The sequence below is a fragment of the Musa acuminata genome, chromosome BXJ2-6 (genome assembly GCF_036884655.1).
Source record: "Musa acuminata AAA Group cultivar baxijiao chromosome BXJ2-6, Cavendish_Baxijiao_AAA, whole genome shotgun sequence".
NCBI lineage: Eukaryota > Viridiplantae > Streptophyta > Magnoliopsida > Zingiberales > Musaceae > Musa > Musa acuminata.
In genome coordinates, this window is record NC_088343.1 from 9580562 (window position 1) to 9703743 (window position 123182).

A 123182-nucleotide genomic window follows, 5' to 3' on the forward strand; every position below is an offset into this window, starting at 1 on the left:
CGATATCTTAAAGGGATCCTCGTGGTCTCTTTCTTCGTAAACACTCTTCAATTCATCTCCGTGTCTTTGTCGATGTTGATTGGACAGAAAACTTTGATGATAGAATATTTATATCATGATATATTATTTTTCTTGAAGCTAATCCAATCAGTTGGAGTTCTAAGAAGCAAAAGACAATTATACGGTCTACAACTTTGAATACAGTGTCATCGCTAACCATTGCTGTAGAACTCAATTGAGTCACGAATTTGCTCAAGAAACTCAACATCAATTTTACTCTTATTTTTATAATATATTGTGATAATGTTGGAGTTACCTATCTATAGTCAATTCGGTGTTTCGCTCCCGCATGAAACATATTACTATCGACTTCCACTTCATGCGAGATCAAGGTATCCGTCATCAACTATACGTTTCTCGTATACATATAATTGATCATAGAAAGATCGAACATAACTTTTATCATCTTTTTATCTCCAACCTTCTATAATCGACAAATAGTTGCGAGTCCACATTTCTTCCCAACTCACCGAGTCCAACCGAAACTCGGTTTACAACTGACCTGTCCACATCTGGTTCACGATCACCATCACGACCTGCTCCACTTCCCACGCGGTAATCCCAGCCGTCGATTGGAAAGTCAAACGGGTCCCCGTAACGCACGCGCCGCCCTGGCATTCTCGTAATTAGCGTGCCAGACCGACCAACGCGTCTTCCGCTACGCGGACACCATCTCCATGTCTGCGCCGGTTGAGGAGACCCTCTTTGCCACCTATCACAGCGAAGCGGCCCCCACATTGACCAATAACCACTGACGTCACGCCATTGCAGATTTCGAGGGAAATGGTGTTCCTTGTCTTGGGCAAGACAGATAGGACGGGGCTGCAGGCCGAGTGCGGTGTGTTACCCCTCTGGCTACATGATAATAGCCCATTGCTCGGTCCCGGTCGACGGTCCCGAGTCGCACGCGACCTCCATCGAACGCATAACTAAACTTATCTTGCGGATCACTTGACACGAATAATTAACAGGATAAAACAAAAGGGCAAGGAAACCGGTCCGCGTTGCAGTCCAAGACCGGAGTTGGCGACGTTGGCCACACCGAGGGAGAAGAAGGGCGGGCGAGCGAGCGAGCGAGAGCGAGAGCGAGAGAGCTCGTAGGCGGCCGCGGTGAAGGTGATCGCGAAACCCTCAAAACCCTATCTATTACGGTACTCCTTTCCGTAACCCTCGCCATTTCGCCTCCTCCGATCTTTCCTTCTTCGCCATGTTCGCCGAATCCGATCCCCTCAAGGACTCCACTCCGAATCCCCAGCCCACCCTTCCCAGCCGTAACCCTCTCGATCTTGAGGCCTCGCCGGCGAAGCCCCACCTTTTCCGGGACGCCGCCGCCGAGTCGCCACCCACGAAGCCCGGCGCATCCTCCGCCCCCCAGGAGCTCACCCTCAGCTACCTTTGCGACAACAATAAGCTCGGAGCCTCCGCCGCCCAGGAAAAGGAGGGCCGTAGCGCCGATCTTTTTGTTTCCCTTGAGAAATCCCGGTTGAAGGGCAAGGAGATCGCGCCGGATCCCTCGGAAGATGAAGATCGTCGGTGCGTCGAGCGGGACTTCCTCCAATTGACCGGTGGCAAGCTGTCCGCGAAGAGGGAGGCGCCCGAGGGGTTCGGCGAGGGCGATGGCCGCGAGAAGAAGGTCAAGATCGAGACTCTGAACCTCTCCCTTGCCCCGCCCAACCTTTCCTTGTCGCTCAACTCTGCTATCCCGGCAACGAATGGGGCCGCCGCGGCTGCCACACCAGGAGTTCCTGTTTCGGTGGTTCCTCCGAAGACGACTTACAGTAACAGCATGCGACCTGCAAATTCGGAGGATTATGCCCCCTCGCTCTCGTACTCGTGCTCCGTCCCATTCTCGCACAACCCCAGCTGCTCCCTGACGCGAAACTCCACCGAGAATTACGAGTTCTCAAGGGGGGAAAACGATAAGATTTGGTACGCTGGAGAGGGGACAAATGGGTCAGTTCATAGTAAGTTTAAGCCTGTGGGTGATGGCAATACCATCGCTTTTGTGAATCACAACAAAGAAGTCAACAACAGTCTGTACAGGGCCAATAGCTCTGACAATGTCTCGTTCTTCCCATCTGAATTGCCTGCAAGGCCTGTGAAAGGTAATGGTGTTGCGAGTTCAGATAGCGGGAGAAATGGCATGCTTACCAGGCCAGATAGGGTTTTGAGAGAAATAGTCTCCGAGTCGGTGCCTGTTATGGCACAATTGCTCCATGACTTTCCTAATGAATCGTTGGAAGCACTGAGAGAGTGTCTTAGGAATCTTATGGAAGTACCAGAGATGACGGATGAGTTTGCTAGCCTGCAGAGGAAACTAGAGAGGAGATCGGATCTTACGTTAGAGATCCTCTCGAAAGCACACAGGACACAGCTTGAAATTTTGGTTGCTATCAAAACTGGTATTGTATCCTATGTCTCAGGAAAGAGCCGGATCCCTACTAACGAGTTGGCTGAGATTTTCTTGCTCATGCGGTGCAGGAACGTGAATTGCAAGAGCGTCCTGCCTGTTGATGACTGTGAATGTAAGATATGTTCCAACAATAAGGGGTTCTGTAACAGCTGCACGTGTCCTGTGTGTTTGAAGTTTGATTGTGCTTTGAATACGTGCAGTTGGGTTGGTTGTGATGTTTGTTCTCATTGGTGCCATGCTGTTTGTGGCATTGAGAAGAATCTAATTAGACCTGGCCCAAGCTCGAAAGGACCTATAGGCATGACCGAGATGCAATTCCAGTGCCTGGGCTGTGGGCATGCTTCTGAGATGTTTGGATTTGTTAAAGAAGTATTTAATGAGTGTGCCAAGAATTGGGGTCCTGAGACATTGATGAAAGAGCTGGACTGTGTTACGAAAATCTTCCGTGCCAGTGAAGATTTTGAAGGAAAGGGGCTTCATGCAAAAGCTGAGGAGGTCCTCAACATGCTCATTAAAAAAGTAGTCGCCCCCAAGGACGCATGTGCTAGCATGCTGCAGTTCTTCAAATGTGAGTTTCTTGACAATCTTTGCTTTACTTTTAATGTTAGTGCTTTTCTTGTCTTGTGGTTTCTTCAGTTTACTGTCTTATCTTGCTGCTGCTGTTGAATACCATCTATTATACTTGATTGTGAAGTTTGTGGCTTTCATGATGTTTGAAGTTAGTCCATAATCACATAACCTTCTTTTTAGAACTTTTTAGTTCATGGGTTCTCCAAGAAGGGTTCTCATTCCAAAAGTAAATTTGGCTTAAAATTAGTTGTTTGTCTCTGTAATTTGATTTCTTTGTAACTTATTTATAGGCAATCACTGCTTGTATGTGCTTTGAACCATGCTTCCACTCCCTCGATGAGTGGGCCTTACCCAATTTATATGTTGGGTGTACCGGTACTATGTGCAATAGGGGTTCTCTTTGTGAGTGATCCAGAGTGCTTGTGGTGGGTTCTACATGTATGTGCTAGTATGTGTTGCATTTCTCTTTTCATATTTGGGTATTACCAAATCTTGCAAATAGTTCTTATGTGTGATGCGATAGATCGCTTTGTTGAGGTAGAAAAATAACTAAAATATGTTAGACATTTTTCTACCAATGTGTTGCTTAAAGATGAGCTTCTGGATATCAGTATTTTCAAGCTGCTTGTTGCTTTAAGGTATATTTTACCATTTAGTTGTTATCATCTTATTATTTCAAGCTTGCATCTATTCTTTCCTCTTTATCCTCAGTTCCTATGGTCTAACTTTTTGGATGACTGAAACTGCCGACTTGTATCTTGATCCTCCATAAGCTTTTCATTTTCTCTGTCATCTTTCACTCTTGTTCCTGTTCATGAGACACTCTCTCCTAAAGGCAGTAGTGGCTTGTTTGCTTTGATGATTTTATTTGCTGGGGACATCTAACTAAATGCACAAGTACTTATAGCCCATACTTCTGTGCCCAGGTTGCTTGTAGAAGTTCAAAATCCTTCTTCACCCATTTGTGGATGGGCTTTATTATCAGTAATTAATTTTCATTTCATCATGATTTAAATGCTTGATGAAGACTTTTTTTTATCTCGGAGTAAAATTGTGTTCTCAGCATATAGCTGGTTCTCAGAGTTCTCTCAAAGTTTTAGTATGTTTCAACAGAGATTGGACTAGTGCAAGAATCGAAATATGGTTATGGTGCTCAATTTAGTAATATGCATTTGCATTTTTAATCCAGTACAACATCAGGGAATTTCTGTTTTCTCTGTAGCTATACTACCATAAGTGGGATATTGATTTGGATGCTGATGGCGATGTGTATGTTAAGATAAAACAGCAGAGATCAAGTGCTGAAATGGACATAAGTAAAAGGTCAAGTAGACCAGTTTATACGCGAATACTAACCCTAGTTCACTTATGTTGTCCTGATCGTTTTTATATATCATGGACACTTATCAGAAGAGTACACAGTGTATCACTTTCTATTTTGACCAGTAGCTATATTACAAGAGATGCTTTGGTCATGTTTCATTGCTGTTGGAGTTTTTTCATTTATCACCTTGGCAACTTGTCACAGAGGTCAGAAAATTTGATCACTAAGGTAGCTGTAGTTATCCTTTTATGTGGTTAAAATAGTACATAATTGTTGGATCTTATAATTATAAGAACAGACCTCAATATTCTTGAAAGAGTGATGCACGGGCAATGAGAAAAGTGATGGTGGATATTCCTTCTTGTGAAATATGAGAATCATAATATAAGTATTGCATAGAAAGCAGGAATGATCCACAAGTTCAGCAATGCAGGTTTATCATGAGATGTCCAATTTGAGGCTGATTGCTGATACATGAAAGTTCTTCATATATGTTTGTTTTGCAAAGAGAAGGTGTAGATGTCCAGACTGATTCCTAATTGGTCAACAAAGTCCAATATATGTTATTCGTTGTATCTTTCGACCGCAAGCATGATGTGAAAAAAAAAAGTAATATAGTCTAGAAGAATGCTTATGAGATATTCATTGAAGGTGAGCGATGGACAGATCATAATCTCAAGAATCAGACAGTAATAGGCATATAGTTTCTAAATAATATGTTGGACATGAATCTTCTGGTGGAAGAGCCTTTATGGAATTAGTTATAATACATGAATCTTCTGTCGCCCGGTTGAGTCAGACTCTGCATTAGAAGTTCTTATTTTGTGGCAGATAGCAAGTCTTACTTTGTAAAATGTAAAAGACAAGGTCAGAACATAATAGTATTTTGTCTCTTCTATGACTAAATTTTTGCATTGCCAATTGCAACCATGAAGCAATTGTTGAAACGAATAAGACCATCATTTTTGGTCACCCTATAGATTCAGAAAGTCCCTGAACTTTCTGATCTGGCATAGCAAAAGAATAACCTGCTTTATGATCATTGGATTTGTTGCCGTTCAAAACATGTCCAATCTTTTTTTTCTGGTCAGCGCATTTCATCTGTTCTCCCATCACCAACAAGCTCAGAACTGATCTATGAGGTAGCCGTAGTTATGGTTTTTTTTATCGTGGTTACTGTAGCAATCATTATAACTCCCTTGAATATTTTTCTTGTCTGACCGTGCAATATTATTCTCTGTACTTTTGTATACTTCATCAGATGATTTAACTACAGTTCTCAGTTCCTAACTAGGACTAGTGGTATAAGGAAATATAGAGGGAGACCTGAGTTCCTTTAATAAGACTGCTCTTAGATTGACTAGGGCTGGAAAATTGCATGTGACTACCCAAATAGCTGGGAAAATAAGGCATGTTGTTGTTGTTTTTGATGATTTAAAAGTACTTTCTAGTATTGATTTTAGTGAGAATTTAGATGCTGTTACAAGCTTTTAACTGTAGACCATCCAGATACGCGGATGGATCCATGAGTGACCTGCATGCTATACCCCTCTTTTTATAACCCTCCTGAGGGATCCCATGAAAGTTGGGAATGAAGCATTTAACATGCACGGTTCAAGTCTTCAAATGGTCCTCCTTTCCTAGAAGACAAATCCTAATGTTACTCCAAACATCTGTGAAGTGATTGATCATAGTAAATGGGAGAACTTCATCCTGGCATTGGTTATTCAGCTGCAAGTTCAACTCAACTAGTCAACCTCAATATCACTGCAAGGGTTGCGACTGCATACATATTCATGTGGACTATGTCTGATTTATTTGCTGAGAAGGTACGTTTTAGGTGGCCTTTTTTGCATTTTGCATTTTGAATGCAAAATTTTGGAGTCTGGACAAAAGATCAATGTCGATAGACACGACTAAAATGATCTCTTGAATAGAACTAACTTCTCTACATGAAATTTATATTCGATGGGCCAGCAAGTTGACCATCTGGATGTTGATATTCTCGTCTGTTTAACTTGGTAACTTTTAATTAAATATTCATTGCTTTCTTATGGTCATTAAATCTTTTATATAAAATATAGTTAGTTATTGCTCGACTTTGTTGGTAATATCTTTTTGAGCACTTATCAGAGCATGACTCTATCAATGCCATTTAACTTGTCCAAATAGAAATCTGTGTTGTTGTCTAATATACACGAAGTGGTCATACTTTCTAGGATATTATCATTTATTGACCATTTCTTGTACTACTACTTGTATAATTCTGTCTCATCTTTGGTTACTGTTGAAGCCAATGTCGCCCTGTTGCTGAGGAGTCTGTTTTGTAATAACATTATTAAATCTATGCTGTATAGTCTAATGGCAGGGATTCTCTTTTCGTGAACATCATTACCAATTTTGTGTTAATTTTAGCAAAAGCTGCCATACCAACATAAGAATTATACATGCACTGATGCACATGGGAAAATCTGCATGGCATAGAGAGAAACATATCCACTACTTTTGCAACTAATTAAAACAATATTATGTGTCTTCCTTGGTGTTTATGTAGTCTGAAATACATTGTTGTGCTACATGTAAAAATGATCTGTGCCTCCTGGAATTGTCTGAGTGTTTGCGTTCAAGTATCTAGTGCTAGCTGTTGACTATGTTCAATTTTTCAGACGGAGTCACAGAGTTCTCCGTTACTGGAAGCTCCTCCAAAAACATACTTGCTCTAGCAACCCAGCATGTAGATACACCTCTTCCATCCGCGGCAGCCATCAATGTGGCAAAATCTACCATCAACTTCAGCCCTGCCACTGCCATGCTAGACAAACAGATGGATGCACTAAAAGCAGATGCCAAACCTTTTGCATTCGAACCCCATTTCAGTTCGTCAAAGGATGACGGATATAAAAGTTTGGAGACCATTGTGAAATGCAAAGAGGCAGAGGCGAAGCTCTTCCAGAAACTGGCAGATGATGCCAGGAGAGAAGTCGAGGGTTACCGCCAGATAGTCCGTGCCAAGTCTGAGAAGTTGGAGGAAGAGTACGCCACCAAGATTGCAAAACTGTGCCTGCAGGAGACCGAAGAGAGGCGTAGGAAGAAGCTGGAGGAACTGAAGTTTCTAGAGAACTCTCATTGTGATTATCAAAACATGAAGATGAGGATGCAAGCTGAGATTGCAAGTTTGCTGGAACGGATGGAAGCAACAAAGAAGATGTGGGTGTAGCTTGTGCTCTTGTCATCTGACGGAGATGCCTAGTTTGTATATTTTGATCTTGGATGCTTTAAGCTTACAAAACAAGATCTCATCTGCAACAAATATACGGTATATTAAGTTCTTACTTGTTTTGGTGTATGCTTAAGTAGGCTTTGGAGATCGTGGTTCAACTGCTTGATGTTTGCTCCCAGAACTTGTTTCATTGTTTGAATCTGTAATTTATGTACTTGTTCATTGTGCACTTTCATTGTGGTCATTCTGTGTTCAATTGTTCTGACAGTGAACTGAATCCAATGAACAGCTAAAACCAAATGTAACTTTTTTGAAGAAAGAAGTCCTCAATTTGAAAACCATGTATATACATATTGTGAGAGATGATGAAAACTAATGCTTAAAATAATGATCCAGAATAAAACACAGACCTAACAAGATTGACGTGATTGCGACACCTTTGTATGAGGTCCACAGGAACCAAAAGAAAAAAAAAATCAAAATTTCACTAAGTGAGAACAATAAAATAAAAAGAACAGAATTGTCTATTGAATTAGTGAAGACTCAACTTCAGAGTTCATTGTGCATTCTCTTTCTCTAGTCGGTACGTACCCATTCGAACACATTTAAGAATTAAATATTATTAATTTTAGGGGATATTTTGGAACCACAGGCAGCACTGTTTCTCTTGCTATGTACCAAGTAATAAAAGAAATGAAGAAGTGTCATTTTCCTTTTAACCTTTTCCAGTGACTTACCTCCAACCATGTGGAATGGAAGGATGAGCTTGCTTACCAATAGCACAGCTGGTGCAGGAGCCAGGCACGAAGGTTGTCCTCTCACAAGGTGGCTCGGTGACCGTGGATGCTCCTGCCTGCCGATCAAAATTGCAAGATGTGAGAGAGAGAGAGAGAGTGCACGTGAATCAACAGTGTCTCCACTGATGCTTAGCGAAGGTACAATGCACAGCGCAGACGGGGGGGGCTGAGGATCGAGCGTTACCGCTTTGACAGTACTGTATGCTGACAACGAGTACACATCACAGTATAACTTGTGTCTACTGCAGAGGACAAGGTGGTCTCAGAAAAACAAGTCTTGGCTTCCCCACGTCACTGTCATTAATCAAAGAAGGGAAAGCATCATTTCTAAATATACTATTTTGTGCTCCACGTCTTGTATGCACGCTTGAACTCATATCTGTTTCATGATTCATAAGAAGCATCGGATCTTTTTCTCATACATATATATAGCACGTCCTCGACTGATATTGTTCTCTTGTTCTTTTCAAATTGACATCGATCCATGCACGGATATGCGAGCAAATATTACTATCTAGTAAAAATAACTTGGAATTTACTATCTCCGAGTCATTCATTTTTCTCCTTCTATTCTATCATTTCCAATCTGACATTATAAATATTATCCTTCTTCTATCATCACTGAAGTGAGTTAGGCCTTTGTCCAATGCGCGGTTGACAAGGCATGTGCTCTGAGTCCCACATTCTACCTTGGTGGTGTTCCCCTTCACTTTCCTATTTGTACACATCTCCATGGCCCAGTAGCCCCTGTTGAACCCAAACCACAGCACCCCCCATGGTTCCCTGATCCCCATGGATAACAACTCCACCATTCAAGGCTCTGCTCTCTTTTCCTCATCCTCTCAGTCTCCATCCCATTGCAGGCACGTCTTTATGGCAGCTGTCTCAAAAGCAGCCAACCTTTTGCGTGCAGGCCAACAATGCTTCTCTCTCTCTCTCTCTCTCTCTCTCATGGAGCGCACAGAGCCGTAGATAAGCACAGAGAATGACCTCCAATCCTCGTGCCTTTGCTACCTCTTTATTAAACCCGCCATGCCCGCAGCATCAGGACAAAGACATCAATGGAGAGGCTTTGGAGGTTGGTGTCACAGGTCGGGCTGGGAGTTGGAAACCATGGTGGCCACCACGAAGGTCTTGATGGTCCCTAGGAATGGTAGACTAAGAACAGGTTCTCATTGAAGTGTGTTTATATCCTAAGCTTAAATTTTTATCATAAAAAAAGATCAGCCCAATGCAACACAAGCATGCGAAGCAAGTCCGAAATCAATGGGAGAGTCAAACTTACACGGAAGTGCATGCAATGTTCATCTGAGCCATTACTTCTTCTTCCTTGTGTCCATCACTTTCTCTTTGCCAGATATCTCTCGTTGTTTGTTGAAGTCCACATGAGATCAGATCAAGATGAGGCTGTGCATCATCTACAAGCACAAGAGCAAGCAGTCAGACGCAGAGTGGAGCAGCTAAGAGTAGGCTTACGCCAGGAGTTTCGAGTGTCTATATGACTTCTTGGAGAACCGATGTATATATATGTTCTCAGTGAAAAACGTTTTATGCTGAGAAGCTAATTATAATGGTTCATGGAACAAAATATACATCTGAATTGAGAAATGTGATTTGAAGCCAAGGGTGAGAACAGAAAACTAATTAAGCATCTGATGGGATAATTAGAGCATTGGACTGTAAAGAAAATGGTTGGACATAAACACTTGACAAAGTATTCATGGGTAGAGAATACTCACAGTGGGAGAGCAAATTAGTCTGATCCTTTGTAGGAAATTCTATAATTCTTTCCCCTGCATATTTTGGCGAAAAATACATGATCAAATCCACCTTGGTATCCAGTAGGTAATTCACAATGTCATATTGTACAAAAAACTGCATGTTGACCATTTGTAACTCCAACTCATACATGTATTTGATCGGAAGCTTCACATTGATCAATTAATCAAACACAACAAACTGAAATATTACCCACTTGATAAATCAATTAGTTCATTACAGAAATCCATCGAATCTAATAAAAAGTAGATTAAACCGATCACTTGTCACCCAATATGTTTTGGGTTTCAGTTTACAAAATAGATAGTCATGCTCTAAGACAAAGCAAATCATCGTTGGTACATCATAATGGATTTCCATATGATACAGAAGAAACTATCGGGCGGCCACCTTAAGTATCTTGCAACACATCCCTCGTCAAATTTGGTACTTCTTTTAACTACAATTTCTTAGCTAACAGAGACTCCATTGTATGCTTCAATAGTGATGTGAAACACACATGGAAGTGCCAACGAGAGCAAGACTTTTGATCATCCAAGTCTTCAATGAAATAACCCTATCTCTCTCTCTCTCTGCTCCCAATATACTGGCAGCATCGGTCCTCAGCTCGCTCCAACTCCTACACCTTAACCTTCCTCCTGTCCCAAGGTACATGAGAGAGGGGGAGATAGAGATAGAAAGAGAGTTATTGCCTCTATAATAAGATAAACCACTGAGACAGAGAGACAGCCAGAGAAAGAGAGCAAAGCCAGCTTAAGGTGAAAAGGAGAAGAGCAGAGCAGAGACAACAATCTTACAGAAGAGATGGCTTCTTCTTCTTCTCCTTTATTCTTCTACTACCTCCTCCTGTTGGGTTCAGCACTGTTCCTCACCAATGAGGCTACTGCTCTCCCAGAAGTGCCCAACCTCACCACCCTCTCTTTTGAGGAAGGCTACACACAGCTATTTGGAGACTCCAACCTCATTCTTCATCAAGATGGCCAGACCGTCCACCTCTCCCTCGACCAGCGGACTGGTGTTTGCTGCTTGCTTTCCCTTTCTCTCACTGTCTCTGTTCCTGCTTCATTGGCTCCATTTTCATCTACTCTACAAAGATATGCATGGATGTCCTTGTTAAACTGCCCATGGTTGTTTCCTTAGGTGCTGGATTTGCGTCACAAGGTCTTTATCTCCATGGATTCTTCAGTGCCTCCATCAAACTGCCTGCAGACTACGCTGCTGGAGTCGTTGTTGCCTTCTATGTATGCTGCTCTTTCCATAATAAGCTCATAATTCTTCCACTGTTTAGTGGTATTATTTCTCTTAACAGCACTTCCGGTTAAGCAAGCTTCTCTCAAGTTTGCATTTTCAGCAAGTTTATCTAAAAAGATCTGTTCTTGCAATTGCAGAACATCACAAGATTTTTTTGATGTCAATGTAGATGTCTAATGGAGATGTATTCGAGAAGACACATGATGAATTGGACTTCGAGTTCCTGGGGAACATAAGAGGCAGGGAATGGAGGGTTCAGACCAACGTTTATGGGAATGGGAGCACAGCAGTTGGTAGGGAAGAGAGATATGGGCTCTGGTTCGATCCTACAGAGAACTATCACCAATACTCCATCCTGTGGAGCAATGAGAGGATCATGTAAGGTTAAATGTGTATATATAACTCTACATATAGATAACTATTAGCTTCTCAGGATTTCTCTCTTAAATTTAATGTTAATGGCAATCTACGTTCCTCATTATAACTTGTTATTGGAGTTATCTTCTTTTCTATTCTTTTTTTTTCCATTATGATTCGTCTTTCCAACTTTAAGCTATGTGCAGAGAAATTTACAAAACAATTCAGGCTGCAATTTACTTTTTTCTCTCTCACTAAATTTAAGTGCTTTTCTTCTTTGTTTTTTTCTTTGTCTTGTTTAGGATATTTTGTCTAACAATTTTTAGTACTTGAACAGTTTATTAGTTAGCTTTACATGGTACAAGCAATATTATGGATGCTACTTGCTAAAAACTGCTTTACCTTTACTTTCTTATGCACAGAAGATAAATTACTAGAGAACAGAAATGACATCAATACCTAATTCATGACTGTGAAATGGAAATCACATGCATTCCATACTTTTATTTATTTTGATGCATGCTCCTACTGTCCATATAATAATAACTGGATACATATTTAATTAACTACATATGTTTCCAGACTGTAACACGACATTATCAAATATTCATTTTCTACAACAAATTTTACATTGAAAACATCCTCATAGCATTTGGTATGATGAAGGAAATTTACAGAGCTATGTATAAGTAGATGTATGTTGAATCATTTGGTGCTGTCCTCAACACATTTCAGTGCAGAGAAAACAAACACCAAAGGAAAAAGAGGACGCATAAATCCATTCTAATACATTTGAATGAAACCTACATGGAATCTATTGTTAGTAGACTTGCAGACGCATTGCCTACAAAAACTTCAAAATTATAAGTCCATAATTTTATCAAGTTCTTTCTGTTCCTTGGGCAGATTTTATATTGACAACACCCCCATCAGGGAGGTGGTGAGGACCCAAACCATGGGTGGTGACTTCCCTTCAAAGCCCATGTCACTCTATGCCACAATATGGGATGGCTCCACCTGGGCCACTTCGGGCGGCCGCTACAAGGTCAACTACAAATTCGCCCCTTATGTCGTTGAGTTCACTGACCTTGTCCTCCATGGCTGCGTCGTTGATCCCAGTAACCATAACAGAGCCTGCCTGGAATCTAATGCTGGAGTTTACAATGCTATGATGATATCAACGGATCAACGGGCAGCGATGGAGAGGTTCCGAAAGAAACACATGACCTACTCTTACTGTCATGATCGCATCCGATACCCGACACCTTCTCCGGAGTGTACTCTTGGTCCCGAGACCGAGAGTTTCCTCATAATAGGCGAAGCAAGGTCCAGTTACCACCACCACCACCACCATGGTAAGCGCAATGGCCGCAGCACAGTAGATGTAGCCCTTTGAGTCTAAGTGGTTATTTTTTTTGTGTCCCATGTATTCCAAGTATTCATAGTGATATAGCAAATTTATTTCAGGTAGAGAGTCACATCGTCTAGAATGACATATGTATAACCTAGTCTGTCCAAGCTTGTTTTGGAGTCTGTCTAGCTCATCAGTGTTTTCCATATTATTTCCTTCCCTCTAATGTTTCTTGTTCTCTGTAGTGGTGCTAATGTACTACACCATGGGTTTGTTATCATAGAAGACTTGAGTTCGTTTTGATCATCTATAAATGGCACTATAACTATCGAGAAAATGGAATGGCAATATTAGCATACCTTTAAGCGAATAAGATGTCTGTCCTCCATGTCATGTTTCCATCTGGAAACTGTGGAGATCTTGAATGTCTTCGGGTGCAGGCATATAAGACCTATGATTGGTTGGAACTTGGACCAGCACGAGAGGACAAAGATGATGAGTGTGAATCTATATTGCTGTCTCCCGCGTCATTGAGTAAGAAAACAACTGTAGGCTGGGACGGGGAATACAGACAGCTCTGCTGGATTCAAAGTGGGATGACCTCAAAGAAACGCGTGCTGCCGCTGGAAGAGCATAGAGTAGGCAGCAACACAAACAACGGATCCTGACAACATTTTTAGGAATTTATGGAGCTTGAAATGCTTGAAATAAAAGTGCTAGTGAAATGATCTACTAAGGACAGAGAACTAATATTCTTTCGGCATCTTCCCCGACAACAATAATTTTGATGAGAAAAGAATACCACATATCATCCAGTAAGCTGTGATGGTGATCTTCTGAAACCATGTAGCAGCTAATGATCTGAGGCTATCAGGATTCATCATAACAAGGCATAAATAAACTATCAATCTTATGCTCACATGCAGGGGCCATACAGAAAGGAAGACATTCTAGTAACTCCATCTCAACCTTCTGCATCATTAATCTGGTAGTTATTTAGGGAAATTACAAAAGCAAAATTTCAGTACCAAATCAAGAAATTGAAATTAAATCCACTAAATTACAGAGGCTTCTGCATGTTTTACTCAGGAATATTAAGAAAGTAGAAAACACTAAAGAATATTAACAAACATACTAAGATATTTAGGTTGCATGTGCCCTCCAATAATAAGCAAATTATTCTTGAAAGTACATCTTGTTAAAAAAGGTATGTTTGGAAAGTACAACACTGCAATAGCATGCACATTTGAGGTTTCACTATGTGTTGGAACAGACAAGTGTGATATTGTGAGAAGAAAGGGACACCATATTTGAGTTCCACATAATAAATCCTCCAAAATAGTGCAAGCAGTCAGTGTCAAAGATGCAAATGAATTAAAGTGGCATGAACTCAAAGCAAGCATCTCTCAAGAGAACTTAATTCGGACTCACATTTTAGCCCTTAGGCTAGACCGAGATCAGTAAATTTGAACTCCAGGATTGAGCCAAGTGTTACATATATTAAAACACAGTGATATTTTAAAAGGGTATTAAGGTGATCCAGTGAGTTGACACACACAACCAATAGTTCTCTATTTTAAACTTTATTTTCTTCTCCGTTACTGAGAATCTGAGTTTTTCATGCATATGTGAATGAGGGAATCTTGAGTAGATGACTCAATGAGTTTTTCATGCAATCCTTTCTAATCTACAACTTATATTACTGGCACAACATGTACCTAGAAAATGAAAGATAAAAAAAAAGGAAAAATAAAGGTGCTAATTAAATGCATCTCATGGTAATGAAAATTGTTAGATGATCTTGTTGTGCTGATTTTTATATGCATCACAGGTAGATATAAATTCTTTGTTTCTACAATAGGATCACTTACTCAAGATTTGGCATGATACCATGTGATTAAAAAGTCATACTTGTTCCATTGGGCACCCTGACCCTATTACAGAAGAACCAAATTTGAACTTAAGAACTTTAAGACAATACACAAATCAATTTGACCAGAAGGCAACCCAGCTAGACCCAACACACACAAACTGTTACAGACTTGAATTTGGACAAAACCACTTACATGTTATAACATAGATAGGCAGGATAACCTGAGTACAGGGCAAGATTCAGTAAAATGATAATTTTGCTCTTTTCTAACATGGGTATGTTGATGAACTAATGCGCCATGGCTGATGAGTCAGCACGGCCCGGTCCACGGGGCGATATCGGGAGTCTTCGATCGACTGAGCTGGATGCCAGAGTCGGTCGAGCCCTCCAATCGATGTGTTGGTGCCACAATATTGATTGACGTCTCTTTGTCGGGATGCTGATTGGTGCGTCGGGAGGAAGGACGCCTCTATCGATCGGGATGGCATCGCCTCGGACGTTGTCGCTTTCCTACATAGAACGCCCGGTCAGGTCGTTACCAACTGTGGCCCCTCGACAAGTAAGTCGGTGTGGGGTTCCGCTTTCTGCCTCCTTTTTTTCTTCTTCCTCAGTCGGATGCCGGTCAGAACTTTTATACTACTGTACAAGGGTCGGTCGTACACGGGTTTGGTATGGCGACCGATCCTCGAGGGATGAGATGGTACCTTTGTGCGGCCGTCGTCCTGGGACATTCCGAACTGTAACGGACAAACTTCTAAACAAGATGTTGGATGTAATGCTTATGTCTGTCCGTTGTCTTTTGGCATGTTCATACCTTGTATAGCAGGTAGAGGGGCGGCCGAAGGCTTATAAGTCCCATTTTAGTTGGGTTGGTGGCCTCTTTAGGCTTGTAAATAAAGGTTGTGTCATGTGGACACGTGCGAGAGCTTCTCGGTCTGTAATGGACCATTTTACCCTTTGTTGTGCAACTATTCAGAGCTTGTAAAGTCTGTTTGTAATTTGCATTGTCTATGAAGTGTTTTTCGGACATGTTTGCTTGTGGATCCCGATTGAGGCGTTCTCTTTAACCCGTTCTCTCTTTTGTTGGTCCTAAGGGACAATGGGAGGCTTCGGGGAGGCTGACCTTTGCGGACGGACGCGCGAGGGTGCCGCACGCCTTAGGCAAAACCAGCTAAGGTCGTGACATTATGGTATCAGAGCGGGACAAGCACTCATAGAAACACTTGACATGCAAACGTGGGGGACCTAGCGGGGCTGCGTCGAGGGCAGTCAGCACACGCGCGACCGTTTGAGGGAAAACGGGCATGGAGATGTAGGGAAAAGAGTCGCTCAGAGGAGCGGGCATCTAACATTGGCATTCAGTGGAATGGCCAACCCTTCGCGCAAGAGGCACCACGAGAACAGACAAGCTTGGAAGAATTTGGAGCGCACAAAGGTTGGGATGGCTGAGTTTGAGCTACGGCTCAACGTTGACAACCATACTTGATGGTGCTCTAGGCAGGCGAGGCGCTTGGCAAGAATGAGACCATCCAAGGTGGAATGAGTTGCCCAACGACCAAAAGAGTTATGCAAAGCTCACAGAGGTGAGGGGAATTGCTAACTCGAAGAATTTGGTACTCATGCATGGGCTTGTATGCGGACGATGGAATGTTCGTGGCCATCCCAAGGCGGCCGAGACTCGGCGCCAATGGAGCATTAAAACTTTCTCTTCGGCATGCAAAGGATACGTCCGTAGAAGGCTGAAGTGTGCAACGAGTTCAGCATGTTGCTAGGCCTTGAGGGGTGCAGTGGTGGCTGTATTGACGTGGAGGCGCAATCTAGCAAGTGCGTTTGCAAGAGGCAGAACAATGCACAGTTTGTTCAGCAGATCGGAGTAGTCCAAGGGGATGGTGGTCTCCGAAACGAAGAGAGATGTTGCTCCAACGGGACAGTTATCTAGGAGGGATAAGTCTCGGCACTCCAGAGGGAGAATCATGTGAGACAGACTTCACATGTTGAGGAGATGGAACTCACAAACAACAACTTCACGAAGCTCGATGGACCGAGCAAGCGGCGAGGAGTTGTCGCTTGATCTCGCTCGAGAGAATGCATTGGTGGATGCATTGCGAGATCAAGTGGGGGAGCGACCTGAAGCAACTTAAATGAAGGCACACTTAGAGTCGATATGGAGATCGGACTCAAAACAGGGCTGACCTGTGAAATGGTGGGCGCGAGGGCCACCATCGACTCAATGCAAAAACGAGGAGCGGAGCAACTTGGGTGTAACTTGGCGAAGTACCCAAGTCGCCCGAAGGGAGCCAGCAGAGAAGTTGGAACATGGAGCAGAAGCACAGTGCTTTCCTTAGACAGAGGTCAAAGACATGAACTCTTACAGAGGCAAGGGTAGGATCATGTTGTTCCATGGGTCCTTCATCCTGACGGAGCAGACTCATCTTGCATGGTGCCAAAGACGAAGGGAGCTTCGCGGCACATGCACCTTAACTCGGAAGAGCATTTGATGGAGGAACTAAGGCGACTCAACTTGCGGAGGCGAAGTTGGGTTCAGAAGGCCTTAGCACGGGGCAAGAGGACGCAGAGGCGGGTACTCTTGAAGAATATGCCACAGTGTTGCCATTTGAGTTGCTATGAAGGAAGCAGTGCGCAGCGGAGATTGTGCTGGTAGGGGCAGAGGCTCAGGATCCAGACAATGGTGCACAGATTATAGTGAAGTCGGTGGACTTCGAGAGCTATTAGGCGACGGACTGTCCTAGAGCGGTGCTTCATCTAGGTGTGACCCAGGAGTGGGTGGATGAAGGTCGATTGCCAGAGGAGCGAACAAAATCGAAGGTGGAAGGGACCCTGCGATGTATTGGCAGAGGCCACACATGAAGGGTTCACAATTCGAGTTTATTCCACAAGGATCAGAATGCAATGGAGATGTCACCAGGAGGCGACATGGTGCAGCGGATCGTGGTGGAACAGTTCGTGGCAATGCGATACACACAATCCGTCTCGTGAGGGATGAGATCATATGGAGGTATGATCGGGAGCTACTGGAAGCTCCACTTCGGTGAACAACACGACGACAAGAAGGGCTATGGATTCAAGGAGTGAAGGCCATGGTACCGCAGAGGCGGGTCTTCCGGGCGTGCATCGAATTTTGCATCGGATGAAAGCCTTGGTCATCAGCATATGGGGGCTGTGTTCCACCAAGGGAAAAGTTCGAATGCAAGTACCAGTGAGTTCCATGGGAGGGACTTGATCATATAGAGGTATGATCGAAGAAGCTGGAGAGTTGGACTGCTCCAGAGCTCATATTCGCTTAAGGGAGCCCGACAAGTCAGAGGACAAGGTCGAGTAAGCGAACGTTGCTACCAAGGAAGCTAAGGAGAACAGAATCGGTGCAAACTCTACAACGTGATGGCAGAAGCCATGCATGGGAGTTGCAGTCTGTCTTTCCATCGACCAAACAGACTGCTTGGAGAACACAGAGGTGTTGAGGCAGGGGGTCGAAAGGGGCGAGGAAGCGACGACGAGTCCAGAGGGACTTAGCTACCCAAAATCAAGCATCAGTCAGAATGGAGGTGGACTCAGAGGAGTGCCACAGAGACATTTCTACTGATCATGTAGAAAAGGGATACAGAGGCGAGGCGACGGATAGTAGGGCCATGGGCATGGCAGCGCCATGGTACCGCAGAGGCGGGACTTCCGTGCAAGTCATTGATCCCTTGCTCTCATGGAGGGAGAGCGCTTGGTCGTGAAAGGGGCCGAGGAGGTGGAGCATGCAGAGGCAATCTCTAAGTACCGAGACAAGGCTGAAGGGCAGAGGCCAAGAAACTTCGTAAGACCGGTGTCAACAAGTTTCTCATCAAGATAGCCGTAAGTGAAGGACTTCAGGTCATGCAAGGGTGCACGACCAAGGAACGAAGCAAGCAGTACACGGTGCTGTACCTTTACTACTCAGTGGAGTAGGCGGCAGGGTTGATGGAGAAGACGGTACAATCCCAGAGGCGACCTCATCTATCAGAGAATTACTCCAAGTTGGGGTGAAAACTTCTTGCATTCCAGAAGTTCAATGGCATTGAGAAGGTGAATCACAGTAGCTAACTCAATGCAAGGAGTGCAAACACTTCAAGTGCTTCAGAAGTGTGAGCAAAGAGCAGGCGAAGACTAATAACCAGCTCGATGCATGAAGTACAACCTCGAGGAGGCGGGCGAAGTCAAAGTAACCTTTGCCTTCTCAACTCTTAAGAGAATGGGCGAAACCGAGTACCCCAGTTCTCTTATCTATCCAGCAGAGGAGCTCTGCACAAGTTCAAAGACCCTTCGAAGATAATGGAAGACAATAGTTGTCAAATCCTCACCAACGGTGATCAGTGCTACTGAGAGTAGATCGTCCGCTTCATTTCCCAACGAAATGCCAATCGAAAGCGGAAGTGATGCTAACCTACTTGGATGTGACAACTAACTGAAAGAAGAGTCAATGAGCAAATTTTGTGGAGGAAGGACCCAAAACTTCAGAAGTTTGCGAGGCGATGCTCGTTAAAGCTCCAACAAGCATCCACCCAGTTCAAGCAGCATGTGGAAATTTTGAGAGACTGGCGCAGAAAAGATGATCTTTTCCTTCATTTGGTGGATCCGCAAGAATCGACAAGGATCAACACAACTCAGCCAACCCCCCCAACAGAGTCAGAGTCATTGGTGAGTTGTAGCAGCATGGCGGATTAAAGGGTCGACTACTCAAAAACAGCAGCGTAGAGCAGCTGGGAGCCAGGAGGCGCATTGCAGCTGGAGCGGAAGATTGAAGACTCAGCAAAGGCGAAGAGTTGCAGTGTTCACAAAGGCTTCGACGAGGACGTCGAAGGGATAAGTGGGGGAGAATGTAACGGACAAACTTCTAAACAAGATGTTGGATGTAATGCTTATGTCTGTCCGTTGTCTTTTGGCATGTTCATGCCTTGTATAGCAGGTAGAGGGGCGGCCGAAGGCTTATAAGTCCCATTTTAGTTGGGTTGGTGGCCTCTTTAGGCTTGTAAATAAAGGTTGTGTCATGTGGACACGTGCGAGAGCTTCTCGGTCTGTAATGGACCATTTTACCCTTTGTTGTGCAACTATTCAGAGCTTGTAAAGTCTGTTTGTAATTTGCATTGTCTATGAAGTGTTTTTCGGACATGTTTGCTTGTGGATCCCGATTGAGGCGTTCTCTTTAACCCGTTCTCTCTTTTGTTGGTCCTAAGGGACAATGGGAGGCTTCGGGGAGGCTGACCTTTGCGGACGGACGCGCGAGGGTGCCGCACGCCTTAGGCAAAACCAGCTAAGGTCGTGACAGAACGGTGTCATGCAACGTCGTCCCGGGACATGCGGAACGGTGCCATGCAACGCCGTCCCGAGCTTACCGAGATGGGACATACCGAGTGGCGTCTTGGTACGATTGCTGGCTCGGCACGTGGGGGTGCTTCTCTTGCCGACTTGGCTGTGGTGTAGCATGACATCGATTGTGACATGGCTTGGGCCCGAAGTATACCTTATCAGGTAGCTAGAGCAAAAGCCACCTCTCTAACAACGTTATCGTCTTAATACAACGATAACATTACTCATTATTGCTATTTGTAGGCGTTCATCAAATTCTCAAATCCTATAACCATGTTATAAAGTAGAATCCAAAGCAATTTTTGCATTTCTTCGATACACTGAACCTAAGAAGAATCCTACAGACAGTATACAAGCATATCGGCTTAACATACAGAAACAGGAACACTATAAGCAGAAAGCAAGAAATAAGATCACAAGCTAACTAATCTGTAGTTGCAACACCGAGTCTTACTTGGCGTGAATTGCACGCGGAGCCATCATAATCGTCTACAAGAACGTCCGGCTTGTCTTTGTGGCCTGCAGAAGACCCAACCTCTCAAAAGCAATCAGCCTCCCGTACTAAACTCCGGAACCCCATCTCCCTCGCCCGAGAACAGAAATACAAAAGAAGTAGCTAGGCGAGGATTTCAAATCGACGCAGGGAGAAGGCAACGTAGACCGAACTCCGATCGCTGCCGTCGGGAGCGAGGGTGAAGGGCTCCGCCGAGGTGGATCCTCGGGGGTTTGGGAAAGTGAGGGTGACCGATAGGCCGTTGAGAAGGGGACAGGGCAGGCGGTTTCGGTTTTAATAGCTACCCCGCACGTGTCTTACACGTGTATCAAACACACAACAGGTCATCAGTTTTATTATTGTTTTTCTTATTTTAAAATAACAAATAATCATTTATTATTTTTCGAAAACGATACTTCTAGAACCATCTGCCGCAGGCACCAACGATAAAATAGTAAATAGAAAAATCGTTTTAATTATTTTTTATCATCAAATCAGCACGTCCACCAAATCAGATGGAGGGTTCAGATGAAGCCTTCCATTTGTGAGGTGCGTGGACCGACACCAAACGAGTCTTCCCTCCAGGATCCGAAGTCCTCTCTCCCCTTCCGTCATAAGAGGGGGCACAGTGAGAGAAGGAAACCAGGAAGACAAAGCAGAGCTCTAGGCACGGAGGAAACAAGTTAGCGTACGTCACAAGCCACCTCTACTCCTCCCCGCCCCCGTCCTGATTTCCTCCTCCCTCTTCCCCCACCCAATCCCATCCAGATCTCATCGCCGGAACGTAAATCATCCTCCGAAGACTTTGTATCTTTCGATCGGATTCCTAACCCGTTTCTTATTCCCTCTCTCTCCAATCTCCTTCAATCTCTTCTTCTCTTGTTTGCTGGGTGGACGGAAAGATCTGGTTTCTTGAAGCGCAATATTCTGGTCTCCGATCTCGTTGATCCGAGGATCGGAGATTGTGTTTGATTTTTTCGTGGTTTTGGTGCTTCTTTGACCCTTTTTTTGAAGGATCTTGAGGCGGAAATGGTTGGATCTGGGGTTAGGGGGCTGAATTAGAAACCCTGGTGATGGCAGCGGCGTCGGGTAACGCAGTGGCAGACCCAATGCAGTTGCCGGTGGGCAGGGTTGCGAGCGAGGTGCCACAGCAGTGGTTTGTGGATGAGAGGGACGGATTTATTTCGTGGCTGAGGGGGGAATTTGCTGCGGCCAATGCTATCATCGACCTTTTGATGCATCACCTCAGGATCACCGGCGAGCCCGGGCAGTACGACCACCTTGCGGGATGCATCCACCAGCGGCGATTCCACTGGGCGCCCATACTCCACCTGCAGCAGTACTTTCCCGTCGCCAATGTTATGTACGCGCTGCAGCGGGTGGAGGGGAAACAGCGTCCGCAGATCCCACAGAGGCGCTCCTACGGTCCGAAAGAAAATGGAAGAAAGAACGGATTTGGGCATGGGTACGGACATCGATCCGATGGAGTTCTAGATACCCATGGATCGCTTGCATCTGGTATGGCTATGTCTGACGATGTAAATACAGAGAAGAGGGATGATAAGCTGGAAACATACACTGACACCAGCCAGAAGACTGACGCACCACCTCATGCTGAGAAGGATGGTGAGCGTGCTATAAGCTATCCTACTAATCTTATTGTATAATTTGTAGCAGTATCACATATTATTGGAAAAGCAAGAAATTATCATAAACAAGATCAAAACAGAAATTGGAGACTTTACGATGCACACCCAAATTATCACAATAGCTTACATACCAAGGTAAGACATTTTACCCGTTCTGATCTTCTTTAATGCATGATTTTCATATCCCAATATTGATCATATCTTAACATGGTTTTATCTTTGTAAAAATAGGTTTGCTCATCACAACTTTTTCCCCCTTTAGTATCTGTCCTTGGCATTCATTACATGCTTGAGAATATTTAATTTCCATGGTTAAATGGAGTTAGGTACAACTGCCATTACAATTGTAGTAATTCCACATTATGATCTGATACTCAGTTTATGCAATTAAATACATTCAGGAGTATGCAATGTACCTAGCTCCAAAGCATATAGCAGCCTTAAGGACAGAGCAAACGTAGTTGAGCCCAACTGCTATGAGTCGGAACCCGCAGGTGATAGTCGAGCCTTGGACTGCAAAGGTATGGTTTTGCTATTTGGTAATAACTGTCTTTTGTTTATTTATAGATAGGACTTTATTAGAAGGATGGGTATGCAAGCCTGGATCTGGAATTTCAAATTTTGTTTCAGTGCATTGTTAGTATTATATATCTCATGCATTTTGATAAGAAAAGAAGGTATCAAATCTGCACTGGTTGGATGAGTTTGGTTACTTTGAAGATGTTGTGGGAACTATTTTATTGGATCATTGGATGACAATGCAGGCCAGTCTGGTTTGTTTTACTTTGATTTTATGTAGTGTCTTGATCCATTTGGATGTTATTCCTGTGTTCTTGAAGGCAATTTTCAGAGTTTTATATCAATATTTCATTCTGAATCTTATTCTTAAAGAACATTGGTCAACAATAATTTGAGCTTCCGGATAGCCTTTGTTGAATCATATTTTAGATATTAAAAAAATTAAATAATTATGGTTGAACTAAATTTAACCTTATCTTCATACACAGAAAGGTGATTAATCAGAACAATTCTACTGTAGATGATTGTTGATCAATGAAAAGATATTTACCTTGTTGCAAGAACACTATTATCTTTTCCTCTCCAGTTGTCTTCTAAATCTTATCATTTTCCCTTCCTTTTGCCATAGTAGCAAGTACGCTAAACCATCTGTTGGTAACTATTTTTTTTAATCCTTCCTGTTAAACTTCTGTTATTTTTACCATAAAATACTTTTCTAAGTCTCTTTTGTTTTTCTTCTATGCAATGTTTGTCACTACAATCAGAAATAGAGCCCATTGGTTTATGGAAAATGGAGAAAACAATAACATCTTTGACAAGGGATACAGAAATAAACATATTGATGAAATCAAGTTGACTTGTGGATTACATGAACAGGACAATTCCAAATCCTGAAGAACATTTAAACAGCGAAGGATCCAGAAGAGGCACAGGAACAATTGCTATGTCATAAATATTGTAGATTGCTCATCCATGTGAGGAATCAATCAAATGGGAAACTAGATATTGTGTGAACGATAAAACCCTATCAGAATTGTATATACTTAGAATATGTTTTATAAGAAGTTGAAGTTTGATTTTCAGGTTTCTTATCTTTCTACAAATTTCAAGGTCCCACCGGGGTTGCTTTGAATGGCATAGAAGGCTAATGCTATCATTTCATGTACCAGTCAAGAGGAAGCTTCATGTTGGTCATGTTGGTTTTTCATCAAGCCCTGGCTCTTGAAGCCTTATGCATTAACAGACAGTCATGGGAATATGATGGCAGATAGTGAAGATGATTTGGTGCAAGCTGCACTCAGTTAGGTTTACCTTTGATCTGGAAGGAGTTTTAGTTAAGTTTGTCTTGTGAGTGTATGAAGGTTTCAATTTAGTGAAGGTTTATGTAGTGTACAAAAATTTCCATATTCACCCTGCTGATTAGTTAGATAATTGTCCAATCAGAAATTGGATTATTGGATAAAAGTATGTTGATCCATATCTGGCTCATCTTGGATCAGATATGGCTCTATCCAATCCATTTGTAATTGTAGGCTTCTTCAGAACTGCTGTTGCTTTTGATATTGCTGCTCAAAAGAAGTCAACTGGATATTGTTGGTCTATCATTGTAGCTACAGGTGGTAATGATTGTTTTAAATATTTGAAAGATCACAAGCACAAATCTAACTGATGTGGTCAAGAAGCTTAGATAAGCCAAAAGTATCGGACAAAATATCACTTCTCACTCGGGAAAAAGACCACCAATCAATGTAACAGGTCATTGAGGAATCTAGACATGGACCCATATTCTAGTTATTATATTTATGAATTATGTGATTCAAGTATGTTGGTCAATTAATTTTTTGGGTACTTCTAGGGATGCCTTTCTTGTTTACGTATTCTTCCTTTAGATGCCTTGCAGCCTCTTTCTCTAGTAGCCACTTCTTTTTCCACTTTTGCCCCTTTCTGTTGCTCCTACATGCCGGTTCATATCAGCTATTACATGAAGCTGCATTCTATATTTTCTTCGTACCATAACTAACCAAAATCAGCAACACAAGTTTAGACAAGTGTCTAAGAACCTAAAACTTCAGTATTTTACATTTTGCTTTGCAAACTCCTTGTGAGCCAAAAAGAGTATCTATACTTTGTCACGTACAAATGGTTGCCTTTTAGTTACATAAAATTTGGAAACTAATTGATAGTATATCAATGTCTTTACTGTTGCTGAAGTAGATGAGCAAACGATGCCTTGTGACTGGGACACCCCCTCAACTGGTTGAATGGCCATCCCCTGAAATGTAACTCTTCAAGAAGGTCTTAATCTCCTTGAAGGAAAGTATTTCTCAATTGTTTGGAGGAAAACAACACAGAAACTTCACTGTTGTATTGTGCATATGAAAAAAAAAGGGAAAATAGTCAATGAATGCACAACATAATTCATCCATAGAGAAATTAAGCAAAGTGTTGGTCAGTAAGCCTGATAGATGGTTCCCCTGCCCTGTCAATGTCCATTAATGCTCTATGAAACAAGTGAAAATTTGGATGATTTTAAACAAAATGTAAACAAGATAATTTCATACTTGCAATCATGACAAATCAGACTATCATAACCCTCAAGAAAATTCACTTGTAAGAAACAGTGAGAATTCTTTATCTCTCTTAATTTTAATTTGATGTCATTTCACTGATTCCTCCTGAAGTTTTTATTTCGATTGAGATTTGGTTATTCACCATGCTATGCATCTCTGCCCGAAAGGTTAAAGAATGTTTCTGTACTTGACAATTTCATTTGTTCAGTTCTGCTGGGATGCACCAGTTTGAAATGTTAATAAATTTGTTGAAATTGACTCTTTATGAGGGCTATCTCATTTTCCATACATAATGAGTTTGTATTGTACTTTCATGCCATCACATATGAATGCCAAGAGCTAGAATTTCTAAGATTGCTCTTTAAGGTGGATTTTCTTAGATTCATTACTCTTCACCTGATTTTTATTGAGGATTTAATGTGATTTAGTGCATTTTTTTCTTTAACGCAAATATGTGTATCGTTATTGTCATCAATGTACTTGTTATTATTTTTATTGTTCACCCATGCAGAATTTAAAATATATATATTATTTTGTATCAATTCAATTTTTTAGGGACTTGCAATGATTCTGCTAAAGGTGATGTAGATATAACTTCAAATCCAGGTGAAAATCAGAAAGGCTACTTAATGCCAAAAGAATTTTTGGCCAAAGAAATAAGTGATGGCACAATGGTATGCTTCTTGTACATGAAGGAACAAAATATCATTTTATCTAGTCTTATAGCTCAAACCAGCAACTAAACCACAAAACAAAACTTTGTAGGTTAATGTTGTTGAAGGACTGAAACTGTATGAGGATTTTCTGAATAGCTCAGAGATTATAAGACTTGTTTCATTAGCCTATGAAACGAGAGCTGCTGGTCATAGAAAAGAACTCCCAGGCAAGCTTCGCTATTACCCGTTTCCTTCCATCTTTCAGGATAAGACAATAATCATCTTTTTGGATGATTTTTTTGCTATTAATTTAAATATTTTCATCTGGGACTTGTTTATGAATATATTATTCATATGATAAACAATATATGATTATGAATATATGTTCATATGATAAATAATAGCATAAAACTAATCAGATAGTTTCTCCCCCAGATGATAATCATATAATGTTTTCACTAAGGGATTGGTTTAGCTATGATGTGGTGCAGTTGCTCTGAATTAATCCCATGGAACTAAGCATATAATATGCTTCAATGACATAAACCGACATCATTATTCTCGATTCAGCATATTAAATCCTGAATGATGGATTTGATTGGTTCCTACTTTATTTGTTGTTGCAATGCTGTGTCATTTAACTCATTGAAAATTCTTTAGCATAATTTCAATCAAAATTTTTGGATCAACAGCCATTAGTCAGAAAAGCTTAATGATTAATGCAAAGGGGCTTGCTCCTGACATCTTTATGTTCATGATAGATTTGCAGATCTATTGTTTTGACTGTAATAGATATTTTGCAACATAATTGGAAAATTGCCTAGTGAATATTTTGTGGAATTTAATATTGTTAAGATGGGGGCAAATTGCAATATAATGCTCTATAAGTAATATTTTTATAATGATAAATCCTTCTCATCATGGAAGGTTTCTCATGGTATATGGAACATGCCTTTTGGTTTTTCATGGATTAGCCAGCTAGCACAAGATGGCTGCAATCGGTAATATCTTAAAGTAAAAGATTCGACTTTTTTTCCTCTCACCATAGACAATTGAATTGTCATCTGAACTGTATTTCTAGTTTTAGATTATTATCCTTGTTACTCCTAATGCAATAAAGTATTTAGATAGTTGTCCATTGTAGTGACTAATGGGACGATCTTTCTTTGGATAAGCATGATACACATGCATATTCCTTGTTATAGAAATCTTTGTTTTTACTTTTCTAATGCACCTGGAAATTCTTTTATGTTTTGAGTGGTTTTTATCGAAACAAAAACAGTGTTTATTGGCTGCTGTATTTTACATGCTTGGAATGATGAAAAAGCAGGTCAAACACTTGTAACATTGAAAAGACCTATGAAGGGACATGGACGAGAAATGATTCAGTTTGGCATTCCCATTAATGAGGGACCTCAAGAAGATGAAAATACCACTGTGAGCTCTGGTGGTAAGTTACCGGCTTCATGACTGAAGAGTTTCAGTATTCTTTTCTTTTAATGTCTACAAAATCCACTTTACACGGAATACAAAAATTTCAGAGAAAAAGGTAGCGGCCATTCCTAGTGTACTGCTGGTTATGCTTCATAGCTTGGTTCAGCTGCAAGTTTTGCCAGTTAAACCTGATTTTTGCATTATTGACTTATTTAATGAGGTAAGAAACTTTTACCATTTTTTTGTGGTACTCTAGGAACTTGTTTTAGCAGGAACTGACATGGATGCTTATGTGAAGGGGGATCACTCACAACCTCACACATGGCCACCTTGGTACGGTAGGCCTGTTTGTAACTTATTATTGACTGACTGTGATATTGTATATGGCCGGGCAGTAGGATCAGATCACAGGGGAAACTACAATGGCTCTTTGAAGCTCTCTCTCACTGCAGGGTATGCATTTTGTACACCAGAATTCTTATTTTACATGTTTACTCAAGTTTTCTTTGTTATCTAAGAAACTATTTATAGGTGATCTAATTTGCTTTTCCCTTTGCTTTAAGTTAACCAACTAGTGGATATTTTCCTCCATTTAGGTATACAAAGTCTTGTTGAGTATGCAACAAAAAATTTATTGAATCTGTGAATTTATAAAATAGGAAGAAAGAAGAGCTCAAAATCCTTAGTGTCTTGCTAGTCATCGTTTCAAATACTGGTCCAACAAAGAACCAGTATCGGACCATATGGTTTGGTAGCATTTGGTAATTATGTTTTTATTGTTTTTTGGGATTATACTAAGCGGTATGAGTCAGTATACAATCTTGTACACTGATATTGTATCGGTCCAAGATGTAAAACCTTGTTTCTATCAATAAGTTCAGTGGGATCATGCCTAGAAACAATTTGAACACTTCACTATTAATAGGATCTTTTTGCCCATTGTGTCACTTAAAATACTTGCAAAGGCTACTATTTTCACTAATCATGTGGAATCTATTGTAAGTGAGTTGACAACTCAATTTGCTTGACTATGGACACCCATCAAGTTCAAATTGGACTCATAGCAATGAGCATGCAGTAGAATCAGAAATGTATTTGAATTTCTTTTAAGGCAAGTTGCTTTCTGATAAGTGAAGCATTCAATTTTTGTTTCTTCATTAAGTGGATTTTTTTTTCTTAAAGATTTTATGTTCCTGTTATTTTTGCCACAAACATAAGCAAGCAAAGCAACTTTTCTCTAAGTCTGACAAATGATTTGTGTAATGGGGGGTTTGTCGGACGTGGTAGACAGCAAATGAGTAAGAATTTTCTTTTCTGTTAGCAGATTTTATTCCATTACCAAAAAGTCTGTACAGATGAGCCAATTTGAAAATACAAGTATGTCTCCATGCAAGATACATGTGATTTGAATTTTTTTAATTTTTTGGTATTATCTAACAAGCAAAGAATGGTGTAAAAAGCATGTATGCATAAAACTAAATTTTAGATTACTTTAGTAAATAATACAAAACACCTGATCTTCATCTGTCATATAGTTAGATGAATACTTGCAAAAACTCAACTTGTTTTGATCAGATCAACATCCATTCTATACCTGTGAGAACACCACCATTTTTTTCCTCTGCTTGATGCTTGTGTTAGAATGCTTCATCATAAAAATGAATTCTAGATCAAATTTCCCAAGAAGCTAGAAACAGGTCATCCTTTTTATTAGCCTCGTTATAGTTGAACTGTGAGCAATCAAATGCTTCTTTAAGCAGTCATTATTGCTTTTTTCACTGTGTTCTTCCCTATTCCAGGGCTCTTCTTGTAATGGAAGGAAAAAGTGCAGATCTAGCAAAACGTGCCATCCCTTCCCTTCGCAAGCAGCGCATCCTTTTGACATTTGGAAAATCCCAACCAAAGAACTTCTCCCGTCATCTGCCAGGCCGTAAGCAACAAGTGCCACCAATGCATCCTCAGAGTATGTCTCTTCCAAATGGCGTCCAGCCGCTGTTTATGGCACCTCCTGTGGTGCCTCCTACAACTGTTGGGTGGACAGTGGCAGCCCCTCCTATGCACCCTAATCCTCCATTTCCAGTTCCTGGCACTGGAGTCTTTCTTCCCCCTGGTTCTGTCCATTCGCCTCCATCTCAACAGCTACCAGTGGCTCCAATTTCATCTGGGGCTTTCTATGCTCCACATACATTTGCATCATCTGAGAGCAACGGGGAGCAGAAACCAAATTGTAATAATGATGCTTCTCCGAAGAATACACAGGATCTGACTGAGCCTAAGCTGGAATACGATGGGTGCTTGAGCATCGACAATGCTGCCCCTGATGAACAAAAAAATGTGGCTGCTAAGAAGCTGGTGAAAAAGCTGACAGAAAATTCTGCCAAGTAGAGGAAGGTATAGTGGAGACTGAAGGAGAAAAGGAGTCGCATTCTTTTCGAGCAATAGCAGGACGGTCAGGAAACTGGAAAAGAATTTTGGAGCAAATGTAAAGATCAGCAGAGGAATCACTAAACCACCTCTTGTCCTTTTCGCATGTCAAGAATCACGAGTAAACCTTTCCATTTTATTTTTTGTAGGGTCTTCATACTTTTTTATTTCATCTTCAGCTCCTGTTCAATTACACCAACGACTTACAGCTACATTTCTCAAGAGAACCTGAATACACTTGTCGAGGTAATGATGGCATATCTTTCGCACTGGGACGGTAGCAGGTTTCTCTTCAGCTCTAGCTTGATATGAATGCTGATCGGCTGCCTGCTTCTTCCCTATCATCGAACGAGCCCCCAGATAACTCATTTGACTCTTCTCCTGGCCTGATTCTGGTAGACTGTCAAATCTCTTACATATATTTCCTGTACATTATTGCATCAAAGTGAATAATCCCCAAAACATGGCACCGGAGGACTACAACAGGTGTTCCCTGAAGGCTAATAAATATGATTTCATGTTTAAAAGGTTGCAGACTTTGGTTTCATAAATGCTATTCGTGTGCATCAGCAGGCAGAGCATTGTTGTGCCGCATTACTCTTCAGTTCTTAATCCTAACATTTCGCAGATGGCTCCTCTTCATTTCAGCTCATCATTACCTGTGTCATTTGGTTCGTGAAGAGGAAACTAAATCCTACAATCAATAGGATAATACTTGTATAGAATATTTCTTCCAGTTTTATTACATATCGGCAATTGTTACCTTCAATTTTTTTTTTTTTTTTTCCGAGAGTCATGCTTGGAGATTCCGTTTTGATATATGTAAAATCTTAATTTGTTGTTTGTAATATCTCTTAAAGAATCATTTTCCTTCGTCTAATACTACATATATTAAAAACGGCCTTTTATTCTTAAAAAAAAATTACTGATACATGAGACATACTTTTATCATTTACAATCTAATGAAGCTTTCACTGGTATTCGAACGACTCAATTCGAACAAAAGGAATACCGTTATCTGTATTAAATCGTTGCCTGTAGGCACCGTCATATTAGCCTCTCACAGGATAACGGCAATCAACATTTATAACAGCCGTTATTTCAACAGAGTCAAACTTTCTCAAGATAGCCGACCAATCGACGGACAAGCAATCCCGGCGCCCTGGCGCCGCGCCATGCCACGTGTCCGACCAGGCTGAACTCCACCGGACGCGTGGATCCCCCAGTGTCACCGGATATCACAGTCGAAATATTTGACGGCACCCACCGACTTCATCCCTAAGGCTCAACTTCCTTGGGGCCCATGCTTCGCATCTCTCCCTCTCGCCTACTTACTATTCATGGGTGAGTTAGGTTGTCATCAGAAACGGCATGCACGCGTCGAAGGGGTTCCGTCCTTCCATTGTGTTCTATTCCCTTCGACGCCAGCGATAAAAGAACGAGCCGACGGGCATTCTTGGGATGCGTAGAGATTAGCAACGGGAGGGCCCTCGGATTCGTGGAACTCACGACGTCTCGCCAATCCAGAACGCTAAAAGATCGGATCTAAAGATTCGATTTCTCCCTCTCTTTTGTGATCTCATCGCCTCACTTTTGTTGATCTTTGGAGCCGTGTGAAGACCAGTTCCGATCGAGATGGAGGCGGTGATGAGGGCGGAGCAGCCGATGCTGACGTCGGGGGCGAGCGGCCGCGTCGCCGCCCTCCTGTCCGTACGCGTCCTCCGGGGGCTGCTCCTCCTCCTCCAGGCCGCTGCCCTCCTCCTCCTGCTCCCCTTCCGGTGGCGGCCGCTGCTCGTGTCCACGGCGGAGCGGTCGGCCCCCGCCCCGGCTGATGGGCGTCCAGAGGCCAGCAGGAAGGGCGGGCACGGCGGGGTGGTGGTGAGGGTGCCGGCCGCGATGGTGCCGCGGAGGCAGCGGGAGCATGATGCGTCGTGGAGGCGGGCCCTGGCGGTGCGGCGGGTGGTGGAGGCGATGAAGGAGGGGCAACTTGGAAGGGACTTCTCGTTGTTTACCACGGCCAGAGGCGACACTCTTTTCACTCAATCTTGGACTCCTGTAAATTTGAAGACCAGGTAGGGCTTTGATCCTCCAAGTTCTCATGTTCTTGGGTTGAAATAACACGTTGTTCTCTTTTATATTTCATTTGTTTCTTTGTTGTCTTTTCGTCAGACCCTACTTTGTGCAATCTTGTACCTGACACGTGTAGATTATTCATCGTATCTCTAAATTTTTAGGTAATCTTGGACGTCATGATTGTTTCTTGGGTATCCATGCTTCAAGACGAAATTGGTTTTCCACCTCTTGCTCATTCTTGATCGTGTCTGGATTAGTCTTGGAGGGTTGCTTCTTGGAATGAGCGTCATTTGCTTTTTGTGTAGAGTCTCGTGTCGTTGGGTTTGTTAGGAATGGTCACAATCCCTCGTCTGTATGTTTGGGACTGTGCTAATCTGTTTCTGCATAAATATCTGACTTCTAAGAAAGTAACAAGTTCTTCCATGTCGCCTCCTATTGAATTTCTACAAATGGATTACTTCGGTGTCTTTTAGCTGCAATGTATCAAGAACACTTGGGTTAATCAACCTAGCTTGTCTAGAGTTGCCCTTGACATAAAGGCACTATACTCATGTGCCCGAGATTTTAATGTGAATGCATGATGGATCAATTACCATAGCTAGATAGAAGATAGATAATCATTTTTTTGTATCCAAATATTGACTGGATTGCTGTGCAGGGGTTTGGTTGTTCTGTTGCATGGATTGAATGAGCACAGGTATGCGATGTAAAATCTTCATGTTATTTTAAAGACTACATGTCTTGTTATTTATAAAACTCACGTATATGTCCATGCTTGTCTGTCAATGGTGATAGAGATGATCATTTAATAATGTTGTTGTTATTTTTGTCCCAGTGGTAGATACAATGACTTTGCTGAGAAACTCAATGAAAATGGTTTTAAAGTATATGCAATGGATTGGATGGGTAAGTTCTTTCTCCATTAACATTTTCACTTTTAAGGTCAGTCATTCCATTATCGTAGGTTGATCAGTGTTATGCATATACTACGTTCTTGCCACAAGTTTGTTTCTGTTGTGAACTTTGATGTTATGCATACAAATGGATCATCGATGTCATCCAATGACATGGACAGTACCATAAGCAACACTAAGGAGCCATTAATTCTTTATTCAACATATGGCATGCATCCACTGTATCTGTATCATGAGATCCAACAACAATTATAACATACATAATACAAATAAATGATTAGTATCATGTTTATGCATTAATCATGTATGGCTGCCTGCTGTCTGGTCAGCTTCGAGAACAGAGTTCAATGATGATAGAATAATCATAATTGGACATCAATAGATATTTAATAATATTTTAATAACGGATCATGACAGTCTGGTCCTTGCAATCAATTATCCTAGACCAACTGATCAGACAGGGTTCAAGGAACCAATGCACCTCTGCTCATATTAAGATAGCTTAAAATCAAACTGGGTTCAACTAGGTTAAGTTTACTCTGGTAAAGGTCAGAACTAGCGTAGGGAATAGATAATACTGCACACAAATTGTGCTAAGCTTTTACTTGGCGTTGGTGGAAATAAAGCAAACTTTATGCAGGTTGAACTTCTACTAAGCACTCCTTCCTGCAAAATTTCGCACAAGCTTATTAATACAACTCGGAACTCTACATTGTGCAATATATTATCTTTATGTTTGGTAAGATTACATGATCTGCACAATATATTTGATATTCCCTACATATGCAAGTCAAAAGTCTAATGTTGTCAATAGCTTTCTAGCGGCCTATGTCAAATATGCAGGTTGATATTGTTGATTTTGTTCTTAAACATCGCTTGTTAATTAATGACTTCAATTCTTCCCACATTTATATGATCAAAGAAGAAACTCGACTTTGATCTGACCTATTCCAGTGTCTTGGGTGAGACTAGGTTCTTGTTTAAAATACTATGCCAATTAAATTTTCAGGAGTACTTAATTTGGTTTTTCAGGTTCCAAATGTAATGTAGCACCCTATGACTTGGCTCAAATTGGCTTTATTCTTCGTTGAGACAAGTCAGGTTAGCTAGTCTTTAGTTCTTGGTTAAATACATAAATTTGAAGTGTGAATATAAAATATATACATTTTAATTGAACATATGTTTTGATTAAATGAAAATAGAATGTGTGGTCATGTACTGCACTGTTTCTATAGATATATGTTTTGCTTCAACATGTGTTTTAACTAAATGAAAACAGAATGGTTTTATCGTGAATTTCATAATGTTCATTTCCTTCTTCATAGGCCATTTAAATTCCTTATTAACTTGTATTGACTGTAACTGCATGAGGCAAAGATGCTACAACTTTTCTGTTGATTGGATTTTTCAATTTTTGTCAAGATTAGGATAATCATTGTATTTAATGTGTTAAACTATCACCGGCCAGTCTATCAGATGAGAGAATTTAGTTAATTGTTGAGTGGAAAATTAGTTCAATTTTGATTAATATAAGTTAAAGCTGATTTTGCTTGAAGAATTACTTCTTCTCAATCTAACTTTTGAGAAGAAGTACATAATGGATAGACTATTAAAATATGCAGTGGCTTGAAATAGCAGTTCAACCATATATGTTTTGGCTTGTCGAACAGTTCTGGCTTGAACCTTTTTTTTTTTTTTAATCTATGTCCTCAGGACATGGTGGAAGTGATGGGTTGCATGGATATGTTCATTCTCTTGATTATGCAGTTAGTGACTTGGTATGATCTCTTAACCACAGTGCCATGCATTATATTGCCTTAGGCTAAGTTTTCCTAACTATTGTTTTATTGCAAAAAAGGAAGCATTTCTGGAGAAGGTCTTGGCAGAGAATCCTGGGACACCTTGCTTTTGCTTTGGACACTCAACTGGTGCAGCTATAATTCTTAAGGTAGTATGCGTTCATATGTCAGACATATGAGCATTACAGTACCTGCATTTTGTTGTTAACAATGTGGAATATCTATTTTGTGGACTTCAAATTTATTATGAATTATTCTTCGATCATGAATATTTATAGGCAGCCTGTGATCCAAAAGTAGAAGGATGGATTAAAGGTCTCGTTTTAACGTCGCCTGCTGTGCTTGTTCAACCTTCTCATCCAATTGTAATGGTTAGTTTTCTGCTCTGTCCTGTTTGCACATCATTACAAGCGATATTGTCGACTTGAGCGAGTATTCACTAACATGGATGCATCATACTATATGTGATTGCATAACTGCAGTTAATACACAAGTGTTCCAACTGTTTATAGACTCTTTGGTTTCTTGAAAGCCATTGTCACAGAATCTTTTACTTAGGGCTTAATTGGTGATTATGTTTAATAATGATCAACTGTTCAGTGTCCTAGGAAGTATCATTTCCATCCACTTGATACCAGTATCATTTGGGTTTCATGGGTTCCTACCAATCAAATCATTGAGGCTGGAACCAGTGTTCACTCTGATTTTTCTGAAACGGCTTAGCGTTCTTTAAAGTTGACATTCTCGTTAAACTAGTGCAATGAGACTCCTATGGAGCATATGTAATTAGTTAGGATTATTTGATACTATACTTGTAATTGGTTAGTTGCTTGATTATACATTTTATGAAGAAAAAAAAAAACACTAGTTGGTTGTGTAGCAAGTATTGAGATATGCTACTTTCTCAAGTTATGTTGGGAGTTGGAGAAAGAAATGAGTACTGGTCTGCAGCCAAAGGATTGAGTATTTTGCATCCTTACTTTAACTAAAATATGACAAGATGATAAAAGGAACTGACTAGAGTTTGTCAAATATTCCCAGTAAATCTTTACTGAGTGCATTCTTCTTTCCTCCCTTTCGATTGTGATCATTTATCTTAGTTTCCTGGTGTAGAAATTATTGAAGCCACTGTACCATATGACTGTTAGATCTTATAAAGAATTTTAGTCCACTGTATATGTTGTGTACTTTGTTTAAGAATATCTCAAGAGATTCAATAATAGAGCAGCATGCACCATATGCCATTGCCAGTAGAAGAAAAGGATTGAAAAACAGTGTTCTTGACAGATCTAGGCTAACATAACGAAAGTATGACCTATAGTGCTTGATACAGTAGATGCATGTCTGCATGCACTGGGTCATTGGATGATGTTTTTTTCTATCAATATGCTTTCGTAAAAGGTCAATGTTTCATTTGCAGAAGATGATAATATTACCTGGGAATTTCTGAATCTTGTATTTCATTGAAATTGGGGGGTAATATAGTCCAATTGTTTTTGTTTCAATAATTTCTGTTACTATATTTATTCAAGGAAGAGAGTTGGTGTATCATGTGTATCTAACATTGTGCATCAAGGACGAGAATTTACCACAATGTTGTCTATGTGGTAACGAGTGAGAGTTTCAAGATGATGATAAATTGGAATTGGTAAGATATGTTATTTCAATTGATATAGATAGCATATATTCTGTGGTGAAAATGATATGGTAACAGATTGTGTTAGTACTACTAAATGCATATGTTGTATAAAATAATTGGTCAATGTATGAGGCTAATCTATTTAAATCTTTTGTTGGTCTTAACAATTTGAGATGTGGCAAAGGTCTTTGATCACTGCACCTGTGGCAGGTTCTCGCCCCAATGTTCTGTCTTCTAGCCCCAAAATATCAATTTAGTGCTGCAAATAATAGTGGATCAGTTGTTTCTCGTGACCCTGAGGCCCTTCAATCCAAGTACTCCGACCCATTGGTTTTCACTGGTTCTATCAGAGTCAGGACTGGTTGCGAGATCCTACGCATGTCAACATACCTGCTACAGAACCTCAACAAGATCAAAATTCCTTTTCTAGTTCTCCATGGTGCTTCTGATACTGTAACTGATCCTGAAGGCTCTCAAAGGTTATTTGATGAAGCTTCCTCAACCGATAAGTCAATCAAACTGTACCACAATCTCCTACATGACCTTTTAATCGAGCCTGAGAGGGAAAAGATCATGCAGGACATAATCGATTGGTTGAGCTTCAGAGTTTGATAGTTCAATCATGCTCAGAGAAGCCGACTCAGATTAGGCTTGCTAAAATGACATTGTGGTATTAATTTTTTTGTTGGTTAGCCACTCACCGTTGAGAAAATATTTTGATGCAGCCACTTGATGGCTCACTGAAGCATGTCATATTGTACTAATTATCAGTGATTTGAATCATTTGATTCCCCTTTGTGGTGTTGGTGCATAAGATAGGACACTACTTTTCTGGACCACTGAGGGATGCCTTGTTATTGTAACTTCTTCCTTGTAAACTTTTCAAGTACTCATTGTGTTTGATCGGGTACATGTGCCACTCATATTTAATGATATTGGTGTTTTTTATTATATCCTTTTTAATATAATGGGGCTCCATTATAAATTGTGCTTTGTTATGCGCCTTATGCCATTGAGTTGATGAAGGGATCTGAGCCTGCTGAGGTAAATTTTTTAGTCATTGACAATTTGAGCACACATTATGCTAATTGGCTTATTAGACATTCTGCTGATCTCTTGTTCGTTCTGCTGCAGCCTAAAACATTCAGCACAAGTAATTCTTTGCATTGTCCTGATCCTGTCTTCTAATAAGCAATTATTGGTGGACAGCAAATTGTTTTCCAAATGACTGCTACTTGAGACCAATACCAACAGGATGGGATCTGGTTACGAGATGGGTAAGACAAGGAGTTTGGCTTCAAAATCTAAAATAGATAATTTGAACAGCTCTTTATTGTAGAATGCTAAATTAGAATGACCATCCTAGGGTTTAAAATTTGATGTTATCTTACACTATTTTGATGTTAGTACTCTTCCATTTGTTGGTTATATAATTTCGACCATCCGACCAATGATCCCATGGACAGCTTTCTAAAGAACTGGTAAATGTCAATGGCTAAATGTTTCAAACAATTGTGGTCTTCTGCTGACACCTTAATGTCTTGCTCATTTTTCTGTCTGTACTGTGACTTGCTAGTCAGGTTTTTATTGATGACTACTTTTGCTCCCCCCTTTTGACAACAAGAGTGATATTATTATGGTGCAGTTACTTGGGTTGCTTTGATGATTGTAGTATATTACATCACAAGTGTAACCTTTTCACGTTAGGGTTCTGTAGAGTTGGTAAGCTGCAAAGTATAGGAAGTTTGATGAGTTCTTCCTTGTAGAACATCAAATTGCTGCCTGTCTCCTTCTTAGTGTTTGTCGTTGAATAGGGAGATGAAGCAGTCAAGTTTCTCAGCTGTGACGTTCTTGCCTGCTAAGAATAGAGACAAGTCAAAGCTAAGTTAGCATCATTAGTTCCTGTTGATGAAAATTATATTACTATGTGAAGTGCATGGACACATTTTCTAGTGCTTTCATATCAGATATCGAAACCTCACTTGCTTGTCTTCTTCTTTGCAGCTCATCATCACAACAACAAGGACGCTGTCTTAAAAAGTTCCAACTTGTCTCATGGATGAACCCACACAAGTGCTGTAAACTAATCTTCTCAACAAGGTGGCATCCTCAACTAGTTTACAGTGATTACTTTGTTACACATCTTGGTGAATTCCTACATGTTGCATGAGCTGTGATTTCAATTATGCAGGGTAACTTGATCACAAGTAGATGCCTAGATAATGATGACACACCCATCAATCAATATAACACACATGCGAAAGGTTAAAGCTGCATTTAAGCATGCCTGATATCGTCAAGTGCTGGATTAGTGACTGATGTTTATTTTAGGAGCCAAGTTGATTTAGATCAAAAGCATCCTTCTAATTCCATTTGGCTAATAACAATAAGAGGATAACTTTGGATGGACTTAGTTAAGGATAAAAGATCTTTCTCCTGCATCAGTATATGCAATTGGACACTAGATTAAAACTAGTCCATCTCTGTTTCTTGCACACAATTTGGATCATCTCAGTTACAGAAGTAGGAAAGAATTTGAAGAAAAGATTTTACTATCACTAGTTGCATGAGAGAAACTCCTAAAGAATAGCAACTTGTGACATACAAAACACAGAAGAAAGATTATTTATTGACTATATTATGATCTATGCAATGCCTACTGTGATAAGACTATTTATGTAATGGATGGTTTGAGCAACTCCAAGGGTCATTGTCACCAAAATCTGGCTCCTGTCCACCTGCAGATCCTATCGAATCACTATTGAGATTAATAAAGTCGCAAAATGTTATCCATATCAATGTAATGCAACCCACTTGGGTCCTTGTATATGAGGATATATGGTTGATTGGTTAGCTTGCAGGTTGTATCTGGGGGTTGTGTCTTGGTTTGGCCCACAACTGTTCGTTGTGATTATGTTGAAGTCCAAATTTAAAACTGCTACTGGTTTATTTCATCATCTAATGTTTTACTTTAAAATGTATTACATGGAAATAGATAAGGGTTAGAGAGAAGTATAGAGAAGAAGACAAAATGTAGAGGAAAGCAGAGAAGAAGAAAACAAGTTGGTGGTTGGTCCTCGAAAAAGAAAACACCATTAGAACAACTGTAGATATCAACAACTACAAAAGGAGAATGATGGAACAGTAAGCTTATCTTATGAAGAGGGCCAACTTCTTATTTGTTGACTAATCCAATGCTTGATTCTGAGGTCCATTAGAACTCCCAAATCATTGGTTCTCTACTAGCATTTTTTTTTTTATATAAGGGGAATTGATGGGATCATTCATCTGTCTGATTAGTCCTTTCTCTTTTCCACAACAAGACTTCCTGTTAATATACTGGTAGCTAATTAACTGAGCATTTCAAGACACAACTATTCAAATTGACAAGTTAATTAGAAGCTAAGAGACTGTATGATACAATTTGATAGTGCTTATGAGTTTAATTCTGGTTCCTTGATGAGGTTCTCGATAGGTTGGATTGGAGATGGCCAGGAGGGACCATAATGCTCCCTACAGTTGAGAAAAGAACCTGAAAACAAAATGTAGGAAGAGGGAGATGAGACTCGGGGTCGCAATTGCAAGAAGTCAGATGGAGAAGTGGGCAGTACTTGATCATAGAAGACAAAGACAAGGACTGGGAACTAACTTGGTTTGTGTCTGTTCATGTTAGTCTTCTAGTGATTAGTTTACTGACTTAAATTATAACTGCATACAAGTTGTTACTAATGAAAGCTTATTTCTTGAGCTAGTAAGAAAGTGACTACCGACAACATGGGTTTGTTAAGAACTTAGATGGGCAACTTAGATCAAACTCACGATCACATGTTTCAGACAGACAAGTTGGCTTTGTACAAGTAGGAGAGTTTTTTTTGTAAGGGCAAGTTGGACTGGACTCTGTTGGCCTCCTAACCCTATGTTACACTCCTATTTCAGCTTAAAGAACAGCCTCCACACCAATACACCATACCATCCACATGAGTGGAAGAAAGATCCAAGAAGGAACATATGCTACAGTGTGTCCATGGTCCCTAGTTTTCCCCTTGTCCCTTCCCAGTGGGTTTGTTTGTGTGGCATATTATTCTCACCAATTACAGTCATTGACATGCAACATCCTGCAAGTCAGAGGAGATCCTCCTCCAACTTGCCACAAGTCTTTTGTATCTTTAGCTCTCAGCAGGACTTTCTTGCGGTCCCCTGTATCCTCCCTCCATCACTCTTCTTATCTATATACCTCCTTTCGATGCTTTGAAGCAAATCCTCCCTTCCCTTCCTCGCTCTTCCACTGCCATCATGCCAGAGAAAGAGCAGCAAGTAGAGGTTAGCACGTGCTTTCTTCTCCTCTGTGAATGTTTCCTGCAAGAACTAACCAAAATACTAATCTTTGTGCAGGTCTTGTGGCCAAGACTGGTGGCGAACAAGCTGCTGAGGCGGCCGGTGGGTAACAATTCCTTCGTTGCAGATCTCCCTTGTTCAGACGTGTTGCTCGAACTCGCAAATTTGGATGAGTTCGACCCAAAGAGACCCTGGAAATATCTCAAAGATACTCGCAAATACAAGTGTGTTTCAAGTTCTTTTCGACCATTTTTAGACTTCGATGTAGGCAATGACCGTAAAGATTTCTAACATTAAGTATCTGCTTTTTGCTCCTTTTTCTTTTTTCTTGCAGACTATACGTTGGTACTTGGAATGTTGGTGGCATCCTTCCATCGGATGATGTAAACCTGGAGGACTGGTTAGACATTAACAACGATTACTATGACATTTATGTTCTTGGGTAAATCCATCTTTTTCCTGAGATCACAAAGAACAGATGAACTTGTCCTCTTTTCATGAGATAACAATTGCTGTTGCTTCCCTCAGATTCCAAGAGATCGTTCCGCTCAGTGCCAAAAACGTGCTAGGCGCAGAGAAGAGAAGAATCCTTGCACGGTGGAACTCCCTCGTCAGGACAACACTGAACAAGTCTTCATCCAACTTGGAAGGTCGAAAAGAACCAAAGGTGGGGGAGAGGCACAAGGCGTGTCCAGCGAAGGAAGGCTTTGCTCAAGATTTCCGGTGCATTATAAGCAAGCAGATGGTCGGAGTTCTGGTGTCAGTGTGGGCGAGACATGAGCTCCAGTACTACATCCGCCACCCGAGCGTCTCCTGCGTCGGCTGCGGCGTCATGGGCTGCCTGGGAAACAAGGTCTGTCATGTTACTCTGGATTCTGCTTGCTTATAATGGTTCGGTTTCGGTTTCGGTTCGTCATTGAGCTAGTTCGCGCGCGCAGGGTTCGGTTTCGGTTCGATTCTGCTTGCACGAGACCAGCTTCTGCTTCGTGTGCTGTCATCTGGCTTCGGGAGGAAGAAAAGGGGACGAGATGAACAGAAACTCGGACGCCGTGGATGTTCTCTCAAGAACCAGCTTCCCTCGAGGTCCTTCTCTCGATCTGCCACACAAGATCTTAGATCATGAGTAAGTTGAATACGGCTGCTACTATCATGATGAATGGATCATGGTTCACCGTAAGCTCTGATACACATCAATGTTGTGGATTCCATGCAGTCGAGTAATCTTGCTGGGTGATCTGAACTATAGAATCTCCTTGCCTGAGGCCATAACAAGATCTTTGGTAGAGCAAAAGCAATGGGACATCTTGTTGGAGAGAGATCAGGTACTCTAGACACCACCTTGTCGTAGAACTCATTCACCTCAATTGCCATTCAAGTCTCATCTCTTTCTTTTCTCTCTCTCCACGCGCAGCTCAGAACAGAGGTTTCCAAGGGCAGGGTGTTCGAAGACTGGCAGGAGGGGGCCATAACATTCTCCCCCACCTACAAATACTACCCCAACTCCGACAAGTACTACGGGTGCATTCAAGGCCAGAAAGGCGAGAAAAGGCGAGCTCCGGCATGGTGAGTCACAGTGCATTCTCCTCCGCGTCTCCTCTCAGAGCTGAAACGAAGCCTGCGATGGTACACAGGTGCGACAGAATCCTGTGGCACGGCGACGGCCTGAAGCAGAAGTGCTACGACCGGTGCGAGTCGTGGCTGTCCGACCACCGGCCGGTCCGAGCCGTCTTCACCGCGAGCGTGGACGTGCGGCGGAGCTTCAACTCGCTCGGGAGCTTCTTCCTGTCGGAGAGATTTGATCGGCCGGACGACGAGCACGCAAACGGTGGAGGTGGAAGAAGAAGAAGCATTAACGTCGATGCATTGTGATCGAGTCCTCGCTATGACGTATTACGAGGGACACAACGAGATTTGGCTACGTAGATAGATAGATAGATAGATAATACAGAGTCTAATTTGCTCCAATTTTTAAGGTTGCTCCTCTTGTTTACATATTGCTCCATGCAAGCGAGGGATGGGATTTGCATCCATGACATGAGATTGGATGTGACACCAACTTGGCTGCCGGCTTCCATGATATCAGAAGGGTGGTTTCTAATTCTATTCCACTGTGCGTTGATTGGTGGGGACGTGAGGTGGGGTTGACCTCACACCACGGCAGATTGGGAGACCAAATGTGGGAGAAGGGTTGCAGTGAGGTGGGATTTGACATCGGACGATGGCGACTCGGCAATGGCTCGAGTCTCTTTTCAATGCGGGGGACGCTTGTCCTCCTCGCCTGAGGAATTTTGTTGGGGTCATTGTGAGAATCTCCCGATGGATGGATGGATGGATGGGTCTCTGAAATTGACTGGCTGTCTGAAGCAAGCCCAAAAAACATTGATGGACAACACAAAGTGGGGGATCGATTTCAAACATCGTTTAGTACTGTGTTAGCAAGCATGACAAGAAGATACAATTAATGGAAATCAAACATATTACACCCCTTCGATCCAACCTTATCTACAGGGCATACTTTGTTCCTCGGACCGCATATCTACAGACTAAAGCTAAATGCATTGGCACGCACAGAACACGAACACAGGTCATGCAACAGATATGCTGAAACAGTATCGATTATGGGAAGGTGGAGTCGAGCATGCTTCTGCTCCTCCTCTGCGGAGCCATCCGCAGTGTTGACGTGACGTCATTTCACTCCGATCTCCCTGCAGAACCTCGTTAACGAGGGTAATAACGATGATAAGACTTTGACGTCTCGCGCCTCTGTTAACCTGACAACACCTGGTCAACACGAATCGAAACGTCGATCGAGACACATTAACATCCTGCTCAAGCTCGATCATTCACGCCATGCTAACGTTGATGTTGGACGTTACCAGGAGTATAATCCTGCTCCCTGCGAGCGGGCACATCAGACAACGATAAACTTCACTATAAAAACCCTCGCACCCCGAAGAAGTGAAAAAGAAAAAAAAGACAACAAAAAAACCTCATGCGACTATTCACTAACTTGATCGTCAGATGGGTCGGGCCGAGCTCTCCCGACCCAATCTGTGTGCAGATGCGAAGACGAAAGCCTCCCACTAAACGCCCAGGCGAGGAGCCCCCTCCCGGAGGAAACGGTAATCCCATCCCGATCGGACCACCGCAATCGACCACCTCAGCAGTTTCAAGGGTTGTCCCAAGAAGATCCCCCATCATTCAAACCCGAACCAAATCGCGTCGATCCCGAGGCTACGACTTCAAATTGTTTACGCTACCACTCGTCGTAGCCGGTTCGATCGCAATTTCACATGATTCCTAATATAGATTCAACATATATGATACGTTCGCATCAATGGCATGCATTACACCTTCGATAAGACTTCAAACACGTCTCGGCAATTAATGACTGCTTTCATTGAACTCTCGGAGACGGAAGATATGGAGGCTGCACGCATTGCCAGGGATGGATCGAGAGTGCGATGAGGTCCAGTTGCATTGATGGGAAGATGCGTCGTCTCCCGTGACCATTGTTTTCTCTCTCTTGATCACCCGCTGCCGAGCAAGCTTTCGTTTGTGTTGTTGGTGGGTGTGCTTCCCGACGTGTACCGACATGGGTTGATCCAGCCAGAGTTTGGAAGCGGGGAGATGGGGACGCAGCACCACACGACGACATCGTAAGTCAAAATCATTGAATTATAGATCAAATCCAATTTCACATCTTAGAATTATGAGTTTATACTGTGAACATTGATGGATGATAACACATTTTCTTTATTGAGTGATAGCTAATTTTCGATTTAAATTTTTAAAAAAATAATAAAAGATTTTATCAAAATATATATATATATATATATATATAATTATTTATTTGTATTTAAAGAGATTATTTTCTTATCATAAAATAGCTTCAATCAATGTATTATTTATCTTCTGAGAAGGGATATAGATAGATACAGATATAGATATGGATATGGATGTTACATTTATGGGTAAACATGTGCGTATGCTGCGGCATATTAGTATAAGCAGAGAAGGATGGATCGTTAAGGCTCCAACTTCATTAGTAAACCTTCTGCTCTCAGCAAAAATCCATCTTTGCCCCCCTTTTGTGTTCCCCCTATTTCTCACGCGCCAAGGAACCCTAGACTCTCGCTCTCTCTCTCTCCTCTCTCTCATACACAGCGAGAGAGAAAGAGGGAGTGGATCTTCTCTCTCCCCGGCCGAGGTAACTTTCTGTGTCTTCTTGGCCTCTTTGCTTTGCAAGTGAAAAGGAGTGTTTTTGGAGAACCCTAAGGTCCAAATCTTTCTGTGTTTTCATTGCATTTCCGAAGAGATTTCACCTCGACTTGAAACCCTACAAGTTCAACCTTTGCTAGGTTTTGGTGTTCGCTTTTGTATGGGTTTCGATCCTAGTTTTGGATGTTCTTCATGGTTATGTGATGGGATTTCTTCAAGATGCCGCCTTTTTTTATGTTCTTTTGTTGGTTTTTCTGGCAATGTGGTTTCCTTGCTTCATGTGCTTGATTTTTTTTTTTTGGAAGGGGGTTGATGGCGTTGGTGAGATGAAGACGGTGTGTCGGATGGTTGATCGTAGTCGGTGAAAAGAACCGTTTTTTCTCTCGCATTTGGCCAAATCGTCGAACCTCCCTTCTCCTCGAATCTTCTGTCGTCGGCTTATATGGATGACGACGGCGGATTAGGCATCCGGAATTGGGGCTTCTATGAGCCGCCAATGAAGGGAAACCTTGGGCTGCGGCTCATGCCTTCTGTGATGGAGCGTGATGCCAAGCCTCTTTTGTCGAGTGGTGGGTTCATGCGTCGGCAATGTGGCATTCCGGAGCCATCGGTCCCTCCAAACTTTGTTAGGGACGGATGGCGCCACCATGGCAACGACAGTAGCAAGAATGACCTTCTGAGAGACGGGTGGATTCACCATAACAGCGACAATGACAAGAACTTCCACATTTTTCCTGTGAACCACCAGCACCACCCTGGTTATGGTGTCATTCCCGATCCTCCCACCGGCCACAACCTCCAGATGCTGCAACATCCAGAGCCACAACCCAAGCATGATAAGGTTTTGACGATGGAGGCCAATGGTGCTAAAGATGAATCCCCTTTAAAGAAGAGGTCCAGGGGTCGGCCACAGAAATCACCAAAGCCGAAGAAGCCTAAGAAAGCCGTAGCACCAAGCGATGATGTTCTCAATGGCTCGCTTTCGCACGAGAAGGGTGGAAGGAAGAGCACAGGCATGGTCATTAATGGGATTGACTTTGATATCTCGAGGATCCCAACTCCGGTATGCTCTTGTACAGGAAAGCCACAACAGTGCTACCGTTGGGGCATTGGAGGGTGGCAATCAGCATGCTGCACCACCAGCATTTCGATGCACCCCCTTCCGATGAGCACCAAGAGGCGCGGGGCACGCATTGCTGGTCGAAAGATGAGTCAGGGTGCATTTAAGAAGGTTCTGGAGAAGCTTGCTGGAGAAGGGTATAATCTCAGTAATCCAATTGACTTGAGGACATTTTGGGCCAAGCATGGCACCAACAAATATGTGACTATCAGGTGATGACACATTATGTTGGATGGCTATCAATCTTTACCTCAGCATTGGATCTTTGCTTCCCTTTGTGTACATTAATCTGTACCTGCAAAGGTCCTCCGGAGCAGTCTGAGTGCAATTTTCTGTATCAGCAACCTTGACATGGTGTTTGAGGTTCCGACACTCGGGCTCTGTGGGTATCTTGGCTTCTTCCATTCTCACCAAAACTTGTACGTTTAATGGAAACAATGCTGCCTAGGTCAAATGACTTTCTCTTCAAATGCATAGAACTTTTCCTCACTTTTTATTACTTCTTATCTAGATCCTTGCACAATTTTTTTGGTGTGATGTTTGATGGTTGTCTTATGTCCATGAACTTTAATTTTTCTTTTGTAATGTTTAGATATTTTATACTTCTGATCTTGGTGCTAGCAGCATCTAGTTTTAAGAGCCAAAATGGTTATGCTGACTAAGTCATCATTTAGAAATTACTTGCTTTGAAGTAATCGAGGATATCTTCTGCCATCATCCTATAGATCATTTGTGTTCCAGAAAACACTCATATAGATTAGTAAAATAGTACTGAAGCTTTCTACATGCTCTTACACTTCCTTCAATTCAGTCACAATAGAAGCTGTAATTTTTCTGATCATGAACAATTTAGCTTCTATGTTTTGGTGTTCCTCTGTTATGTGGATAACCTTGACCTCCTTTGCTTCTAAAATTGATTATAAAATGACTTCCATGTGCCAAAAAAAAGGGCCAAATTATACATGACTGGTCTCTGTTTCTAATTTCAACAGTGGTTTTAATGCTTTTGGCCGTTTTAGAAATGATGTCCCAACTGGACAAAGTTCTAGTAGTTTAAGTCATTACAGATTGGGATTGGCAAATTTTCAGCATAAATTTACATTAAGAAGGTACTTTAAATAAATGATATGATCAACATATTGTTTTGGTTGATACATTTAAGTGGTCTTGGCTTTTACGACAAATCCCGACTGAAACTGGAACCAAAACTGGATTATTCTGTCCCATCAAAACACAACCTTCAAATATTTCTCTTGCCTATTTGGACCAACACTCTCTGCTTATGTTTCTGAAGCTGAGATTTTATGACTTCCTTTGAGAAATACTAGTTGTATCGAAACAGAATGATTATTAACTGAGGTCTCCTTTAATAGCTAACATATTCCTCACCATCCAAGTTAAAAGGACTCAATAATTTTTAGAAATAGAACATGGGATGGGGCAGAAGGGCCATCTGTGTCACACTTGTGTTGCTTGGGTTGATTAATTTATTAAGGTGTAAAATAACCACTTATGTTAACTTGGAAAGTTTGGTGCTATAGTGTTTCAATGAATCTTTTTAGAGATGCATGGTCGTGTATAATAATTTCATTGGCAAAGAACTTAGAGAGGAAACATTTAGGGTCATCTTTCAAATGCATTAACTTTTGCAATATGTCAGTCTCGTCCAGCTTCTTGTATGATGGTTAAATAGCTTGCAAAGGGGGGTTCCAATGTTTGATTCTATCCTGTTAACTAGGAGTGTTGTGCTGGAAAATTTTTCTATGTTAAGTGAAAAAGTTACATGATTTGATATTGTATGTATGTTAGGCTTCTCCTTGGTTGGGAGTTTGCATGCCAGAGTTACCGGAGTTGGTGAGAATACTTCTTTTCCCTATTCTATCTTAAAGTTGTGGTTGGTTCATCTTATTGTGAAAGATGCTAGCTTTTCTGCACGGTAAAACTGATAGCAAGAATTCTTTGCATGTTATCTTATCTTCTTGGAATTACTAAACCCTTTCCTCCTCATTTGTTTACCCTTGTGATCCACATTTACTGTCATACTAATATTCATGTCCTTTAGGATCCACAATTACTAAACCCTTTCCTCATTTGTTTACCCTTAGCAAGAATTCTTTGCATGTTATCTTTTAGATGGTTTAGAGCATCTTGTAATCCTTTCAGTCATATGAATTTTAGGATATAAAGATACAATATAGCCTGGATAAGTTTTGCCATATGAATTTTAGGTGTCAACAAGGAAATGGGAGTAGCATCATGAGCTATTAGGTCTAAGCATTTCCAAAGAAAGTGGTTTGATGTTGTTCCCATATGACTTGAAAATTATTGTTGTTGAAGATATTTTTATGGTTTACGAAGCTACAAAGATTGGCAATTAGATTCATATATAGATTTGTGATAGAACTGCTGAGATGACAGAAGGAGCATATGAATCATTCCTCTTCATAGAAATATTTATGGTGGTGGGAAGAAAAAGTGAGAGATGTCACTATTTCATCACAGATAGTTACACAATACATTATCCATCACAAATATATATTGACTTTGGTGACCAAAACAGCTGAAGTTCATTTTTGTGACTTTAGCAAGTCCTTTTTTTCCTCATTTTAAGAGCTTATGTATATTTGAAAGTACTTGAAGACCTTAACTTTTGAAATGAAGCTTCTTATATAAAAGAAAAAAGAAATCACAAAAAAGAAAAAAAAAACAATAAAGAGAAAGAAAGAACATGAATAGATATGGATGTAAAAAAAATTTACCTGCTAGAAGGAGCTCCTGTAGTGGCTATTATTATCCAAATCAAAACCTGGATGGAATAGTGGCTAACAAATTTCTGACAATGCTTTGATCCCATCTTGTCCACCAGAACAATGAAATTAGTGGTATGTGGCATGAAGAAGGAATACTACATTAGAATTCAGAGAAAGGATGAAAAGATAAGAATGATTTCTCATTGAGGAGAAGGGATGAGATTTGCTCCTATAGATTTGCCAAGAGATTTATAGCCAACTGAATTCACCTTTCTTCCATCACTCTCGAGTGATTCATTTGCTCTCATCCATGTCAAATACTTCTCTTCTGCAATCTAAGGCAGGAAAGGAAATGAAGATATAGAAATATAAACGGCAGCTCATTCTTGCGTATCTTTCCACACCTTTCCAAAACAGTTCATGCATGCATGCTAAGATGGGACTCGATACATGTAAGCTAGTCGACGATGTGAACAATAACTTCAGTGGCTTCCTGTTTTCACCAACGTGTATTTAGATCAGGTCAGCTTGAAATCATGTGTCAAGAGGGATGTGATTGATTACCTTCTCTTCCAATCTAATTCTGGTGGCCACAAACCTTAATGAAACGATACGGAAGACATACAGCATAAGAAAAAGATCACGTCGTGAACATTACTTTCCAGAATTCATCCATGGAGGAGGAGGAGGTCACCTACAGGCCATTACATCTTTGAAGTTTGATATCGAGTCTCTTAACTCATTAGTGTGAGAGGAAGGAGAACACCTGCAGCCTCAGTATCAGAACAGTGGTCGTGTGTGAGAACACAATATATATATATATATATATATATATATATATATATATATGAAATTAACCTAATTACATTAGATTAAGAGATAGATTGCTAGAGAGTCTGAAAGATCAAGCGCATGAAAAATACACGTTATCATGTTGAACAAAAGTGTATATTTTCCTTTTCTATCATTCTCTAGTGATTTGTTGTTAATGCCAATCGTCTTTCCGAGAAAATTTTTTGGACCATGTAATCTTCTCGGCTTGAAAATTCTGATTCAACAGTTGAATTGAAACACCAAGAGTTCCGGTTTTGATTTTTCCTATTAAAACGAGAGATACAATCCATTTCCAACAAATATAGTTTTACCTTAGAGATGACCTAATCCAGTAATCATCAAGCACAGAAATAAATGATGTTCCCTTCAAACAAATCTTTACTGATGGAAACAAATCTATCTCTCAAGGATGGTAGGTACTCGAGGATAGCTTCTGCAAGGAAATTGATTCTTGGTTCTCCCACCACTATGATGACTTCTTAGTCCTTTTCCTTCCTCCTTATAACAGCTTAGCTTCTCTCTCTCAATGTGTACTCAAGGATAACTTCTGAAAGGAAATTGGTTCTAGCTTCTCCCACTATGGCCTCTTGTTCGTTACTTCTCTTTAATGATCGTTTCTGCTGCAGTCATATTGAGAATAAATCCTTAAAAAACAGGAAAATAAGATCTTGAATATGAAACAGATTTATCTATCAATGAAAAAAACAATGATACCTGCCACAAGGAGCTCCCGTAATGACTTGACTATATCATTGAGATCTAAATCCCAGTTCTATTATGGTCATCGCCAAGTGTAGAATAGTTAGCAAATATGCAATAATCTTTTGATCCCATCTGGCACATCAGAATAGTGAAACGAGTGATTAGTGGCATCCAGAGAATGAAAAAGGGCCGATCTCATATCAAGAATGAAAAAGGGCCGATCTCATAGTCAGCCGAGAAAGCTTCCATCCAAAATGTGTCGGGTAATTCATCTGCTCTCTTCCATGTCTCCTGACTACTTCCTGCATGGAAGGACTATACATGAATCTTCTGCAAACAAAGGCAAGAAATGGAGATGCAAATATGAATGGCAGCTCTCACCCTTATCTTTTCGTACCTATCCAGAAAAAAGAGGGTTCCTGCATCTTCTTTTAACTCTCTATTTCGATGCATGCATGCATGCATGCATGAGATTCCACTTGATCCTGTACCTAAAATTAAATTGCATGGCACAAAAGTTTGGACTCACTATTGCACGACATCAATCACATTTACCCAAGAACTAATTTCATCAGACACAGTGAGCCATATAAAAGATCCAAATGTGAATAAAGCTGCAAGTTGTATCTTTTTAATACATCTTTTTAACAAAATAGGAAAAATGAGCATTTGAATGTTGAAAAGAAAACCTAACAAGGACTTTGAGACCAAACATATAAAACTTATTAGAGAGTGACCTTTTCTCATAACAATATCCCTAATCTTAGACTTACTGCTGCTCCTTCCCTATTGCACATGAGTGTTGCATGGTATTTTCTTTCTGGGCCTATCTCAAACTGATCTGGTGCCAATAAGCTACTCACACTTTATTGATCGATATATGTGGCGCGCAAAAAACAAAGCAGCACGGAAACCAACCGTCCCAAGCATTAGGAAGAAGCCATAACAGATGCAAGCCATGTACCCGAAGAAAAAAGATGTCTGCATAAACCCTGACATATCTGAGCAGGCGAAGTAGTAGTACAAACAATACCCATACACAAATAGACCAGTTGATCCTCCACATAGGAAAGACCTGCATCAGGATAAGAGATGCTAAATTAGGTCACTTAACAGAAAGCACGGAGTCAGATGGGATTTTGGAGATCATGCTTTAATGATTTTGTTTCATTTCACATGCACTGATATGTATGCAAAATCTGCAAAAAGAAAATATATTGTAGGAGATATAAATCAAAGGACCAGAATGGGAAACTGCAACAATATGGATAAACTCAAATAATTTGCACGATGAATGAGTAAATATACACCAGGTAGAAGACTTTGTTTGGACCAAGAGAAAACATCATGATTAGAGGATAGATTACAGAACAGATAATGCCTATCAGAATTATTATGTTAAAAGTTTCATTTTTTGTGATCCAGGTGAACCAGGTCTGCTGAAACCTAATACACTAATGTGTTTTTCTACAAAGATTCACAATAGAAATCTTCCAGATTATAACCAAAGGCAACGTAAGAACCTTTGTGAACCTTTTCACAGTTGCAAGAAGATTGCACTACACTAGAGGAAAAAAAAACTACTTTAATTGAATTGTCCATGAAAAATAACTAAGTAGAAATTTGGAGGCAAAGAAAAACAAAGACAGGTGGAAATATGAGTACTTTAAGGAGCAAGCAAATGGCTCCATAAAAGAAAGATGACTAATAAAGATAGAAGTTGCGAGTGATAAGTCTGCTACTAAAACAATATATCATTAACAAATGAGTCAGAGGAAGAAAAAAATGCATGTGGAGATATTTCAGGTCATCAAAATGTGAAGTTGACACCATCAGAGAAACAAGAATGATGAGGACTCAATGAAGCAACTCTGCATAACAAATATGATAAATAAAAACAAGATGAGAATGAAAAGATTGATGCTAAAACGCATTATACTTCTAACATATCATACTTCTAACGGAACAGAGGCCAATAGAAGCATATATTTCTATAGTTACCAAGCTTTCAGCACATGACAATGACACATTTTCAAAACTTTCTAATAAACTTATGTGAAACATCATGATACCAAGAAAGAAGCTCTCATAGAAAAGAACCTTGCAACAAATTACTGCTGACAAATATGGATAAGAGCAGAACATATGAAGCACAGATTACTTCTTGAAAAGTAAATGTGAACATGTGCATGCTTTTACGAATACCTCCACCTATTTTCAGGGGTAAAAAAAGGTATCTGGTTTACCTCCACCACCATTCATGATCTTCAGCCACAAGCTGAAAATAGGTCAGTGCCACAGTGACAAAAGCAGCGACAATGAGGAGAATGATGAAAACTACGAAGAGAATGCCATAGATGATGTATATCCTGTGGCCCCAGACACTGGCAAATATGTAGTAAAGCTCAATGTAGATCGCACTGAATGGCAAGAAACCAGCCATTGCCATCTGTGGAATAGTTCTTCGAAACCAGGGCAGTGGTGGAATTTCTCTAGGAAACTTTGTTGTTCGACAAGGGGCCTGGAATTCTGTTTTGTTATTCTTCCCAGCAATTCCACCCAAAACAAGCAAGGGGGAAGTGACTAGTGTCCAAATAAGAACAATAACAACAATGGTTCCAAATGGTAGTGCTGCAGTAGCACTATACACAACTGCGACCGTATTAAGAAAGCAGAATGTGAGGAACAGAGGCCCGCAAAAAAGGCATCCCGTCAAGAGCAAATTCCTTACCTGCACATACAACAAATATGAAAAAAAATTAAAAGTGATTTATAACCCAGATTACTTTATTAATGCATTAATATGTGGATTATGTTTATTTTGAGGATAGATGTAAGCCACTTCATAACCATAGATGAAATCACATGGCATCATTTGCTACATGCAAAAGTGGAAGTATCGAAAAGAGAAGAACAGAGGAAACAATGCCAACGATAAAAGTACCCAATTTGTTCCTTCGAGTTGAAAATAGAAGAATGTAGCAGTAAATCCAGCAATGCCGGAGGTGAGTGCATATATGACCACCAGAGCGGTAAAAAGCGCCCCTCGATTGTATGGGTAAAAGACTCCAACAAGTGCAAGAACAAAAATGAAAACCGTGCTGCATAGGTCAAAATAGGTGCAATATGTCACTTTCAGGCACAGAATCAACTTAATCTTGGTGGAAGTTTCAATATCCTAAATATGCAGGTTAATCTACCAGTACAACCTAAATTCAGATAGAAAGTTCAAAGCAGATTCAATTCTTCCTCAATATAAGAAAAATAAGATTTACCAGCAATACTCACAGGGCAAATAACTGTGTTCCAGAACCAAGAGAAGCAGCCAACAGTGATTTGTTCTTTGGAAATCTGAAGACATCACCATGGATATACTTCCACCTTCTCTTCTTGGTCCTCGGCAGACTCCTCATCATCAGCATACCTTCGACAGGAGCACGAATAAGAAAGCATTTATGGTTAAAGAATACTAGTCAGAATGCAAGAAAGGAAACAAAGCACAAGCCATTACACTTTAAACGAATGATCTATTATCTACGTAACTACTCTAGAGTATCTGTCAAGAAATCCTTAAAACATCAGATATTGTTACAGTACCTATCAAGCAAAACTGTCCGCAGCTAAGACAAAAAATTTACCAATCATACAATTCTTAGCTGATTGTTGCGATCTATTAACTACACATGTTGTGCACAAAACTTATGAAGCAAGCTCCATTGCAGTCAAAAATCTGAAGAAACCATTCTATAGTAAGAATCTGAATGCGCAAACATCAAACATGGAAATGTAAAACTACAGGAGAATTCGAACAGGAAACTTACTTGACAAAATCATTCTTTAGCACCCGCATGAGAATTGTGGCAAGAAATCCAGTCAAGAGAAGAACTGTGACACATGAATTTATTATTGAGAACCAATGAATCTCCAAGTTATGGGGCAATGAAGAGGACTGTGAGCATTTCTCCATCCTCTTTTCAAATGGCATGGTTGTCTCCTTCCACTTGACCGAATACAAGAACTCCGCTTCAATATCCTTGTCCTCAGTGAGGTCAGCCACAGAATTGGGATCCGTGTGCACGGTAATCTCAATCAAACGGTCATTGTTGTAGAGGATATCAAAGTGGATATGCCTGTAAAGATAGTACTTGTCGTTGCTCAGATCCTTCCCTTCTTTGTCAACCTTCCCTATGAATCCCCATATGGGGAGGTCGTCATAATACATCTGGAAGTAGTAGTCCTTCGTGACTGCATCCCTGAACTTGGCAACGTCTCCTTTAGTAATCTTCTTCTTGCAAAGCAGTTCAGAGTCATAATCAACTCGGAAGTCAAGCTTGTATGGGGCCCCAACCAGACGGTCCCCATTCAGAACTTCGCCAAGCGCTTCCTTTTTCTCGGTTACATGGTCTGGCACCAACATCAGCTAATGAATCAAGACAAAATATAGAAGAGCATGCATGAGATAGTTGGATAAATTCTGTGAACTGGATACCAACCTGGAATGCAGAAGGGAAGATCAAAGAACCGATACGTCTCGCTACAAAGAAATACAAACAATATAAGCATACTGATACAAGAAAACAGTATGTTAAAAGAATCGAATTTATTAACTCAAACATCCAGAAATGTCTTTAGGTCCAATAAATAAAGCATCCTTAATTCTTTAAATGGTATCCTCCTTCAACTTTTAATATGTTCAGCAATTCTTTCATATTTTGCTTCCGTGTGCAGCAATAAATGGTTCATCCATCTTGAATTCCAGATACGTGGTCATCACATACAGGGAATAAGAAAGCGACATGTCAGATGGTGATCGTGTGGCCGGAAGAATGATACGGGTGAAGAATCATGAACTTTCCGACTTGAAATCAAGAATCAAAATCTCACGAGAGAGCAATCTTTCAGAGACCTGACACGAGTAACTTCTAATTCGACACACCGCGAGTCTCATTTTTTAAGGGGTCGAAGAACTAGCGAATCTTGGACGACATCGGGGACAGAGGAGGAGGAGGAGATCTCACCTAGGGTTGTGGAAGGGGCCGACCTTGTTGGCGTACAGGGGGACGGGGTCCCCCTGCTTGTATCGGTGGTCGGAGGCTTCTGATACGACGCCGGCGACCCCGAAGCACAGCAGCAGCGCCGCCACCCGGACCAGATCCATCGCCCCACCGCGCGCGATCGGAGCGAGAAGATTCGCGGAAAGGAAGGCCGTAGCAGTGACGAATGATATATATACGGAACGGTATACTCTTTTACATATATACCACTGTTAATATATGGAATGATATATTCACACACACGTGTAATTTATGTGCTTAACATTTTCCAATTACACCCTTCTACAAACTAACTATATGAAAATGTGACTCGATTAATCCTTTCTTGAGACAATCTTGGTTAAAGTAGAGAACAGATTTCCACGTGGAATTATGCAGTCCTTTGGATCATTTAGCCAGATTTCCACAAGAACAGATGGCAGCATAGACTACCATTTTATTGATCTCTATACAGATTTGGTGCCATCTCGATTAGTTCACCACCCTGCAGTTCTTACGTATCTCTCCAACTGAGCCAGTGAGGGGGCTTATGTTGCCCATCTTGATCATGGAGTTGGCGAAGTCTTTGAAGAAGAGACCTGCATCTTTGCTGTACGCCTCGACCAAATCCTTGGTGGTCGCCACCCCCTCGTCGCTGGAGAACAGGCCTTGGTCGGACGGCAGCAGCCCCCTCTGGTTCAGCAGATTACTGAAGTAATGGTTGTCGAACGCATTGACCGAGCTGCGGTCGAGCGCCGCGGCCGTGCTGCCGTCGTCGTCCTGCGGGCAGAGGCTCTGCAGCTCCGAAGCCATGGTCGAGTCCAGCGACGGGTCCGCCGAACTGGTCGGGGAGAAGCTGAGGAGACGGCTGCGGAATGCCAAGCACCGTGCCCGGCCGATGGTGTGCCCACCTGTACAGTCAGCGACAAGCTCGTCGGGTAAACAGATGCAATCCTCGTGCTGTACAGATGGAGATGGAGTTGACGGTGAACCTGACAAGGCGACGACGTCGGTGATGTCAAGACCAACAGCAGCAAACTTGTTTTTGATGGTGTTGATGGAGTGGAATGGAGCAGGAAGGTTAGTGTTAGCTCCTGTTTGGTTGGCCACCAAGCCATCTCTTCTTCCCAGGGGGACTTTCCACGAAGGGCCACCGCTCTGCAGTCACAGAGAAGGTAGCATTCGTTTGAGTTCCTCATAGCACCGATGATGATGTTCGTGGTACAGTATTTACCAAGACAACTGCGTCTCTTGCTGCGATGGCGAGTATGTCTGCGCATGACACAGTTTCACTGCATTCGTTCTCCACGGCAGTCTTGATGGAGTCGACGACGTCGAATCCCCTCACCGAGTTTCGGTTGGGGAAAGCAAACTTCTCACCATCACTCCCATCAAGAAGAACCGAGCCGTCACAGCCCTGCATCAATACATCTGTTAGCTATCAGGAATAAAGATCAGTAAAAGCTGCCATTAATTAGCAATGAAACCCACGTTCACGAAACAATCATGGAAGTGAAGCCTAAGCAGCGAAGCCGCCATCCTCGCCTCCTTCTTAAGGGCATCAGCAACCTCACCTCGCACCACCTTAAACACATTAGGGCAGCTCTCTGCGTAGAAATTAGTGCTTAGTTGTGATCTCACGCCCATGCAGAGACACAGCACTGTCAGAGCTGCAAGCAAGGAAAGGCTGCTAGAAAATCTGCGAGACTCCATCTTCTGTATCTGTGGGCAGGCACAGTGGCGATCTAAGATCTTGTATGTGTGGTTGCAGTCTTAAGGGTGGAGATGGATTTATAGAGGTTGGCAAAGCTAAGGTGGCACGTAAGCTCGCATTAACCTTGCAGTCAATGCGGTCCTCTTAATGACTCCCCGCAGCTTAGAATACAGATTTGCGAAGGCACTTTATATAAAGAAAGGAAAAGTAATAGAAGTTTAGTGGAAGAGGTAAAAGTAATATTTGCTTATTCATCCAGTATTTTAGGGTTTTTGGACAATTTCGAATCAAATATATTTAATTTATCGATGTAATTATCCAGATAATCTAACATATTTCACTAAATAATGGATGATCAATGATCAATGCTGTTCAAGGATCAATGCTTGGCTACGTTGGTGGAAGTTTGGTGCAAGGATGTTGCAGCAGCATGTTGCAAACGTTGATGATGCACATTAAACTACAACACGTTCTTCTCTGTGCAGGTAGAAATGGCTTTCATGGTTACTTGAGCACTCACTTTCCATGCCTTAATTATATTACATTGTTTCTTCAACAATGAAGCTCCCATCACTCGATGTATCATATAAAACTCCTTCGAGTGTTGGGAATCATCATACCATTTGCCACATAATAAATATTAATGAAACGTAGAGCTATATATTCTTGGATATTAAACCCAAGCGAGCGCGAGCATCCCGGTCGCTATTTGTTGACTGCGTGCACGTCATGTGATTAGGCTTCATTTCTGGAGCACAAAGCTAATGTTAAGCAGAGAAATCGACTCCCAATCTGGCTTAAGGTCACAGATCAATTCTACAGAACACACAGAAAAATATAAGCGTTGGGGACGTGACAACAAGTCATTCTTCTCATCCTTCACCTTCCAAGAAGTCAATCCATACGAATTGGAAGCATATATTCCCTCCTCAGTGTATAAATATGTCTGTGTTACGAGTCTCATACATCGCATAAGGCAAACCATACGATAGGAAGCATTGTACTGCACCATGTCGTCGTGTTATGTTTCGGGTGTGTTGGCTGTGGCCACCCTCATGGCCTTCCTTCTCCATGGATCCCAAGCTCAGCTAAGCCCCGCATTCTACGACAGCACCTGCCCTAATGTATCCGACATAGTGCAGACCATCGTTCAACTAGTCCAGAGCTCCGACCCCCGGATGCCGGCCAGCCTCCTCCGGCTCCATTTCCACGACTGCTTCGTCGATGTAGATTTACATTCTTTTAGTACTGTTTCTTTGGTTCGGGGCTTCCCTCAAAGTTAGGCTTTGATGAAGCTACATACGCATGTGTTTAGGGTTGCGATGGGTCGGTTTTGCTCGACAACAGCACTGCGATTGTCAGCGAGAAGGACGCGCCCCCGAACAGCAACTCTCTTCGGGGTTTTGATGTGATCGATGCGATCAAGATGACGGTCGAGTATGTTTGCCCAGGAGTTATCTCCTGCGCTGATATCCTCGCCCTTGCAGCTGAAGCTTCTGTCAGCTTAGTAAGTCCATCCTCTCTCTCTCTCTCTCTCTCTCTCTCTCTTCTTTCCTTCTTTGATGGAAACCAAAGCAGAGGAGCCCAACCATGCATTCGCTTAGCAGGTATGTGCCGTGATTCTGCTACTGATGCTAGAGACATCAGTAGCTCCATGAATGGTCATCGATGTTTGATGTGGATGCACTTGGGATTATTCTGTCTTCTCATGCGGGGCATATAATTCATGCCAACTCACTGATTACGAGATTGTTTGATGCATGAGATTAGATGCATGCAAAGCTGTCTGAATAGATTTCAGAGCTTTTAAGCTACAGAGAGAAGTCTCTCATATCGCCTTCTGTCGCAGTCTGGAGGTCCATCATGGACGGTGCAACTTGGAAGAAGAGACGGCACCACAGCAAACCTGACCGGCGCCAACACCAACCTTCCAAGCCCCTTCGAACCCCTAGACATCCTCAAGTCCAAGTTCGCCGCCGTCGGCCTCAACGACACCGACCTCGTCACCCTCTCAGGTTCGCATGCACACCACATTAATCTCCGAAGCAATGCCATGCATGAAAGAATCCTCCTCTGAGTACTCCACCTGTTTTCCTTGCCATCAAACCTGCAACAGGAGCTCACACCTTCGGCCGCGCACGCTGTGGCGCCTTCAGCGATCGCCTCTACAACTTCAACGGCACAGGGATCGCAGACCCGACCCTGAACACCTCCTACCTGACGACCTTGCAAGCGAATTGCCCGGACGGAGGGAACGAGACAACCCTCAACAATCTCGACCTGAGCACCCCCGACGCCTTCGACAACTCCTACTACCTCAACCTTCAGAGCAACGAGGGCCTCCTCGCATCAGACCAACAGCTCTACTCGACCAGCAACGATCCCATCGCCTCGATCGTGGGCATCTACGCCGGCAACCAGACCGCCTTCTTCGAAAGCTTTGCTTTGTCGATGATCAACATGGGGAATATTAGCCCGCTGACGGGGAGCGACGGAGAGATCAGAAGCAACTGCAGGCTGGTCAACGCGAGCTGATCAGAGGTCGAATTGTTAGTGTGGTGAAGGCGTCAATAAGTCCTCCATAAACTGCGTATTGAGGATTAATATTGGAATTTTGGGAATGATATATATGTTAATGGGGATTATTGTTATTGTATGGGGAATGGACCATTTAATGGTATACATACATGCATTGATATTTCCATCAATTGTTGGTCATTTTTTCTTATTTCTTGCAATTTGAGAAGATATAATAATTATTATAAATATTAATAAATAAGCATTGCAAATGTTTAATTTGTGAGTGATAATGCACCTAATAACCTGTCTAATTAATATTTGTTGGGATGAATCCGTATGATGTAGGGTTGAATCTTAATGGATAGTGATCGTAAGACTATTCTACTACTTCTACTCCACTAATTAATTGATATAAATTGGACCTAAATTCTTAGTTATATATATATATATATATATTCGACATTTATTGGTAAGAAAAAGTCGATTATCCAATACATCTTAATCATATTGGCCTTTAAAATATTTATAAGAATAATTTGGTAAGCTTTCTCATATGCTTAATTTATTATTGAAAATTAATTGAAATTTCGTGAATGGATCATATCAAAGGAAATTGATTCTGCAACCACTTCGTCAAGAACTTGGTGGAGCACCCACATCGAATATATTGAGTGACCAATGTATTAGACAAATTAGACATGCGAAGCACTTAAACGCATGCATTTAATGACAATTATAACATACAATAATACCGTAATGTCCCAATTAATATTTCTGTCGCAATTAAGAATAAGGTGGTTGAATTGAACTATATTCTCTCTTTTGAGAACGCATAGTATTCGTCTTCCATCGTGAATCGACCATACTTCAATCAAGATGTGCAATGGTCACCTTTTGTTCTCTTCTTTAGTCAACGTCTGAAAAGTTGTGCTTCGCATGACATCCTTGAATTCAACGTCGGAGCAATTGCCTGCATGTCATTAGCCCGAGGAGAAGTTTGCCTGTGTTGTGTTGCCCACTACCCTGAGGGTTGACCTGCACGAAACAAGGAAAAGGTCAACCATGACCTCCTGCTGTCTTTGTCCTTCTTGTCCTCAAACCACCCCAGCATTGTTCCTCGATCTCTGCTGCTTCGATGTCGATCCTCGATGAGTTATCCTGTCTTTACGTAGCTGACAATTGAGTTCGTTCCGTTTTCTTCTCCCGTCATCGGCCCTTCTGCTAGTGGCGTATGGAATCCGATTGAGGAGCTGGTCGGAGATTGTCCGTTCCAGCTCAGAAGCACATCTCTCGCGAGCGTCGAGGAACGACGTACGTCCTCCACAGAATGAGAGGTACCAAAGCAGAACCACGGAAACGCGCCGTCAAGAAGTGGTTCTCGAAGGTGGTTCCGGCGATGGAAGTTTGCGCCAGAACCTCCGACAGCTCGAAAGATGCCGCCGGCGTCTTCGAGGGCCAGAGTAGCAAGCAGAAGAAGAAGAAGAAGTGCCTCGCCGGTTGTTGCTCCAAGAGCTGCTGGTGCACATGCAAGAGCAGCAAGAGATCGGCCTATAAGCATCATCAGAGCAGAAAAGATGACGACGATGTGACTGTAAGATTGCCTCCTGTCTCTCCCAGAAGCACAGGTACCGACAACGTGGATGCGGCGGAGATGCCGACTCTAAGAACAGCAAGAGACGTCTTCATTGTCACTGAGAGGTTGCCCCCTGGTCCTGCCAGGGAGTTGCCCGTGCCGAATCCCATTGTTGGACAGGAGGCGTACCTGAAGACGGCCCTCGGTTACCTTGCAGATGATGCAGTAGGCGTGGTGGGGATACATGGCACAGGGGGCGTCGGTAAGACCACCCTCTTGAGGAGCATCAACAACCAGTTCTGCGGCAGCGCTGCAAGAACCGAGTTTGATCATGTGATGCTTGCTGTGGTCGGTAAAGATCCCGATATCAAGAAGCTCCAGGGAGCCATAGCATACGAGGTCGGATTGCTCCTCAACGACGACGATAGCGAGGTCGTCCGAGCTGCCGCCATCTTCGACTTCCTGAAGGCGAGGAGCTTCTTGCTGCTGTTGGATGACCTTTGGGCACCTCTGGAACTGGCAAAGGTTGGAATCCCGCAACCGTCGAGCGACTGCGCCATCGGACGCAAGCAAAAGCTGATGATCTCGACGCGGCTGGTGGACATCGCTGGAAGAATGCAAGCTCACAAGATCCTCATTTTGGAATGCCTGAAGTGGGAGGAGGCGTGGAACCTATTCAAATCCACGGTCGGCGAGGATACCGTGGGAGATCAAAGAATCCGAAGCTTTGCGGTCACGCTCGCAAAGGAGTGCCGCGGCTTGCCGCTTGCTCTTGTCACGATGGGGTCGGCGATGGCCGCAAAGAAGACGGCTGAGGAGTGGCAAAGCGTGATCTCGTCGATCAAAACCTCGCCGCTCCATGAAATCTCAAGTGCAGAGGATGAATCGCTTGCTCTTCTGCACGTTAGCTGCGGAAGCTTGAGAGATCATAGGATGAGACAGTGCTTTTCGTCCTGTTCTTTGTGGCCCGAAGGCTATCACATGTCGAAGGAAAACCTCATCAGGTCTTGGATGGGTCTGGGATCAACACACCATTTCGATGACATCAATGAAGCTTATAACATCGGGAACGCCATGATCGAAACCCTGAAAGCTTCGTCCTTGTTGAAGAACAGCGAAAGGAGCAACAGTCGTCTGGAGATGCACGATGTTGTTCGAGAGATGGCCTCATGGATTGCTTCCGAGGAAGGGATCAGCAGAAACAAATGGTCGGTGGGAGCCAACAGCAGTGGTCGAACAGGATGGGATGAGTGGAGCAGAGCAGAGACGATATCCCTCATGTTCAAGGACATTGCAGCACTCCCTGATTCATGCAATTGCCCCGACCTCCAATCTTTGATCCTCCGAGGAAACAAGCGTCTTTCCAAGATCCCAAATGGACTGTTTCCCTGCATGATAGCTCTGAGGTACTTGGATCTGTCTCACACTGGCTTCTTGCGCCTCCCTGCAGAGGTTGGCACATTGGTGAACTTGCAGTTCCTCGATCTTTCGTACACAAAAATCGCTTGCTTGCCGGAGGAGATCCGAGAGTTGACGAGCTTGAGGCATTTGGAGTTGGAGGGAACGACGGAGCTCCGGACGATTCCTTGTGGAGTGATCTCAAGCCTGGGAATGTTGCAGGTACTGAACCTGTACATGAGTGGCTTCGCGAACTGGAATTGGCTTTCGGTGCGTGGTCACCGTGGCATAACCTTCGAAGAGCTGGTGTCCTTGCCAAAACTAAGGTCTGTCGGATTCACCGTGAGGAACATTCCATCTCTGCTCAGGCTTTTCAGCATACGCCATGTATCGACGCACTCCCTGACCATCAGAGAGCTGCGAGGCTTGATCTCTCTCCATCTGTTGCCGGCACTGCTCAGCAGAAACAAGATGGGGAGGCTCAGAAACCTCACGGTCGAATCCAGCCGGTGCTTGAAGGAATTGGTCATGGGAGAGGAGGCTGATGACGCTCCGAATTGGAGACTGCATCAGCTAGAGGTTCTCAATTTGGTGTGCCTCCCGGAGCTAGAAAGGGTCATCTGGAGAGGTGTTCCACCTCATGCTTGCCTCCCTAACCTTCGCTTTCTATCCCTTCTCTGCTGCAACAGCCTCAAGAACATCACATGGATTTTGCATCTTCCACTCCTCCAAGAACTCTACGTACAGAACTGTGACGAAATGGAGCGCGTGATGGAGGAGGAAAAAGCAGAGAAGATCGGAACCCCATTACCCAATCTCAGATACATCTATCTTCGCGACCTGAAGAAGTTGGTGAGCATTAAAGATCACGCATTGCCATTCCCTGGTCTGGAGAGGATTCTCGTGTACAACTGTTCGGAGCTGAAGCAGCTTCCCTTGGGAGCAAAGAGTGCAGAGAAGTTGAGGATGATATTTGGAGAGAGAGGGTGGTGGGAGAGATTGGAGTGGGGGAATCAGAGCATCAAATCTGTGTTCGCCTCAAGTTTCAGAGAAATCCCTGCTGGATATGAACCAAGCATGAAGATCTTGGATGGTCTTTGACGACATCCTGTTCTTGCACAGACAGATCACAGAGTGCTTTTCATCGTAAAATCTGGTTCTTCATCTCATAATATTATCATCCAAGTCTAAGCATCATTACAGCAAGAGATCAACAACATCAAACATCAAGCATCAAACATCAAACATCAAACATCAAAACGCAGGAACGAATCATAATTACAGCAACACCACAGTCATCCGCATCTCCTCGAGAACAAGCTAATCTCTGCGGTGGACCGGCGAGGAATCATCCCGAGGAGACCGCGAGGAGGACGACGACGATGGCGAGGCCTCGCCGCCGGGAGGCATGTCGGAGAGGAAGGCCAGCCAGCGGCGGACGCTCACCGTCCGGGCCGGCCGGAAGCTGCGGGACCTCATCCTGTTGGTGGAGAATACGTCGGAGGACTTGGTGAGGATGAGGTAGACCAGCGCTTGAACGAGTGCGAAGATGATCACCTTCATAAGCACATCACTGACGCCGGAGGAGAATTCGTCCATGGCGGGGGCCATACCGAGGAGGATCGCAACGATGGGAGTTCTGCAGCCGGCAGAGGCGGTCGAGCCCAGTAATATAGCCTTTCTCCAAGTCAAATCGTTGACTTCTACGTCATCATTACCCGGCGGTGGAGGTGCCAACCATGGCGGACGCGGGTTATACGAGTCCCGAGGATGAAACGTGCACGGCATTGGCGAGGGAAACGAGCACGTGAAGACGAGATCTGTAGCTTCTGATCCGGTTCCTCAACGTGGAACCCGAGAACATTCCGAGATGTCTTACGTGGGCATAGACTTGACCGTGCGACACGAGAAGATTTGACCGGCGTCATGCGTTGACCAGATCTAACTTTGCTTTGTCTGCAAGAAATAGTCCCACAGATAACTGTGCATGTTGATGGAAATCTCCTATTATAATTATGGCTTTATATATAATATTTAGGGCAATGTAACACATTCGTCGCTTTGGCCGAGTGGTTAAGGCGTGTGCCTGCTAAGTACATGGGGTTTCCCCGCGAGAGTTCGAATCTCTCAGGCGACGAAAATATGTTTTATTTTAATTTTTATTAAAATCAAACAAAGGAAAATAAATTATGTTGAGAAAAAAGTATATATTTTTTTTAATTTTTGTTATATATATATATATGTGTGTGTGTGTGTGTGTGTGGGTAATTTCATTAATAAAAAATAAAATCAAACAAGGAAGAAAAAACATTGACAGAAAAAATTCCACGGTTCACATTCATGATTAGATATGTGGTTTTGTTGAAGGAAATCGAATGACATCTTCTGGAAGAAGTTTGAAATTGGAGGACAAAAAACAAGGAAGAACAGAGATTGAAATCGAAAGTTTTGGTATGAGAAGGAATTTTTAGTCTTAGGAGGTGGTGGAATCAGTCTTAGTCTTCACCACTATCCACAGGATCTAAAACAGTCCCAATTTATTATTGCCTTTATTATTTGGATATATGGATCTCTAATACAATCAAATTGAACGAAGAATATAATGTTTTGATTTGAGTGCTCTTAGGATTTGTTTTTTTATAGCAGATTTAAAGAGGTTAAGAGCAGAGTTGTTTGAAGTTTATATTGGTTTGAGTTTGTGTTTGATCTAACTCAGGAGAGAATTATATTAGTTCTATTTCATTAAGTTTATATGATAAAAAAGTTTAGCTGTCTTGTAAATGCAGATAAGAAAAATCAGGCCACATAAATCTTATACTCAATGTTTAGCATCTATATTTTTATTATTAATTCATTTAATTCTTCTTTTGATATTAAGGGTTCTCTCCTTGAAATTAGATGCCTTCACGATTTCATTCGAATCCAATCATCACTTAATCGAACTAGAATTGAATTAGTATAATTGAATTCTAATAATTTGATCCTAAATACATAATAAAAAATAAAAAGAACTAGAATATTAAAAATATTTTAAAAATATTAAAAATAAAAAATATTGAATAGGCGATATTAATTCAGAACTAGAATCGCTTGGAACCTACTTGGTTCTTATTTTCAATTCGACAAAACTAGAACCACTAACTAGTGGAGAAAAAAAAATAATTTTACTTTAAGTAAAAAATAAAATAAAAAATGATTTTATTTTGTAAGGTGGCCTTTGATTTTTTTTTTTCGAATGGTGCTCATATTTCTGATAATTCTATAAATATCTCTCATCATCGCTTATTATTTCTATCGCTTTCCATCACATTAGTCATTAGACCCTTCTGATATATCATGATTGTTGATCTTGATAAAGGAAAATGAGGTGGTCACAACGGGGCTTCCCACCCGTCTTTTATGGCGATCCATCGTGTTAGGTATCGCTCACACAATCTCATTCGTTTATGCATCATCGTAGACATCTCTCTTATAGTCATTGCCAATCCAATCATCGTTTTTTATAAATTCAACCATGTTATTGCCTTGAAGACTCGTAAGTTTGGATTACCCCACTCTTTATCGATATTTATGACATTTCTTTGTCACATTGTGACACTCTGATTCCTCTGACATATAATTTATTTTTATATTCTCATTTATCACTTCTAAACGCGTTAGATTATATTACTGTAAATATTAAAAAGCTAAAAAAGAGAGATTTTTCAGGAAAAAAATCATCTAATGTTATATTACTATAGATATTAAAAGATGAGTGAAGAACAGGGATGGCCATTGATGTCCTCTGCACTAACCTTCACATGCAAACAGAGGCCGCTGTGGGGGTACCGTTCGTACCTCACCACAACAGAGGAAGAAGAAGGAATCGAGGGTTTGGATCATACGGGTTTCTTTACCGAAGCTCTTCTTCTCTCGAGGCGAGAGCAAAAAATATCTTTCCGACAAGTTGTCTTCTTCCCCGCGGCGAACAGACGACGTAACAGAGGATCGGATGGCTTACTTGGAAACTCTGCATCTGTGTTTCCGTAAGCACGATGATTCTAACAGCTGATAGTCCACCACAGTAATCAATCACCGGCGAGGAACCAAATCGAAGGTGTTGTGGCCATCTCCTCCCAAGACAAGTAAGATTCCGAATCCAATCCAAAACACGCCACCTTGTCCTCATCTCGGCAGGTGGCGACGCAGGCGGAAAGTGGGTCACGTGGAGGCCACCGGCGGGCTTCCGGACGACACAGAAGCATTGCGTTAGCGATATCCTCCTGCCTGGTTTGGTTTCCTCCGCATCTCCGGTGGTCCATCCGCCAATAATTCTGAATCCAAACAAAAGAGAGAAGCAGCGATAAAAAGCCTTCTGCCAATAATCTTCTTCATGCACACCAACATCACCTGCCTTCCTTCTTGTGGACGGCACTGCAGTCGCAAACATCGAGTCACATCCATCATCATCCTCTGAACTCTCTTCCATTAGAAACAGTCCTGCCTCTGTGTGGCCACAAAGTCAGCAACCCTTTCAATACCAACCAAACCCATTGGTTTAGATCTATTCTTATATATATATATATATATATCATTTTAATTATACTAAAACTTTAGATGCTAATTGATGAAATATAAAAAATTGGGCATTACTGTGCATAATATTTTTAAAATGGAAAGTTGCCAAATAGAGAAACTTCAACATGGCTTATATAATATTCAAACACATCAATCCATGTTCATTGACATAAATAAGGTAAGCTGCCTAATTCTGACCTTCCTTTTCTCTTTATTCTAATATTACTTAACACATTCATTTATCTTTGTGCATCATCTTCTTTATCTATTCCATCAATTCACAAACAAATATATAAAAGAGAAAATGATGCAAATGATAAGTATTAATATGTAATATATAATGAATATTTTATGCTAATTTCATTATAACATCCTAAATCAATCAAATTTCATCTCAAATTAAATCTTTACGAAAAATCTAAATCTCTTGATTAAATCATTATTATTTAGATATGCACCTATAATTTTATCCTTGGAGAGAGTCTAAAAAAATAGACATTGATTCCTCTGCTCCTCAGTGAATATGAAACTAAATATAATTATTGATAATAAATATTATAATAATATTATTTTAATATAATAAATATTTTTAAAAATAAGTATAATTACTCTATAGACATTCATCCATCGTTAATATTTTAAATTGATGGTCAAATTTGATGATGTATTTAATCTTTAAATGCTACAGAAGAAAGTATGAAACCGGCCTTCCCAAGCTAAATTTTCTAACATTAAATTAGAGAGAGAGAAAGAGAGAGAGAGAGAGAGAGAGAGTAAAGTGTTGGATAAGTCGGCGTGAGAATAGCAAGAGAAAGACAAGAAACGGGCCTTGCGGTGTACGTTGGTCAGGTGGGGCGTTTGGTCATGTCTATATATACGAACACCGATCCGTCTCTCCCTCCCTCTTCTCTCTTATCCTTGTTTTTGGATCCTCGATCGTCTTTGCGGTGGGTGGGTGGGTGACAGAGAGATCATGGCGGGAGGGGAGAACGGGAGGGCGGAGGAGGAGAACGAGGTGAGGGCGCCGCTGCTGGCCGCCGTCCGCCGGGTGCCGCGTAAGAATTCGGTGAACTCGATGAGGGGCGAGTTCGTGGCCAGGTTGCCGGAGAAGGTGAAGCACGGGGTCGACCCGGAGCGTCCCTTCACCATCGACGTCTCCCGGACCAGGGACCTCCTCGAAGGTTCGGGCCGTCCCTTAAAGATCCCTTCTTGCGTTTCTTTTTATTTTTCCTCTCTCCATTTCCGTTTTCTGTTTTTGACATGTGATTTCCCTGTAATCCATTTGGTTTCTTTTATTTCTTTCATCTTCTGTGGAATCAAAGCAGCCATTTTTCGTCTTCCCCGTCGGAAGCAATCCGTAGCTTACGTTTGATAGGCTAAAAGCTTGTGCTTTTCTTTATCCCCCCTTTTGATCGCAGAATAGGTTGACCTTTTGCCTCCCTCTTCTTTTCTTGGCGTTGAAAATGGCAAGAGTGACGTAAGCTGCAATAGTTTAAGAATTCGTCTCTTTTGTTAACCTACATGATTGACTAAGGTAACCGGTCAACTTCTTGTTGAAGTATATAAATTGATCTATGGAATGGAATCCCTCTCAAAATCTCAGATCGAGATTCCCGATTGAAGTGCATTGATCGTACTAGTCTCTTGTATTTCTTGATGATATTTTGATGGAGTTCAACTTTATTTCCTTTCAATTTCTCAGGGGATTGGGGTGTTGGGAAATCCCTCTTTTGCTATTTCTGTATGAAGAACTAAAAAGTGTTGTTTTGGAGACTGTCGTTCACTGATTGGTAGGTTCTAATGCTTGTGGAATGTCTATGTTTTAATTTCTATGTCGATTGCAGGGGAAAAGGAATACTATGAGAAGCAGTTTGCAACCCTAAGATCCTTTGAGGAAGTGGACTCATTGAATACACCTAATGTAGTTGATGAAGCTCTGGACCTTGAAGAGCAAAGGCAGAGTGAATTTGCCATGAAGATCTCCAACTATGCAAACATTGCGCTCTTGGCACTGAAGGTGATTGATTGATTGACTGATTTCTTGGAGCCTTAGAAATGAAAGAAAAACAAGAGATTTTAGCATGCTAGTTAGTGAGTGTGTAATTAATTTATCGGTTTTTCGATATCCGAGGATATGTTTCACAAAATGGCAAACTAAAGTGAATTTTCGACTGCAGATTTATGCTACCATACGAAGCGGATCCATAGCTATTGCTGCTTCGACACTTGATTCATTGCTAGATCTTATGGCGGGCGGCATTCTCTGGTTTACTCATCTTTCCATGAAAAACATAAACATATACAAGTACCCGATCGGCAAGTTGCGCGTTCAACCGGTCGGCATCATCGTATTTGCTGCTATCATGGCCACTTTAGGTACATGTTTCATTTGAAATCTGGATTCTCTTCATATCTGAAATTTTGCTTAGAAGCTCTAATTTGAGTGCTGCCTTTTGAATCCATGACATTCATGTGGAATTTGCTTTGCAAAGGTCTGATTCAACTCCTACTTGCTACACCATGAAAGTAGGCTATCGATACGGTGTGGTTCATAACATGATCAGGATTTCTGGATGTATTATTATGCATCAGAAATCAGAGCAAGTTGTGGAGGACTACTGCCTCTTGTTGCTACTTAGACTTGAAATCTTGACTAAAGTAGCAAGACAACTTAGGAAGCATTTGTCAGCACAGTCCTATCACATGCTTAGATCTTTTGTTTTGGCACTGTGATGGGCAAAGGCCATGGCTGGTGTTAGGAATTATCAGCATGCCCATAGGATACGAAGAAGCTGAAGACAAAGTGAACTGTGGAAACTATGACACAGAAAATGAGACTTGGTGGTAAAGACCTATTGACTTGTCATTGTCTGTATATAAAAAAACTCATGTGATCCAAACATGTCATGGTCTGTGTAGAATGATCAGATGTTCTATTTTATACAAAATGTTTGAGGGGTTGATTGTGGTACTTGCTACATCTATTTGTCAGTATGTAATATCACCACCTATGCCATGTTCTATTAGGATTTCAAGTTTTTGTTCAAGCTCTGGAACGCCTGATTGAGAACAAGCCTGCGGACAAGATGACCTCGGCTCAACTGGTGTGGCTGTATTCGATCATGCTGACCGCCACTTTTGTAAAACTAGCTCTGTGGCTTTACTGCAGGACCTCCGGAAACAAGATCGTCCGTGCCTATGCTAAGGTCCTAATACTACTAATTTTTCCTCTTTGATTGATGGTTTGTATGTAGTTTTTTTCCTTTTTTTTTTGAAGACATTGAGTATTAATCATGTCAATATCAAAGGCTTGTTATCGATATCCAGGACCATTACTTTGATGTTGTGACCAATGTTCTTGGCCTGGCTGCTGCTATTCTTGGCGATAAGTTCTACTGGTGGATCGATCCTGCTGGGGCTATTATTCTCGCGATCTATACGATTACAAATTGGTCTGGAACCGTATGGGAGAACGCAGGTCTGATGAGCCATCCATTTAACAGCAGCATCTTTTTTGACTAACATATATACTATTTCTTCTTCTCTAATTGAATTATTCTTGATTGCAGTCTCACTGGTTGGCCAGTCAGCTCCACCTGAGATGCTCCAGAAATTAACTTACCTTGTGATAAGGCATCATCCTCGGATTAAACGTGTCGATACCGTCCGAGCATATACGTTTGGGGTCCTTTACTTTGTGGAGGTGATTTGGTGGTGTGATCTTTCTCGTTATCGTCCTGAAGTAGATAGAAGATGGAACTATTACTCCTCTGTTGAGTCAAAAGTGTGGCTCTGTCCACCTGCAGGTTGACATCGAACTCCCAGAAGATTTACCTCTGAAAGAAGCCCATGCGATCGGAGAATCGCTGCAGATAAAGATCGAGGAACTACCAGAGGTCGAACGCGCATTTGTGCATCTCGACTTCGAATGCGACCACAAGCCGGAGCACTCCATACTCGTCAAGCTGCCCAACTCCCAAGCTTGAGCTGCATGCATGATCTTTGTTTACAGTCATCTGCTAGGTTCATGTATATGAAACATGAGTTCCTGAAGGCTTTCTTTTGGATAAAGTTACCCTTGGATGATGGTTCTTGATCTGTCTCTTTTGGTGGATTTGATCCTCCACCACCAGTTTGGCTTGAGTATGAGAAGTATATTCATGGAGAATCTTTGATGCTTGTGATGATTTGTTTGGATGGTGAACATTTTAATTGCTGGGGTGATGTGTATTCTTTTGGAAGGTGGAGGATTATCTGCACACACTTAGTGAGAGGATTTTGTTTGATCTCTGAAAATTCAGGTTAAAACCAAAAAAAAAAAAGTGACTGGGGAAAAGTCAGATTACATCAAAAGAACTATTTGATACCAAAAACATGTTACACTGTCAAAATCCAGTTGTTTACCAGTTCTTATTTCACCAAAAGATGGGGGAAAAACTCATTTGTCCTGTTACTAACAGTAGAAATGCTTTTGGGATCTGAGATAGAAGATGGGATTGTCAACTGCAGTTGTCAGCCAGCAACTCTAAATTGTCTGTGCCAGGGTGTTCTAGCAACCTCACCATGACCAGCCCTCCTAAGAATTATGCATAGACTGCAAAACGATAAGGGAAAAATAATAATAAATAAACAGCAGTATCAGTTAAAACTGACTGAAGTTGATTTCGACAACCATGGCAAGATATTACAACAAATGCTGAGCAGGATCCTAAAATGCATGAATATGCTAAAGAAATTTCAAAGAAAAACTCAAATTGTTGCATAAAAGCAGTCCAGTGTGTGCATTTGGAAAGATGTGAATGCGCAACAGTCCTTAGCTCTAAACACTCTTCGAGTAAGCAAGAACTAAACTAATACCCACTCAACTAGTCCGAGAATATATGATGCTTGAGAAAAGTTGCATCTATGGGCAAGAAAGTGTTTTGTAACTTATAAAAGAAATGCACTTTATAACACTTATAAAAGAAAGGCAACAATGGCAATTTGTACAAGGCCATGGACAAAGGGGCAACACCTCCAACTGCTGTCTTGTAGAATGAACTGTTTTTGCTTAAACCAGGGGTGACCGGGGTGTATTAAGGCATTAAAGAAGGCAATGTCACCTTGGTTGGTTCTGGCATTTCCTAGCATTTATCATTCTTGAAGATAGTTACAGAAGCTTCTGACACTGAGATTGGCAACATCCTGATCGATATCTTTAATAGTCCATCCACAAAGGAGAGTTGCTATTAGTGATGGCGGTTTTATCGAGGCAGCAGCTCTCTACTCGAGCGATGATAATCGGGATCAACCATCAACCACTCAGTTTGGGGTTACAATAAAAAGGGAGTTCAACCATATCAAATAGTTATCCTTCAGCTGGCCAAACCTTGAAAGAAGAAACACAATCAACCAACAAGGTCATGGTTATCTGGGCCATTCGAATCATGTTTCTAATCAACTCAAACAGTTCTATGAGGCAGATAACCATATCAAATAGTTATCCTTCGGCTGACCAAACCTTGAAAGAAGAAACACAATCGACCAAAGAAGTCATGGTTACCTGGGCCATTCGAATCATGTTTCAACTAATCAACTCAAACAATTCTATGAGGCAGATAACCATATCAAATAGTTTTCCTTCAGCTGGCCAAACCTTGAAAGAAGAAACACAATCAACCAAAGAGGTCATGGTTACCTGGGCCATTCGAATCATGTTTCAACTAATCAACTCAAACAGTTCTATGAGGCAGATAACCATATCAAATAGTTATCCTTCAGCTGACCAAACCTTGAAAGAAGAAACACAATCGACCAAAGAGGTCATGGTTACCTGGGCCATTCGAATCATGTTTCAACTAATCAACTCAAACAGTTCTCTGAGGCAGATAACCATATCAAATAGTTATCCTTCAGCTGACCAAACCTTGAAAGAAGAAACACAATCAAACAAAGAGGTCAAGGTTACATGGGCCATTCGGATCATGTTTCAACTAATCAACTCAAACAATTCTATGAGGCAGATAACCATATCAAATAGTTTTCCTTCATCTGACCAAACCTTGAAAGAAGAAACACAATCAACCAAAGAGGTCATGGTTACGTGGACCATTCGGATCATGTTTCAACTAATCAACTCAAACAATGCTATGAGGCAGATAACAAGTCAGAGAAACAAGTCTTCAATAACATAGCTGCACTAAGGATGGCATTAAGCCATTAACTTTTGTATCAATGTTCATGATTCTATGACGCATGTCCCAAATGAAATTCACATAGTCTATTTTACCAACAGTACATTTTAGTTCGAGTAAATTGCAAGCAAGAACTATAGTTTGTCTGTCAACAAGAGCATCAAACGCAGTAGGGTAATTATACTGGAAAAGTGTCTTGAGCCAATAATGAGCCTCATAGATAAGAATAAAAATGATTTAGGTAACACAGTTGGCAAAAAAAGATTAAAAAAAAAACAGGAGCTCTTTTTGGAAGTGCATATGCTTCATAGGCCACAAGTGAAGTCGATGGCAGGAGAGGATCATGGAAACCAATGTCATCATATAGTTTGGAACTTCAGGTCTTCTATTGGGTAATAATTCCAAGTAAAGAAGGATCCTCATCTAGAAGCCATGGAATAAAACAAAGGTGCTTATTGTAGAACAACAGGACAAGAACAGAGATGGTTGACATGCATGTCACCAAAGAAACAAAGCCTCTAGAGACATTGCTTCGAGTTTAGGAATTCCATGCCCAAGAGGTACCTGAATATTGTACTATTTCGATACAAACATACTAAATGGCATTCTGTTAATTGTTTCAGGCTCTCCAAATAAGTTAGTTGGTGTAGTCTTCCCTAATACTGATGTTCTATTATACCTCAAATCCTCACAGTCATAATCTCACATCATTGGGCTTCATACATAACAAGTCATGACAAATGTATCAAAATCACAGATACAAAGACACAAGAAAAGATTTCATTTTTTTGGAGATTAGCGTGAAAGGATTTCAGCAAAGAGCAATCAATTTTCAAGATAATACTCAATTACGTAATACCGAGATCTACATCAAGCAAGGACAATCAAATTTCAAGAAAACCAAGGGAAAGAAGCAATTTCACCAATTTTGATGCATCGGGGGTTCAGGATCCGCACCTCTATCGCATTGGATCAAGCGATCAGCTGGTCTTGGGATCGGGCATCGGGAAGAGCCCAGTCCCGGCGGCGCCTCTCGGGGGCGCGAAACCCAGGAACTTCTGCAGATTGGTACGGGTGCTGATGGAGCAGAGGAAGTACAAGAACACCATGGAGCAGTCGGTGGCGTCGGTCCCGGGCAGGCCGCGGTGGCTCATCCGAGGACGAGCGGGATGGGCGCGAAGCGGAGCTTGGCCACCAGACGGCCCTCGAAGAGGGAGTTGAGGAGACCGAATACCACGAAGAGGACGGCCGCCACGACGGCGCCGGACTTGAACTTGGAGAGGGAGAGGTCGCCGGTGGCGTCCTTGAGGCTGGTCTCCACGAGGTCCATCTTCTTGGCTCGAGACGACGAAGACGACGACACGGACGAGGAGGACGGAGCGGAGGTGGGCTTCATGGAGTCGAGCTTCTTGGAGGCCTTATCGATGGAGGAGCGGAGGGACTTGTAGGTGGAGGTGCGGTAGATGAGGAGCCAGGAGATGGCCTCGCAGACGGAGATGCCCACTACCACGAGGCCGTCGGCGTAGCGGAAGGACGAGAGGGCGGAAGACGCCGCCGTGGCCGGCCCACAACCCCTGCCGCTGCCGCCGCCGCCGCCGCGCGGAGATCTTGCGTAGGGGGAGGTGCAGATCGCGAGGCCCCAAAAGGCGAAAGCCAAGTCTTTTCTTGACGCGCCCGGTGAGAGAGGCGGGCAAATAAGTCCAAACGCTATCAGAGGCGGGAAGGCTTTGTCTTATGCTAACGAGGAGGTTGGTGTTAAAAAGGTTAGCTGCCACACAAGGGATCCCCCGTTGGCTCGGCGACAGGGAACGAACCAATCAACGTGAGTGGGACCTACGACTAATATAGTGCAAATAAACAACCAACTTCCAATATCTTAGTCAAATGCCTCACTCACTAATGGATGATACTTCTGATATTAGGTCAACTCATCATCACCAGATTCCAATATCTTAGTTTTAGACGAGTATTTCAGGTTTTCAAAAGAAATATGGGGACTAATTAATATTATTTTTTAAAAAAAACAAATCATCTACATGAAGGCAAATCATGTAACATCCCAACCATAGGAACTGAATGAGATACATGGGCTTTTCACGTGGTCATGTTACTAAAGATCTGTGGATTTCCTTTTCTATAAGATTCTAATGACCCCTACATGAGAAACTCGCATCTATCACGGTCAGTGTATAGAAAGAAGATGCACACAGAATGTGAGGCCATGCAAATAGATTTACAAACAAGGAAAACAAATATAGTGAATCAGCCAGCACCAGGCGGATCTGATCCAGACATCATTGATGTACATGCTAATGTAAGATCACCTAAATAGCAGGAGAAGCCGCTGATCTCGGAAACTTAGGAGGTATATTTTAGCTGAAATAAATATCATGATACAGTGCGTCCGTAGCAAATTGAAGCAAGATATAGATTCTTTGCCCACTTGTCCTGCACAAGACAAAAGAGAATAGTTGTCAATCTAGGAAAGACAACAACAAGCAAGTGCAGGTGGCAGAAAGAATAGCTGGAAATCGAAAAAAAGTTGCCATAAACTTGAATTAAGGGTAGTATAATTCTGTTACCTTTTCTTTTTATTCTTAGTTTAGTCAGAATGCTATTCACAAACTACAAAGACATGGCCCAAACTTATTGCATATAACATGTTTTTACTTGGAATATAGTGCAGTAGGAAATTGATACAAGTACCTTAACATGGGCACTTGGAAATGACGATGTCCGAAGGGTCTCTTGTGTCTCATCACCAGGCTTCCGCTTGGGCACACTGAGAATAAGGGCAGCCTGATCCCAGGTGGCAGCCATAGAAGTAATGCGATATCCGCCGTCCCAACGCCTGTGAATGCCCTCACTTGGATACAGGAAGTCTAATTCGACAACCTGCAAAAGCATCAATCCAGATGCAAGCCATTTCCACTACATCAGATTCTAGTAGAGCATCAAATAATCAAATACTGAAGTAGCTCGGCTGTATAAACAAGTTAGTAGGATCTATATCTTTCATAAAAGACTACCAAACAGATTGTCACAAATGTAAATCAGTTAGGATGATGATTAACTTGCTAATCTTGCAAATTATTCACATTTTAAGAACAATTTCACAGGGAAAATTCTCATTTGATTTGATACACACCACAATATCATTCATTTAAATTTAAGGAAGTTGCATAACACCTGATCACTAAAACCAGCATTGCGTGACATGACGATGCCCCATCGTGTCCCAGCTGTTGCCATCGACGTGACATGAAATCCTTCTTTCCACTTCTTGTTTATCCATTTGAAGGGGAAAGACTCACTTACTTTGTAAGACTGCTGAGTGTATTGGGTGCCTAAGGAGTTAAATTGCAGATACAATTAGAGATCAAAGATAAATTAGTGCATGGACCACATGGGCAATATTCAAGAAGATTTTAGCTCCGTTACAACAAGAGAATTTTTCATGAACGTGATGCTGAAACATATCAAGGTATGTGAATAAATACAACGAGGGATATATCGGGCTACAAACTTATATGGAACTCTACAAACACATGCTGAAACAAAATCATTCAATTGCTGTTACGTATATCATATATTGCATCATTAAGTGGATCCATTCCAATGACTATTTCATTGGAAATCTCAAACTGGCTGTATTTGATTATACAAAGAAAACATTTCCTATCCGTCTATGGCTATATGGCTTACCCATATCACCTACCTAACGCGAGCCCCATCTATGTCTCACAAGACAACATTTACTTAGTTTTAATGCTTAGAACAGTACTTGGTTTTCAATACTAAGTTTCAAAACATAAATTGAATGACTGAACTTATACATTATAATAGTTCTATACCCACATATTCTCAATGTAAATGCTCTTCATACAATATAACATCAAAAAAGATTCTTTCTTGAATACTGTCTTTTGTTACAAAGGAGAAACCATGTGTTATTCACAATTTATGGCAATTCAAAAGACGAGATGGTGATTAAGATCCTCCAATCAAAATGCATATGAAATAGGAGTCCTGATGCATGCCAAAACCTTACAACAAAGTTATTTTTTCATTCAAGCTGTACTTTTAATATGGGCAACTATTACTAAAAGGAAGAGTTAAACATCATTCTAAATTGTAGTATATAAATTTTCAGAGCTTGGGGAGAAAGATTTTCAGCCATCTGAACTTTAGGGAAACAGTTTTAAGTTTGGACTAGCCGAAAAGATTCCTTCACCCCATCAATCAACATTTTACACAATATGATAACCAACATACATACATATATATATATATATATATATATATATATATATATATATATATATATATATATATATATATATATATATATATATATATATATATATATATATATATATTTGCATGATTGTCTCGGCCTTTGACATTGCTGAGAAGATTTAAGAGTGTAAAACACGAACATTAATTTCCAGCACAAGAGACAAACCTTTTGACATCACCACAAGAGAACTTCCATTGTTGGCACCAGCAAGAGAGGTGATATAGTAGTTTTTCTCCCATTGATCCATGATCCACTCCTACATCACTTTTCTCCATTGATAATGACAGCTTAAATGATAACAAAAATTAATAATATAATGTGGTCATACCTTGTGAAGGAAGAATGGGGACAACTCATAGACCTGGGATGTGAAACCAGTTCCTGCATCCATAATAAGGGCCCACAAATTTGTGCACGATGCAACACAACTAATAAGCAGACCATCCTCATTTCCTCTCTCTACATGCTGTGCCAAGCGTGCATCAGCCACATTGTAGTGGTACCTGTATACAAGTTACAACATCAAAAAGGGCACGTCATTAATATAAGCAATCTGGAATAACCATGAGATATTGCTAATGAGTAGATCCTTCCAAGAAATAATAGGGCCAATGGAAGATAAGGAAACAAAAATCTTAACATCAATGCTCTAGATTCTGCTGACAAAAAGTGAACATTTTGAATATAAAATGCCAAGGGACAGACCAAATATTTTGTTACAAAGATCATACCAATGAAGAATATTTTCCTTCCAGTTAAATAACTAAATCTCAACATCTCTTTTTAGAACTATTAAAGATCATAGAAGATATTCAAAGCTTAACTTCATAAAGTTTGAATGCTTCATGTTTTCTGACACAATCAGTATCTCTCTACTTGTTCTGGTAAAACATGTATGCACAACAATTAAAGGGATACATAGATGAATATTTCAGGCCACATGCCATATCAGCACTAGATATACGTTGGATATGACACTTCTAGGAAACTTCTTGGATATGTATTGAACACTTCCTTGAAGCATCCAGATTCCTTCTATAATTATCCAAAAGGAAAATTTTGTTATTTTCAAGTGTAGGATCTTTTAATTTTAGATGAGATGGATATATGGTTAAGTGTATTGCTTTATGTCAACCATATTAAGCACCAAATTAGGATTTATAAAGTTAAAAGGATGGTATTGCTTCATTTACCTAAAAATTGGGCTATCTTCTCTACATTCGTGAAGTACTATGTTGCTACAGATAGTCTATTTTATGATGAATAGATCAGTGATTCCACCAATTACATATCACCATTGACCATTGATACACACTTTTTCTATTTTAATAATATACATAATTAGCCTCATGTGTGTGCTAAGAACATGACCTTTAGGGGGTCAGAGACAATGGCTCTCAAGAGGAAAAAAAATCCAATGTGTTGGCCACACCCACAAATCTAAGGCAAAAATAAGACAACAATAAAAACAGTCCACAATATTACCATGATCCTCAAAGATTAGTACAGAGAAGGAAAATTTTCCTTATAAAGAAAAACCAAACAAGTGCATGAAAATCTACCTTTGTTTCATAGGAAGCCTAGCATTATACACAGAAATCCACTGGGTGGCAGGCACTCCTAAGCGAATCTTCTTCCTTTGTTGACTTTCTTCTTCTTCATCAATAGTCAATCTGCCACGTTTTTGACCAACCTGATAGATGGGATGATTTGTCATAACTTGCAACTCCAGAATTTGACATAAAATCAAATTATAAAGACACTGGAATCACCTTTTGAGCACCATCAGTGTTAATTGGCCTAACTGCTGGATTTGGTCCAATTAATCCATCGAACAGAGAAATTAGTTTCGAGTAGTTAGGTTCCTCATCAAACTTCATGTTGACCACGATCTCAAGAAACTGCTTAAATGGTGGAGGACACAAGCAACACATCATCTCCGGAGATGTTGACATCTTTTTCTTGCAAACTAGGAATGATTTATTATCACCCTGCGATGCACATAGACATATAAATACAAAGAGAAGCACATTTCTCTGAATGTATGACAGCCACTTAGACATTTTGGAAATTGTGTTCCTTGCAATCAGTTACCTGGTAGCCCTGCCAGGGTAATCTGCCTCGATGAAGAAAAATTAGTGTATATGCAAGAGACTCCAGATCATCCCTTCTGCTTGCAGTTCTTCCAAGATGTGCATGAACACTGGCATATCGAACAGTTCCTCTACAGAAAACAAACAGCCAGTATCAGCAATGGTACCGAAAAGAGACCAGGGAGGACATCCCTCCCATAAGTAAACATTGTCACGCGTGGAAAATTCATACCTGAACACATCTGGGCGTTGGTCATATTCAACATGATTACTGTTGCAAGCATCTTTCCATCTTGTGGCTAAAACAACATGCATACAAGCAATTACATAAGGAAGCATAAGCAATATATATATATATAAATATATATATATATATATATATATATATAACTGGACTAAAGCAAGGGGTATTCATCTAAAAAAATTAAATATGCGTGCATAGAAATTTAAAAAAATCAAAGAATAAAAAGGAAGGTGAAGGTATGAGATGCCTGCCATTGGCTGACCAGAAGGTTCTTCACTCACCTAATCCGAGGTCAACAAGAAATAATTTTTTTTCTTGAGGTGTTGCCGGCTGACCAAGCAAAAAGTTCTCAGGCTTTACATCTCCATGGACATATCTAGTAAAATGTATTCAATTAGTTCAAGACAAGGCAGCTTTGCGTGAAAGGAACACAAATTCCAAATAGAAGAATATACGGGTAAGTGTATGATTGCATTTGTACCCTTTTGAATGCATGTTTTCAAGGATTGATATGGACTCAACAGCAATACAAGCTACCATTTCCGTTGACATCCTGAGAAATTTCAAAACACTCTTAGTACACAAAAGACAATACTGACTACAGACCATTTTATATGAAGATATAGAAATCTACTCAATAGCAGAACACCAACTAGATAAAATGTGCAAATACATATGCATTAAGATCACACAACCAAAACATGACAGGTGCAAAGAAGTAGGTAGATAACTGAAAACATCACTGTAGAAGTCATTTGCTGGAAATCAAAGGTCGAATGAACATAATGGCTGCTGGTAATCACAGTGAAAAGATACTCACGCTTGACCAGAAGTATTCCAAGCATCCCATAAACTGGGACCTAGCATGTCCATTACCTGTGGATTACAGACAAATTAGTAGCAACTATATCAGTTTCTTGAACAATGTTGTATACTGACAAGTAACATGAAGCAAGTAAAGACATCTGCACGACCAACCATCTAATGGGCAGATGCAAAAGAATGCACACAAGAAATAGAAGAAACCATACCATCACATAGTAGTCACCTTGTCGACCTTTATAGTGCACCCTTGGCACCCCATAACTGCCCCCAAGAGTACTGACCAAAAGGCAAAATTAATGATTCAGAGTGACCACATGAGAGACAAGGGAACATCAGATAACCTGTGCAAAGAGAAATTCAAGGCGAACCTGTAAACCTGCCATTCATAAGGAGGACCATAATTACAACCTTTGCTGCTTCTGTGCTCAAATTTGATGGCAACCTATTAAGCAAAAGAAATTCGTAAATCAGATGCAATGTTAAATAAAGTAGCAAGATAGATAATATCTACACATGAAAAATACTTTATCAATGCTTCCGCTCCGCCAAGAAAAAGATAAACAAAAGAGAGAGCCAATAATAATACCTCCAATGCACTAGGACCTGTTGTTCTTTCAATCCCACCAGAGACTCGACGGCCAACAAAAACCTGTCCAAACCCACCCTTGCCCAGCTTTCTATCAACCTTATATACTGGAGAATTACCGATCTGCACCTGAAATTGTTCCAAATAAAGGCAATCCTTTATTCTCATATTTACACACCTTTGAAACAAAGACAGGAAAAAAATTAAAGCTATTCATACCGCTCCCCAGATAATCCATTCAACAAAAAAATAACCATAAACATGCCAAAACATAAGTTGTATAGTTTTTTTGTGGATAATATACGTTAACAAAAGACCTGCATCAACCATTAACAAAAACAATAACTCGAGCAACCAAGGATCAGTTGAAGTGTGACGATCTGAGTCTGATAGGCTAACTGATCTATCAACTTCGTTTGGCCCAAACCATTGGCTAAAATACTTAAGTTGAAGTTGATAGTAGTACACTCATCAGACCCTTATAAGTCAATCTTTGTTTTACCCACTTCCAATGTGGGACTAACCGGAGGTGTTACAATCTCCCCCACTCAAGGACTTGATATTCTCGTCAAGGAAAAAAGCCTAGCATAACTCAGATCAAATCCTAGCATGGTACATGTGAACATAACCTAGTGGTGGCTTCACGCAGTGACGAGTCCTCTAACTCCATTCACGAGTAGCTCTTTCCTACTTGAGTCCCCTCACCATGCCTAAATACTACATCGGCTCTAATGCCAAATGTCATGACCCAGGCTTGATAGGTTAACTGGCCTATCAACTTCATTTGGTCCAAACCACTGGCCAAAATGCTTAAACTAAAGTTGATAGTAGTACACTCACTAGATCCTTATAAGTCAATCTTAGTCTTATCCACTTCCGATGTAGAACTAATCGGGGGTGTTACATGAAGGCTTCGATGCGTCCGAGAGTTTCAGAAGATTAAACCAAAAAGTTGCAAAAGAAGATGCAAATTATCCTGAGTCAATAGTGAATAAACAGCGAAGCAAAGAACCGAAAACCACACGAGCCTGAAGGACACTATGCACTAAAAGTTGAGGCGTTAAAAATAACCAGTGATGTGAGTTAGTAAAAGAAAGAAAAGGAAAAGAAGAGCCACACACACAAACACAAAACAAGTCGTAATGTCCCAATTGTTAGGGGTCAGCTGCTAACAAATGCAAAAAATGAGATTCAAATATTGACTTCTATCTATACTAACTAAAGAATATGGGAAAGATAAGCATAAAGAGAGGGTGAACGGAAATTGAAAATTATCTCAAAACAAACCAACAAGTTAGCATATTATGCCCAGGAAGTTCTAGAACAAAAATGATGAACAAAACAACTAAAAAACAATTAAATCAGCTTCCACCACAGTGCTTTTCCTTAGAAGACAGACAATTAAAATGAACAGGAACAACTTGTATAATTTTTTTTCCTTATACATCAGATAAAGTAGGAATTAGTGTAGGATAGATTATTCATCAAGATCCTCAGAATGGGAATCTGAAGAAATATACAAAACAAAAGTGTGGAAAATGCAAAAACTATGTAGTCAGTGAAAAATGAGGCAAAATCAAGATGAACCGGAAGAACAAGAATCCTATGCTAGTCCAGTTTCTATCCGGAAAAGATACAATAAGAGAAGGAAGATGCATATGGGTTAGAAGGAAGATGTATAGAAGTAATAGGTACTTTTACTATTTTTCCCTGTATTATACAATGAAAGAAATAAAACATAACAGATCTGCAAAAAACTTGTACCACAAAGTAGAAATTATAGCTCTGACAACAGCAAGCAGTAATCAGATCAGTTTTAAGGTGAAACCACAAAGTTCAGATTCATTAGATGAGGTAAATGTAAGGGCAACATGTTTTAATATATACTGCTCTAAAAAATTACAAAATTTATAAAACATGCTACAGCCAGTGTCCACTAATAGGAATCCCTATTATTAAACAGCTCAGAGAGGAGAGCCAAGAAGAAAAGATCAATATAGTCAACCAAAATGGCAATAACAAAATTACGACCAACCGTCTTATTTCTAAACGATGACACATGCACACTAAACTGGACTGAGGATCAAACTATTGATACATTAGCCTGAAGATTATTCACCGAGTAAGCAAAAAATGAGCACTTTTTTGAAGCAGGAAGAAAGGCTTTATTTATGATCACATAAAAAACTAAAATAAGATAACAGAAACGAGAGAAAGATAAGGAAAAAACCAAAACTGAACCAATGACGTATAATTCAACAAACTAGAATTCACAGAGAAAGATAAGAACATGGTGCACGAAGAACAAAAACTTCCACCAACAAAATAGAACAGACAAGAAAGATGTACCTTTTCAGGGAATGGTGTAGTGTTCCCCTCCTCTTCCTGTCCCACAACCCTGTTGGCGCTCAATCCACCACTATCGTCACCCATCGTTTCCTTCCCTCTTATTTCCTCCGGTTGCTTTGTGCGCCCCTTTCCTTTCTCCTCCTCCTCCTCCTCTTCTTCTTCTTCTTCTTCTTCTTCTTCTTCTTCTTCTTCTTCCACCACCACCACCTCCTTCAATTGATCGGACTTCTTCCCCTCCCCCTCCTCGATCAAAACCAACTTCCCCTTGGCCGACCTCGCCCTCTGCCTCCCCTTCGCGGCAACGGCCGCCCGCGCCTCCGCGGCCCTGGTCCTCACCCGCCGGCTACCCCCAGCCGCAACCGCTACAACCTCCGGCTTCTTCGAGGCAGCCCGCGCCCTCGTGTTCCGCAACGTACGATCTACCGGCGGCGGCGGTGGAGCACGGCCCCCTCGACGCACCCCGCTCCGCAGCTCCCGCATTCTTCACCCATGCAATCGAGCCACTGCGCTCGCGATCCGACCATTATCTCCTCAGAAACTCCCGGAAACCCCACCCGTTCCGGCTTCCATACCTTCAAATTCACCAGAAAGAAACCCTCGAATCAGCTCGCAATCGGCAGAAACCTTCTCCGCTCGCTAGGGATTCGCAAGGATTGAAGCGATCGAAATCGAAAAGCTAGGGAAGGAAGAAATTTGCCTTTCCCCTTCTCCTTGTGATCGATCGGTCGATGGAGGAAGAGATCGATCGCGGACTACCGAAGACCAAAATTGGGGGTTTCCACGAAGCCCCCGAGGGGGAGAGAGAGAGGATAACCTTAAGATGACCTGGCGTCCCGGCCTAACTCACACTCACCTTTTGTCCGCCGAGTGGGAGGCCAACTCGAGCCCGAACCGACCGCCTCGAGCCGACTCTTGAAGTCGTTCCCAAATGACAGTGGACTGGATGACGTGGGTGTTGGGCCAGATCGACTCAGTCAACAGCAGGCCCAATTTGACCATTCGCTACTCGCCGCGAGCCAACACCTCCCACGATCCCTAGATGAGTTACGATGTCCTACTTTGGCGGACCCGTACCACAGCGGCCCGATTTAACCAATCAAAAGACAGTATACGAGACGGGTTATGGAAAGCAGGTGCTGTAGTTCATGAATAATTATGTAGTAAACGACAGAAAGGTGCTTAGGAATCAGCATCGCTGTACGGTGGGATTCAAGCCGAATAAACGGGTTATCAGGTTGAGATTAGGAATCCGCATCGCTGTACGGTGGGATTCATGTCGAATAAGCGGGTAATCGGGTCTACGGTTCGTTCTTGCCCCCGACCGACCCAAAGATGCATTCGGCGTCCCGCCACCACGCCTCCCTCGTCCACCTGCTCCAACTCCACTAGTTCCGACCCAAAGCCGCCCTCGACCACCACCCATTCGTCGCTTCCAAGCTCATCTTCTCTCTCCGTCGCCGATGCCTGCCCCGTTCTTCGTTTGGAACTCCCTTATCCGTGCGTTCCCGGGTTCGGACTTCCACCCATCCGCTTGTTCTCAAAACCTATCGCCGAGTTTCCGTGTTGCGACTCGGTGAAATGGTTTATGCGCCGGCCTTAAATGCGGGGCGTTTGCTGGATTTCTACGTTGGCGGGCCCTCTCTTAGTGGGATGTCCTGAAGCGCTCGGAAGGTATTCGATGGAATGGGTGTTTGGGATGTCGTTTCATGAAGCTCCATAATTCAAGGATGTCTTGCATGGTAGGTGTTACGGTAAGAAACATTTTTTAGCCGTGACCTCTGTGTCGACGCGGCTGGTTCAGGGCTCCAAATGGCTGGGATCAGACGTGGCTTCCCCGGGGGTGCTGTGGTGACTGATGTAGGGGATATGATTGGAAAGTTCCACGGCGTCAAGTGGGTTCGACGGCGGTCGAGTACCTGCACACAGGTCGGGTCGGTGGTTCGGCCCGACCCCTCCGACGATCAAGTCAGTGATGGTGGAGAGGAGTTTTTGAGTGAGATCGTCCCCCTTCCTATTGGGAGCCAGAGGGTATTTATAAGTAGGTTTGATGTTACCTGATGTGCCATCCTGCCGGGGCAGGGTCGTACCTCCGATGGCGTCTGTTGTCGTGGTCGTTGCGTGGAAGGCCGAGCTGCCGCAGGGTATGGGGGGTGTCAGTCAGCGCCATCCCCTGCCTCGGCCGGCCATGAGGGGTCAGCCGAGGAGGTTGTTTGGGTATGGTGGGTGTGGGTGCGCGTCGTGTCGTTGTTAATGCACGTTCTGGGGCAGTGTGCCGCACAGGGTGTCCGACGTGGGGGTGCATTACGTCAAATCCGGGGTGTTATGTCAAATCAGTTTTTTTACCCGTATCAGTAGGTATGCTTCGGAATTCGAATTTTGCTTTTAATTGAAGTGGCTTAATTATTATTTCAAAGTATAATTAGCATGTCATGGATATTATCAGTTATCGTCGATTGGCTGAGGGCACCCACTATTGGTGTTTAAATTGGCACAAGATCCTATGCATATATCTGCATTCATTGCATAAAAACCTGTTGATTGATTCCCATAAATAAGATACACAACCATTGTATGGTTCACATAAACTATGCCCTTTGAGATCAACCTTGAATTGAGCCATAGCTTAATTTAAATAACAACTGACTGAAATTAGGCTATATTAAGCCTGTATTTCACAGAAGAGATGTCTCCACTAAATGACCTTAGTCTAATCAAGCCTTCTGTTGTCCTATAAGAATATGCTATGCTTTGAAGAGTACAGATGCAAATATGTATCCTCAGATACATATATTTTCTTAAAAAATTCATCCTTAACTATGATTTTAGCATCAAAAAAAAATTATGGATATGCATCCTCTGCTTATTCAGATCCGTTGTGCTTGGAGATTAGATGATTCCACTTATTAAATTGATATACTTCATGGTGCTAGGTGCTTGTATATAGGTTTCCCAACACCATGTGTAAGTCTAATTTCTAATTTAGCCATGATGATCTTCATGTTTCTTGGGTTGTCTTCATATCCTAGCTTACTGGATCATAAGGAACTTACTCATTTTAGTTTGGATGATCGCTGGTAGAAATGTTCAAATCTTCAAGTCCTTTGAATCTCACGCAGCTGGTACAATCATACTTATCTGCTGCACACGATCCCGATCCTTGAATGGCCATTTAGAGACAAAATTTAATTTTTTTATTGTAGTCTATTCAGAAAAGGTGAGGCAGATTGGTGGTTTCATTGAAGCTCACCATCTGCCATGCTTAAATTGTCATCATCTCCCTTTTTGTGTGACATTGTGCTCTCACTTTGATCTTCTCTGCCTACTCTTAAACTACCTAGAGGGTTTTGAGCATTGCACTTTTTCTACAGGTTTGAGTTAAATTTGATCTTTATTATGATTGAGATTATAAGGAAGATTGTAGATCAATCCAGCGCGATAGTGATACGTTCGGAGAACATAACTGGGGTCAAAGTTTGTCCTTGGAGACATGTCTAAAACTTCTTATCTTGTTTGGAATAAGAACCTCCTCAGGCTTTTGCTGATAATCCTTCGATTTTGTCTAATCCTGGAGCACATTTTTTGTTTTTTATAGCTGACGTCTCTACTCTTATCTAGTTTTTGCACATCAAAGATAATGTCTTAGTTCCATTTTTTGTTGAAATGCATGTGCAATAAATTAATGCTGGAGGCACTTTCAGACATGCATAATTCTCTATCTATTAACTTGGAAATCCATGTTACAGGCATTTTCAAAAAGGTGAAGGTGGCTTCGTGGCAACTCTCATACTGGTGCCTCGGAAACTCAAATCACAGAATCAGCAAAAAGTTGTCGCAGACACTTCTCTCAATCTATCAACTTGCAAATTCATACTGGCCCATGGCACATGGCTCATTCAAATGTGGTATGGGAATGGGCCGTTTTGGAAAATATTCATGGTGCATGTAGAAACCCTGTATATGCTCAAGTCTAGGACCGAAAATGGATTAATGTGTACCATATGTTGAAAAAGATTAGGTGCAAAATATGCTTATTAATAGGTGATCATATTGATTATAATACCATGAACATACTAGGTGCAGAATGAACCTTTTTTTTTAGTTTTATGCAGTGTTTATTGGTAAGAGAGGTCAAGTAATTACTTCAATTATAGGATTTGGACCATTTGGCACTCACATATTAGGGTTTAAAGAATCTTAAACCATGATATGATTGTTTAGGGCCTATTAATTAGATAGATCATTTCGATCATCAAATTGTGAATGATTGCAGAGAATTATGCTACTGATTGTTATTTGATCATCTTGGAAAACCTTCTTTTGCTCAACTTATTGAATCCCCTATGTTCCTGTGCTTAATGTGTTTGAGCTGAAGCAATTGCCAACATAACTTACCATGATGCACTTGAAGGATATTTTGTGTTCAGATTTAACCAACCTTCTTGTATCTTTATTGTCATTTTTTTGGCTTGGTTTGAGACTTATTGTTTGAGCAACTAATAGCTTGTGTCAGGTTGCTTCCTTATACCTCTACAAGTTTCCCTCTTTTGTCTGTCGAGCTCTTTAAATCATTCTTTTACTGGATTGACAGTAGAGTTAATTATAAATTATCTTTTATAATTAGATCTCTTTAGTATCTCAGTCCTTGAACTTAAAAAATTTACATTGAAATCCCTATAGTTATGAAAGTGAAATATCTATATTTACCCTAATATCATCGATTTTATCGATGGAAGCACAAAAATGATGGGTAAAAGGATAATTTCAAATTCCTAGTTATTTTTTCGGTGGTGATAGAGGACGACGTCGCTAGGGGCTATGGATGGCTATTGTGGATGGAAAAGGAGAACTGCGACGAGAGATGAGGAGAGGAAGAAAAGGGCGATACAGATGTCGATGCTATGCATCTACGTCGACATCGACACCGATGCAGATATAGAGTAATGTCGCCCTTCCTCGCATCATTATTGGCACCGACAAAGCGTCAACATCTATGACGTCCTCTTATTCTTCTTATTTTGCCTCACATTTTATTGTTGCTCTCTTTCCTCATCCACAATAACCACCCGCGACCCCCAACAGTATCTTTGTTTGTCACCATCGAAAATATAATTAAAATATTAAAATTATCTTTTTATATATCATTTTGATATTTTTATCGATAAAACTGATAAGATTATGATAAATAAAATTAGATGTTACACTTTCATAACTATAGATATTCTAATATAATTTTTTTAAATCTAAGAATAAAAAATACTAGAGAGATCTAACTTATCATATTATCCCTCGACCGTACATCATAGGCAAATTCATATAAGATTCTCATACCCCATGCAGTAAGACACTAATTAGTAGTTCATGAACAATAATACTTAAGCTTTCTTCGTATTCGTACACAAGCTGATAGCTACAGAACCGAACAGTCTTACAAAGAGATAAACCCAAACCATAGTAAGAAGCCGATAAAGATCAACGAAAGACACCAAACCCTCCTAAGATATCACCACCCAATTCTCCGCCTTTTTCTTTACATTCTTTCTTGTATTTTTAGGAAACGTTGAGACTGGGAAGTGGAGCGATTCATGTCGAGGTGGGCCGTCTCGTACACCGGAAGCTCATCACCGTAACCTCCTCCCACTCCCCTTCCCCTTCCTCTTTCCCTTCCGATCACCGTCAAGTTCTGCAACTCGAACAGATCGGAGCTTGAATCGCTCATTTCCTCTTCCTCCTCCTCCATCCCTCTTAGGAGCTCTTCCACCCTCCTCCTCGCCTTCATTGCCACCGCCGACGGCCTTCGGGGCGCGGTGTCCGCTCCATAGACGCTCTTGTGCCCGCACGGCCGCAGATCCTCGTCCACGATCACGCTCACCGGGTAGAACGTCACCGATCGCTTCTCCCCCTCCCCCGACGGAGGCTGCTCCCTCGTCGATGGTTTCTTGATGAGGCAGGATCGCGAGAGGGACGACGCCGTGGAGCAGGCGGAGTCGTCGCATCCGCCCGCGGCGGTGACAGCGGTGGGCGTTGGCCTTCTCGGGATCACCGACACCGCCGACAATACAGAGCCGAGGAAGCCGGCGAGGCGGGCGCCCGGGGACGCCGGCGCGGCCGACCTGGAACTTCTCGCGTCTCGAAGCCTGCCGCGGATCGAGCCCGTCTTCTTTTTCTTCTTCTCCTCCTCACGGCGGTCGAACACCGCAGCAGCCGGCGGAGGAGGGATGGAGCGGATCGGAGCTCCGACGGTCAGGATCGGCCTGAGCCGGTTTACCCCCGAGTCGGGCTCGGAAGAGGAGGAGAAGCCGCCGTAGCTTGATTTGTCTGAGGAACTGGAGGTGGAGATGGGCGCAAGCGGCCGGCAACGGGTCGCCGCCTCTGCGGTTCGCCACTCTGACGCCGGCCGGAGGGGCGGCGGAGGGCGCTTCGGCACGGTGATGAGAGAGTGGCGGTCGCACGTGGCTCCGCCGTCGGACTCGTCGATGGAGCGGTAGATGGCGTCGAGGAGGGTGGAGGAGAAGGAGGGGTTCTGGTGACCGCTCCTGGGCTTTCCCCTCGCCCACCTCTCTTCCATTATGTACGTATACAAAGCAAGTACAGAACACCAACACTTAAGTTCTTCCCTCGGTCTTATCTCTATGTTCTCTTCTTCGCAGGCGAGGAAACGATGAAGAGACAGGTAAAGGCGAAGTTGGGCGGTGAGAAGCACAAGTGCGAATGGCTCTCGATGAGAAGCAAGAGAAAGCAAGACGAGAAAGGTGGGCGGTGATGGGATCACTCGCTCGGTAGCGCGTCTTTTTGAGGGGGATTCACGCGCGAGTACACGCTGACGTGGCACTTCTCTGATTCCTTTTCTAGGCGCGGGGCCCGGTCGAGGTGGTCCGTGTGATTCGTGACGGGCGACTCCGCCGCCTGATTCGCTTGCTGTCCGTCACGCAACGCAGGTACGAACCATACCCCCCCACCTTAAATTGGTAGTACACGAAGAGGTCAGTCTAATTCTGCAATGCAATGCATTATGTAGAGTAGATTTAGTAACAAAAACACATTTTCGACAGAAGGATAGAATTAATAAGATTGTTTATATTTTCTTAGTTCAATTGTCAATTGGAAACTTCTTCTGACCTCTTAATTACCTACGAATAGGTCTTGATTGGGTATCAATTTGTTTAATGTCTAGTGTTAACACTGCTACCGGTTGCTTACAACTGCTAATTAAGCAAGTCTTATGATTTGGTGGGAAGCTTTTGCTTTGCTTGGGGGTGATTAAATTAAGGTGACACGTGGGGGCAAAAAGGTGTCTTGGCCTCGGGTTAGTGAATTGAAGCAAGTAATTAATGCACTAATCATATGCCCCCGTGTAGCCTAGTTGTCGGCTTTGAGAGTGTAGGATGGTCCTTGAGAATTTTGAATGGTACGAGGGGAAGCTTCTGAGGCTTGGGAGCGTGCTGTCTTCACCAGATTTAATGTCCGAGAGAACGTGTGAGGCTAGAGGAAAGCAAGATGGAACATTGAGCAACTGGGTAAAGAAAAGAGCAAAGTGGGCACTGTTTTCCTTCCCCTTTTTTTTTTGTCATGACCGATCACAATCGACCAACAAGGTTTTTCATCATTTCTTAATAACTTTGGCACAGTCTTGACCCCTCGAAGCATACAAAAACATACCAGGTTGTAATTTCAAGGTTCAAGATAGAACATGATGATGAACACAAAAATTGAAAGAAAACAAAAAGAACACTAAGCTATTCAATTTTTCTTACCGGAGAATTTCTTGCATACTATAGACAACTAATTAAATGCATATCGTAGTTTCTTGGATCATTAAGCTAAACTTTACTCCTTGTGTCTCTTTTAAGTTTAAACAAATTGCTGAAGAAGGATGTAGCTAACGGTTGAGACTATTTAGGAGTTTAATGAATAATGAATCTTTTTCCAACAATTTAAGCTTTTGAGATTCATTATAATGTAATTTAAAACATTTATTATGATATGAGATGGAATTTTATATCCGCTCTTCTATATTTCTGAGACATTTCTTAACCATTAGGTTTTTTAGATTAATGGTTACTTCAATCATATTTGTAAGGACTGTGCTACTCAAATATTTGACTTTGTCATCAAATTTTTGGTGTAGCCAAGTGTAAAAGGAGTGTGCAGAGAGTCTTAAGTAGTACTGCTTTTACTTCAATCATATTTGTAAGGACTATGCTACTCAAATATTTGACTTTGTCATCAAATTTTTGGTGTAGCCAAGTGTGAAAGGAGTGTGCAGAGAGTCTTAAGTAGTACTGCTTGCACAGTTGTACCTCGTGGGTTAGGCATATAACAATTGCAGCTGAACTCCTCCACCCTTGTGTGTAAGCAGACATGAGCAACTGGTTCCAGCTTTTTGGTCGGATTAGAGTACAGTACTGCACCAGAGTTGAGTTTGTGTATGAATGCTGATGGCGAAACACTAGTGAGTGTTTCGCTTGATTGCTTAATGAACTCTTCTTTCTTAGCAGTCCGTAGAAAGCGGAATAGAACCTTTATAGTCCCATCAAATACATGGTCCCAAAATATAGAACTGGCTGTTTAACACAGCCTTGACACCATAATATGTAATGCACAGAGAGAGAGAGAGAGAGAGAGAGAGAGAGAGAGAGAGAGAGAGAGATCAAGCGGAAAAGGACTGGTCTCTCAGTTTCCTCGTGCTTGCTGGCTTTTCTTCTCGTTAAACTAAAGCAGACGATTGTGTGGGAACAGTAGGGAGAGAAAAAGAGGGATGACAGAGGAGCAAGAGAGAGGGGGGCAGGGAGACGAGAAGAAAAGATAGGCGATCCCGAAGAATGAGGCAGAGGTGAAGGATGAAGGATGAAGGAGACAGATCCTCCCTTCTTTTCTTTCCTTCCGTTTTGCTTATGTCCTCTGGCTCCACTGCTGCATTTGCTTGGGACCCAACTCACCCAAGTTGATCATCAATTCTACATGTCGAAATTAATCTGACATGACCTGTTTTCCCATACTCTATCGACTCATCTGACATTACTTGATTTCATCTAATCAGCTCTAGATATCGGACACCTGATGCAAGATATGAGCTTAGATGGTCGTGACTTGGAGTTAATCTCTTCTGAATAACTCGACTTGAAATGAAGTTTTCTTGAACTACTCTCAATCCTGATCGAAGTTGTACGAGTGGATGATGAGAGAGTCTAGTCTCTAGTTAATAGTCTTAGAATCTTGACTATTAGTGGAATGAATGCTTTCAAGTCAAAAATACTGTGAAGGATTATTTTAGTTTCATCTTTACTGGTGAATGAATTCATTTTGCAATGGACCGGGATCCACATGTGGAATCTCGATTGACAAAGTATGTTTAACATATCAAGATCCGGACCCGATTTGCCTCTAAAATTCATGCAGTATGTAGGCGTTTCCTATTTGAGTCGGATCCCGAAGAGGTTGCATCGAGATCCGACTCGATTTTAGCCATAGCCCACTTCACGTCGCTAGTGAATGCAAGGCCGATGAAATGATGAGGGCCCGATGGGAAACAGATCCGAGGCCGGAGGAACCAAAAAACCAGGTGGTGTGCCTTTTGAGAAAGATGTGTGTGGGATGGATCAACAGCAACGATCTTTAAAGCCTCACCTGACACGGCCTGGCACGCGTGAAGGAGCCCGCCCCACGTGCAACTTTCTCTTTTGGACCAAGCTCTAACGATGCCTGGTCCTAATCTTAAAGCAAGCACTGTGACCTCTCTATGAGAGTTCGTAATGGATGGCCATAATGACTGGCTGGTCTTCTTTCTCAGATTTCGGTGAAGCATTGCTGTCGGCTTCTTGCAAGGGGTTGAAGGGTGCACCTGCGCCAGATCCGAGGCGACAAGAATCGACCTCGCCATGGTCCCTCCCCTCAACTACTATTCATCCCAGGTTAGGTTCCTTGCTGTTTTTCCCGCTTTGGTTTTCCCTTTCCTTTTTTCAAAGTTCTTGCACAAGTTTTCCGGAGTATATCCAACAGCATAATCTCAAGGCATCATCATACGTTCAAAGAATAAATTGCAGATTTCGTTCGGTAAATAGAATATAACAAATGATTTTATGGTGGACATGAACAAATATTAAAGTTCAAAATTTTTTATTAGTATACAAAAGATAAAATAATTTATACATTAAATAAAATCTATATTTATAATATTTTAATCCGAGGATGTAGCTCAGATGGTAGAGCGCTCACTTAGCATGCGAGAGGTACGGGGATCGATACCCCGCATCTCCATCATATTAAACGAATAGTATATTTTTAATCTTAACTTTTTTTTTAATTTCTTTCTCCAAAACCTGGATATTAATGCCGGTTGAGGGTGTAAGGAAATGCTCGGCTTGCGAAAATATAGTTTAATGTCGTTTCCGGAATTTCAAATTTTTATTTACACCAGATAACTAAAACAAAATTTTTCATCAAAAAATCATAGATAAAAAATTAAACATTTTTCATGAAACAATCTCTTTTTTGAACTTTTTTTTTCTGATGATGTCCCATTTTTAATATTCCCATGTGATACCTTTATTTTTTTTCTAATATATTACCTGCTATTTTCTCGTTGCCCATTGCTTTTGCCTCTGCCTTCATCTCACCCATGCCTTATCACCTTAGCCTCACTGAAAGATCCACCGTCTCCTCATGGCCAAAAGATGAAGATGAGAAACGAATAGGAGTAGATGAGAGAAGAAAGAGTACAAAAAAAGGAAAAAAGAATTTGGAGTGTCAGAAAAAAAAATGAGAATGTCAAATGAAAAAAATTGAAAAATGGAGACATAATTAAAGAAAAGTCCAAAAAGAAAAAAAAAATTACAGAAAAAATAGTTAAAAAACAAGTCTAGCGAAAAGACTAATACTTTCTTTTTCGTCCGTACCGCACATGTTCCTGTCAAATAAGTAGCTATCAAATGCACGCGAATATGCACCCCCTGTTTATTTTTTTTTTAGCATGTTACTTTATTTGTCTACTACTAGAAGAAAATAATAGTATGTCCGAGTTACATTAAGTGGTTAAAGGGCTCAACTAGTGACAGCTTCCATTTCTTCCCTGCTGACAAAATTGATGCACTTGCGTGCTACATCAGTCGTATAGCTTATTAGTTCAAATACTTCTCAAAAAGCCTGACCCTGACTTCAAGCACTAATATCTTTCCAAGAATTTTCCATGTATATGGATACAGAATGTTGCCCAAGAAATATCGTCGGTTGGAACAAAACATTTAGCATATAACCCGACTGCCCATTTCCTTGAGTTTGATGTAGACGAACACATGGTTGGCGAGGAAACAAAACACCGAGATAAACGTAATCCTGCATGGCAAGAAGACAATTAGATGGACATACCGAAAAGATTGAACAATTCCAGTGCAGAGAAGGGCATTATTTTCAAATGCAAGATAGCAAGTCACCATTTTCTGACTAGATGTTCCAAGATTCATAGCCTGAAAGATCAAACATGAGATGAATTTGACAAATGACACGATAACGAGTAAAACAAACCTCTAATCTGTATGAGGATGAGGAGTATCCTCATCTAGAAGACAGTTTATGAGGGTGGGTTACAAGGATCTCCCTATCATCCACATAGGAGGGGAGAATTGATAACCCACACACTTTCCTCTACTATAAAACAGACATTACTACACACGATAGGTAAATTCAGATCCCAATCTAATACTGAAACTATAAGCTATGTAAAATCTTGAAGACAGTTCTTGATCTTAATCAAAGGATATACAAAAGAACACCACCAAAGGAGTTCATGATGCTAAATCTGTTATGTTTCTCAAGTTTGAAGATCCGATCCGATCAGGCTCAAGACTCTGGAGTAGCAAAAGACAAATCAGAAAATTATTGTACATTATCAAAAATTTACCCTCCAATGCAGTAAGCAATAGCACAATAAAATGACAACTACTGCAGAAAAATGCATGGAAGGGTTACGTGGAATCTTGTCATCCTCAGACACAGTATCGGAACGAGGAACCGACCTGCTGTAAAGATGACATGTAGTACCAAAGAATTAAACTCGATTATCTCCAAAAGATCCACAAGAGTTACGGCAATATGTACATTAGAAGTTAGAACATCATAAAATATTAAGAAGTTTGAAGATCTTTAAGGAAAAAGAAAAAGGATTATTAGCATTCACTCATCTGTAAGAAAAACCCTATCAAAGCCACTATGACAAGGCCTATATAATCTCATAGGTTTCAAGGAATATTCAGTATTTCACAGGCCAAACTTATCAGGAATAAGAACAGAAACATCACCATCCATCATGTTCTGAACATACAACACCTGTAGGATCGAGCATGCATTAGAAAAATGATCAATTGTCCATATCAAACTGGCATTATAATTTTCTGCATTGACATAATTCAGCAAAAAAAAAAAAATATCTCTGATCGGTAGTTTCCCCATTTTCCTCTCACCAACCCATGTGAATCAACCATCATATAACCTTATAGATATGATGCACAGAGAATGAATGCACTAGAAGGCCATACCACTATCTAAGTATTTTTCCTTGAAGCATCGAGTTAGATAGATAACACACCAAAAGGGTCATCGAGAGCAACATTGATGAGAAAGACAATTTCGATCAAAGGGGTACGAGGATAGATCAATATAGTCACAAAGGACTCACCGGACGAACTACTCATGGCAGCATCGCCCCCACCAACGTTCGCCTCTGTCTCAACTAAGCCGGTGGGCGGAACGATCATCGAGAAGTACCGCAAATCTCCAAAGTTAAATCTAATCTAACCAGCAGCAACACATCCACAATCGCTTCACACCACACGGCGAGGGGCCGATAATACCTACGGAATCCCATCAAGAACAACCTCAAAGAATCAGGATTCCGTAGCAAACCATACGGAATCGACTTGATCCGAGCCAACAATGGTAAATCTTTAGTTCGGCTATAGAATTAAATTCGATACCTCGTCGTCGACCATCGGCAAAGAAAAACCCACATCGGATTCCAAGAGTCATCCCTCGTTTAGGGCTTTAAAGAGATGCGTTGCGTCCTCTGGTCCGAAGCCTTCGCCCGACCTGCTCGACGCAGACAGAGAGAGAGAGAGAGAGAGAGAGCGAGACGCCGCTGCTCTTTCTCCGGTCGCGAAACCCTAAATTGAAACAAGAGGTAGTTTTGCAGATACCCCCTCGCGTGTTTCGTTTATCGAGACGGGAGTTTCGATAAGTTGCGCTACGGGACACGTTATGGTGATGCACCCGCGCATGTAGAGACCGATGGCAGTCTGGTAATTGTGTGCGGATTCCGCTCTTAAAGTAGATGGTAATTAGTTGAATGTATGCAGACATAGGTGAAACATAAGATTGCTGGTGGAATCCAATATCAAATATAGCGGAAGACAAAGTGTGATAATGGTCATATGCCTATTCCGAGGAACAATATGATACAACTATGCAAGCTTCTGATACAGGCCCTCTGCTTAACGGGAAAGTACACTGTTCTGCTGTATGTTTTGATCAGACTGGAGTTGATGATAAGGATGCCATGGTCTGGTTTTCTTGGCAGGTAGGTTGCGAGTGATGCAAGAACTTATTCCATCCTCTGTCTTCTTCATTGTCACGTTTTGTTCATGTATTGACTGATTCAACATTTTATATATATATATATATATATATATATATATATATATATATATCCTAAATTACTGCAGATTTAGCGATAGCTGAAAGGCCAAAATGACAGCAGTGAGGCCGCAGTTAGCAGCAGGCTAACACATATCTTATTCCAGAAACCAGTTGTCAGAAGCCATGGCATCGCCACATCTCTCTCTGCCGACTGCGGACAACTCGACTAAGCATCTCAGCAGGAATTGGCAATTCCAGGGAGATGATGACCCATGTGGATCTTGCTACCAACTCCTGCAAACAAGCAGTGTCGGATTGCTTCTGCTGGTCCACCTGAGGACAGATGGCAGATCAACTCAGACAGCAGACTGGTGGTGGTGGTGGTGGTGGTGGTGGTGGAATCCATGACCAGATATTAAGGGATAAGCATCGGAGCAGGCCTCATCACCCCCACCCCCATCTCCACCTTTTGTCCTCTTTCACTGCCATCCATCACAGGTACGTAGATGTCTGCTCTGTAGCTCTCCCTTGTTCCTGTATTCTTTTATGGTGTTTTACCTCCAACCCAAGAATATGCAAGCGACTGGCACCGGCTACATTAAAGAAAGTGGTCAAAAAGACTCGTCTGTTCCTCATGTGAGATTCCATGGCTCTGTGGAGTATGATTGGCGGCCAACAAATTTATCCAGAGCAGAACTCTCTTTGCTGATGTCTCCAAGTCATCTACAGGAGCCCACTAAACTCGCAGGCATCTGTCCCATGAAAAAGATCGAACACTTTTGATTCCATGGCAAAAGGGAACCGCACATCAAGAACAGGAAGAAGAAGAAGGAACAGAGAAAGAAGCAGAGACTGTTCTCACATAACTGAGATAGAAGATTGAGCGTCACGATAATGATTACAACAGCGCAAGCAGTCGCTTTGTTATTTCGATCCCATCCCCAAGCTTGCAGTTTGTCGATCCTAACTCTAACTAAGCCATTTCATCTGCTTCCTCTCTACCCAGGCCTGTTTCGCTTGTGGCCGGGCTTTCCTTCGGAGTCGCCCTCGGAGGATGCTTCCATGGAGCGGGTGAAGGAGAGGGAGAGGTCGGCGTAGAGGTCGACGACGCGGCGGATGTTGTTGTTGAGCTCTCTGATCAGGCCGACGTTGCGGCTGAGGTTGTCGGGGATCTTCGACTCGTGGTTCTGATTGATCTCATTGATCAACTGCCGGTTCTGATCCAGGATGTTCTCCACCTGGAGAAAGCTCTTCTGGAAGGTCTGCAGGACTTTGCCGTCCACCTGGGTTCCATTGCCAAGCCCCGAGAAGCGGTCTCCTTCCATCATCCCCCTCTCCCTCTTCCTCTCACCAACTCGAATCAGATCAAAACAAATAGCCCTGCAGACGAATCATATCACGAGAGAGAAAGAAAGGCAGAAAAAGAAGCGACTTTACAGAGGAAAAAGACTTGGGAAGAAGACCCGGGTTGAATGAAATCAAGCAGTTTGAGTAGGGAACAGCAAACTGAGATCAGCCGGAAGAGACACGGGAGGGAAGAGGGGAATCTAATATAAAGGTGTCAGGCGTTGGTAGGCATGAGAGACAAGGATCGTGAGCAAATAATGGCCCTCCGTAGCTCCTTTTCAGAAAGAAAAGGGAGATCAGATAGCATGGTTCTTTCTCTATGATGGCACACGAAAGCCGATCCAATTCCCCGTAGCTTTCTTTCTCCACGCCACCCCCTGCCGCAAATCGCACGTTGAATCAATCAAGACAAGAAACCAAAAGCAAGAAGAAGAAGAAGAAGAAGAAGAAGCAGAAGCAGAAGCAGAAGCAGAAAACAACAATCTTTTTGTCCGGGGAAAACGGAAGGAAAAATCGGACGGCAAAAGGGTCTTTCTATGATTCTGGACAAGAACAGGAAAGCGAGCAGCTGCGGAAGACGGTACAACAAAGCCTTTAGACCAGTTCCTTAAACGGCAACCGCATAGCAGAAGATCACACCCCACCGAGAGCAAAGGGCGAGGCAAACAAAAAGATCGATTTTTGACACCCAGCTCTTGGTAATCCCCTCTAACACCATGAACAAAGCTACTCGAGAAAGGATCTTGTTGCGATCGAGCGCACAGAAAAGAGATCTTTGCGCTGCCAATCTCGTCTTCCGGGTTCGAGACATACCTTGGAGATTCGGCAAGGGTGGGAGGCGAGGAAATCGAGGGCGAGAACCCTCGATGCTATCGGCGATCGAGTCGAATCTCCAAGGAAAGGTACACGAGAGAGAGAGAGAGAGAGAGAGAGAGACGGGAAAGGGATCCTCGAACCACGGTAAACTAATACAAGAAAAGATCTGCTGCGGAGAACGAGAGCAACGGCGGTGGGCCTCTGCGTTCATCTCGGCCTCGTGAGGGTGGTCTCACCGCCATGAGCTTAAGCGGCCTCTCACCTACGCCGGTCTCTGTTCCGAGTCGGTCAATCTTTTAGGATTGGGGGCGATGCAAAATTACCCCACCGTCCCTGGAATTTCGCATGATCCCCTGAGTGTAATTGCATCGGTTCATCTCATCCAACTCGATCATCTTTGTTTTCATTTTGATAATTCGAACTTTTCACCATCAACACCCGCTTATGGTTCATCAAACGGTAAAGGTATTTTTCTAATTATCTTTTAAGAATTTGATTTGTGGACATCAAAAAAATAATTTTCTAATACTTTATTATCAAAAAGCCTTTGTTTTTCTTATCCGATCATGGGCTTTTATCCTATTGTATGAGGGTCGATTTCACGCGGATTCAACGTAACTGTTGATCCTCGAGGGATAGGACGGCATTTCTGACTTGTCGTCGTCTCGAGACGTGCGGAGCGACGTCAGACGGTACCACCTCGAACTCTCGGGACGGGACATGTTGAACAACGTTTCGGTACGAATTCTAACTTGACGTGTGACATCGACTCAAAATACGCTTTATCAAAATGATAAAGATATTTTTCTAATTATCTTATAAGAATTTGATTTGTGGATATCATAAAAATATCTTTCTAATACTTTTATTATCAAAAAGCCTTTATTTTTTCTCATTAGACTTTACTAATTATGGTATTAACGAGATCAAGTGGAAGGAACCATGATATGTCGAAAATATATCTCTTCATCCCTTTGGCATTGCGATACAAAGTTGGGGTTTCGATCAAATCCCATAATTCTTATTATTCTTCTTATAATATAAAACATAGTCACACCGTGGTTTCATTTTCTATCCGAGTACGTTTTCTTCGTAACTTAAGTTGTAACTCAGGAGCATCTCTCTATTACAATTCGTAACTTGTGGCAAGCCGCATTGCCCCGTGAAAGAGCGAATCGAGTCGAGTGACAAGAGCATCAATGGACAGGTATAATAATAATGTTTAAGATGTAGCTTTATAGCTCAACATTATGAGATATATATATATAGTTAAGTAAAAGAGTGGATTAGCCTTTCTGCCTCGACATGCCAAGTCGACTCATTCTGTCTTCCCCACTACAGAACTCACACATCAAAGTAACTTTTAGATAGAGAGCTCTTTAGGAACACCTCACAGCTATTTTTTGTTTCTGTAGGCTATTTATTGCATGGTATGTTAAATTTTCTATCACATGATATCAAATTTGATCGTCAATCTAAGACAATAAATTTAATTCTAATATGTTCAAATAATTTATCAAATAAAAACTTAAAATATATTTTTTTTGACATAATCGAGCCTATGTTTACGCTAGGAAAAACAATCATCTTTATCGAAGCTATGATTATTGAAGTTTAACTATGAACATGAGATTAAATATCATATTTCATCGTCTTCTAAATTTATTTTTAAATTTTTAAATTGAACTTTAAGGAAAAACATATATCTCTATACGAAAAATATAATTGCTTGGATGACAATTGACAAATAGTCAGTGCTAAACCAAGTCAGGTGTCAACTAATTCTATCTATCTTATGGTAACTTTGCTATCTATAAACAATTAAGGTGGTGTTTGATGACACAAAATATCTTTGTATTATTAATTAATGACATGAGGTCATCGGAAGCAGACATTAGAATGTGCTAAAGCATAGCTCATAAATGAACACATAAGTTGTCTCGTCTACCAACCTAAACTCTTATATTAATTGATGATAAAAGTTTAATATCTTAACATGATGATATCGGAGCCATGCATTATGTTTCTTCTTTTCTTTATAAGATTGAGACTTTTGGATGAGATGACAATGATCTATAACTATAATTATACTTAGTATAACAATTAACGATTATAGTCAAATAAAATATCATATCTTGACGACAAGCTTTGTCTTAATGAAATTAAAAAGATAAGAATATAATTAAGATAATTTTTGTTGAGTGGATTATTGACATGATCTAATATATGAGTAATATAATGGAGTAGATGTATGAACAAATAAAGAATGACTTGGATTACTATGGTTTGATAAGCATTTTATGATTGATCCCATTGAAATGAATATTTTATAGGATATTATATATAATTTTTAATCTTTTTTAAGATTATTATTTATAATTATTTCTTATTATTTATAATCTAAAATAAAAAAAATAAAAATATTTATAAACTATTCATTTATAAGAAATAGTCTTAGTTGGGTTAAGAGAACCCTATCCGAGCCGAGGCGAGATTAATATAACCCTTTGTCGACAAGGCCCATTAAACCGGCGAGTCATCCTTAACGTATCCGGTTCGATCCGTTTGATTCGGCTGGTTCGGTTCAAGGCTACCCACGTTTAGCAAAAGGGGTATGCACTGCGGTCAACTAATCCTGCAGAGCATCTGTGTATTAACGCGCCCCGGCGCCGCCGCCGTCAAATAAGATACAATTCCCGCATCGTAGTCAAAAGTTGAAATGGCGTGTCTGAAAACCTTCCCCTATCTTCACCGCCCTCGTTCACCCCTCAAATTCCCCCTCTTCCTCTCTTCCGCTCGCCCCCTGTCCTCACTTCGCCGCCGCCCGTTCGCCTCCGCTTCGTCCGCCGCCACGATGGCTGCCATCGCCACCGTCGAGCACGTCGTCCTCTTCAAGGTCCGTGACTCCACCGACCCGTCCAAGGTCGACGCCATGGTCTCCAACCTGCGCTCCCTGGTCTCCCTGGACATCTCCGTCCACCTCGCCGCCGGCCCCGTCCTACGACACCGATCCACCGCCGCCTCCGCTGCCGGGTTCACCCACCTCCTCCACAGCCGCTACCGCTCCAAGGCCGATCTCGCTGCCTACTCCGCCCACCCGGCCCATGTGGCCGTCGTCAAGGAGCACGTCCTCCCCATCTGCGACGACATCATGGCCGTAGACTGGGTCGCCGAACTCGACGGCCCGGCAGCGCCGCCCACCGGATCGGCGGTGCGGCTGACCCTCGCAAAGCCGAAGGAGGGGGCCGCGGCGGAGCTCGCGCAGACGCTTGCGGAGGCCAAGTCGTTTGCGCCGGCCGCAGTGACGCAGCTGAGCTACGGAGAGAACTTCTCGCCGGCCAGGGCGAAGGGATTCGACGTGGGGTTTCTTGCGGTGTTCCCCAGCCTGGAGGAGCTTGATGCGTTGGATGCGAGAGAGAAGGACTTGCTGGAGTCTGTGAAAGAGAAGGTGAGGCCGCTTCTGGAGAGCGTCATCGTGTTGGATGCCGTGGTGCCGCCACCGCCTGCCGCCAGCCTTTGACGGTTCTTCACCCAAAGAGGTTTGCTCCAATTACAGTTTATAGTCTTCTTTCTATATTGGTATATAGATAGATAGCGCCTTTGAATGCTTTCTATATATTCCAACAATGTGGAAATGATAGATAGCTATTGGTTTGTAAGATTTAGAGCCTTTCTTAGCAGTCGATCAAAACATGGAATTTGAAGAGGGGAGCAAATAATGTCACTTGCTTCTTAGGTTTTTTAGGGGAAATTATGTTAAATATCGATATATCGGTTTCGTGTGGGTGTGCTAAATGGATGATGATGATGAGTTCATATGCAAATTGAGGGCTTGGAAATGGTGTTTAGTATCGTCGTCATTGTACTAGAATGAACTACTTTTGTTTGTTGAATTTGTCTTATTTTTCTGATGTACTTAAATGTTGAATCTTGGATTTTTCTTCTTACTGTTGATCTTTTTCTGCACTATGCTGATCTCATTAACTTTTGCTGATTAAGAGGTTCGTTTTGTGGTATGATTTGTTAGAATGACCGTCGCGAGCAAAGAGATGCTTGTGAGAGGCATTCGAGTTATATCCAATAAGACCTCTCTATTGCAAAGATGGAGACATGTGAGAGAAGGAGATTTGGTAGTAGGAGAAATTGTTTGATGTACCTTTGACTAAGGCTTGTGAGATTTTATTTATAGGCAACTTAATGAAACATAAAAGAACCCTAAGGATTCCTGACTACAAGTTCCGAGTGTGAATTGCACTTTCGTTGTGAGTCTCTAGATTGAAATGAGGATAGGACTGTTGTTTGTGGTACTTAGTTCAAAAATGGATATGTTGGCCACTTCATTTGTGATCAGTGCCGAATTATTTTGATTGTGATCGGCGAGAAAAAGGTGTGCGGGAAAATGTTGAGAGCGGTGTTATTAGCATTGGAAATGTTTTGGTATGGGAGAAACAAATAGGATGAACAAAAGAAAATTGTTTCATGATGCTATGCTAGTTAGCCATTTCTTAGGTTACCTGTAAATAGAAGAGCGATAAATCGCATGAGAGTCTCTAATACATGAATTAGGACAGTTATACTTTTGCTCTGATGTTACATACATATCCATATGCATGTCTGTTGACCTCTTTTAGCTTGACTGGTGATATGGTTATTGATCCTCTATTAATCTGATGTTCTATCTTTATATGTACACGCATATCTCGATGACATATCATCCTCTATCCGTCTTCTTGTCTGCATCATCCGACGAAGGATGTTCCGAGGAAAACCATATCACTTGACAATAGATAGGCTCTATGTATTGATCGCCCTTGTTTTCTTCCATCAAAAACATCTCCCATCTATTACAATATAAGAAACTTTACGTGAGCAAGATGGATAGGACTCTCTTCTTCTTCTGGAAAGCTTTCATCTTGATGTCCTCTTATATGCTCCATAAACAACTAAATGTAACTCACCCGTCTTGAATTGACCTTTTAAAGAATCTTAAGATATGTCGTACTCTAAGAATATCCCAAGAGTTTTAATCGAGTTTCACATTTCGTGCATTTTGCAGGCGCCTGATGATCACACCAGGATTCTGGTGGACGTACTTGTGTCGATCATATGACGATATGATCAATCCTCGAACCGTATTCTGGAGGCTCTTAGAATAAGTTTTTGGTCATTTGATTTTATTTTGGGAACCTTATCTGTTCTTCCGAAATAATGCTCTTTGAATCCATCTGCATGTCTAAGATGGTACTCTTTTTCGAATCCAGCAACATTTTCATGCAATTTCAGACAATGGTAGTCTTCGATGCATCCGTTAATCGAAGAAGCTGTTTACTAAGTAGTCATCGGTTGAGAAAATGAAGGTGGTTTTATGCATAATAGCTGTTGAAGTGAAAATTTCCTTTTTTTATTACTGGATATCTTTTTTGTATGCTTATTCCATATTTCACATGTTGGTCTAATTATTTAGATTGGATTGGTAGATAAATTGAGACAAAAAAGGTCCCCATTGAATCAAGTTTTCATGTATTAGTATGCTTCTAGAGGCTGTGAAAAAGAGTTGCAACTGAGAAGATGATGAAAGAGGAGCACAACTTTTCATAATTACAATCAGAAATCTTAGCAGTTCATTGCAGGGGTGAAAACCCAACAGGTTGATTCCACAAACACTCCTCCATCTTCTTCGCTACATGTGTTTGACGAAATGCCAGTAAACTAACAGACACAGCAACATCAAGATCAACCTCCCAGAGAAGCCTTACATTTCAACAAGACTCCAAGAACCAAGAGCAGTATCATGATCCCACAGGAAGACCCTCCGAACCTGTGTATCCAGTAGGGGTCGAGCCTCACGATCCTCCGCTCCACGAACCATGCGAGGTTGATGATGACGACCAGAAGTATGAGCGCCAGCGGGAGCCACAGGGACAGAAGAGCTCCGCTGCCGTCGTCTTCATCATCCGGCTTGACCGTCGTTTTCCTGTTGACATACAGCGGTGACAGCACCGCGAGGAGCCCCAACGCAATGGCAACGAGTCTGTCTGTGGAAGAAGCCCTCCCCATGCAGCAGCCCCAGCCCTCTGCTTTGAGACCTGACAATTCTCATGCAATTTGCTCATATACAGGGTTGAGTACATTTTCTGGAGAAAGAAGAGAATCTATTCCAAACAGTACGAGTAACATACAGTTCCATCAAAAAGATTGTTCTGCATGAACCAAACTTATTGGTGGAGGGTGGAATCAGATGCTTGTACAAGTGGGAGATTGAGATCCTGTAAACCACTGAAAGCAATCCGAATGGCAATGTATGATCACCAATTACCTGATCATGCAACCAATGCCTTCTAGCCTGCAAGTCATCAGAAATCAAGTAAGAATCAAAATCCAATTGACGATCAAATCATAGATAGATATGGAACACTGGAATTCAAAGGATTCAAACTACAAGTGCTTTTACCTCTCACTCCAGAAGAAAGTGTGGCGCTGCGATGCCAGATTTCCAATTCATGCTTTCTCAAGGGCATGTGCCTCTCGGCTAAGCTTAAGCATTACTTACCATTTGCTAGAGAACAGAAGTGTATATAAGAAGGTTGGAATCACTGGCTCTGTTCTTGTCATGTATCTCCAAAAGAGATCATCCAAAGGCTTGCTTACTGGTAATTTACTTGACATCACATAAGAAACAGAATGTCGACAAAGTTGACATCAACCTCATTTCCATTAGAAACAAAATAGATTACAATGAATGGCATTGCACCGCGAAGCTTAGCTTTTTGTTCATACAGAAACAGTCAAGATATGATCTTGATGATGGCGATTGTTTCTTACATTAAACGAAGGCTGCAACTTCTGCTCGTAAATACCTATAATCTGGCATCGCTTACAGCATATACATCGAAGGAATAAAACAAAGAACTTTTCATAGGATATTAAATGAAAATAAGACCTCAAACATCTGATTATGGTAGCTTCGGTAGCGATTTCATTGAGGACATATGAATGTGCAAGTAACGAACCTTTGAAGCCGATAAAATTTGCTGCTAAATTAACAAGGCAATATTTTCAGATATAGGAGTGTCGATGAACATATAATTGTAGAAAACAAAGTGACAAAGTGAATTCATGGTGAAAGTTATTTAAATATATGACAGAGAAGAAAGAATTGAAGTGCTTTTAATAAAACGACGACATGATAAGGCAGCAACAAATTACAGAAAGGTGGCAACGAATGTATATGCTAGATTAATGCATCGAGTAAGGATAAGGCAGAGAGCTTCACAAAGCTTCATCTATGGGTATCCGAGGACAAGAATCTGGTGGTAGAAAATGATCCAACAGCATACATCTCTTACTAGGATTGAACATAAAACCTTGAAATTTTTTGATGCAATTCCTCCATAAAAGTACATGATGGCATCTTTCATGTCGGAAAAAAAAAAAGAGAAGCTGGAGAATATTCGCTTAGATAGAAAAGGAAATAAATAACTAGTATAAAAAATGATGTCAACCGATGAGAAATCAGAAAGGCGAGTCGAATGAATTGACACAAAAGTATAATTGCCAAAGAATAGGCAACCACAATAAGTATAGCAAATGTTAACCTTCAAGGAAATAACATTGAGTTCATTCAACAAATTTTTCGTCCAGAGATTGCTACATATATAGTGCAAGAATCAAAGCCAACTACATCACTATAAAATTCCCATAAATTTCGCCGATACGATAGTATTTGTCGAGCAATGGAACCTTGTCAATGCAACCATCAAACTCCAAATTATCTATTTGCTGCTTCTATGGATTTATGGGTACATATGGAAGCAAGTTATTCTTATGCCTTCAGTGTCTTCTACTCTACTATCGTTTCTGCTCTACTGTTTTCTTGTCAGGTTTATTATCAATCAGTTTGAGCTCATGAACACGAAATTAAAATGGAAGAGATAGTTTTCTGGATTGTGATAAAGACTGATGAAACCAAGAACTATGTCAGAGTACAATTTGTTGCTCATCGACTGAATCTTCGAAGAACGAGATAAGAAAAACAAGACATTACATTGGCATATTAAAAGCTAATTTTTTGATGTTTTTGATCGATTTAACACCATCTAATAAGACAAATTCATAGTATAGCATATAAATCGACGAGACTATGACAATAATCACCACAAACAATGAATCGGATCTCAAGAGACAATCATTCGAACAGGAAACAACAACTTTAAATCGAATTCCGAGGCACATCAGCTAAATTGCAATCCAATGCATAGAACACTATCCAATTTCATCGAAAAAGGATACCGAGTGCGTGCTCCAAAAGAACCCCCAAATAATCGATTTCGTCCAACTTCTCACCTTTCTCTCATCGCCCTCCACAAGTACCTCCCGCTGGCCATATCAAGAAACACCCAGTACCCATTCTCAATCACCTGTTCAGAAGCAATCATCTTCGTATAAGATCTGAAGTAACTTTCCAAGGAAAGAAGCAAGGGTCTAAGATCTGAAGAAAAAACCGACCTTTCCAGCGCCGAGGATCCGGCCTTTGATGGAGGAGTCGCCGGGGGAGGCGCCGATCTCCTGGGAGTCATCGGAGATCGGGGAAGGGGGAGGGGAGCGGATCGATTTCCAGGCGAAGAATCCGGCGAGGGCGGCGGAGAGGAACACCAGGACGAGGCGCAACGGACACATCGTGTACGGTGCCCCGCCAATGCCCACACACCGGGACTGGTGAACCCCAAGCAGGGGCGGTCGTGGATTACCGACGGTGAGTGGAACACGCGGACGGGGACGTACGAGGCTTTCCACTTTTATTTTCTATTTTTTTTATGTGGGTCATGTTTTCCTTAATTGTTATGATAAAGGATTTATATTTAATGCATGATGTTCGATTATATATTTATTTGATTTAAATTTAATGTTTATATATAAAAATAAATGTTTAATGAATTAAGTTAAATAAAGAAAAGGATTTAATTAGAAGAGCTAATATATAATTGGCCAATTAAAATTAGTAGACTGCAACGACCTACGCTCTCTCCTCACTTTCCCTCTCTCTCTCTCTCACCGATGGTGGCGGTTGTCGCCGCTCGACAGGCGGGTCTCCGGCGAGTACTAGTCTTCCGCATTCAAGATCGACGGAAACCTCTGAGAAGTTTCGCCTTCGCCGTCATGTGAGTAGAATCCTCTCGCTCTGTGTCGTGAATATAATCCGGAAAAGATGGTTCCTGCTCTATCTGCGCAAAGAGATGTGGATCCTCTTTGTCGGCCTTTTTCTTGGTGGTTATCTATCTCTTGGCGGTGCGATCTTCTAATGGGTTTCTTGAAATGTATCTCTTAGAGATGCGATCTTCTAATCTTCGGAGGGGAATTTGTAGGAAAGATGGGTCGGCTATATCTTCCGACCCCGATGAGGACGGCGTCGACTTTGATCTTCGTTCGGCCCCAGGATTTCCGCGGCTCGAGATGTCGTATAGTCAACGCGATCTGGGACCAAGAATTCCTCAAATCGAGGCCTCATCGAGTCGATCGAACCTTCGCTTCGACCGTCTGCAGCCTCCGGATGACGAATTCGATTGCGAGCACAGAAGGGCCTTCGGTCGTTTCGTTGCGCGGGAGGCCGTTCTTGATGAAGAACTTTGGGTGAGCTCAACCTTAGATCGTAGGACAGGAATGCCATGTTGATGATGATCGATACATTTCTCCATTCCTTGGCTTCTTTGGAATCATTCACTATCTCGAATCTAGGGTTTCTTGATTTCTTTTGGTATTTCTTCATGATAGATGGCGGCGTGGTTAAGGGCGGAAAGCTATTGGGAGGTGCGCTCAGATGTTCGAGTAACAGATCAACATCCAACAGAATCTTAGTTCTCTATCTCTCTCATTCATCACCGCTTGCTTTTTCCTTTGTGGAAAAGGGAAGATGGCACTGAATGACTAACTTTGGGTTTGTCATTGCACTATTGCAGCCATCTTCAAAATCATAAAAGGCAATTCACAGTTCAGGTATGACATACTTCACTGTGGATGTAATTGATATCTTTGTAACTAATTGGAAGCACGTTTACGACAAGATAGGACCATTCTATGATTGATGATCAAGGAATGTTTTGAGAGGTGCTGCAAAGTTGGCTTGAATAGTGAAATTGACTTTAGGATGGTTATAAAATGATATACAGAGTTTGATATCTCTTGAAAATTCTCAAATGCAACCACAATACTTACATGTTCTACCATGTCTGAAACAAAAACATTTGCAACATGTACATAATTTGCAATAATTGAATCACATAAAGGTTTGGAAGCAAGCAACGGATGGTACAATATCAAATAGCAACGAATTAAAGTGACTGTTATGTAAAGTCACCGTAAGAAGACTTCTTGACTTGGTTATAGTCAATAACACCCTTTTAGGAACTTGTACATTAAGGAATTTTCAGGGTCTTTTTTTTGCATAATTTAGCAAAAAGGTACTTTTGTCAGTGTATCGGGAACTCTATCTCTCTTTTTTTTAAATCATAGTGGTTAATTATAGACATGTATTTGGGCTAATCAGGCAGAATTCGGTGCACTTTTGGGCAGATGATGAGAATTATAGTACATGGATTGGCTTTTTTCTTGGCCTTTTTTTAGTTCCATTTTCTATAATTTTTAATGTTTCTGTTTTAAATAAGTAAAACAAACAAACTTGAGTTTCTTAGACAGACATTAGGAACTGAAGAAGGGAGAAAGATTGACTAGCGGATGCATAGGGGAAAAAAAAATCAATGTTGACACTTTTACTATCCTGCATGATGGAAAAGCCCATTTTGAACATGTTTTCGATGGGGGGAGTTACTTTTGGGAAAAAGAGTAATTATAATCAAATTCATAAAACAAAAGTTGAATAATAATGAACTGACATATTGATAGATATCCAACTCCAAATATCTGGCATGAACACTAGGGAGTGGATACAGAGGTATTCCCAGATCTGGTTTTAGCTACTAGTTTATCATCTTCCATGAACAAGTTACCAAAATTTTCCATCAATATTTTTTTGTTAATGACCTGAGGCTTTTGATTTCCCATTTGAATTTGTCTTATTGTTGTTAGACTTTATATTCCTATATTATAAACTGACTGCAACTTGATGAGCCAATAATAATGCAGGAATTCAATTCACTAAAGAAAAGATGCAGTAGGAACCAAGATGAGAAGTGTGTCTGCATTGTTGTGGTATGGGCAAAATATATGTAGTATTTACTGATTACTTTGCTGGCATTACAGACTGTAACTTATGGCTACATTTGACTTGCATTACTCGCATCATTCTGTTACTTATGCTTGAAAAAAGGAATAGCCTATCTTCAATTGTTGCATTGCAACATGCATTTGTTTGTGCCAATTTCCAGATTAGGTGGAACAGCTTGCTCGGCAGTTTGTGCTTGGTAGTGTGATGCTACTTAGCCTACTAAACCTGAAGATTTTATCAAGTTTTATTACCTTCATTGCAGCCTCAGAAACTCACATAGCATTAAATGAATGCTGAAGCAATTCATCAAGGTTGTTCTGCATATGGGTTGTCTCACAGATTCCATACTGGTTAGGACTGTGGAATAGAGTGCAAACTTCAACATCTGTAGAGTTGCAGTACTTGAAGTTGCAGATTTGATGTATGATCTTCCTTGTGGAACAGAAAAGGATTTTTTTTTTTGGTCATACAATAGTATCTTAGTTTAATAATTTTTAGGGAATCGTAATGGTGTATGACATCAATAAGTTATTTAGTAAAATGTCTTAATATCTAATTGGTAAGTTAATAATGAAGCCTTAGGTCCTTTGGGAATCTATAGTTGAGTTAGTTTGTGTGCTAGAGATGATATCAATAAATTATTAAGTAAAAGGTCTTGGTATCTACTTGGTAGGTGAACTCTCATGCTAGAGTTGGATCTTGTGCTGGAGCTGACAGCAAGGACCGTGAAGATATTTAGGCTTTTTTTTTCCCTTTTGAGAAGAGATATATAGCATATTTAGTTGTGAACAAATCAAGGTCCATAAATGACCCTCCTATTGACATGTCCGCAGTGTATATATTTGAGTTGTTCTACTTTTTTACACGCATCATCAGAACCAAGATAACATCATTATATGATAGCCTAAACATTTTGTTATCTTCCTGCACCATTTTCTCCTTTTTTTTGAGTTGATATATAGTTTTCTGAATAAATGATCCATTAAGAAAAAAAAGGTTAGACCTGGTTCTTTAGTTTTACGTAATTTCATTAGAGCATATATTGTCAAATCAAGATGTATTTCTTCAACTTGTCATGACCTTGCATGACTTGCCAAATAACACTATACCCATAGTGAAACCATTTTTCCAGCTCTACTAAATTCTGATGAATTTAGCTTTTAGTAGCTTTATCTAAAAATTAGATTGTTCAAATACTGCCTAATTGTAAAGATTCTTCGTTCTTTTCCCTCATGCATCAATTCTGAATTTTACTACCCATGCTTTCACTCTGACATGATATATAATCTTTTATTTTAATTGGTAAAAGGCCCACAATGACCACGTCTTAATATTTTGCTTTGTGCTGTGTTCATAATTACCAGGTAAGGAAGCATGATGAAAATATTAAGCACGCTGTGATGAAGAGCATATTTGGGACCCTAGATTTAAGCATACGCCATTTTTTATGCGGAGAGACAATTCCTGGAGTATGCAACACGTTTGATCCCTTATTTCACTGTTTTGTTGCATCTCTTGGTAAATTCATGAGTTAAAAAGTCTAGCAGGAGCGCATGAAGCCACCAGCATCTTCCAATCTCTCCCAGACAGAGCGACCAAGATATGCATATATCGCAAACTTGTGCGTTGCCAAGCATGCCCGTCGGCAAGGCATTGCCACAAACATGTTATCGTTAGCTATTGAGGTGGCCACATCATATGGTAAGTCATGAGCTTCTATCCATGTTTTCTAATTCCAAATGATGGTAGTGTGGCATGAATGGTTAGATAATAATTGTGGGCGAGTACATGTATCTTCTCATTCCTGTATCTATGTTTAATTAGCATGCGTGAAGGCTGATTGGTCTTCCTCTTTATGTCGTTCTTCTTACTAAGATGTTCTTTTCTTGCATTGCAGGTACCAACCAGATCTTTGTAGATGTGGACAGGGATAACATCGGAGCTCAGAAACTATATGAGCAAATAGGATTTCAGGTATGCCATCGTAATTCTACATTGCAAACACAGCCTGATGCTCTATCGTTTGGTCATTCCCAAATTTACATTTGTTGCACACCCTTGCAGATGGTCGAACAGGCTGGTCCTCACTTACCGGCTGACAAGAACTACTTGCTGTGCTTGAAGATTTGAAGTTTCTTCCGGCAGCCGACTGTTTCCATGTCCTCCTGTAAAGGTCAGCATCAATAGATTTTCTCAAACATCAACACCCTTCTTTATACTCATGGAATCAAGTATAGTTGATGAGAAATACCGCTAATTGTTGTATATCCTCCCAAGTCTAACCTCTTTTTCTTCCGAAAGAATGTCGCACAAATTTTAATGTCAAATACATAAGAAACCTTTACGAAACATCATTGACCACTGTGCATCTGCTCATGTCCGTCTTATCTGCAACGTGCGTCACAGATTCGTCTCTTGTTTGTTAATGGCCGCCCTCTATCTCTATGGGAGCGCTTATCTGCATTCACAGAACTGCATGCGGGGTCCTTTCTCAGCTCCATCCCCCTCATCATGTCTCTCACCCTCGCCGCATCCTCCCACCGGCCGGCTTCTGCATAGATGTTCGCCATCAGCACGTACAGCGTGACGCTGCTGCAACCGAGGCGGAAGAGTTCCTCCCATATCGACTCAGCCAAGTTGACGTCCCCGTGAATTCTGCAAGCCCCCAGCAGCGCCCCCCACACCCCTACATCGGGCTCCGAGGGCATCCTCTTTACGAACTCGTACGCATCCACCAAACTACCGGCACGACCGAGGAGGTCGACCAAGCAAGCACAGTGCTCCAGCGTGGGGGTCAACCCGTACTCCCTCATGCTTTCAAAATGGTTCATCCCCTCCTCCACGAGACCGGAATGGCTGCACGCTGCCAGAACTGAGGTATACGTGAAACTGTTTGGTCGAACGCCCTCATATCGCATCCGAGCGAAGAGCTGCATCGCTGCCTCCACTTGCCCGTGCGCCGCGTAGGCCCTGATCATGGCGCTCCAAGAGACCACCCCTCCCTTCCATGCCAGCTTCTCGAAAACATCTCTGGCCGCATCTACGCTCCCACACTTGCCGTACATGTCCAGCAACGCGTTGCCGACCCTTACATCGGCGTCGAGCCCCCTGTTCCGAGCGAAGCCGTGCACCCATTTGCCGGTTTCGAGGTCTCCGGAGGCGGCACAAGCTGATATGACGCTGACCAATGTGACGCTGCTGGGCGCCACCTTCTCCGTCAGCATTCTCCGGAATAGCTTGATCGCGTTGATTCCCTCGCTGCTTTGCTCGTACATGGCGATCATGGTGCTCCACGAGACCGAGTCTCGGGCCGGCATTCCGTCGAACAGGTACCTCGCCACACTTGTGCCCCCGCATCTACCATACACGGCGATCAGAGCGTTCGCCAAGGAAAGGTGGGAGTCGAAGCCCAGTTTGATCACGAACCCGTGGATCGACATCCCGGAGGTCAGACATTCCGAACCTCTCAAAGCAGGGAGAACACTCACGAGGGTGACCTCATTAGGCTGCGTCCCCGAGTCCAGCATCCATCGGAAAACACCCAGCGCCTTACCGAAGACGCTATTCTGGACGTACCCGGCGATCATCGAAGTCCAGGATACGATGTTTCTGAAGGCCATCTCACCGAAAACCAACGCGGAGTCGGAAATCACGCCGTTCTGGGCGTACATGGTGACCAGCGCGCTCTGCAGAAAGGCGTTCGAACCGAAGCCGTGCTTGATCGCGTTGCAGTGGGCCTGCTTCCCTTCGCGGAGGGCGGAGACGACCGCGCACGATCGGACAACGAAGGGAAAGGTGAAGGGGTCGGGCGAGAGGCCGTCCCGGTGCATCTGCCTGTAGAGAACGGGGACCTCTTCGCAGGGGCCGAGGTCGGCGTAGGCGCGGAGGAGGGTGTTCCACATGAAGGAGTCCCGGCGGGGCGCGGCGTCGAACAGCTTGCGGGCGTAGTCGACGGCGGGGGAGAGGGAAACGGCGAGGGAGAGGAGCTTGGTGGCCAACGGGAGGCGGTGGGCGAGGCCTTCCTTGAGGACCACGGCGTGGAGGCATTTTAGGGCGGGAAGAGAGGAGATGGAGTCGGAGAGACGGCGGTAAGGTACGGAGGTTCCAAGCATGCGTCGAGCCTTGAGCGTGGCGCGGGCATCGGGTTTAAGCCTCTTATAAGAGTTAGTCCATAGATTATAAATGCGGGGCTCATAAAGCCCACACCACAAATCACGAACATAAATGCAAATATAATACAAGTAGGAATATAAGACGGAGGAGAACATAGCAATTGGTGGCCGCCACCCCTATGGTGATCGACCAAACAATGCTAAATTACGTCCATAGAATCAACCATACGGTAAGCCCCTCTCATCGCTTATCCTTCGAAATCATTCTTCACCCACTGTCCCTTGTTGTTCGCCCTCATCTTCTCCTCCAACTCCCTCGCCTTGGCTTCCGCCATGGCCGCCGCGTTCGCGATGGCCTCCTCCTGCACCCGGGCCATCCTCCGGCTCCGCTTCCTCACCGACGCCTCCCGCTCGGCCTCCACCTCCTCGAACTGCCGCGCCCACCACCGCTGCACCGCGCAGGCGGCGACCAGCTCCAGCGACTGCACCAGGAACATCCCCAGCAGCAGCGCCTCCTCTACCTTCGCCAGCGCCCGCTGCTCCCTTCTGCTCCTGGCCGAGCCCAGCAGCTGCAGGCTGGGGTCGGGGCGGAGGAACAGGGCGAGGAAGCCGAGCGCCTGGCCGACGGAGGAAGCGAGGACGAAGGAGACATGGGCGAGGAAACAGAGGTGGGTGAGCTGGGAGAAGAAGCCCAGAAGTGAGGAGACGACGGTGGCGGAGGAGACCGCGACGAGGGCCCAGCCGGATGAGGTCGGGGAGGTCCTAAGAAGGAAGACTGGGGCGAAGGAGGCCGAGGCGAGGACGAGGAGGAAGAGGTTGAGGGAGGAGAGGAGGAGGCTTGGGAGAGAAGAAGAGCTGCTCGGCCGCTTCATCTTGGAAGCCATGGCTCTGTCATCAACCTCACACCGAAGCGTTTATATGCGAGCTGGTTGCGTTGCGAACGTTGGAGCCTGAAGGAGCGTCGGCGTAACGGATACGTTTGGGAAGTGGACCCACCCATCGTACCCGTCTACGCGGCACCTTTGGCTTTGGTGGAGGAAGAGAAGTTTGAACGTGGATGAGCGGGAATCCTTCAGGTATGTTTCTTTGCTACACGCTTTGTTTACACCATACAATTTAACCACTGTGATGTCTCAATCTGTTCACAAATTTAAAGCAGCATAAATACTTTTCTGTGTTAAAAAGAGAACATTTAGCAGAATAATTTAAGAGAAAGAGAGTAATAATTAGCCATCAAGTGCATCTAATAATCTAATCGAGCAAATAGCCATCCATAAAAATGCGCAAAGACACGGAAAAATAGAACCACTATAAACAATCGACAATTTGAAGCCCACGGAGGCGATGCGAACCTCAATGCTTGCTGTACTAAGCAAGCGAGAAGGCTCGCCCTAATGAGGTAGGAAAAACTTGCTATGGCCTGATGCCTCAACCAGTTATGACAGGAAGGCTCGACTTGCCACAATGTGATGACTCGATTTATCATGACAGAACAAAAGACTCGCTACAGCAAGGGGACCCAGACATGCAATAATAGGGGATGAAGGCTCGCCATGGCGAAAGCTTATGATCCATTACAACGGGAGATAAAAGCTTGCCATGATAGAAGCTCAAGGTCAACTATGGCGGGAGACAAAGGCTCACACCATGGTGGAAGCCCAAGATCTATTATGGCGAGAGACGAAGGCCTGCCACAATGAAAGCCTAAGATCTGCAATAGTGAGAGACGAAGGCATGCCACGGCAAAAGCCAAAGATCAACTACATTTAGAGACAAAGATCAACTACATTTAGAGACAAAGGCTCGCCATGACAAAAGCCTAAGATATGCTACAATAGGAGACGAAGGCTTGCTACGACGGAAGCTCAAGATCTGCTATGGTGAGAGACGAGTCCTACTATAGTGGAAGCTCAAGATTCGCTACAGCAAGAGATGAAGGCCTGCTACAATAGAAGCATGAGATACACCGTGATAGGAGACAAAGGCCCCACCACGATGGAAGCCCAAGATCCGCTATGGCAAGAGATGAAGGCCCACTATAGTGAAGGTATTAGGCAAAATATGCTCGAGATATGTGAGTCGAGAAATCCTACCCACGCCAGATGTTTATTATGGAGGGGGCATCAGGCAAAATATGTCTGAGATATGTAAGTTGGAAAGTTTAACTCCCGCCAAAATACTCACTACGGTAGAGACATCAAGCAAAATATGCCCGAGGCATCGGGTAAAATATGCTCAAGATGTGTGAGTCGAGAAATCTGACCCACGCTAAGATATCCACTATGACAAAGGCATCGGGCAAAATGTGTTCGAGATGTGTGAGTCATGAAATTCAACCCACGCTAGATGTCCATTATAATGGAGACATCAATCAAAATATGCCCAAGATGTGTAAGTTTAAAAACTCGACCCATACCGGATACCCACTACGATGGAGGCATCTAGCAAAATATGCCTGAGATACGTGAGTTGAAAAAACGTAACCTAGGTCAAACGTCTATCAAGGCATCGAGTAAAATGTACCTAAGATATGTGAGTTAGGAAACTTGGCCTATGCCAAATGTCCATCGAGGCATCAAACAAAATATGCCAAAGATGTGTGAGTCAAGAATTCTGACTCATGCCAAGATACCCCTTATGGTGGAGGCATTGAGCAAAATGTGTCCGAGATATGTGAGTTAGAAAAGCAGACCCACACCAAGATGTCCGCTCCGGTGGAGGCATTAGAAAAAATATACCTAAGGTGTGTGAGTTGAGAAACTTGACCCACGCCAGATGTTTACCATGGTGAAAATGTTGGGAAACCTTGGGTAGCATTATATACACAGTGGAAGAATAGAAAATAAAAATCTCAGATTTCCCATAAAAAATAGTTCTTATCGTAGTGCAAAGATTAATATGCAAAAAATCGTAAAATAAAAAATTACGTATATATGAAAGATGTGTTATCTAGGGAGATCGTATATCCTTGAAAACTTTCAGATTTATAGGAGAGGATGAATGAGGTCATCCGTTTTCCTCTCTATGGGTAATCTACATGGTAGATGCGGTGAAAACGCTCATCAAATTTCTGCACGATCTTCCTCTCCACGCATACCACGTGATTAAGAAAGGGTTGATCTTTCTTGTTATCTGCATGCCCCAAATAGAGGTTGTCAGTTGAGAAGGAGTGGGAGGGATGAGAATAGGAGGTGGTAGGTAAAATAGGTCTGGCCTATGCCCCTTTGGTTCTCTCATATTTATATAGGTTCTTATCAACTTAATCCTAATGAATCGTGCTCAATTGGGTACTAGATCTTCATCCAACTACCTAAGTCTCTTTGATTAGCAGATCTCTACCCAATAATCTCTCATTGGATCTTATTTACAAGATTCAATAATTCAGGGGTTTACTGGATATCTAATAAGATAGGCTTCCAATGGATATTTCATATTTTGACCTCTACTCGTGACAACACCTACCATATGTGTATGATCCTCTATGCTTAATATCGAACTGGTCGTAAGTTATACTTATCATAACTTTTTTTGACTCGGTGAATTATATCTTTTATAATGATTCACTTGACTTATCGACTACGGATGTACTATGCCACTACATCGTAGTCATTAGACAATATAGAAGAATCTAATCCATTGGATCTGTCTATCATCGGTTATCATTGTATCTATAGTCCCTCATTCATCTAATACCTCAGATATCGTATATCGGGCATGGTGCTATCAAGGTTATATGGAAACTACTCAAGTCTTGCTTTAATCGGATTCTCCTAGAGAACTCTTTCTCTCTCAATCTGAATGACCATGATCAGGGATTTGCTTGAGTAAGAATATATAAGATATTCCTCTCATGACATTAATACTATATAATCCTCTATTGACACTTAATGACTCTTGTAAGGTTGACTACAACTCTTGATAATCGATTGTGCTAGATTTGAAACCTCCAAACCTATAAGTTCGGTATCAAAGAACAGAGTACTCATACATGACATCCTTGGTATCTCAAGTCTAAGAACCAGACATAAAACTGGGACCATAAAATCATTGTCTAGTAATGAAGTATAATTAACTATCCAATATTCCGTGAGCGGATCAATTAGTGAACTCATTCTCTAATGGGCACCTACACTATATCCCTAGTGTCCCCACGCAAGCAGCTATGAGACCAGCCACTTTCATCATATGGATGGGTATAAAACACACTAGTATGTCCAGTTACCTCGATGTCTCTCTCGAGTAACATATGATTGAGATTATTTAAAGTTTGTATTTAAAGGTAAATCAACCGCATTATCGTGATCTCATTACGTTCCGATTCTCATTGCATAGATCCATGAATATTACAATATATGTAACACACAACATAAAGTAAAATAATAATAATAATAATAATAATAAAGACTACGTAGCGTGTCACATGTGTCGTCACTCGCGTGATTGGCTTACAGGGCATCTATTATTGGAAAATCTAGGGTGATACTACATGTGCAATGGAAGAACAGAAAAAAAAAAAATCTAGAATTTCCTACATAAAAGAAGGTTTCATCGTCATGTGAAGATTTATGCGCAAAAATCGTAAAATAAAAAAACTATGCATAGTAATATATGTGTGTTAATTAGGAAAATTATATATCCCTGGAATCTTATAGATTTGTGAGAGAGGATAAAAGATGTTAACTGTCTTCCTCTATAGCGGTGATCCACATAGTAGGGGCTACGAAGACACTCCTCAAATTATTATACAGATATCTATTTTGCGTGCACCATGCGATTAAGAATGGTCAATCCCTTCTTACTGTCCATACACCCTAAAAGGGGCTACTAGCTGAGAGGAGAAAGTGAGAGGAGTATAAGATGTGGCAGCTAAAAGGGGTTTGGCCTATGGCTGTTTAGTTCCCTTCTATTTATAGATATCTCTTATCAACTTAACATAATGGATCATATTTTATTGGGTATTGGATTTTCATCCAACTATCCCATCCTCTTGGATTAGTGGATCTTTACCCAATAATTTTTCATTGACTCTTATTGGATCTTATCCACAAGATCCAATAATTTAGAAGCTTATTGGATATCCAATAAGATATGGGCTCTAGTAGATATCTCATATTTAAATTTTTACTCGTCACAACACTTACCATATGCGTATGACCCTCTATGCCCAATATCGAGCTGGTCATGAATTATACTTGTCAGAACTCCTTCTGGTTTAGTGAATTATTATCTTCATAATGATTCACTCGATTCGTCGACTACGAATGTACTAGGCCACTATGCCTCAGTCCTTAGACGATACAGAAAATTCTAATTCATTGAACTTGTCTATCCTTAGTTATTATGTATTTATAAACTTTTATTCATTTAACATCCCAAAGATCATATTTCGGGCATGGTGTTAGGTTTATATGGTTTCTACTCAAGTCTTACTCTAATTAGATTCTCTCGAAGAACTCTTTCTCTCTTAATCCGAATGACCATAGTTAAATATTTGCCTGAGCAAGAACACATGAAATATTCCTCTCATGACATCGAGAGTAGTTGATCATTTATCGACACTCAATAGCCCTCGTAAGGTTGATTATCACTCCCGATAACCGTTTATGTTATATCTATAATTTTCAGGTCTATAAGTCTTGTATCAAAGAGTCGAGTACTCATATAGGATATCTTTAGTGTCTCAAATCTAAAGACCAAATATACTATTGGAATGACAAAATCATTGTTTGACAATGAGATATCATTTACTATCTAGCATTTCATGAGCGGATCAATTAGTGAACTCATTCACTAATGAGTTCCTGCACTATATCCCTAATATCCTCAAATGAGCAACTATAAGACCAGCCGTATCAATCATATGGATGTGTACATAGTACATCAGTCTATTCGGTTATCTCGATGTTTCTCTCGAGTAACCAGGATTATTTAGTGTTTATGTTTAAAGATGAATCAGCCTTATTATTGTGATCTCATCATAATTCGATTCTCATTGCATAGATTCATAGACATCACAATATATGCAACATGTAAAATAAAGTAATAAAATACTAATAAATAATAATAAGAAAAAAGAGTACATGTCATGTCACACGTGTTATCACTCACATGATTAGCTTGCAAAGCATCTATGACTAACAGAAGATACTAGGCAAAATAGGCCTGAGATGTACGAGTCAGGAAACTTGACCTACGCTAGATGTTCGCTATGATGGAGACACTAGGGAAAATGGGCCCGAGATGTCTAAGTCAAGAAACTCGACCCACGCCAGATGTCCGCTACAACGGAGTGTCGAGCAAAATGTGCCTGAGATATGTGAGTCAAAAACCTCGACCCATGCCAAATGTCTGCTATGGCGGAGACGTCGAGCAAAATGTGCTTGAACCTTATGAGTCGAGAAACTCGACCCACGCCCAATGTTGGGAAACCCGATGCACCCAAGAAGGAAAACTCAACTAAGAAAAATGAGACCTCAATTGATAGAAAGGCTAAACGACATATCTCAAACCCCTTTGTAAGGGTCCTAAAGCACACTTTCAAGTGGGATAAATGATATAAAATATTCTAATAATAGTCATAACCGGCCAACTAGCTGTCACTGAAGAGTTGATGTGGAAGACATAAGTCCCAGGCCATTTCCTCCACGATTGACAATGGGGCAGCAACCTATTGATCAACATGGATCGCAACTCACAGGTGGCGATACAGGTTGACCGTCGGGGGTAGTGGTTCCTAGGTGACTAAGCTGAAATGTGCCCTCCCTTGGTTGGCCCCTACGGGCAACAACTCATAGGGAGCCTTTTGACTCAACTTTGTCAGCTGTCAGGGTTGATAGACAGTGCTCCTCTGTCATCTTCTACTAGCGATGCGTTGTTGGGGGTTGTACGGACTAGTCGCCCCACATAAAATGAGTCACAAAAGGACGTACGGATCTATCACCCGTCGACCATAATCCCCTCCCCCACTTCTCAAGTATAAAAAATGGTCCCTAATGCTTGAACAAGGATTAGAGGCTAGACCAAAACCCTCACTATTTTCACTCCATAAAAAACTAACTCAATCATTGGAGGGATCAGGCCGAGAAATATCCTTCAATTTTGACCTTTAGTGCAAGACCCTCAAGGAGACCAAAGTCCCCCCGAACCCTTGGAACAACCTCGAACACTTAGAGGCCACTTTGAGACCACTCATGTTAGCTTATATACGATGCTAATCTCATCACTCGACTACCACGAGGACCCACCAGGATGACCTTATTTTTTTTAAGACAAAACTTAGTCATATCAATTTCTGATCTATGATTAAAGGTGATAAGAAGCTATACTATAGAAGTACAATGGAAATTGGATGATGATGACAATGGTGAAACTATGGTGGAAGGGGCTGTTGGTGTCCTTTGGTTCCCTGGTCGAAGCCTAAGAGAAGAAGCTAGAATGAACTCCACGAATTAAGAGCTCCAATGAACGACCAACCCATGCCCTTATTGTGCGGATCCACTGCATTATAGCCATCCGATTGGTGATTCAGTTGCATGAAAATGAAGCCATAATAAATGTAGCCGAAGATGCGGCTTGATATATATATAATCTGATTTGGACCATGTGACTTCAATTCAAGAGTTTTCTACTTGACTCGATCCGAGTTGGATGGTTCGATTAAAAATGATGTTACGTCGGATTCAGATTCGATTCATCTGGAATCAACACCCGGGTTAATTTGAGTTTATCTTTTTTTTTTGTGAAGTCTTATCATCAAATTCAACAACATTAACAAAAGATTTATACAAGATATTTATCAAAAACAATACGTGTTTTTAGTTCCAAAAGTATCCGATAAGACATATTCTAGATTATTATAAGTTAAATTTTAAATAATTAAATAATTATATTTTTTTACTTAAAGAAAATGGTCGATCTCGACATTTGGAGAAATATATATATGTTAAATCAAAATTTGTAATAGTAAATATATATATTTAAAGGAAATATTTTGTAAAATGGCTGCCTTTATTAACCATCCATTTACTCATTGGCCCCCATGGACTGTCATCATGACACATCAAACCCACACGAACCACTATACGACCGCTTTAGTGGGAACTGTCCTCGTCAGCTCTCCATCCTCATCGAGTATTTTATCATCCTATATTTTAATGCAAACTATTTTATATTATTTTTATCAGAAACTTGTGAATTTTAAATATTTTTTATTCTATTTGAATACC

General features: G+C 41.7%; 19 protein-coding genes, 2 long non-coding RNA genes, 1 other non-coding gene and 2 pseudogenes across 39 annotated transcripts; 13 read left to right on the forward strand and 11 right to left on the reverse strand.

Annotated features, from left to right (window-relative positions):
• The first annotated feature begins 1055 nt into the window (after positions 1-1055).
• On the forward strand, positions 1056-7822 carry LOC135614689 (protein TITANIA-like). Its single transcript, XM_065112311.1, has 2 exons — positions 1056-3041; positions 7034-7822. The coding sequence occupies exons 1-2, from the start codon at positions 1268-1270 to the stop codon at positions 7582-7584; spliced, it is 2325 nt and encodes a 774-aa protein (XP_064968383.1). The 5' UTR covers positions 1056-1267; the 3' UTR covers positions 7585-7822.
• On the reverse strand, positions 6849-21089 carry LOC135614691 (uncharacterized). 8 transcript variants are annotated; one of them, XR_010487647.1, is made up of 6 exons: positions 20799-21089; positions 13482-13786; positions 10124-10177; positions 9670-9802; positions 8569-8678; positions 6849-8440 (listed from the first exon to the last, which is right to left on the reverse strand). It is a non-coding gene; the product is annotated as an uncharacterized LOC135614691 (long non-coding RNA). The 8 variants fall into 8 exon arrangements; XR_010487648.1 differs by lacking the exon at positions 8569-8678; XR_010487646.1 differs by having other exon boundaries at positions 6849-8678.
• On the forward strand, positions 10968-13459 carry LOC135614690 (probable xyloglucan endotransglucosylase/hydrolase protein 28). The gene is made up of 4 exons (XM_065112313.1): positions 10968-11178; positions 11304-11404; positions 11584-11792; positions 12678-13459. Exons 1-4 carry the CDS (start codon positions 10968-10970, stop codon positions 13165-13167), a joined length of 1011 nt encoding a protein of 336 aa, XP_064968385.1. The 3' UTR covers positions 13168-13459.
• Positions 21090-21416: 327 nt separating the features above from the next.
• LOC103987543 (RNA demethylase ALKBH10B) lies at positions 21417-30347 on the forward strand. Of its 4 annotated transcripts, XR_010487649.1 has the most exons (9): positions 21417-22463; positions 22888-23007; positions 26131-26249; positions 26341-26458; positions 27562-27681; positions 27773-27885; positions 27964-28118; positions 29465-30147; positions 30239-30347. XR_010487649.1 is itself a non-coding variant. In XM_009405871.3 (8 exons), exons 1-8 carry the CDS (start codon positions 21911-21913, stop codon positions 30048-30050), a joined length of 1884 nt encoding a protein of 627 aa, XP_009404146.2. In that variant the 5' UTR covers positions 21417-21910; the 3' UTR covers positions 30051-30347. The 4 variants fall into 4 exon arrangements, 3 of the variants coding, with proteins under 3 accessions (XP_009404146.2, XP_009404147.2, XP_064968386.1); XM_009405871.3 differs by having other exon boundaries at positions 29465-30347; XM_009405872.3 differs by having other exon boundaries at positions 26155-26249; positions 29465-30347.
• A 1105-nt stretch (positions 30348-31452) lies between these two features.
• LOC103987545 (uncharacterized) lies at positions 31453-37465 on the forward strand. The gene is made up of 7 exons (XM_009405874.3): positions 31453-32161; positions 32821-32859; positions 32998-33068; positions 34790-34854; positions 34935-35024; positions 35154-35246; positions 36725-37465. The coding sequence occupies exons 1-7, from the start codon at positions 31725-31727 to the stop codon at positions 37124-37126; spliced, it is 1197 nt and encodes a 398-aa protein (XP_009404149.2). The 5' UTR covers positions 31453-31724; the 3' UTR covers positions 37127-37465.
• A 288-nt stretch (positions 37466-37753) lies between these two features.
• LOC135583071 (type IV inositol polyphosphate 5-phosphatase 9-like) lies at positions 37754-42952 on the forward strand. Of its 4 annotated transcripts, XM_065112318.1 has the most exons (10): positions 37754-37791; positions 38519-38614; positions 40451-40834; positions 40907-41073; positions 41184-41291; positions 41378-41702; positions 41788-41972; positions 42063-42171; positions 42261-42412; positions 42481-42952. In XM_065112318.1, the coding sequence occupies exons 3-10, from the start codon at positions 40808-40810 to the stop codon at positions 42716-42718; spliced, it is 1311 nt and encodes a 436-aa protein (XP_064968390.1). In that variant the 5' UTR covers positions 37754-37791; positions 38519-38614; positions 40451-40807; the 3' UTR covers positions 42719-42952. The 4 variants fall into 4 exon arrangements, with proteins under 4 accessions (XP_064968390.1, XP_064968389.1, XP_064968391.1 ...); XM_065112317.1 differs by lacking the exon at positions 37754-37791 and having other exon boundaries at positions 37869-38614; positions 39990-40834; XM_065112319.1 differs by lacking the exon at positions 37754-37791 and having other exon boundaries at positions 37869-38614.
• Positions 42953-44921: 1969 nt separating this feature from the next.
• LOC135614692 (protein Barley B recombinant-like) lies at positions 44922-46679 on the forward strand. The gene is made up of 2 exons (XM_065112320.1): positions 44922-45059; positions 45376-46679. Exon 2 carries the CDS (start codon positions 45513-45515, stop codon positions 46404-46406), a length of 894 nt encoding a protein of 297 aa, XP_064968392.1. The 5' UTR covers positions 44922-45059; positions 45376-45512; the 3' UTR covers positions 46407-46679.
• Positions 46680-51039: 4360 nt separating this feature from the next.
• Positions 51040-55698, reverse strand: LOC135614693 (transmembrane 9 superfamily member 2-like; annotated as a pseudogene).
• A 293-nt stretch (positions 55699-55991) lies between these two features.
• LOC103988351 (peroxidase 59-like) lies at positions 55992-57253 on the reverse strand. The gene is made up of 4 exons (XM_009406891.3): positions 57001-57253; positions 56744-56926; positions 56502-56667; positions 55992-56420 (listed from the first exon to the last, which is right to left on the reverse strand). Exons 1-4 carry the CDS (start codon positions 57220-57222, stop codon positions 56002-56004), a joined length of 990 nt encoding a protein of 329 aa, XP_009405166.2. The 5' UTR covers positions 57223-57253; the 3' UTR covers positions 55992-56001.
• A 942-nt stretch (positions 57254-58195) lies between these two features.
• Positions 58196-59931, forward strand: LOC135614694 (peroxidase A2-like). Its single transcript, XM_065112321.1, has 4 exons — positions 58196-58449; positions 58539-58730; positions 59073-59238; positions 59340-59931. Exons 1-4 carry the CDS (start codon positions 58234-58236, stop codon positions 59756-59758), a joined length of 993 nt encoding a protein of 330 aa, XP_064968393.1. The 5' UTR covers positions 58196-58233; the 3' UTR covers positions 59759-59931.
• Positions 59932-61070: 1139 nt separating this feature from the next.
• Positions 61071-63815, forward strand: LOC103988352 (probable disease resistance protein At5g63020). The gene has a single exon (XM_009406892.3). The coding sequence runs from the start codon at positions 61071-61073 to the stop codon at positions 63813-63815; it is 2745 nt and encodes a 914-aa protein (XP_009405167.3).
• A 954-nt stretch (positions 63816-64769) lies between these two features.
• On the forward strand, positions 64770-64851 carry TRNAS-GCU (transfer RNA serine (anticodon GCU)). Its single transcript has one exon. It is a non-coding gene; the product is annotated as a tRNA-Ser (tRNA).
• Positions 64852-68229: 3378 nt separating this feature from the next.
• LOC135614696 (metal tolerance protein 4-like) lies at positions 68230-71450 on the forward strand. The gene is made up of 7 exons (XM_065112325.1): positions 68230-68452; positions 69116-69288; positions 69449-69647; positions 70299-70477; positions 70599-70749; positions 70841-70974; positions 71078-71450. The coding sequence occupies exons 1-7, from the start codon at positions 68245-68247 to the stop codon at positions 71255-71257; spliced, it is 1224 nt and encodes a 407-aa protein (XP_064968397.1). The 5' UTR covers positions 68230-68244; the 3' UTR covers positions 71258-71450.
• A 136-nt stretch (positions 71451-71586) lies between these two features.
• On the reverse strand, positions 71587-75739 carry LOC135613826 (uncharacterized; annotated as a pseudogene).
• LOC135614695 (casein kinase 1-like protein HD16) lies at positions 75659-84677 on the reverse strand. Of its 2 annotated transcripts, XM_065112323.1 has the most exons (17): positions 84539-84677; positions 83842-84413; positions 81493-81621; positions 81275-81348; positions 81113-81182; positions 80902-80957; positions 80563-80634; positions 80363-80457; positions 80070-80136; positions 79839-79968; positions 79517-79735; positions 79307-79437; positions 78073-78247; positions 77910-78000; positions 76634-76791; positions 76151-76339; positions 75659-75892 (listed from the first exon to the last, which is right to left on the reverse strand). In XM_065112323.1, exons 2-17 carry the CDS (start codon positions 84319-84321, stop codon positions 75833-75835), a joined length of 2196 nt encoding a protein of 731 aa, XP_064968395.1. In that variant the 5' UTR covers positions 84322-84413; positions 84539-84677; the 3' UTR covers positions 75659-75832. The 2 variants fall into 2 exon arrangements, with proteins under 2 accessions (XP_064968395.1, XP_064968394.1); XM_065112322.1 differs by having other exon boundaries at positions 83842-84566.
• Positions 84678-84793: 116 nt separating this feature from the next.
• On the forward strand, positions 84794-87963 carry LOC135614697 (uncharacterized). Of its 2 annotated transcripts, none has more exons than XR_010487651.1 (2): positions 84794-86196; positions 87585-87963. It is a non-coding gene; the product is annotated as an uncharacterized LOC135614697 (long non-coding RNA). The 2 variants fall into 2 exon arrangements; XR_010487652.1 differs by having other exon boundaries at positions 84794-85580.
• A 1230-nt stretch (positions 87964-89193) lies between these two features.
• On the reverse strand, positions 89194-90644 carry LOC135614698 (protein BIG GRAIN 1-like). The gene has a single exon (XM_065112326.1). It carries the CDS (start codon positions 90404-90406, stop codon positions 89369-89371), a length of 1038 nt encoding a protein of 345 aa, XP_064968398.1. The 5' UTR covers positions 90407-90644; the 3' UTR covers positions 89194-89368.
• A 7651-nt stretch (positions 90645-98295) lies between these two features.
• Positions 98296-99857, reverse strand: LOC135614699 (protein ELF4-LIKE 3-like). Of its 2 annotated transcripts, XM_065112328.1 has the most exons (3): positions 99625-99857; positions 98928-99188; positions 98296-98844 (listed from the first exon to the last, which is right to left on the reverse strand). In XM_065112328.1, the coding sequence occupies exon 3, from the start codon at positions 98790-98792 to the stop codon at positions 98463-98465; it is 330 nt and encodes a 109-aa protein (XP_064968400.1). In that variant the 5' UTR covers positions 98793-98844; positions 98928-99188; positions 99625-99857; the 3' UTR covers positions 98296-98462. The 2 variants fall into 2 exon arrangements, with proteins under 2 accessions (XP_064968400.1, XP_064968399.1); XM_065112327.1 differs by lacking the exon at positions 98928-99188 and having other exon boundaries at positions 99625-99851.
• A 2470-nt stretch (positions 99858-102327) lies between these two features.
• On the forward strand, positions 102328-105031 carry LOC103987558 (stress-response A/B barrel domain-containing protein UP3). The gene is made up of 2 exons (XM_009405888.3): positions 102328-103166; positions 104684-105031. The coding sequence occupies exon 1, from the start codon at positions 102347-102349 to the stop codon at positions 103145-103147; it is 801 nt and encodes a 266-aa protein (XP_009404163.2). The 5' UTR covers positions 102328-102346; the 3' UTR covers positions 103148-103166; positions 104684-105031.
• Positions 105032-105360: 329 nt separating this feature from the next.
• Positions 105361-105684, reverse strand: LOC135613827 (uncharacterized). Its single transcript, XM_065110850.1, has one exon. The coding sequence runs from the start codon at positions 105682-105684 to the stop codon at positions 105361-105363; it is 324 nt and encodes a 107-aa protein (XP_064966922.1).
• Positions 105685-105689: 5 nt separating this feature from the next.
• Positions 105690-108439, reverse strand: LOC103987560 (uncharacterized). 2 transcript variants are annotated; one of them, XR_010487653.1, is made up of 4 exons: positions 108133-108439; positions 107971-108044; positions 106079-106658; positions 105690-105970 (listed from the first exon to the last, which is right to left on the reverse strand). XR_010487653.1 is itself a non-coding variant. In XM_018827951.2 (2 exons), exons 1-2 carry the CDS (start codon positions 108301-108303, stop codon positions 107967-107969), a joined length of 249 nt encoding a protein of 82 aa, XP_018683496.2. In that variant the 5' UTR covers positions 108304-108429; the 3' UTR covers positions 107652-107966. The 2 variants fall into 2 exon arrangements, 1 of the variants encoding a protein (XP_018683496.2); XM_018827951.2 differs by lacking the exons at positions 105690-105970; positions 106079-106658 and having other exon boundaries at positions 107652-108044; positions 108133-108429.
• A 179-nt stretch (positions 108440-108618) lies between these two features.
• On the forward strand, positions 108619-113206 carry LOC135614701 (GCN5-related N-acetyltransferase 6, chloroplastic-like). The gene is made up of 9 exons (XM_065112330.1): positions 108619-108785; positions 108990-109254; positions 109396-109478; positions 109581-109617; positions 110764-110829; positions 112210-112314; positions 112393-112546; positions 112743-112819; positions 112910-113206. Exons 1-9 carry the CDS (start codon positions 108682-108684, stop codon positions 112973-112975), a joined length of 957 nt encoding a protein of 318 aa, XP_064968402.1. The 5' UTR covers positions 108619-108681; the 3' UTR covers positions 112976-113206.
• LOC135614700 (putative pentatricopeptide repeat-containing protein At3g05240) lies at positions 112789-115113 on the reverse strand. Its single transcript, XM_065112329.1, has one exon. The coding sequence runs from the start codon at positions 115111-115113 to the stop codon at positions 113230-113232; it is 1884 nt and encodes a 627-aa protein (XP_064968401.1). The 3' UTR covers positions 112789-113229.
• Positions 115079-116127, reverse strand: LOC135614702 (uncharacterized). The gene has a single exon (XM_065112331.1). It carries the CDS (start codon positions 115839-115841, stop codon positions 115206-115208), a length of 636 nt encoding a protein of 211 aa, XP_064968403.1. The 5' UTR covers positions 115842-116127; the 3' UTR covers positions 115079-115205.
• Between the last annotated feature and the right edge of the window lie 7055 nt (positions 116128-123182).

Excerpts from the sequence above, each read along its gene's own strand:
- LOC135614689 (XM_065112311.1), top strand. The coding sequence starts at position 1,268 with ATGTTCGCCGAATCCGATCCCCTCAAGGACTCCACTCCGAATCCCCAG. Across the intron at positions 3,042-7,033 it reads CATGCTGCAGTTCTTCAAAT|ACGGAGTCACAGAGTTCTCC; the intron begins GTGAGTTTCTTG and ends TCAATTTTTCAG.
- LOC103987545 (XM_009405874.3), top strand. The coding sequence starts at position 31,725 with ATGGAGGCGGTGATGAGGGCGGAGCAGCCGATGCTGACGTCGGGGGCG. Across the intron at positions 35,025-35,153 it reads GTGCAGCTATAATTCTTAAG|GCAGCCTGTGATCCAAAAGT; the intron begins GTAGTATGCGTT and ends GAATATTTATAG. Across the intron at positions 35,247-36,724 it reads CTTCTCATCCAATTGTAATG|GTTCTCGCCCCAATGTTCTG; the intron begins GTTAGTTTTCTG and ends CACCTGTGGCAG.
- LOC135614690 (XM_065112313.1), top strand. The coding sequence starts at position 10,968 with ATGGCTTCTTCTTCTTCTCCTTTATTCTTCTACTACCTCCTCCTGTTG. Across the intron at positions 11,405-11,583 it reads GAGTCGTTGTTGCCTTCTAT|ATGTCTAATGGAGATGTATT; the intron begins GTATGCTGCTCT and ends ATGTCAATGTAG. Across the intron at positions 11,793-12,677 it reads TGGAGCAATGAGAGGATCAT|ATTTTATATTGACAACACCC; the intron begins GTAAGGTTAAAT and ends TTCCTTGGGCAG.
- LOC103987560 (XM_018827951.2), bottom strand. The coding sequence starts at position 108,303 with ATGTGTCCGTTGCGCCTCGTCCTGGTGTTCCTCTCCGCCGCCCTCGCC. Across the intron at positions 108,045-108,132 it reads GGATCCTCGGCGCTGGAAAG|GTGATTGAGAATGGGTACTG; the intron begins GTCGGTTTTTTC and ends GCTTCTGAACAG.
- LOC103987558 (XM_009405888.3), top strand. The coding sequence starts at position 102,347 with ATGGCGTGTCTGAAAACCTTCCCCTATCTTCACCGCCCTCGTTCACCC.
- LOC103987543 (XM_009405871.3), top strand. The coding sequence starts at position 21,911 with ATGGCAGCGGCGTCGGGTAACGCAGTGGCAGACCCAATGCAGTTGCCG. Across the intron at positions 22,464-22,887 it reads ACCTCATGCTGAGAAGGATG|GAGTATGCAATGTACCTAGC; the intron begins GTGAGCGTGCTA and ends AAATACATTCAG. Across the intron at positions 28,119-29,464 it reads AAGCTCTCTCTCACTGCAGG|GGCTCTTCTTGTAATGGAAG; the intron begins GTATGCATTTTG and ends TCCCTATTCCAG.
- LOC135613827 (XM_065110850.1), bottom strand. The coding sequence starts at position 105,684 with ATGGGGAGGGCTTCTTCCACAGACAGACTCGTTGCCATTGCGTTGGGG.
- LOC103988352 (XM_009406892.3), top strand. The coding sequence starts at position 61,071 with ATGAGAGGTACCAAAGCAGAACCACGGAAACGCGCCGTCAAGAAGTGG.
- LOC135583071 (XM_065112318.1), top strand. The coding sequence starts at position 40,808 with ATGCCAGAGAAAGAGCAGCAAGTAGAG. Across the intron at positions 41,973-42,062 it reads CACAAGATCTTAGATCATGA|TCGAGTAATCTTGCTGGGTG; the intron begins GTAAGTTGAATA and ends GATTCCATGCAG. Across the intron at positions 42,413-42,480 it reads AAAAGGCGAGCTCCGGCATG|GTGCGACAGAATCCTGTGGC; the intron begins GTGAGTCACAGT and ends GATGGTACACAG.
- LOC135614700 (XM_065112329.1), bottom strand. The coding sequence starts at position 115,113 with ATGTTCTCCTCCGTCTTATATTCCTACTTGTATTATATTTGCATTTAT.
- LOC135614701 (XM_065112330.1), top strand. The coding sequence starts at position 108,682 with ATGGTGGCGGTTGTCGCCGCTCGACAGGCGGGTCTCCGGCGAGTACTA. Across the intron at positions 109,255-109,395 it reads TTCTTGATGAAGAACTTTGG|ATGGCGGCGTGGTTAAGGGC; the intron begins GTGAGCTCAACC and ends TCTTCATGATAG. Across the intron at positions 112,547-112,742 it reads TGAGGTGGCCACATCATATG|GTACCAACCAGATCTTTGTA; the intron begins GTAAGTCATGAG and ends CTTGCATTGCAG.
- LOC135614696 (XM_065112325.1), top strand. The coding sequence starts at position 68,245 with ATGGCGGGAGGGGAGAACGGGAGGGCGGAGGAGGAGAACGAGGTGAGG. Across the intron at positions 69,648-70,298 it reads TGCTATCATGGCCACTTTAG|GATTTCAAGTTTTTGTTCAA; the intron begins GTACATGTTTCA and ends ATGTTCTATTAG. Across the intron at positions 70,478-70,598 it reads TCGTCCGTGCCTATGCTAAG|GACCATTACTTTGATGTTGT; the intron begins GTCCTAATACTA and ends ATCGATATCCAG.
- LOC135614698 (XM_065112326.1), bottom strand. The coding sequence starts at position 90,406 with ATGGAAGAGAGGTGGGCGAGGGGAAAGCCCAGGAGCGGTCACCAGAAC.
- LOC135614702 (XM_065112331.1), bottom strand. The coding sequence starts at position 115,841 with ATGGCTTCCAAGATGAAGCGGCCGAGCAGCTCTTCTTCTCTCCCAAGC.
- LOC135614695 (XM_065112323.1), bottom strand. The coding sequence starts at position 84,321 with ATGCGGGAGCTGCGGAGCGGGGTGCGTCGAGGGGGCCGTGCTCCACCG. Across the intron at positions 80,458-80,562 it reads GAAAACATGCATTCAAAAGG|ATATGTCCATGGAGATGTAA; the intron begins GTACAAATGCAA and ends ACATTTTACTAG. Across the intron at positions 78,248-79,306 it reads AGGCTTCCTATGAAACAAAG|GTACCACTACAATGTGGCTG; the intron begins GTAGATTTTCAT and ends ACTTGTATACAG.
- LOC135614692 (XM_065112320.1), top strand. The coding sequence starts at position 45,513 with ATGGATGACGACGGCGGATTAGGCATCCGGAATTGGGGCTTCTATGAG.
- LOC135614694 (XM_065112321.1), top strand. The coding sequence starts at position 58,234 with ATGTCGTCGTGTTATGTTTCGGGTGTGTTGGCTGTGGCCACCCTCATG. Across the intron at positions 58,450-58,538 it reads TCCACGACTGCTTCGTCGAT|GGTTGCGATGGGTCGGTTTT; the intron begins GTAGATTTACAT and ends GCATGTGTTTAG. Across the intron at positions 58,731-59,072 it reads CTGAAGCTTCTGTCAGCTTA|TCTGGAGGTCCATCATGGAC; the intron begins GTAAGTCCATCC and ends CTTCTGTCGCAG.
- LOC135614699 (XM_065112328.1), bottom strand. The coding sequence starts at position 98,792 with ATGATGGAAGGAGACCGCTTCTCGGGGCTTGGCAATGGAACCCAGGTG.
- LOC103988351 (XM_009406891.3), bottom strand. The coding sequence starts at position 57,222 with ATGGAGTCTCGCAGATTTTCTAGCAGCCTTTCCTTGCTTGCAGCTCTG. Across the intron at positions 56,927-57,000 it reads TCCATGATTGTTTCGTGAAC|GGCTGTGACGGCTCGGTTCT; the intron begins GTGGGTTTCATT and ends GTATTGATGCAG. Across the intron at positions 56,421-56,501 it reads CGACGTCGTCGCCTTGTCAG|GTGGGCACACCATCGGCCGG; the intron begins GTTCACCGTCAA and ends CTGACTGTACAG.